Source organism: Pelobates fuscus, chromosome 1, assembly GCF_036172605.1.
Source record: "Pelobates fuscus isolate aPelFus1 chromosome 1, aPelFus1.pri, whole genome shotgun sequence".
Lineage (NCBI taxonomy): Eukaryota > Metazoa > Chordata > Amphibia > Anura > Pelobatidae > Pelobates > Pelobates fuscus.
Genome location: NC_086317.1, coordinates 25,131,894 through 25,276,072, shown reverse-complemented (window position 1 = coordinate 25,276,072; position 144,179 = coordinate 25,131,894). Strand labels below are relative to the sequence as shown.

General features: G+C 41.6%; 1 protein-coding gene across 5 annotated transcripts; it reads right to left on the bottom strand.

Annotated features, from left to right (window-relative positions):
• Positions 1-32,246: 32,246 nt before the first annotated feature.
• GJA5 (gap junction protein alpha 5) lies at positions 32,247-122,378 on the bottom strand. 5 transcript variants are annotated; one of them, XM_063446855.1, is made up of 3 exons: positions 122,325-122,378; positions 36,326-36,457; positions 32,247-34,369 (listed from the first exon to the last, which is right to left on the bottom strand). In XM_063446855.1, exon 3 carries the CDS (start codon positions 34,343-34,345, stop codon positions 33,251-33,253), a length of 1,095 nt encoding a protein of 364 aa, XP_063302925.1. In that variant the 5' UTR covers positions 34,346-34,369; positions 36,326-36,457; positions 122,325-122,378; the 3' UTR covers positions 32,247-33,250. The 5 variants fall into 5 exon arrangements, with proteins under 5 accessions (XP_063302925.1, XP_063302936.1, XP_063302900.1 ...); XM_063446866.1 differs by lacking the exon at positions 122,325-122,378 and adding an exon at positions 120,623-120,644; XM_063446830.1 differs by lacking the exon at positions 122,325-122,378 and adding an exon at positions 95,744-96,061.
• Positions 122,379-144,179: the final 21,801 nt, after the last annotated feature.

The following is a 144,179-nucleotide window of genomic DNA, read 5'->3' as shown; positions in this document are numbered from 1 at the left end:
TTCTCCACAGACAATATGGCTACACACCATTCATCCATTAGATTGTAAACTAAATGAATGAATTTTCCTGGCTATTTGGTAACATCAATGAAAAAAACACAAAGAAATGCTTGGATGTTCTCCCATAAAGGAGAGGGAAGAACTACCAAGCCGGCTGGTATAGATATGTGTGCATATAGATGTTATGCCAAAAGAATCTTAGAATCTGGAGTCCAGTGGATAGATGGGTATCAGAGAGATGTTAAATATGATAACTACAGTGCGTAAAAAGTATCTCCAAATCCACAAAAAATATATACAGACCTTAATAATCTATTAAAGAGAAAGAGATACTAATTTGGTAACTATTTGGTAACATACCTCCCACGTGTCCCTATGTAGAAGGGACAGTCCCTAATTTGGACCCAAGCAATAATACTCCCAGTAATGTGTCTTTAACCCCTTCAGGACGGAGTCAATAGTGCACGTTCTGATCAAAACAAAACGGGGGGTGGAGCTAACTGCCGAAACGACTGGTCGCATCCTCTGAGAGCTCCGAGAATTAACGGAGAATAAAGCACAAAACCCAACGATTTTTACCCCCCAAAAGGCAAACAACACTGCCCCACTGTAGCAGACTCAACAGCAATGGGCAGGAAAAACAAAAAAAAACGAAGCAGGACCTGCCTCGACAGGGCACCAGCATAGGGGACCTATGGCGGCGAGCACATGGCGCCCTGGAACCAACTTTGGACGCCTACCTCGACGACCTCGACGACCTCAACGACTCCGATGAACGACTCTCAGAGCAAGAGGACCCACGCTTACCTGCAATGCAGGAGACAGTGCAACCAAAGACACAGCAGGACACTGCCCCGGTCACAAAGGCCGAAATGAGAGAGCTGCTGGCGGAGCTCCGCCGGAATATCCAAGCGGATGTAGCCGACATGAGGAAAGACATACAAGGCCTCACGAACCGCATGGGTATCCTGGAACAAGACTCCCTCAGCCGCTCGAAGGCCATAGCCACGCTCCAGCAGGAGGTGAAATCGTTGCAACAGCAGCATCTGAAAATGGAACAGAAAATGGCGGTACTGGAGGACTCGCGCAGAGCCCACAATATAAAAATCCGTGGCATAGCAGAGTCGGTCTCGGACTTGGAACTCCCACACCTCATGAGACGTCTCACAGGCAAAATACTCCAGGCGAAACAAGCTAAAGCAGTGGGCCTAGACGGCATATTCAGAATCCCCAAACCACCAATGGCTCCTTCAGAGGCACCCAGGGACGTGATTGTTAAGTTCCAAAAGCGGCAGGACAAAGACGCGATTCTGATCGCCACCAGGGGAAACACACCATACCCTTTCGAGGACATGGCCCTCTCATTATACGCAGATTTATCCAGGGGAACTATGGCCTGGCGCGCCACCATGAGACCCTTCACCTCCATACTCCGCGCCCATAACATTAAATATCATTGGCGCACACCACACAAGCTACAAGTGTTCCAGGGAGACATCTCATGCCTCATAGCGGACCTGCAGGAGGCTAAAACACAACTGGTTACCTTGGGCCTTCCACCGGACGCTCTGCAGCAATCAAGCATCCCCTCCAGACCACACATCTGGAACCCAGCTGACTCGGAGGCTTTTGTCCCAAGGGGATTAAGGACTGTGGCCCCGACCTGATCGCCCTTAGTGGGCCGACTGAGCCGCACTGTTCATATATAAATCTGCCCCACTGTTCTGGGAAATGTATACCTAAGGTTTGAATGTAAGGTTTTGTTTTAAAGTACACTTTACCCCAGCCGCGGACATCCCGCATTCTGTTACACCCCCTCATCCTGCTCAGTTGCTCACCTTTCGTTTATTTTATCTTGCAGTCAGATTGAGCACAAGCCCTAGCGGGCGAGACAGACAGTTACCAGAAGGCACCCTATGTGACCCAGCGCTCGTACGTTCTCTATTGTAAATTTCAACCTTGTTTACCCCAACAATATTCATAATGTAAATGCTAATATGCCCATTGTTATTCAGCGACTATTTCAGCTTAAATTATCTTAATCAGATTTACTCTGGCTTGTAGCCCATAGGACACGTGAGGGCATGAATGTTTATATTGGAGCGTTAGAATGTTGCTTTTACTGATTGCCCTTAGTGGGCCGACCGAGCCGCACTATCCACTTATATATCTGTCCCACTGTTATGGGAATTGTGCAACTAAGGTTTGAATGTAAGGTTTTGTTTTTAAGTACACTACACCCCAGCCGCGGTCACCCCGCAATCTGTTGCACCCCCTTACCTTGCTCAGTTGTTTACCCTTCGTTCATTTTATATTGCAGCCAGATTGAGCACAGGCCCTAGTGGGCGAGACAGGCAATTACTAGAAGGCACCATTTGTGACCCAGCGCTCGCACGGTCTCTCTTGTAAATTACTACCTTGTTTAACCCAACAAAATTCATAATATAAATGCTGATATGCCCAGTGTTATCCGGCGACTATTTCATCTTAAACTACCTTCATCTGTTTTACTCTGGCTTATAGCCCACGAGAGGTACTAGGGTACTCGCATATTGCTTTTACGGATTATGTGCAATCTTATCTACCAAAGCTATCAGGATGCTACAGGTATATTTAACCTTTAACTAAGTAATCATCGTTCAGGCATAACTCTGTAAGTATTATTACTTTATAAAAAAAAAAGTGCAAGTTCTCAGAGCCACTGCTCCATCTGTTTATGTTCCCCTATTATTTTACGCTGTTGTGGAGCATGACTGTGTTTTGTTTGTACTCACCTGCACAACCAAAATAAAGAATAAAAAAAAAAAAAAAAAAAAAAAACCGTAAACAAAAACTGGAATTTGCGCTATATGTCTGTTCACCCGTAATTCACCGCTGTCACATTAAGTACACCCACACTTATTATGTATCATTTTGTTCAGGAGAAACAGGCGTTTAATTTATCAATAACTATTCATATATGGAACATAATTTATTTTGAATAGAATTTAAAAAAATGTGAGAAAATAAGATTTTTTTTTAAATTTGTATTTCCGTCTGCCATTTTAGCTGTAAATGTCATAATACTGTTGGGTTTTACTGCAAAAAAATGCACATATTTGTAATCAGCGATGTCTCACAGTACCCCCCATTAACAGGTTTTATGGTGTTTTGGAAAGTTACAGGGTCAAATGTAGAACGTTCCATTTTCAAATTGAAATTTGCCAGATTAGTAATGTTACCTTTGAGACGGTGTGGTAGCCAGGAATGAGAATTACCCCCATAATGGCATACCATGTGAAAAAGTAGACAAGCCAAGGTATTGAAAGTGGGGTATGTTTAGTCTTTTTTAGTAGCCACTTAGTCACAAACACTGGCCAAAGTTAGCGTTCATATTTGTTTTTGTGTGAAAAAAACAAAAAACTAATATTTGGCCAGTGTTTGTGACTAAGTGGCTACTAAGAAAGACTGGCCATACCCCACTTGCAATACCTCGGGTTGTCTACTTTTGCAAATGGTATGCCATCATGGGGGTAATTCTCATTCCTGGGCTACCATACGCTCTCAAAGGCAACATAACTCATCTGGCAAATTTCAATGTGACAAAAATGAAATGCAAGCCTTATATGTGACTCTCTAACTTTCCAAAACACCATAAAACCTGTACATTGGGGGTACTGTTATTCTCGGGAGACTTCACTAAACACAAATATTAGTGGTTTAAAACAGTAAAACATATTACAACAATAATATAGTCCATAAAAGTGCCGTTCGTTTGTAAAAAATGCAAAAAACGTCACTTTTACTTAAAATATCATCGTTGTAATACAATTTACCAGTTTGAAACACTAATATTTGAGTTCAGCGAAGTCTCCGAGTAAAACAGTACCCCCTATGTACAGGTTTTATGGTGTCTTGGAGAGTTACAGGGTCAAATGTAGTGCTTGCGAATTAAATTATCTGCACTTTCTCCCTGTGTCAGGCATGTCAATCAAATTTTAATTAATCAAGTCACATAATTACGTTAAAAGATTACTTACATATACATGTAGAATTTTTATATATATACATATATATGTATTTAAATTCTACGTGTATACTAATGTAATCTTTTATGTAATTATATGTATTTATCTATATAAATATATTTGCGGTTATTTGTATTTTATATATAGATAGATATATATAGAATGTCATTCTAAGTGTATTTTGTTACCAATATATATATATTAATAACAAAATACAGTTAGAATGAAATTACATATGGATATATAATTTATATTAAATTTTGTTTCAATATTTTATTTATTTTATTATTTTATTTATTTATTATTTTAATTATACGTATATATATAATATATATATGTAGATCTATTATATATATAATATATATACATATTATATATATGTAACGTCATTCTAAGTGTATTTTAATACTAATATATGTACTTATATTAGTATTAAAATACACTTTGTATGACGTTACATATATATAATATGTATATATATTATATATATACATATATTTATATATATAAAAATGCATTTAATTTATTTTATAATATGTTTAATATTTTTTTTTACACTACCTACCAGCAGGGGGACTGTCTGATATTTCAGACAGCCCCCCTGCTGGCAGATCCATAGCCAGCTATAGGGGGCCATGTGATCGCTCTTTGAGAGCGATCACATGGCCACCGGGGGCCTCATTTGCCAGAGGGGGGCTGCCTGGGCTGTCAGGCAGCCCCCCAGAAGAGGATCGCGGCGGAGGTGAGTAGTTGCTGGCTCCTGGGGGCTGCAGCCGTTACGGCGTTCCATGCCGCCGCAACGGCTTTAAAGCCCATTTAAAGCGCGACGGCATGGAACGCCGTAACGGCGTTAAGGGGTTAAACTACAATAAATGTGTTTAGAAATCAGTCTGTGGAAATAAGATACATTGTTACTGTTCTCAACGTTTCAGTCCGCTACATTTGATCCTGAGGAAAGTCCGCAAGCAGACTGAAACGTTGATCTACATCTACATGTTGGAATAAAGTAAACTTTACTAAGGAAGACCGTGAGAGCAGCCCATTTGTTTTACTGTTATATATATATAACAAAAGTAATCTTGCACTCCATCTAATCCAGATCCTTGCCTGGTGCTAGTCAGGCCAAAACACAAAAAAATCATATCAGCATCGCACTCTCAGGATTTAAACTTAAAGGGACTCTCCAGTGCCAGGAAAACAATCTGTTTTCCTGGCACTGCAGGTCCCCTCTTCCTCCCACCACCCATCCCCGGTTGTTGAAGGGAAGAAAACCCCTTCAGTGACTTACCTGAGACCCCCGCCGATGTCCCTCGGCGGGGGTTTCGGGCGCCGCCGCTCCTCCTCTTCATTACGTCAGCCGGCAGGGAGACTGATCCCGCCCGCCGGCTGAGGAGACCTAATGCGCATGCGAATTGAGCGACGCTGCAGGTCCTCACACAGCGTGAGGACGTCCAGCGACGCTCTAGCACAGAAAACCTGTGCTATGAAGCAGTAGACAGCCACTAGAGGAGGAGTTAACCCTGCAAGGTAATTATTGCAGTTTATGAAAACTGCAATAATTACACCTGCAGGGTTAAGGGTAGTGGGAGTTGGCACCCAGACCACTCCAATGGGCAGAAGTGGTCTGGGTGCCTGGAGTGTCCCTTTAACTTTTATTACCTTAACAAAATTGACGTTTCAGTTTGATAATCTCAAACTTTCATCAGGATAGGTGTGTATGTATATATATATACACTCATACACACACACACACACACAGCTAAGATCCGAGTGCACATTGGATAATGTATATATGAGAGATATTAATTTGCAATACTGTTTTCTTATGCTTAACTTCATTATTTGGCACATGATTTTTTTTAAAGGTTTTTCTGTCCAACCAAAATGTTAATTTTGTTTCCATGAAATAGTGTGCTATTTGTGCATACTGAAACATTTAAACATTACTTTCCAGGATACCCAAAATACTAGAATTTTTTAAAAAAAAATTTTGTGTGCAAACTTTGGTAGTGAAGGGGTTAAAATGCAAGCTCACCTGCCCGAACCATAGTAAAACTCTTGAGCTAGAGGATTCCTACGAGATCAATTCACTTGGCCGCTATCAGATAGAAGGTGAAATCTCTAATGAGGCAGAAAGGGATATTCTTATGATCCTCTACAAATGAATTAACCCTTCATAGGCCCCGGGCTCATGCTCCTGCTACTGTTTCAGCAAGGCCTATAGTATTTGTCAGCCCAATTATATAAATAAAATGAAAGTAAAAAGGTTAATACACAGGATAGCATTGCAGGAAGAACATGACCTAAAGGCCACAGCATAGCATTGTCTAACTGGGTCACAATGTCACAAGACAGAATGCAGGAAACCTACACATCGTAAAGCGTACCTATTAACATATAAAAAGTGTCATGTGGGATGTGAATGAATACAATTATTAAACTCATTTTACATTCAATCAAAGACTATTTCTGTGGTAGGCCTTTTATGTTCTCAGAAAACAGCATAAAATATAACAATGTGCTAAATGTTGAATTAGACACGCAGGAACACATGAAATAAAAGTTTAATCCTGTATAAAACAGGGTCATTGTGTCCATTATACCGGCTGGAATTTCCTTTTCTATAAATTCAATGAGTGAGTGTTATACGTTATTGCTGGTAAAGGAAGCCATATGATCAACAAATTTAGTCTCCCCTCCTTCAAAAAAATCAATAAAAACTCACTTCTTCACATGACAGGTGTATAGTCGCCATTTGGGCAGTCGGAATCCAGGACAAACCACCCCCATAACCTAACCCAATAACACACGGACACTAAGTATTATGGGGAAATTTGTCCACAGCTTTATTAACCAATAATTATAATAATAATAATAATCATAATAATAATAATAATAATAACAATAATAAATTAACATATTAAACATGGGTCATTGCCCCCCATACTCCGCCCCCTCGCATCCTGTTCCTTCGGCTACCATACAAAAGGCAATGACCCCCATATAATAACACCTATACATATTTATAACATATTTATAACATACACCAACATTCCAAAGTGCCAACCATCCATTAACCACGGCAGGGGTATACCCGGATACCCCTGCCCCACCAGGTTCTGAGTCACCTCCAGGACTCGAAACCTCTCAACCACCGATGACCACAATCTGTTTATTCCACCTCACGTTCATCCAGGGGAGCCTATTTCCTCTCCTTCGGCTCCCCGTCCCGCCGCTGTGAAAGAAACGGGTTAAAGAAACACATAACATAACAAACAAAGGGAGGGTGGGTGGGACAAACTCAACCAGGTAGAAAGTTAGAATGACTCACCTAAAATGGCTGCTCATTTAAATAGCCAATCCTACTTACCCATAATCCAACCCTTGCTTACTTCCTCCTAAGCCCGCCTCCTAACCCCTGTCAAGGCCTTTTTCCGCTTAGCTGCGCTCTAGCTACATGGGGCTACATGACAGGTGTATAGTCGCCATTTGGGCAGTCGGAATCCAGGACAAACCACCCCCATAACCTAACCCAATAACACACGGACACTAAGTATTATGGGGAAATTTGTCCACAGCTTTATTAACCAATAATTATAATAACCCCTTAAGGACAGAGCTTCAGAAGCTTGACTTACGCTTAATGACACAAGCAATTTTTGCATTTTCTTGCTGTTTGCGTTCAACTGCAATTTGCATCTCTCATTTATTGCACCGACACATATTATATACTGTTTTTTAAAGGACAGAAAGGGCTTTAATTTGATATAACATATATATATATATAAATGCTTACTTATTATAAAAAAAATACAGAAAAATGCAAAAAAAAGAAAAATATTGGGTTTTTTTTACAGTTTTTGCAATCATAATGTGTGCATAATTAGTGCAGGTTAAGGAAAGTAATTAAAAATAAATTCATTTATTTGTTCTGATTTACAGAATATATAATGTGTCTGGGATTTTAAGTTTTTTTTGGTAGTTACAGGTCACAAAGCACAAGGAGTAAAATAAAATTTTAATGTGGAGCGATTTTAGAATTTGGTATGTTTGTCTTGTAAGCCTAATAGCCATAAAATAAAACAAAATTGCCACACAAAAGTATATATTTATATAAAGTAGACATCACAGGCTATTTACCTAAGGTTGTTTTGACACTTTCTACGTAGCCATTTTACCGCCAACCTCTGCTAAATATTGGAGTAAAATTGTGTTTTTTGGGGGTTTTCGCACACAAACGTATAACAAAGAACTTCTCATGTGTATTTTGTAAAGTTGGTGTGTGCTATTCCTGTACAAAGTTTTATTATGTGTTCAGTTACTTCTGCTGAGTACAACGGTACCCCCATTGTATGTCTTTGGCACTATTTCGTGAAGCTACAGTGCCATATAGGAGACCTGTCCTTTTCAGTATTCACAGTAGAATTTTGAGAGACGGATTTAATGAGCCTATGCTTCCATTTGGGGTATTATAACAGTTTGACTGTTCAAAAACCCCCACAAAGGCCTACCATTTGTAAAAGTAGACACTCCACGGTATCTCATAAGGTGCATATTGTGCCTTAACATGCCCCCATTTTTTTACCATTACATGCCAAAGTATGTGGTAAAAAATAATTTTGTGCATTTTTTACATACGGATTGCATTTTTGCTGGGCATTTTGTATATTTCATATGTGCCACTAAGTTCAAACCCCCCAAATTATGCTCAGCTAAGTCTTCTGAGTAAAAGGACACCCCCATTGTATGTCTATGGCACTATTTCGTGAAGCTACAGTGCCATACAGGAGACCTGTCCTTTTCAGTATTCACAGTAGAATTTTGAGAGACGGATTTAATGAGCCTATGCTTCCATTTGGGGTATTATAACAGTTTGACTGTTCAAAACCCCCCACAAAGTCCTACCATTTGTAAAAGTAGACACTCCAGGGTATCTCATAAGGTGCATATTGTGCCTTAACATGCCCCCATTTTTTTACCATTACATGCCAAAGTATGTGGTAAAAAATAATTTTGTGCATTTTTTACATACGGATTGCATTTTTGCTGGGCATTTTGTATATTTCATATGTGCCACTAAGTTCAAACCCCTAAAATTATGCTCAGCTAAGTCTTCTGAGTAAAAGGACACCCCCATTGTATGTCTATGGCACTATTTCGTGAAGCTACAGTGCCATACAGGAGACCTGTCCTTTTCAGTATTCACAGTAGAATTTTGAGAGACGGATTTAATGAGCCTATGCTTCCATTTGGGGTATTATAACAGTTTGAATGTTCAAAAAAAAACCACAAAGGCCTACCATTTGTAAAAGTAGACACTCCAGGGTATATCATAAGGTGCATATTGTGCCTTAGCATGCCCCCATTTTTTCACCAATATATGCCAAAGTATGTGGTAAAAAATAATTTTGTGCATTTTTTGACATACGGATTGCATTTTTTCTGGGCATTTTGTATATTTCATATGTGCCACTAAGTTCAAAACCGCCAAATTATGCTCAGCTAAGTCTTCTGAGTAAAAAGACATCCCCAATGAATGTCTTTGGCACTATTTTGTGAAGCTACAGTGGCATATTGGAGACCAAGCCATATCAGTTTTTACAGAACTTTGAATTTTGACGCTGGGCCTATGTGCAATTTCCAAGCATCTTCGTAAGTTTTGAATTCAAACTACCCCACAAAGGCCTACCATTTCTTAAAGTAGACACCCCAGGGTATTTCAAAAGGCATATTTTGAACCTTAGCGTGGGATAATTTTTCCGCTAGCTTGTACCAGGTGTAGTGGTAATGAGCGTTTTTTCTGCCTTTTTGACACACAAAGTGAGTTTGCACAGTATATTTTGCAAACCTTATGTGTGCTACGACTGTATAATACTTCATATGTTGCTCAGCTATGTCAGCTGAGTATAAAAATACCCCCGTATGTACCTTTGCCAGGTATATGTGGACATCGGAGGGGCACATTTGGGACACAGCCATTCCATTTTTTTTCAAACTTTAAATTTTTACGCTGTGCCCATGTCCCATTTTAGAGTATTTTACCAGGCTATATAATCCAAATACCCCATAAAGCCATACCATTTCTTAAAGAAGACATCCCAGGGTATTTCAAAAGGCATATTTTGAACCTTAGTGTGGGATCATTTTTCCGCTAGCTTGTACCAGGTGTAGTGGTAATAAGCGTTTTTTCTGCCTTTTTGACACACAAAGTGAGTTTGCACAGTATATTTTGCAAACCTTATGTGTACCACCACTCTATAATACTTTATATGTTGCTCAGCTATGTCGGCTGAGTACAAAAATACCCCCGTATGTACCTTTGCCAGGTATATGTGGACATCGGAGGGGCACATTTGGGACACAGCCATTCCATTTTTTTTCAAACTTTAAATTTTTACGCTGTGCCCATATCCCATTTTAGAGTATTTTACCAGGCTATATAATCCAAATACCCCATAAAGCCATACCATTTCTTAAAGAAGACATCCCAGGGTATTTCAAAAGGCATATTTTGAACCTTAGTGTGGGATCATTTTTCCGCTAGCTTGTACCAGGTGTAGTGGTAATAAGCGTTTTTTCTGCCTTTTTGACACACAAAGTGAGTTTGCACAGTATATTTTGCAAACCTTATGTGTACCACCACTCTATAATACTTTATATGTTGCTCAGTTATGTCGGCTGAGTACAAAAATACCCCCGTATGTACCTTTGCCAGGTATATGTGGACATCGGAGGGGCACATTTGGGACACAGCCATTCCATTATTTTTCAAACTTTACATTTTTACGCTGTGCCCATGTCCCATTTTAGAGTATTTTACCAGGCTATATAATCCAAATACCCCATAAAGCCATACCATTTCTTAAAGAAGACATCCCAGGGTATTTCAAAAGGCATATTTTGAACCTTAGCGTGGGATCATTTTTCCGCTAGCTTGTACCAGGTGTAGTGGTAATGAGCGTTATTAAATTAATTTTTTAACTTTTTCAAACTTTTTTACTTTTTAAAACTATTTTTTCAACTTTTGTTTTGCTTATTCATTTTTTTAAAGTTTCCTAAACTTTCGTAAAACTTTTTTTTACAGATTTAACATTTTTCTAAGCTTTTTCTTTTACCGTTAACCCCTAACTAGCAGTAAGCAGCACTAACAGTAAATTCCCCATTTTCCCATAACTCCCACCCACCCCAGCTAGCAAAATATTTAATTATACAATATTTAAATTAGTTAATTAAATTAATTTAACCCCTGAGGGTTAAAAAATAAATAAAAGTTAATCGTCAGGGTTAAAAAAAAATTAGATCACAGTATAATACTGTGATCTGTATTTTGATCACTGTAGGTAGTGATAGACTGGCAGGGAAGGGGTTAATTTTTATTTGGACTGGGTAAAGGTTTTTTTTTTTTTTAAATTTTTTACTTAAACGTTATTAAAACTTTTTTTTAACTTAATTTTTTAACTTTTTAAAGCTTTTTTTAAAACTTTTTTTAACGTTAACCCCTAGTTAGCCTAACACTAAATCCCCCAATTCCCCACTAACTTCCACCCTCCCCAGCTAGCTAAATTTATAATTTTAAAATATTTAAATTAATTAATAAAATAAATTTAACCCCTGAGGGTTAAAAAAAAAAGAATTAACCCTCAGGTGTTAAAAAAAAAATCAGATCATATTAAAATGTAATCCCTGCCAATTGATCACTGTAGTCAGTGATCAATTGGCAGGGTAGGGGTTAATTTTTTATTAAAATGGTAAAGGGGGGGTAAAGGGGGGTGGGATTTTAAATAAACTTTATTTTTTGAACACCAGGGGGCAGGATCAGCACTGATCCGTCTCCCTGCACTTCACACTGAACCCGGAAGTGCAGGGAGGCGGAGGTGAGTATGCAGAGCACATGTGCCCGCTCAGACATGCTGTCAGAGCGGGCACATGTACTGGGACAGCCCGATCCGGTGCTCCCAGTCTGCCTCTAATGCAGAGGCAGACCGGAGCACCATTAACCCCACGATCGCCGCGATTGCGGCGATCTGGGGTTAATTTTACCGCGTGACGGACGAGGTCAGTCACCCGTCGTTAAGGGTATCCCCTGGATGACGGACCTCGTCCGTCACCCGTCGTGAAGGGGATAATAATAATAATCATAATAATAATAATAATAATAATAATAATAATAACAATAATAAATTAACATATTAAACATGGGTCATTGCCCCCCATACTCCGCCCCCTCGCATCCTGTTCCTTCGGCTACCATACAAAAGGCAATGACCCCCATATAATAACACCTATACATATTTATAACATATTTATAACATACACCAACATTCCAAAGTGCCAACCATCCATTAACCACGGCAGGGGTATACCCGGATACCCCTGCCCCACCAGGTTCTGAGTCACCTCCAGGACTCGAAACCTCTCAACCACCGATGACCACAATCTGTTTATTCCACCTCACGTTCATCCAGGGGAGCCTATTTCCTCTCCTTCGGCTCCCCGTCCCGCCACAAGCTCAGACCTTGACCCCTTAAGCTGTCTGAGCTCCGCCACCCCGAAGAAACAGAGCCATCCGGATACCATCCTGCCAACCCAAGTTGAGCAGGTCCAAACCCACCTCCGAGAGGTGAACACCATCCGAGCGGTAGTATCCTGGCAACCCTTCCTCCAGCTCAAGGTGCCTTACCACCACACCTCCTACCTTCCGCACAAAGCTTGCCATCAAGCTATTCACTTTCTTCCTGCACCTATCCATAGCTAACGGATCCCGAGCGTGCCGCCACCGGCGCCTCGGGACAATCTCCGACCAAACCAACATGACCCCCGGAAGCAGGCCCCTCAACTTATTGATGTCCTGCTTCATCCACTTCACCAGCCGGCGTTGCGGCGTAAGGCCCAGGTCATTACCCCCAATATGCAGGACCAGTAAGTCTGGCGTGTATCCCGCCGCCAGCATCCCAAACAGTTTACCACAAACATCCCCCCAGCAGAAACCCCGATACCCAAACCAGCGAACTGCCAACTGGCCTCTCGGAAAACCCAGCTGCTGGCCTTGCGCTCGAGCTGCGGCCCTCCTCTCGGCCCAGAAGACAAACGAATGGCCCACGATCCATGCCTCACACCCTGGGGGGAAAAACAAATGATGAGGGAAGTCCGACAGAGACCCCCACCCCAGCCCAAATAACACAGTGAACCATTTTAGTACAGCCAGTTACCAGTCTCTTATTCCCAAATATTTTTTTTTTTTTTGCATAAAACGGTCCCCAATCTCATTACTCCAACAGACCCAATCTGACATAGGAACGGAATCTTACTGATTCCCACCTCCCGATCCGCTTCACCACCTCGTCCCCCAATCCCAACCGAGCCGCCTCCGTGGCAGCCCCAATACGGAACGAGTGCGAGAACGAGCACGAAGCCCTAACTTGCCCAAGCCCAACCGAAAAACTTTCGTGAACTGAAACCGAGAGAGGGAGGATCCGTCGGCATGCACCAACAAGGAACCCCCCATCGCTGGCCTCCGCGCTAGGTACTCTGCCGTAGCAGCCAACGGGCACAAAGCCGAGCCCGGCAAGGCCCCCAGTGCCACGTCCCGGCCCACGCCGCGGACGTCCGTTTTGGATCTGCCGAGGTGCACCACCACCTTCCCATCCAAGACACGAACCCCCGAAAATTGCAGGCCCCCTTGCACCCTCTTATTAGCGCTCATCAGTTCCCCAATTCGGAATGCCCCAAAAAACGCCAAAATAAACGCCACCTTGAACAGCGAAGCCTCGAACCCATCAAAACAGATTTCAGGCAACAAAGCCAACAAATCCCCCAGTAGTCGAACCGACACCGGGCGCCTGGTATCCGGCGACCTGCGTCCCTTGCGATAGCCCTTCAGGGCCTGCCTGATAATGAAAGTCTTAGTAAAGTCCTCCTTCCCATGCCATCTGAACCAAAACGCCATCGCCGCCATGGACCTGTCCACCATGGCAGGCGACGCCCCTTTCGCCAGCAACTGACAGGTGTACCACAGGAAAGCATCCCGCAGAGCCTCCCCGCTGACCATGGCCAGCCCGTCCAGCGACCGCTCCCACAAGCCCCAAATCTTACTGTACGAGGCCCAAGTGGCCGGCGCCAGGGAAGCCTTCACAAGTCCTCCAAGCAGGATGTTCCCAGCTGCCAAATCTCGTCCGGGCAAGCCTGCCCGTCCTTCGAAGCCCCCGGCGCCACCAGCCAGAATCGGGACCACTGAAAACGAGACAGAGCATCAGCCACCTCATTCAAATAACCGGGAACATGCCGCGCGCGAAAAACAACATTCCGAGACATACACAGCAATACCAGTCGCCTAAGCAGCCTAACCACCGGCCTTGAGGCCGCAGACTGACGATTCACCGCGTGAACCACCGCCATGTTATCCGAGAAAAAGACCACTTTCCGATCACGCAGCCTGTCGCCCCATAGTGCCATCGCAACCACTAACGGGAACAACTCAAGGAAAGCCAAGTTGCGCATAAGAGGGCTCGAACCCCAGGAGTCCGGCCACCTCTCTGCACACCAGCAGCCACCAAAATATGCCCCAAAACCTACACTGCCCGAGGCATCCGTGAAAAGCTCAAGCTCGGCCGACGACTGGCCCTCCTGCCTGAACAACACCGTCCCATTAAAATCCCGCAAGAAGGCATCCCAAATGCCCAAGTCCGCTTTCATGGCCGCCGACACCCGGATGAAATGGTGCGGGGACCGAACCCCCGCAGTAGCGGCCGACAAGCTGCGACTGAAGACCCTTCCCATCGGAATGACCCGACACGCAAAATTGAGCAGCCCAATCAAAGACTGGAGCTGCCGCAGAGTAACCTTGCGCGCCCCCGCTACAACAGCCACCGCCCCTCGAAGCCTGTCCAGCTTATCTCGGGGCAGCCGACATTCGCCCAACCCAGAGTCAATCTCCAGACCCAGGAAACTCAGACACGTGGTCGGGCCTTCAGTTTTATCCGCCGCCAGCGGAACCCCGAAGTGGCCCGCCACCCACTCAACCATCCGCAGCAGGCGCAGGCAATCCAAGGAATCAGCCGGCCCCACGCACAGAAAATCATCCAGATAATGCACAATAAAACGATTCCCCGCTTCCACCCGTACCACCCATTCGAGAAAAGTGCTAAATTTCTCAAAATAGGAGTACGAAATGGAACAACCCATGGGCAGGCACAAGTCCACGAAGTAGTTCCCTTCGAAGAAACACCCCAGGAGGTGATGACAGTCCCGGTGGACCGGCAGCAGCCGAAACGCGGCCTCAATGTCCACCTTCGCCATCAGAGCCCCACGCCCTGCCCGCCGGACCAGATCGACCGCCCGGTCGAAAGATGCATAAGACACCGAGCACAAGTCCTTTTGAATACCGTCATACACCGATTCCCCTTTCGGGTACGAGAGGTGGTGAATGAGTCTAAATTTACCCGGCTCCTTCTTGGGAACCACCCCAAGTGGAGAAATCCGCAGGCCTTCCAGCGGATGCACTGTGAACGGGCCCGCCATGCGGCCCAGCCCGACTTCCTTGCCCAGCTTCTCCCTAACCACGTCCGGGAAGTCAGCCACAGACTTCAGGTTGCGCAGCCTCCCCGATCCCCCCTCCCGCTCCTGAAACGGAATGAAAAACCCCTTCGCAAAACCCGCCAGGAGCACAGCGGCATCCGCCTTGTTATCGTAGCGGCTTAGCCATGGCTCCATCGCGCTTAGCCTCACTGGGGTTAAGCCCAGGGGAAGCGGATGCACCCCCTCCCCCGGTCGCGACAGCAGCACCGGCGCCACCGGACTTCCCCTTCTTGAAGCAGCGGTTGAGCCCATGAGCGCCTCCACAGCCGGAGCACTCGTGCTTGAAGCGACAGGTGGTCCCCCATTTGCATTGGCCCTCATTATAGAGCCAACATAAGCCCTTTGGTAAGGCGGCCGACGAGGCGGACTGCCCCCTAGCGCCGGCCGAGTTCTGAAAGGGCTGCGCCTTTTGCGCCATCATTAACTTCATCCAGAGCGGCAGGTCCATTTGGTCCCACCGCATACCCGGGTTAGCCGCCAGCCGCTGCCTAAACTGCTCGTCATACCGCCACCACGCCAACCCCCCGTAAGTCCGGTACGCTTCCCAAATGCCATCCGAATAACAAAACAGAGAGGAGCATAACCCCGGCGATTTCTCGCCGAGTACGCTAGCCAGCACACAAAAAGCCCTCAGCCAATTCCCAAAGGATTTCGGAATCTTGCGATACCGCTTCCTCTTCTCCTCCTCCTCCTTCTTCTCGTCCTTCTTATCCTCCTCCTTGAGGTCTATAAAGTCCTCCAATGGGAGGAGGGAGAAGATCTCACAGAATTCCCCCTTCCATATCTTATCCTTCACGTCCTGCTTCAAATGAACCCCCAACGGGCCCGCAAACGACACATACGCGTGCTGTCTAGCCGCGTCAGGAATACCCCCGGTCAACTCAGCCCGCTCGCTCCCAGTCTCCCCTACGTCCTGCGGCACCACCATGTCCCCGCCCGAACTAGGCCCTGTGGAGTTCCCAACCCGAGAGCCCGTAGCCACAGCACCCGGAGCCCACACCTGACCAATGCCGCTAGTGTCACCCCCCGCCCCCAATGAGTGGAGTAGTGCCTGAAGTGTGGTAATTAAAGCACTAGAGTGTATTGACCCACTGGACTCACCGGCCAAGCCCCCCGACACCGGGACGGTGGGGGCTGCAGTGCAGATCGCCCGACATCCAGGAAGAGGAACTTCCGCTGCTGTCTCGCCGACCGGGGAGCCCACCCGGTGACCAGCCTGCGAGGAGGCGGAACGGCTCCGAGATCTAGGACAAGGAGAAGAAGTCCTGGGTAGGGTGTAACGGACATCAATACCCCTCCCGTCACGACCCCGGGAGCGCCTGCTCTGTACCGAAGCCTCCCGCTGACCTCTACCACCACGTGGCACCCTGGAACCCCTGGGGCTACGACTCCTCCCGTCTCTACTATTAGGCCGCCCCTGCCGACCATACCTAGGGGCTGCCGCACATTCCCCTGCCGAGCTGTCCAAGGGGGAGCAGTGCCGACCCGACCTCCCCCGCGCCTCCCGGGACCCCTGCGATCTAACGGGTGATGGACTGTCGCTACCACTCCCAGAATCCGGGCTCCCCCACCGCCCGACCACTACCGAGGATCCCGGTCCCCGACCCCCCTTGGTCCTCCGACTGACTGCCTCCGGAACCCTTTTTCCCGCGCCTACCACCACCGCCCCTTTACCCTTACCCCCCTGCTGACTAGACCGCGACAGCCCAGACCTACCCACCACCCCTACGGGGGACCCGCTCTCCGACCTGGCCACATCCCGAGACCCCCCCCCGCCCCTGGAACTCACACCTTTCGATCCACGCTTAGGGGCCCCAGAACCCTCCCCCCTTAGGACTATGGCCTGGGCACCCCCCACTGGCCTACTCCCGCCCCTCTCCGTGGCAGAGCTCCCCCTAACGACCTTCCCGCCAAGAGGGCCCCGGCCGGAGCCCCCTGCACTTGCCTGTTGCCTCCCAGGCCGGCCATGCGGTCTCCCGGATCCAGCCTCGTCATCCTCGTCACTCTCCGATGGGGGGGAAGCCCGCCCAGACCTCCCCTCCGTGGGTCCTGCAACACCAGGGGGCCGCCCGGCCACTTCCGACCCGAAAGCAGCAGCGCCCCCGTCCACGACATCCTTCTGCCGCCGAGTGCTCGTCCGAGGCTCCGTCCGCACGCGGGGAGGTAAGGCCTCGACCACGCGGCTCCCGGGCCTGCTGCCGGTCGCAACCGAAACCCCACTGCTTCCGGGGACAACTTCACCGGGCCCCGTGCCCGGGCTTAGCCTCCTCGGGGGCCTCCGGGCCCTGACCGGTCTCCCGCCATCACCGTCCCGATCCGCCGCCTCCGCCAGGGCAGGGCCGAGCTGTGCCCGTAGCCAGTCGACACCCTGATGCCGTGCTGCCGACCTGATCCCCTCCAGCAAACGCTCCACGTCGTCCATGGCCCTGCAGAGGAGACAAAGGAAATCCAACCAAGCAAAGTCCGCGCACACCGAGGTGAACACAAACTCAACCAGGTAGAAAGTTAGAATGACTCACCTAAAATGGCTGCTCATTTAAATAGCCAATCCTACTTACCCATAATCCAACCCTTGCTTACTTCCTCCTAAGCCCGCCTCCTAACCCCTGTCAAGGCCTTTTTCCGCTTAGCTGCGCTCTAGCTACATGGGGCTACAAAAGCGTATCAATTAAACTGTTAATATCTTCCAATTGATTCTTCTGTTGCAACTGTCATTAAAAACACATATTAAAGGGATAATATAATGGCCAGGAATACAAAGCTGTATTCCTGGCTCTATAGCTCCCTCTTCCTCCCCCTCCCTGCGCCCCCTCCCCCGGTAAATAAAGAGTTAAGACCCCTTTATTTACTTACCTTGTCCCTCGTCGCTGTGCCTACGCTCCGCCCCCTCTGACGGTTCATGACGAGCTCGTTCTAAAGCGCATGCGCTGCAAATGCTGCATGCGCATTAGACCTCCCCTTAGGAAAGCATTGAATCAATGTTTTTCTATGGGGAAAATCTGACGCTGAAGGTCTTCATGCAGAGCGTCAGGTACCAAACCAAAGGTCCGTTATGATTCAGAAAGCCCTCTAGTGGCTGTCTGGTAGACAGCTACAGAGTGCTGACTTAGAGCTGTAATGTAAACATTGCAGTTTCTCTGGAACTAAGTGCAAAAGGGACACAGCATCCAGACAACTTCAAATAGCTAAAGTGGTCTGGGTGCCTACAGTGTCCCTTTAAGTCTTCAGTGAATACAATTCTACCAATCTACTTCTCTAATACTATCCTTACCTTTTGTGTCACATTACCCCACTCCCTCTAGCATGTAAGCTCATTGAGCAGGGCCCTCAACCCCTCTGTTCCTGTGTGTCCAACTCGTCTAGTTACAACTACATGTCTGTTCGTCCACCCATTGTACAGCGCTGTGGAATTTGTTGGCGCTATATAAATAATAATATTAATAATAATAATTCTTACAGAGTTACTGTAACCATTTTTTAAACACGAGTTGTTTTTGGGGCTGTTGGGCATTTATCTGAAGGTCCCCCTCACTTAAATTGCTAAACAAAATTGTATTTTACTTATCTTATTCCAGCCCCAGGGCAAGCTCCGGCGCAGACCTTCCTACTCCATCCAACATCATGTCAGCTTTCACACGATCCAATCACAGGCCTCTTGTAGAGAAACCTGTGATTGGACCGCTTTGCTTGCTCAGAGCACATGCACGCTCATTCTGAGTTGAGGAGGAAAGGGTGGGAAGTTGTGGGGAGGCACAGAGATAGGAATGATTTTTTTTGTATTGGATTAAAAAATGTCTACAATGGAGGGAGGTCGTGGAGAGTGCAAAGTTGGAGGGGTGAGCATAGCTCTGCCTGCAATGGGTGAATCTCCTTACATCTCTCGCCAGAGCGTTGTGCCCACTGACGACAGATGTAAAATATGCACACAATATTGCCAGAACAGAGTTCTCGGTTGCCTAAATCATGTGTTCCGGAAGTACTCATAACAGGAATACTGCACATCCAGGCTCCTCCCACCATTACCACTTCAAATAATACCCATATATTGTATAATACCTATATATTGTATAATATCTATATATATATTGTATAATCTAAAAAAGAGGGGAAGGTACCAGCGCTAATATAAAAACAATGTATAGTATAAAACAGATATAAAATAAGCTGCTAAAACACCAAAATCTTATCTTAGACAGTAGAAGTAAAATCCAAAGTGATGGTGAAGCGCTATATAAAAATAATACTAATGAAAATGGAGGTATTCAATGTAATTGTGGGATAAAACAATATCTTTGTATATACCTTTATTATTTCTCTTATCTCGAAATCTTAGTAAATAGTGTATAGTTCCTTAAAAACATAAACACAAAAACCATATCATAGTGTAAAACTGTAAAGTACAGAATTAAGAAAGGTGCAAGAGATTATTCCCACTCACAATATATAGAGCCAAAAGATTTTAGCTCAGTTCTTGTGTTTTTAGGGTCCGTAGAGGCGACCCTCTACCTTCTTTTAAATCTTTTTTTCTCTTCTTGTTTTCAACCTAGAATTTAGAACATATATATTGCAATACCTTAGGTAGATACCTTGTGAATAGTAGAATAAAAGTGGGGTACTCACAAACCCAGAGCCATCCAAATTGGCTCAATGAAACAGCATATGTGGTTAAGGACCACACTCCTTCTTTCTTATAGCAGGAAAAAATGCCAATAGTGAATAATGTATAAAAATGTATTTACTTTATTGTACTATAACTTTAAAAGTATAAAATATATCTATACGATAATAACACTATATAGGCATAAAAAAGTCTAATATTCACAGTCTTTTTCTCACAATATCTCCAGGACGCGTTTCGCTGTGTAGGCTTCCTCAGCTGGATCAAAAAAGTCTTTCTAGGTGTTCCTTGGACCTGTTCCTGCTATATGTACCCCTGCCTGGGGTAAATGATTGGTGTTGGGCTTTGAATTTTCGCGGGCTATCACCATAGTAACGGTGACGCCCTGCGTGTGAAGCCTCAATCCCCTTTCTCATGCTTACTTCCGTGTTGCTCGTCACTTCCGGTTTTCGTGCGTTCCAACTTGCGGTTCATTTGCATATATTTCCGGATCGGCATAGTTATAGAGGGAGCAAGGGGAGATATTCTGCACGAGTGTTCCATATCAGTTGTGCTTACTTACTATTACATATGAACTCTTATCACATATTGTAGTAACACATTTTGCAATTACCGGCTCATTTTTGTTAGTAAATATAAGAGTCTGAATTATTAGAAACACTCACAAGTTTTATAAATATTTAGTGTCTAATACATATAAATTCATAATTTATTGCAGGTATCCTGTGCCGTAACAGATGTACATAATTCTATCAGAATAATGCATTCTAAAGATTCTCTCTTTATATGTCTTATTTTAACTAATGTATTAATCCATCTATAAGAATAATACATACATATAAAAAAAAATCTTCTTTATGATAGTAACAAGAAGCACTATTTACATCTAATCTATATAAAACTCATATAAATATTATACATTAGGTCTCAAACATCATCCGAAAAAATTGTGATAAATATAAACATATAATTCATATAAATCAGTCTCAGTTGAAAGAAGGTCTCAGTTTAGGAAAAAATTGCATTGTGCAAATAGTAGGTGCAAAACATGCCAGGAATAAGGTAGTGTTAAGGTAGTGCGCAAATTTTTAACACCTCTATGTATAAACCTGGGTTTATCTGGGAGAAATGTTTTTGCAATCGCATCTTGTAATAAAATCGGCCAAAATTTAGAGACTATCTTCCTTACTTTATAGTTGTCAGTACTAAAATTACATATAAATGGGATTTCTTTCATCTCATTTTCTTTTTTTTCCCCTTGTATTTTAGAAGACTGTTCCTTTCAATTTCCTTCACTTCCTCCCTGGCTTTTTCTGATTTGTATTCCTCATACCCCTTATCTAAAAAATCTTGTTTAATTTTATCTGATTGGGTTTTAAAAAAATCAAGATCAGTGCAATTGCGCCGAATTCTTAAAAATTGGCCTCTCGGGGCATTTTCAAGCCATGGTGAGAAATGGCAGCTTTCTCTTCCTATATAGCTGTTAGCTTCTACTGTCTTAAAATAATTCTTTGTTTTTATAATATTTTCTTCCACATATATTAAAAGATCCAAAAATATGACTTCTGTTTTACTCCAATTGCTCGTGAGTTTGATCCCCCATGTCCTTTTGCTCCCTTCCAAATGAAGAAGATGTCGTCAATGTAACGGCCATAGGTCACCAAGTTTTCCCCCTAGCCATGTGGGCCATAAATATACGAGTTCTCCCAATGGGTCATAAATAAATTGGCATAGCTGGGGGCAAACTTGGTCCCCATGGCCGTTCCATTGATTTGAAGATAAAATTCCTCACCGTACCAGAAAAAAGTGTTATTTAAAATTAATTCAATCCCTTCCAAAATAAATTCCATTTTAGTACTGGTTTGGTCTGAGTGATTATTTAAATAATGTTTTACTGCATTACACCCATATTGGTGGGGGATATTACTATAAAGTGCTGCTACATCACTCGTAACTAAAAAACAATTATTATTCCAAATACATTTGTTTAAAAGATTTAAAACCGTAATAGTATCTTTTAAGTAGGAAGTGGTGTTTTTTACTAGTGGTTGTAGATGTATATCCACATAATGGGACAGGAACTATACACTATTTACTAAGATTTCGAAATAAAAGAAATAATAAAGGTATATACAAAGATATTGTTTTATCCCACAATTACACTGAATACCTCCATTTTCATTAGTATTATTTTTATATAGCGCTTCACCATCACTTTGGATTTTATATATTGTATAATACCTATATATTGAATAATATTATTATTATTATTGTTGCAATTTATATAGCGCCAACAGATTCCGTAGCGTTTTACAATATTATGAGAGGGAGGATTGAACTATAATAAGGACAATTACAAGAAAACTTACAGGAACGATAGGTTGAAGAGGACCCTGCTCAAATGAGCTTACAGTCTATAGGAGGGGTATAAAACACATTAGGACAGGAAATATAATATCTATACATTGTATAATATCTATACATTGTATAGTATCTATATATTGTATAATACCTATATATATTGTATAATATATATATATTGTATAATATCTATATACTGTATAATACCTATTTATTGTATAATATCTATATATACTGTATAATATCTATATACTGCATAATATCTATATATTGTTTATCTATATATTGTATAATATCTATATAGATTGTATAATACCTATATATTGTATAATATCTATATGTATTGTATAATACTATATATATTGTATAATATCTATATATTGTATAATACCTATATATTGTATAATATCTATAGGCGTTGTATAATACTATATATAATTGTATAATATCTATATATTGTATAATATCTATATATTGTATAATATCCATATATATTGTATAATACCTATATGTAGTGTATAATACCTATATATTGTGTAATATCTATATAGATTGTATAATACCTATATATTGTGTAATATCTATATAGATTGTATAATACCTATATATTGTGTAATATCTATATAGATTGTATAATACCTATATATTGTGTAATATCTATATAGATTGTATAATACCTATATATTGTGTAATATCTATATAGATTGTATAATACCTATATATTGTGTAATATCTATATAGATTGTATAATACCTATATATTGTGTAATATCTATATAGATTGTATAATACCTATATATTGTGTAATATCTATATAGATTGTATAATACCTATATATTGTGTAATATCTATATAGATTGTATAATACCTATATATTGTGTAATATCTATATAGATTGTATAATACCTATATATTGTGTAATATCTATATAGATTGTATAATACCTATATATTGTGTAATATCTATATAGATTGTATAATACCTATATATTGTGTAATATCTATATAGATTGTATAATACCTATATATTGTGTAATATCTATATAGATTGTATAATACCTATATATTGTGTAATATCTATATAGATTGTATAATACCTATATATTGTGTAATATCTATATAGATTGTATAATACCTATATATTGTGTAATATCTATATAGATTGTATAATACCTATACAGTGGTACCTCGGTTTACAAATTTAATGCGTTCTCCGGGACGTTTCTTATTACGAAAAATGTGTAAACCCGAAATGCGGTTTCCCATAGGAATGCATTGAAAACCCATTAATCCGTTAAAAAGTCAAAATAAGCTGGCATTGAAACCAACCCACAATGCAGAACACACAATAAAATGCATGCAAACAACGAAGCTCACCTCCCTACTTTTCCACCGCTTGATAAATGCACCAAAAAAGTTCCAAAAAGTCCCAAAACCGCTGAAAATATTTCCCACAATGGCCCCAAAACTTAATGCAAAAACCACTCCAACACCTCCACACTCGACGCCACGTACTAACCACAGACTCCAGAATGAACAGGGGTGGCGTTATAAACCTCCCAGGTGCAATGTATCATGGGAAACTTGCTTTGTATTGCAACATTTTTTATAGCTGAGGCATTACTTTGGCATTACCAAAAATTATGTTAACCGAGGCGTTTGTAAACCAAGGCACCACTGTGTATTGTATAAAATCTATATAGAATGTATAATACCTATACGGTATATTGTATAATATCTATATATTGTATAATATCTATATATTGTATAATACCTATACGGTATATTGTATAATACCTATATATTGTATAATACCTATATATTGTATAATACCTATACGGTATATTGTATAATACCTATATATTGTATAATACCTATATATTGTATAATACCTATATATTGTATAATACCTATATATTGTTTATTATCTATATAGATTGTATAATACCTATACTGTATATTGTACAATACCTATATATTGTATAATACCTATATATTGTATAATATCTGTATATTGTATAATATCTATATTATTCACTATATATAATGCATACCTACACAAACACACACTGCATGGCTACACAAACACACACTGCATGGCTACACAAACACACACTGCATTCACTATATACACTGCATGGCTACACAAACACACACTGTATTCACTATATACACTGCATAGCTACACAAACACACACTCTGAATTCACTATACACACTACATCCTTACACAAACACACTCAAAATTCACTATACACACACTACATCCACTACACAAACAACACTCAAAATTCACTAGATAAAAACTACACCCATTATACACACTCTGCATTCACTATGTGCACACTACACCCACTATACACAATCTGCATTCACTACACACACACAACAGCCACTATACACACTATGCATTCACTACACACACAACATCCACTATACACACTCTACATTCACTACACACACTTCATCCACTACACAAACAGATACCCTACATTCACAACACACTCTGCAGTCCTTTACACACACTACATCCACTACACAAACACACACTCTTCAGTCACAATACACACTGCATCTAATACACACAAACACTATATCCACTGCACAAACACACACTCTGCATTCACTATACAAACACAAACTTTGCATCTAATACACACACACATTACATACATTACACAAACGTATAATCTGCAATTACTGTATACACTGCATCCATGACAGACACTGCAGACATTCTATATCCACTATACACACACCACATTCATTACACACACACTTTCTCCGTGTGGGCGGACTCAAGATGGGCCTTTCTGTTCTGTGGACAGACTCGGAGGCAGACCACGAGGGCCCAGAACTGGAGCTGAGTCAGTGGCCCCAAAATTTCAGATGGCATTATTGTATGTAGTGTGGCTAATATGTACTATAGTCATTGCTTCCACTCAGGAGTAGTAGGAATTTGAGCGCAGGGCTTAATTCTGTAGGTTAATAAGTATGTATGGGTTTAGAAAAATTCCCCTCTCTGTATCATTAGAGATGTTCCCTTATAGCTGAAAGCAGCAAGGTGAATTGTCAGTTTAGAACTCCCCTAAGAGGTTTTGCTTTGACGTTGCAGGTGAGCTTACATCTTGTGGCCATTGGAGCAGTGCTGTATCTAGCGTGAGAGTGACAAGGCATCTGTCTTGGGCGGCACTTTCAGGGGGGGGCGACAAAAAAAGCTGCCCCCAATCGCCATTTCAGATGCCTTGCCAGCCTCTTGTCCTGGTGGCCCAAGAGCTGACTGCCTGGCCACCTTGCTCCCCCCTCCCAGGCTGGCATCTCCTGATGTGGGCGGCGAGGGAGCACTCTCCCCTGAGCTCTTCCCTGCTCAGCTCCCTCACGCGCATCGCAGTGATGCTCGAGACGGAATATGACGTCACTCCGGCCCCGCATCACAAAGACAGACGCGAAGGATCAGAGCTCCCTTGCTGCCAGCCTCCACTCTGCACCTGTCTGCTTGCCTAGCTGATCCCCCCACTGAGCTGCAGCCAGCTCCACTGGACCACAGGGAAGAATCCACTCCAGCACTCCAAAATATATATTTTTTAAAATTTAAAATTGTGAGTGTGTGTCTGTTAGTAAGTGTGTTTGTGTGTCTGTTAGTGAGTGTATGTGTGTGTGTGTGTGTGTGTTAGTGTGTGTGTTAGTGAGTGTGTGTCTGTGTGTCTGTTAGTGAGTGTGGTGTGTTAGTGTGTGTCCGTTAGAGAGTGTATGTGTGTGTGTGTGTGTGTGTGTGTTAGTGAGTGTGGTGTGTTAGTGTGTGTCTGTTAGTGTGTGTGTGTGTCTGTTAGTGAGTGTTAGTGTGTGTCTGTTAGTGAGAGTGTGTGTTAGTGAGTGTGTGTCTGTCACTGAGAGTGTATATGTGTTTGTCAGTAAAAGTGAATGTGCATTCATCAGTGAGTGTGTGTGTGTATCTATCACTAAGTGTGTGTCTGTCAGTGTGTATATGCGTGTCTGTCAGTGTATGTATGCGTGCTTCAGCGTGTGTCAGTGTGTGTATGCGTGTCTGTCACTGAGAGTGTGTGTCTGTCAGTGAATGTGTATGTCTGTCAGTGTGTGTCTGTCAGCTAGTGTATGTGTGTCTGTCAGTCAATGTATGTGTCTGACACTGCGTGCATATATGTCTGTCAGTGAGTGTTGTATATGTGTTTGTCAGTGTGTGTCTGTCAGTGAGTGTGTCCCAGTGTGTGTGTGTGTCTGACACTGAGTGAGTGCGCATGCCAGCGAGTGTGTGTATGTGTCTGTCGGTGAATGAGTGTCTGTCAGTGTATATGTATGTCTGTCGGTGAGTGTGTGTGTAACTGTGAATGAGTGAGTGTGTATGTCTGTGGATGTGTATGTTTCAGTTGAAAGTGTGTATTGGTTAAACAGTGTGTGTGACAATGACCGTGTATCTGTAAGTGAGTGTAAGTCAGTGCATGCATCAGTGAGGGTGTGTTTCTGTCAGGAACGGAAATTTGGAGGGGTGGGTGCTCGTGTTTTGTCATGTCTAGGGCAGCACAAAACCAGAATACACCACTGCTTTGGAGGGATACTAATAAACCTCCAGTTATTTACCGTATTTTTCGCTCCATAAGACGCACCACACCATAAGACGCACCTAGTTTTTAGAGGAGGAAACCCAGAAAAAAAATATTTGAACAAACTATCCCATAGTGTTTTTTACTATGGGAAAGTTTGTTCAGAATATTTTTTTTTCTCCCCTGTCCCATAGTGTTCCTTACCACCCACTCCCCTCTCCTGTCCCATAATGATCTTTAACCCCCCTCCCCTATCCCATAGTGATTTTTAACCCATCCTCCCCTGTCCCATAGTGTTTTTTAACCCCATCCCCTTGTCCAATAGTGTTCTCATCCCATAGTGCCCCCCCTCCTCCCATAGTGTTCTCCCCCTCCCCTCCCCTCCTCCCATAGTGTTCTCCCCCTCATCCCATATTGTTCCCCCCTCCCCTCCTCACATAGTGTGCCCCCCTCCCCTCCTCCCATAGTGTTCTCCCCTCTCCCATAGTGTCCCCCCCTCCCCTCCTCCTATAGTGTCCCCCCTCCTCCTATAGTGTTCTCCCCCTCCCCTCCTCCCATAGTTTTCTCCCCCTCCCCTCCTCCCATAGTGTTCCCCCCTCCCCTCCTCCCATAGTGTTCTCCCCTCCCCTCCTCCCATAGTGTTCCCCCCTCCCCTCCTCCTATAGTGTCCCCCCCTCCTCCTATAGTGTTATCCCCCTCCCCTCCTCCCATAGTGTTCTCCCCCTCCCCTCCTCCCATAGTGTTCTCCCCCTCCCCTCCTCCCATAGTGTTCCCCCCCTCCCATGGTGATCCCCCTCCCCTCCCCTTGTCCCATAGTGCACCCCCTCTCCCCTCCCCTTGTCCCATAATTACTTACCTGTCTTGTAAGTACCTGAGTGCGCACTTCCTTTCAGTCCCGCCGGAAACCGGAACCTGAAATTGAAGTTCCTGTACCGCGGTGCGCACTGTGCTGCCGGCCCACGCTACAAGACAGGTAAGTAAAGCTTCACATTCGCTCCATAAGACGCACAGAGGGGAAAAAAGTGCGTCTTATGGAGCGAAAAATACGGTAAATATGCATTGGGATTTGGGATAGTGTGCAGGTAACTTTTTTTGATTTTTATCTTGTATATCGTCTGTGGGGTCTGAAAAAATTCATTAAAAATAGAAATCCACACCACTGAAAGTGTTGACCACTTTCCTGGAGTTCCTACATCTTCTTGTAACTGGACAAAGAATGTGGAGGTGGAAAAAGTGAAACAGTGTCTCCTTATCCACTGCTGCATGTGCCCTGACTGTGCCAGGGCTGAACTGGATTGTGTTGTCAATTACTAAATCTTTATTAATCATTTAAAAGAAAACACAGCATCACATGAAAAATAGATAACACGAGTTTAATGTTTTTATTGTTTTATTCAGTTGTGTAATATTCAGAAGAGTAACGGTTCCCCTTTAAGTGGACATGAGTGAGACTATTTCCACTGCCATAACTTCTATAAAATGTATATAAAAGAAAAGTTTAAAGTTTGAAAAGCTCTTTATCTAAATTCACCCAAAAGGAACCACATAAAATTAAAACAAAAGCATACTTTGTCTGAAAGAAGCAAAGTGTAGAATTGGAGCTATTGTATGCGGCTTCGCTAAACGTTTTAGGAAACATCTAAAATAAACAATACTAAGACAACCAAACGATGTAATGACACACATTTCGTATCCTCGGAAGAGTTTGTCTCCTCTTATAGACACTCGTTGTTTTTTTCAGATTCATGACATGTGCACGCAGACAACGCTTGCTGACAATAGTCCTTCTGAGACGTACATTATACTCTGTACAGGAAAAAGAAATGCTTCAAAATGGTTCTTTTCCAGTTAAATTGTTTGCAAAACATAGAGTGTACAAAACATAGACTATACTATGCACATACTATACAAAAAAAAAAAAAACATACTAAAAAACACATGGTCTGAAATGGGGTGGGTGGTTTGATGGTTCAGAATTGGGTTGCGTTATCTGAGGGATCTGGTGTTGGTAGAGGAGTCTGAAGCCTGCGGTTGGAAGAGAATGTGAAGAGGGGTTTTTAGTTTTTGGTGTGCAGAAAATCTGAGGTGAGCAATAGTCTGGAGTATGCAGAGGGTTCTAGGTGGGGTGGATAAGAACTGATAGCTTGGTAGTGGAAAAGGGGATTTGAGAGGTGCAAGTGGGGAAAGGTCTGTAAGTCAGCGAAACCCCCAGAATGGTTGGCTAGGTGAATTCAACAATACATATTGTCCTTGATTTAATAGTTTTGGATAAACTTTAAAGTTATTTAATTTTATTTTTTAAATTATTTTGATGTATTGATATATTTTTACATATGATGTATTGTTTGATATTTTACAACTTTAAAAAATATATATAGTTTAAAAGCTTATCCAAAAAGATGAAATCATTTAAAAGCTTGTCCAAAATATTAAATAGAAGCCGTTATTTGCAGTATGTCATGACCAGTTAAATACCCATAAAACCATGGACCTGAAGGGTATGGTGTTGTCTAAAATGGTTAGAAGGTACTGACGTAGGCAGAAGATTCTGAAATGGTCACTATGATCTAGAGCAGGAGTTCTTAACTTCTGGATCAGAATTCAAAATTTGGTCCCAATGCTATTTCAGTAGGTTCTTAACTGCTGGATGTTAAATTGTTTACTACTACTATGGAATAACACACTTCATTAGTGCAAAATGGGACTGGAAAGAATGTAATAAGGGTGATTTTACAGAATAATTTCTGTTATCAAGTATATTCAAAGAACCAGTCAATGAGCTTATTTTTAAATGAAGTATGGGTCACGTCACCAAGCTAATTTAATATTAAATTGTTTTCATGGAACTTAATATTTGTAATTTTTTTTTTTTTTTTTAAACCTCTAGAAGAGGATTGTGAATAAGAAAGGGGATCAGAATGAGGAATGTATTGGTGGCCTGCTGTTGAACTGTGCATTTTGATTGGTTGCCCGAGCTGTGATGGGTACAACTCTAGTTTGAAATATTAGTTACACCAATCACAACTCTGTATGAGACTTTCGGGATAAAATATCCAATTTGATAACAGATAACTTCCCCAATAGGAAGTCAGATAACATCCGCCAATAATAAGTCGATATTAGACAAATAATCTGGTTCAAAGAGCAATAGAGTGTCCTCAAAGATAAACCACTGATAGCGTAATGACCAGTTTCAATATGACTGTTTACCCGTAGAATGCTGGTGACATAATTCAGAACTTGTAAACATCTAAAAGACAAGTTTTGCATGTTAATTTTATTGCACAATTGGCATTACACAAACAATGTTTTACACAACCAGCTTACATATGAGATTTAGTGCAAATAAAATCCAACATTACTGTAAGGTATTACACGTAAAATCCACTTGTTTGAACAGAATCATTTTCTTGAATTGAAAGTGCCTCGATTCATTATTATCTCTGCCTAATAGAAACATTGCACCTGAGGCAATGGGGACTAAAAAATAAAAATAAAATCACATTAGTGTCAAGGGCATTATTTTTTTCCACCGTGGTCCATTTCCAATGAGCCAAACTAGCAGTTGTCTTACACACACGTTATATATAGTGGCTCCACCCATTTGTATGAATACTCCACCTACATACACTACAATCTCCACCCACACTATCTATAATGTAAGCCTCTATTTCATCTGGCCTGCTACTGTCAAAGATCAGAGTTATTCTGGGTAAATAAATATATATGTAACATTTTTAATTGACCAGTCATCAAGTTTGAAGACTATATTGGCTTAATATTTAAATTTATGCAAATGTAGGCAAGTCATATTTGCATAAATATTTATTTTATTATGCCTGTAGATTTTGTGCCCAGTATCTCTATAATACAGTTTTAATCTTGTTACATGTGTCAAGATAAATTAATTTAGAAAGCTCCTGTGTCCTCACTGAGTTACAGAAAACTCACATTAAAATTTGTAAAAATCATAAACAATGAATATAAAAAATATTCTTCTGATTAGAAAATTAGAGTTTGATTATTATTTTGTTAAGAGTTATATCTGCTATCAATGTCATCGCAATCAATGTCTAGAAAATGTTTTCAAGTGAATCCTTAACACAAAAAATAGCATTTATTCATGTTTGTACAAACTCTGTTAAGAATCTTGCTTTGTCTAAGGCGCTCTATGCCCTTCAACTACCGGCTGGCATAGAATTGTGGACATTTAAGTTCAAAAACCCTTGGAGGGTCAAACTTGGACCCCTTAATTTAAGATATTTACGGTTGGGCAAATTTGATCTATTGTTTAATTGTTAAAAAAAATACTTAGAACTCAACCCAGAACATTCATTACTTACATTGTTGCATACCTCCCAAGATTTTAAATGGACAAATAGGGATCCTTTAATTTTAGGGGTGTGAGAGGGGGTGTGGCCACTAATTAAAAAAAAAAAAAGAAAGCTTTGTACACACAAAATACAGTTTTGAAATTGTAATAAAAATCAAATAAACCTAACTGAAGGTCCAATATGGAAATTTAGTCAAGCCATATGAGACTAACAGCTATATCCTCCTATACTAAAACATTGTCTCTTTGAGATAATTTCATTTAACTAGCCAAGTCTAACTTGGCTATTTTGACAGAAGCTTCTCACAGTATATAGACATATATACTACTTGCAACTCCTGATTTTCCAGCATTTAAAAACCCACACTAAGGTTCTTTCAATTTCTAAAAAGAGTAACTTAAAAATTGTTCATAGTTTGGCAGGACGTAAAGTACTAAGGACCCGATTTAATATTTTTACATAAGATTTTTAAATTATTTCATATTTTGACAAATATTCTAATAGTTTTTTTATATACTTATATATAGATTTTTTTAAAAAATAAAGGATAAAGGATATAAAGGATATTTTTTTTGATATTTTAATATTTTGGAAAAAAACAAACGCACATTTTTAACCCCTTAAGGACCAAACTTCTGCAATAAAAGGGAATCATGACAAGTCACACATGTCATGTGTCCTTAAGGGGTTAATATTATTTAAAGGGACACTATAGTCAGCAGAACAACTACAACTTAATGTAGTTGTTCTGGTGAGTATAGTCACCCCCTGCAGGCTTCTTGCAGTAAACAGGTGGTGTTTACGTTACAGACAAGGGATAGTCAGATGGTTACTCGAGGTGCTTCTGGGGGCAGTGCTGCATATAGACACTGAACTTTCCTCATAAAGATGCATTGATTTAATAAATCTCTATGAGGAGATGCTGATTGGCCAGGGCAGGGTTTGACTCCACCCCTGGCCCACCTCCTTGGCTGAGATAATCAGAATTGACCATTTCAGCCAATCCAGATTATTGGACTGGGACTGGTGGTAGACTGGGGACAGAACCAGCACCAGCATAATGGCATAAAGCTAAGATTTTACAATATTTAGGGAGGCAAGGGGCACAAGGGCAGCTAGATAGCGTTTTTAACATTATAGGGTCAGGAATGCATGTATGTGTTTCTGACCATATAGTCTTCCTTTAAAAATATTAACTCTTTTGAAGAGCTTAATCAAAAATATTAAATCGGGGCCTACATTGGATATATTACGAAAACACATAAAATATTTTGACATTATATTTACATATTTTTGTAACACTTCTTTAAAAAAGGTCTTTAAACGTTTTTTCTTTTGAGGCTCTATTTTTATTTGTGGTAATACCTTTAACACAGGGCCCAGGAATGCTGGTGCTATCTCATCACTGAACTGTAATATGCAACACTTGATAAGATGACTTTGTGCCACAGAAAAGGAACGTTTGCTTAAAAAGCTCTACACATTTCATGTTATTTGATAAGTCTTTAGACATACATTTTCTAATACTCCTCAGGACAGGTTCTAGTAACTCCTATTATCCAAGTATGTTTGAGCACTTTATATAAAACACCACCAGTGTTATCTTCCCAAAAAGTCTGATTCCTATATATTCCTATCTGGCTCTGAAAGTCTATGAAGATTTATCAGCCTCCATCTTAATCATGTGCCTTGTCATCTAACAAGAAATTTGATCCTGAACATCAAGCTCTGCTAGTTGCTTGGCTCTATTCACAGGACGGGAAGAGTCCCATGGTGAACGATAAAACAATATTGTGGCCACTACACAGATAAGTCATCTGACCGAGCTTTGCTGCTTGTGCGACTGGTTTTACTCAAGCGGCGGTTGCCGTGACAGTAGCCATTGGATGTATGGTGTGGTATAGAATTAACAGACACCGGAGCATTCTGTGTGTAGTTAATGTGTATGAATTGTTCCTCTCCAGCATCTTCTTCGCTTTGGACCCTTTCAGTTGCAAAATTAGCAGTGTTTTGCTGGGATGCCAGAGTATTGTTGAAGGGATGGCTGTATTTGTCTTTGTCACTGCTCAAACACTGGTTAAAATCTGGTGGTGGAGTGCAACTTTGAGATCGGTGCTCCGGTTCCACAGTCGCTACCCTAAGGGCATTTGGATTGTTTGTGGGAGAGGCAGCAACCTTATCCTTTAGCTTTTTCCAAGCCAAGTAATAGAGTTCCACCAAACTAAGTAATAGAGACAGGCCTGCCACTGAAAACATAAAAATTATAAAGACATTTTTCTCAGTTGGCCTGGACACAAAGCAGTTGACAGGATGTGGACATGGTGCTCTTTTGCAAATATATAGCGTATTCAAAAAGATCCCGTACAACATGTACTGTCCAACAATAAAAGCTATTTCCATCACAGTACGGATCAAAATACTGCATACGTATGTATTTAATAAGCTTCCTTTTAATCTGATTTTACCACTCAGCTCATCCCTGTAGGAAGGTTCAGCTTTTTCTGGTGTATACTCCTGCTGGTGGTAGACGGAGTCACCAGTAATATTCCCCTTTGACTTTTCTTCTTCTCTGAGTTTCTTTTTCTCCTCTACCCGAACCATGTGCATTGCATGTCCCATGTAAAGTAACGATGGGGTAGAAACAAAAATGATCTGGAGAACCCAGTATCGGATGTGGGAAATGGGGAAGGCTTTATCGTAGCAAACATTTTCACAACCAGGCTGGTTAGTGTCGCATGTAAAGTCTGACTGTTCATCTCCCCAAGATGACTCTGCTGCAGTTCCTAATACTAGCATTCGAAAAATGAAGAGCATAGTCAACCACACCTTCCCCACCACCGTGGAATGTTTCTGAACCTCTTCTAGAAATTCTCCAAGGAACGTCCAGTCCCCCATATCTGTTTACCTTGTGCAAACACTCTGTGGGGAGAAAAAAATACAGTATATGTTACATGTATGTAAAACGTAAAATGTATTACATTGAATGAAAAGCCCCAAGTTTTATTAAAAAAAATTATATTTACTATGTTCAAGTTTATAGAAGTTTCAAACTTTGCTATTAATAATTAGCATTAATATTATATGTTTTGTTTTACCACCATTTCTGTCACACTGTATCTCTGTCTGTTTTGTATCTTTATAAATAAAATCTAATTGAACTGCTAGTAAAAAAATAAAATCAATTATGGTAATTGTGATGTTTAGTAGGTATTGATTGGTTAGGGAGTAGTTTATTGATATGACTCTTCCACCTTCTCACCCATGTTTAGTGGAAACAAACAAATGATTACAACTCAGCTTTGGATATACCGTACAGCTTCCCTATGGTTACCTTCCGATACAGGAACCAATAGCAGAATACAGACAGAATATGCAGTTTAGGGATCCAGCTGTTATCACTACAAAAGATAAAAAGTCACTTGGGGCCATCAGCAGGAGAGGGCTACAACCCCCTACAACATGCAGGAGAGGCACCTTGAAGGCTCATATAGAACATTGAATGTTTGAGTGCAACCATGAAGTGTCTTGCTATTTAATGTCAAAACAACATTACACTATGTTTTGCTGTATTTATCTTTTGTAGTGATAATGGAGAAGGAGATGTCCCACAGGCAATAGGTTCATGGTCAGCTGAAGATCAAGGGTTAGTTTAGCTAGGAGGTTAGCTGGATATATCTGGTTTACAGCAGTTTAAAATTCGGATATTCTCTTTTGGTGGGTTTAGGTTCTGCAGAGGCGGGAAAATGGTAAGCTCTGATTGGTCAGGATTGAAGCAAGTGGCGCATGCTAGTTAATACTTGTTTATATATACCAGATTTGAATTGCGCGGGCTTCACGCTCTGAGGGACTTACAGAACAAGAGGGAGAAGTTTTGAGCTTCCCACCCAGCCACCCCTTTTATTTCATTTTAGTGTCGTAGGCTGGGGAATTGGGGATAAGGTAGCCTCAAATACCAGGTGGATTGAGGCGTAAAGGATCACTATAGTGTCAGGAAAACAAAGCGGTTTTCCTGACACTATAGTGCCCTGAGGGTGCCCCCACCCTCAGGATCCCACTCCCGTGACGCTGAAGGGGTTAAAACTCAGCAGAGCCGAATGCAGAATGTGCATGCGCAGCAAGTGCCGCGCGCACATTCAAAGTGTCCATAGGAAAGCATTTCTCAATGCTTTCCTATGGACGTTCTGCACGATGGAGGCATAATATGCCTCCAGCGTCGCAGAGGCGCCTCTAGTGGCTGTCTGAAAGACAGCCAGTAGAGGCTGGCTTAACCCCAAATGTAAACATAGCAGTTTCTCTGAAACTGCTATGTTTGCATCTGAAGGGTTAAAACATGAGGGACCTGGCACCCAGACCACTTCATTGAGCTGAAGGGGTCTGGGTGACTATAGTGTCCCTTTAAGGTTTAAGCAATCTGGCTGGTTCAAGGGCGGATTGTTAAGTTTAATTTTGGTGAAATGGTTATGGAATTAATTTTAAAGTGTTTTGTAATGCCTCTAATTACCCTCAATAAAGCTACGGCCTTTCCATCTATTGATAGCTGTGCTGTTATACAGTTAAGTTTCTTCGTTTAATTTTAAAGATAGGGCCTTAGGAAACATTTTGCTCCATCATATGGGTACTGGTCTTGAAGAAATTTGTTAAGAGTATACAGCAAGTTAGACTATAAGTTGCTCCTTCTGACTAAATGCTTTTTATTGGGAGTCGGAACACTCAAGAATGACATGTGCCAGTCTGCTTTTTGACTTGTTGCCAGTGTCTTTCTCTCTAGTTCCATGTGACTGCAACAGTGCAAAGTTATATTTCCTATCGTCGCTAAAGGCAATTGAAGTACACAATAAACAGCAAGCACAAATGAATGTTGAATGGATTATTTACATTCACACCACGTACATTGCGTGATCTCATCAGAAATGGCGAGGAAAGACAATCAGCTCGTTAAAATTCATGCAGCCACCCGGTCATTGTCTAGCAGTCATGGTTTTTAGGTTTGATGACGAGTTTCTGTTCCTGTCAAAGATATAGAGACATAGAAAATGGTGAACTTGTATCAGATAATGTGTAATTTTGATTGAAAACCAGATAAACAATAAATGCTGTTAGGGGAGGTTAGTGGGTTCTATACTGCGATACAAGATGTACAGCTACAGTGTTTCCTGTCTATAGTGTATATATAGTTTATGCAATTCCAACAAGACTTGGTCAAAACAAAGTTACGTTTATTCTATTGATGATGTTGTAGGGGGGTTGCCTGTTTAGGATATGCAACATATGATTGAAGAGTTAGCGGAAATTCATGGATTTTGTCTTTTTTGTGACTCGGTTTATAATCCGAGGATCTGCTTATCAAAACATGACCTGCCTGAAGCTGTTATCTGCTCAATATACTAGTTTTAAACTGGTTTAGCTTGCACACTATTTGCTTGAGTTATCTCGGCCATGTATTGATGTTGGATCCCACCATGGTTGGCTGGTTTGTGTCTAAATATCCGCATTCTTGCCTCTGACCTCCATTATGGAGCTGGTATGTGATCCCCATGTTTAAGGTCACTTCTTGGTGTGAATTCAAATTCTCATTACATAACAAGTTCTGTTTGCGTAATTCTAGTAGGACCAGCTTGAATGATGCAAATCAATAACATTATATTAAGCTGCACCGTCCAAGGTTGCCATTTTGTGAAACGCATTTTCTAAATGTATTCAATCAGGCTATTTATTTGCTATACATGGTCACTCATTGGATACCCATGGTCTAAATCAGGATATCGTTGATCCTAATTCTGTGAATCGTAATTTATCACCCCTTGGCGTGCACAAAACTGGGTGCCCCTAGTGTAAATAATAAATAAAGCATTGATTATAAAGTATAATGTGTGCAGTGAAACAGAGAAACTTCCAAAATAATTCTGTTTTTCATAAACAGATATTCACTTAAATATTACATAAAGCCACTTCACAGATCACATGTAGAACCAAGCACATCTTGGGAAGTAATTAGCAGAACACACAATGATCTTATCTCAAGTGAAGAATACATAATGAATTGCTTGTTAACTCGTGTATTATCACAGAGACCATTTATGAAACTCTCTTTGATGCTGTGTTTGCATAATGAAAGCCAACTGTGCTGTAATAGGTATGCATTAAGCAAAAGTATAATCCCAGGTAACAGAGCGATGGCTCCTTTCCAGCTCTCGGGAGCCTTATTAGAAAGATAACAATTTTTATTTCAAAGCTAACAATTGTAAATTCTTAACGCACAAATAATGATTGAAATACATATTTTGTGAAATGAAATTCTATTATATAATATATCCATGTATATGTAAATAAATAAAAATAATACAATATATATATATATATATATATATATATATATATAATATATATATTTGTGTTAAGGGCTCATGATAGTACAGAAGATACAAACACTGATAAGTGTAGGATGGTATTAAAAGAGCAAGTCGGTTGTGGTGTGCCGGAACCAACGATGAGGTAGGCCTGTAAATAAAGAGGGCAAAAGTAGAAAATCAAATTTATTACATACCAGCAATATACATACTTTAACCAGACATGTCTTGAAAGGCATTTCTTACTTCTTGTACCGGGTTAGGTATGTATCTAGAGTAAGCCGATGATTTCCAGCGCCCTAGTGACTTGATAACATGAACTGGAATGTTTGCACTGGATGCTGTGGAGGCCGCTCCTATGCGGAAGGAGTGGCCCGAATAGTTAGCTGATTTGAGGCCCAGCTGTGTAAGTAAAGACCTGACGTGTGTCATAAAGGTGGTGGTAGTGAGTACCGAACCTTGTAGACTGAAAGTGGTTGAGATGGTGGTTCGTTGTTATGCTGGGTATATGAGTCCAGTAGTTTGACGGGGCTCCACCTGTTGTGAGTAGGATAGTACTTAACCTCTACTGAAAGTGCATGTTGACTGGTTTTGGAGTGAGGCAGAGTCAAGATATAATAGTCCATGTGTTTTGTTAAGTGTGAATGAAGTAGGATGTGAGTGGACTGTGTTGTGCTGATGGCGGTAAATTCTCTTGGTCTCAAGAAACCATAAACAAGGCTACGTATATGGCGGTTTTAATGATGAGGTTTGTGTTGTTGGCAAAGGGTTTAAATCTAGTGAATTGTATAAGTCTTTAAAAATATGGAAATCTATGGGTAGCCTCTGGGCCGTACGTGGGGGTTCAGATCTCTGAATACCCCTAAGGATGTTCTTAATTGGTAGGAGGACACTTGATTTGTCTGGTTGTAAAGTTAGCATGTGATGTTGGATGCCTGTCAGATATGGTTTGATTGTGTTGTATGATAGTTTGAGTTTGGCAAAAAGAAGCAAAGCCCAACCAGGATGTCACGATGAAAGGTTGTAAGATGTTGTGTTCAGAAAGGAATCTTTAAATCAAATGAAAGCTCTATCGTAAGTTTCCCGGGTATTAGTAGACAGTGCTAATTGGGACAATGTTCTGCTATGTTGCATAATAGCATCTAGTCCATTACTAGATGGTGGAATAGTGGGGTGTTCGTGGCTGTGAGTGCGGCTGACGGGAGTATTTGACGAAAAGCCTGGAAATTAAAGCGAGACAAATTGTCAGCAGCAGTGTTACATACACCTGGAACATGAATGCAAAACAAGAGAAAATTATGACATGCAGCCAGCCAAGTGAGTTTCCTCAAGAATCTCATAATAGTCAGTGATTTGGATCGGCCTTGTTTATAATGTGACAAGTTACTTGGTTGTCTGAGTAGCAACGTACAGACGAACCTGCCCATAAATGCACCCATGCCACGGCAACCGTCACGATGGGATGTATCTCAAACAGAGCTAAGGTAGTGGAAAAACCCTCCAGGTCCTGAAACTTCTGAAGGCCAGCTGCCCCAAAGCCATTCATTCCTGAAAAATTGCTGCAAAACCTGTGGTAGACGCCGCGTCTGACCAAATGGTAGGTGAGGAGTCAGACAATTTTGGAAGGAACATGCTTTTACCATTCAAGGTATGATGCGAATGGCAAAATTCAGTGACCCAAGCAGAGACTGTAATTCTTGCGGTTGCAAGTACTGAGTTGTATGTAGAGATTATGTTGATCAGAATGTTTTCTACCTTGGGCGTGGCAGGCTAGCTTGCATGGTGGCTGAGTCTAGTATGATACCCAGGAATGTGATGAAGGTATCTGGTCCTTCAGTCTTGGTGGAGGAGACTGGGACACCCACCTGTTCGAATAGACTGATGGTTTATTTTAGGCTACTGGGAGGGGAAATATTCTCCTCGACCAGTAAGAAATCATCCAGATAATGTATGACTGTAGGGCATCTGGCTATATTTAATAAAGCCAGCATAGGGTTTCGGCGAATACGTCGAAAATGGCCGGACTACTTTGGAACCTAAATGTTAAACGTGAGCAAAATAGTAGTTCCCTGCCCACTTGATACCATGCAGGTGACACAGTGTAGGGTGGATAGGCAGTAACTTGAAAGCATTGTGATATCAGTCTTACTGAGCCATGCTCCGGCCCCTGCTTGCATGATAGCCGTAATGGCGTGATCTATGGTGGAATATTGCAGTGAAAATTCCTCAGAGGGTATGAGGGAGTTCAGACTAGGAGTGGCAGAGGTGTGAGGTGTTGATAGATCAATGATAAGTCTCTGTTTGTGAGAAGATTTCCCCGTGACAATACCGATGGGGTTTGTCCGCTATGTGGTGAACGGAGGGGACTGGAAGGGCCCCCATAGGAAGTCCTCTGCCACTTCCTGGCTATGAGTGTCTCCACCGCTGTAGGGTTTGTTGTGCGGATTGTAAATTAGGACATTCCAGGATTCCGGAAGGCATGTGTATGAGGCCTGTGTGAATCCTTCTGATAGACCCGAGATAATGAATTCCACCAAATGTCTAGATGGATGATGTGGCAGTAATGTCGTAAGTACAGAAATGTTTATTGATGTTAAGTATAGTTTTGGGATACATTTTATTTGGACACAGATTTAGCATGTGCCCTGAAACAGATGGCAGGAGAAAGTGATTGCAACTCAACCAGTGCTGGAGGGGTCGCAGCGGCCGACCCAGCCATGGTAAGGGGTGTAGTGACCGATTCCCCAGGGGTGATACTAGCAGGCTAACTAGGCCTGAAAGGCGAAAAATTAATCTTGTTTTGTGACAGGTGAGGCCCTGCTAGTTGCCAAGTGGCTATGAGAGGCTCTGTCTATGAGTTGGCGCGAGGGGTTATTGAGGCCACCCATCGTAGTGGCAGGAATCGTAGGCCTCTCGGTGATAGTAAAAGAAAACAGGGGGAGGGAGTGACAGGTGAGGCCCTCTCTATAATATTGCGAGGCGGCTAACTCACGTGTGGCCCGATGGCGTTTGCCTCCGAAACGTTGAGGCGGGGTGTTGGCCTCGCGGACCACTAAACGATAGGCAGAACTGCCAAGAAGGGAGGTACCTATTTGGGCCTATACCCCTAACTTGCCAGTACTCTATGGCCTAGAAGAATGAAACGTATGTGAACTACAACGTGAGCAGGCTTACGTACCTGGTAGTATGTATGAAGTTTTGAGATTCGACAGGTATGAAAACCTGGATAAACCTAAAAAGGGATAGAGTGAGAATGGATCCTGTGAGACCTGTGTAATCTGTATAGGCTGGGATTAGGGCTTCTAGCAGTATGTGTGGGAGGTGTAAAATCTATGAGTATGATAGTGACATGACTGCCCATGCTTGGTGACAAGCGTTACGCTGAGTCCGATACCTCGCAGCAGGGGATTGGCCGTGTAATGTGTATATATGGAAGGTGATCAGATGATATGCATGTCACTAAACTGATCTGGGAATGCAAGGGACTTTTTAATGTGAAGTGACAATATGCAGAATCATAAATGTTGCTGTAAAGTGACGTATGAATGTATGAACCAGAACGTGTGATTCAAAAACCGAAAGTCTTGTGAGACGTATATGCCGTGTTCTTGAATACTCGTGTTACGTCGTCTGAGTGTGTCAAGAAAAGGCCTGAGTTTGTAAATGCCATGTGAAATTATGTGAAATGACAATCTATGCAGAAAATGTTGTAACGTGACGTATGAGTGGTTGAACCAATGCGTGTGATTCAACCCGAAACCCTCTGTGGAAGGTAGGACTGTGTTCTTATATACTCGTGGTATATCGTATGAGCATGATAAGAAATGGCCTGAATAGTTAGTGCCATGTAATCGTAATGTACATGGTTGTAATAACATCATATCTCCATTATACTCTTTGAAAATAGGACCGTGTCCTTGAACTCGTGGTATGTCGTACGAGCATGACAGAAAAAGGAGCCGTAATGTAGGCTAACCATAACAGTAATATACATGTAATATCTGCATTGTAAAATAAAATAACTATTATTATTAAAACCATATATATATAATAAGCAAACTGAAACAAAATAGACAACCTAAGATCGTGTAAAATAAGTATTTGAAAGTTTAACCGATTACTGTGCAGGAAACGTATGATTGGTTGGATCAGTACGTGTGATTCAACCCGAGTATGCATGAAAAGGAATTAAATCCTTGTGTCATGGTTAACAACAAAGAAATGAGGCCTGTAACGTAGGCTGATTTAATTGTAATGAAATGGATAATTATATAAAAAAAAAACTCCAGTAAGCGTGGGAGTCCAATGTCTATACAGAAATGTTAGCTGGTTACATACCCTGATGTAATAAGTGATACCTTAAAAATAGCATGGAAATGGTCTGTCTATTTAACCAAGCAACTTTTTAACCAAATGTAAATACATGAAATGATGAAATGTAACTCACGAAAAAGATCTATGTGAATACATAGCAGAATAACCGAATCTTAGTATGAAGGGAAACAGAAGTTAGCATGAATAGCTTAACCGTATGCATTTTAATGCGAACAGCAATCGTGCATAGAATATACTATGAATAAGTGCCGACCAGAAAACACAAACCGAAATGACAATTGTTTAAATGAAGCAAGGTTGGTTTTTACATGAAATGCATTAATGTCTGAGAAGCCTGTAGTACACTGAATGACCGGTAGGGGTCAGTGTGTAGGCGAAAATGCAGTGGTTCGATGGTTTGTACATGAAATGCAATAATGTCTGAGAAGCCTGTAGTACACCGAATGACCGGTAGGGGTCAGTGTGTAGGCGAAAATGCAGTGGTTCGTTGGTTTGTACATGAAATGCGATAATGTCTAAGAAGCCTGTAGTACACCCAAAGACCGGTAGGGGGTTTAAACGAATGATATGCATGAACATGCAATGGTTTTAGAACAGACTTAGACAAAATGCAGCCGTAAAGTGAGGACCTGACCCGTGCATGGTGCCGTGGGACTGATGCCTGGCATAACGGGTAGGTTGACTTACAGTTTGTGAGTCACTTGGACACCATCCACGGCGATGGATTGAAGAAAGAAGGTGGTAGGCCGGAAAAGCCTGTGGCTGGATTCCTGACACAGCTCTGCTTAAAAAACCTCATGGAGTAATCAGGTAAAATGGCGTCTGGATGACCCGGAAGTGGAAATGATGCAGCGCTGGCCTCGAACGATATGGAGCCAGGTAAGGGGTGTCCCTTAAGTAGGGAAGAGGTGTGTCATACGCCCCTCCCACAATTACAGTCCAAAAGGCCTTAATACATATCCATACACATAATCACATAAATAATTTCAGAAATATACATGTAGACTTTAAATATATAAATATGTATCTATATTTAAAATCTACGTGTGTATTTATGTAATATTTTTACATAATTAAGTCATTTTATTGATTGCAATTTGAGGGACCTGCCTGACAACCCAGGCCGAAAGTCCAGAGAATTGAATTTGTAACTTTCCATGACACCCTAAAACCTGTACATATGGGGGTACTGTTTTACTTGGGAGACTTCGCTGAACACAAATATTAGTGTTTCAAAACTGTAAAACATATCACAGCGATGATATTGTCAGTGAAAATTAAGTTTTTTGCATTTTTAACACACAAACAACACTTTCACTGATCACATCATTGTTGTGATACATTATACTGCTTTGAAACACTAATATTTGTGTTCAGCGAAGTCTCCAGAGTAAAACAGTACCCCCCATGTACAGGCTTTATAGTGCTTTTGAAAGTTACAGGGTCAAGTAAAAAGCTTCATTTTCCAATTTTTCAGATTAGTTATGTTGCCGTTGAGAGCGTATGGTAGCCCAGGAATGAGAATTACCCCTATGATGGCATACCATTTGGAAAAGAAGACAACCCAAGGTTTTGCAAATGGGGTATGTTCAGTCTTTTTAGTAGCCACTTAGTCACAAACACTGGCCAAAGTTAGCGTTCATAATTGTTTTTTTTTTTGCATTTTTAACACACAAACAAATAAAAATGCTAACTTTGGCCAGTGTTTGTGACTAAGTGGCTACTAAAAGAGACTGGACATACCCCATATTGAATACCCTGGGTTGTCTACTTTAAAAAATGCTGTACATGTGAGGTGTGATTCAGAGATTTATGACAGATAACAGTGTTACAATGTCACTATTGATACATTTTAAAAATATATATTTTGAAACAGCAATGTCCTACTTGTGCTTATAGCCGTATAACTTGCAAAACAATGCAAAAAAGCATGTAAACACTGGGTGTTTTAAAACTCAGGACAAAATGTTCAATCTATTTAGCAGTTTTTTTCATTAGCTTTTGTAGAGTAAAATAGTTTTCAAGTAAAAGTCAAAAAACGTATTTTTTTTAAAAAAAATTCACCATATATATATATATATATATATATATATTTTTTTTTTTTTAAAGTAAATTATATGACATGATACAAATAATGGTATGTAAAGAAAGCCCTTCTTGTCCTGAAAAAAACAATATAATTTGTATGGGAACCGTAAATGAATGTTAAAACAGCTCTGGTCCTTAACTTACAACATGGTCAAAACAGTCCGGTCCTTAAGGGGTTAACCCCTTCAGGACGGGTGACGGACGAGGTCCGTCATCCTGGGGATATCCTTAACGACGGGTGACGGACCTCCGTCATGCGGTAAAATTAACCCCAGATCGCCGCAATCGCGGCGATCGCGGGGTTAATGGTGCTCCGGTCTGCCTCTGTATTAGAGGCAGACCGGGAGCACCGGATCGGGCTGTCCCAGCACATGTGCCCGCTCTGACAGCATGTCAGAGCGAGCACATGTGCTGTGTATACTCACCTTCCGCCTCCCTGCACTTCCGGGTTCAGTGTGAAGTGCAGGGAGACGGATCAGTGCTGATCCTGCCCCCTGTTAAAAAATAAATAAAGTTTAATTAAAATCCCATCCCCTTTACCCCTTTTAATAAAAAATGAACCCCTTCCCTGCCAATTGATCACTGACTACAGTGATCAATTGGCAGGGATTACATTTTACTGTCATCTGATTTTTTTTTTTAACCCCTGAGGGTTAATTCTTTTTTTTTAACCCTCAGGGGTTAAATCTATTTTATTAATTAATTTAAATATTTTAAAATTATATATTGAGCTAACTGGGGTGGGTGGAAGTTAGTGGGGAATTTGGGGATTTGGAGTTAGGCTAACTAGGGGTTAACGTTAAAAATAGTTTTAAAATAAGCTTTAAAAAGTTAAAAATTACATTTATAAAAAAAGTTTGAATAACGTTTGAGTAAAAAATAAAAAAAGACACCCCCTTTACCCAGTCCAAATAAAAATTAATCCCTTCCCTGCCAGTCGATCACTGCCTACAGTGATCAAAATACAGCTCACAGTGATCTAATTTGTTTTAACCCCTGAGGATTAACTTTTATTTATTTATTAACCCTCAGGGGTTCAATTTATTTAATTAATTAATTTAAATGTTTTATAATTATATATTTTGCTAGCTGGGGTGGGTGGGGGTTATGGGAAAATGGGGAATTTACGGTTAGTGCTGCTTACTTCTAGTTAGGGGTTAACGGTAAAAAAAAGCTTAGAAAAATTTTAAATCTGTAAAAAAAAGTTTTAAGAAAGTTTAGGAAAATTTTAAAAAAATAATAAGCAAAACAAAAGTTTAAAAACTAGTTTTAAAAAGTTTAAAAAGTAAAAAAAAATACATTAAAAAATGCTAATTACCACTACACCTGGAACAAACTAGAGAAAAAATGATCCCACGCTAAGGTTCAAAATATGCCTTTTGAATTACCCCAGGGTGTATTCTTTAATAAATAGTATGTGTTTGTGGGGAAGTTTCAATAACCAACCATCTAAACTACTCCAAATTGGAACATGGACACAGCATAAAACTTCAAAGTAAGAAAAAAACTGAATGGCTGCGTCTCAAATGTGCCTTTGTGTTTTTTGTTTTTTTTTGAAAAGTCAAACTGTTATAATACCCCAAATGGAAGCATAGGCTCATTAAATCCGCCTCTCAAAATTCTACTGTGAATACTGAAAAGGACAGGTCTCCTATATGGCACTGTAACTTCATGAAATAGGGCCAAAGACATACAATGGGGGTGTCATTTTACTCAGCAGATGTAACTGAACACAAAATAAAACTTTGTAAAGGAATAGCACACACCAACTTTACAAAATACACATGAGAAGTTCTTTGTTATAAGTTTGTGTGCCAAAAACCAAAAAAAACACAATTTTACTCCAATATTTAGCAGAGGTTGGCGGTGAAATGACTACGTAGAAAGTGTCAAAACAACCTTAGGTAAATAGCCTGTGATGTCTACTTTATATAAATATATACTTTTGTGTGGCAATTTTGTTTTCTTTTATGGCTATTAAGCTTACAAGACAAACATACCAAATTCTAAAATCGCTCCACATTAAAAGTTTATTTTACTCCTTGTGCTTTGTGACCTGTAACCAGGGGCGTATTAGCCGCGAGGCAAACAAGGCATTTGCCTTGGGCGGCATTTTCCAGGGGGCGGCAAAAAACGCCGCCCCCAAATGCCCAAGGCAAATGTCTTGTTAGCCTTGCGGCTAACAGACATGCTGGGCTGGTTGCTGGGCGGGCGGGCGGCCGGCGAGGGAGCCCTTCCCCTGAGCTCTCTGCTCAGCTCCCTCGCGCGCCGCCCGCAGAGTGAGACTGGGAGCCGGAATATGACGTCATATTCCGGCTCCGCCTCCCAGCCTCACTCTGCGCGCGGCGCGCGAGGGAGATGAGCTGAGAGCTCAGGGGAAGGGCTCCCTCGCCGGCCGCCCAGCCTGCCCGCCAGTGCCGCCCTGCAGCCACTGGACCACCAGGGAATGGGAGAACCCCCCCACCCCCAGCATTCCCAAAGGTAAGGAGGCTGGGGGGGGAGTAAATTAAAAAAAAAAAAAGTGTTAATGTGAGTGTGTGTGTGTGTGTCTCTGACTGTGTGTGTGTGTGTGTGTTAGTGTGTCTGTTAGTGTGTGTCTGTGACTGTGTGTGTTAGTGTGTGTGTGTCTGTTAGTGTGTGTGTCTCACTGTGTGTGTCTGTTAGTGTGTGTGTCCGACTGTGTGTGTCTGACTCTGTTTGTCTGTTAGCTAGTGTATGCGTATCTGTCAGTGAATATGTGTGTATTTAGAAGGCGGGGCAGGGGGAAAGGGTTGGGTGGGGGTGGCGCGCGCGTGCGCGGGGGGGGGTGTCTGAGTTTTGTCCTGCCTAGGGCAGCACAAAACCAAGATACACCACTGCCTGTAACTACCAAAAAAAAACTTAAAATCCCAGACACATTATATATTCTGTAAATCAGAACAACTAAATGAATTTATTTTTAATTACTTTCTTTAACCTGCACTAATTATGCACACATTATTATTGCAAAAACTGTAAACCCCCCCCCCACAATTTTGTTGTTTTTTTGCATTTTTCTGTATTTTTTTGATAATAAATAAGCATTTATATATATATATGTTACATCAAATTAAAGCCCTTTCTGTCCTTTAAAAAACAGTATATAATATGTGTCAGTGTAATAAACGAGATAGATGCAAATTGCAGTTGAACGCAAACAGCAAGAAAATGCAAAAAATTGCTTGTGTCATTAAGCCTAAGACAAGCTTCTGAAGCTGTGTGCTTAAAGGGTTAAAGGCTCTTTTGTTAACTTTGAAGCCCTACATCCAGTGCCAGTAATGCAACTTTTTTTATACTTTACTTTTCTAAATAAACCTACATTTCTATGAAAACTGACGTTTTTGTTTTTTTGTGGCCCACATAAACTCAATCCTTGTTTATTCGGCCCAAAACGTGTAAGACAGTGATCAATCACCACATGCCACGCTTCCCCTCAGTCCTACCAACACAGGGTGACAGAGCTAGGCTGTTGAGGGATCAGGATATTCGGGTGTCACACAGAGCAGCCATGTGATTTGGGAGGTAAAACAATAAAATAATACAGCAATATTCCAACACATTTAGTGTGTTCTTTTACTGCGCCAGTATGTCTTTGTCACGGCCTGAAGAGAACACAAATAATTTGTATACGGTTTACTGTAAACTGAATGCAGTCAATAATGATGTTTGCTCTTATATGCAAATGAATAGCTGGTTCTCGTAGATTATTTGCCTATCACTCAGCATGTGATGCAATTAAGGGGATGAATACATGTTAAAACAGGTTTTGGATATATGCACCTGCTGTCAGGTCTTCCAGTGCAGTGTTTGGATTAAACATTCCAAATTCTCTGTGCAACGGTTTAGAAAAGGTTATCCTTAGTTAATTATGTTAGATCAATTAAGAAACGTAGGTGTGATTTGTTAGTAAGTGCATTCACTAAGAGCATCGGATAGGAAAGTGATACACAGACAGTCTTGGCAGATCTACAAAACAAACATTGGAACAGTGACGATGTTACAGCGGGTTCTGAGAAGTGAAGTGCTGAGGACTGTGTGATACAGGGTGGATCCCAGCGGGCGACAGGAGAGGAAAGCAAAAAGATATCTAAATATTAAACATCTTAAGGGCAAAGAGAGGCCAAGCAGATAACACAGGATAGGCAGGCTCTTATAGGGTTGGCAGAAGACGGATGAAAAGCTGCCCAGAGTTTCATAGTTTTGTAGTTTGATAGGACATGTGGACAAAACCAGATTATATGTCCTGCCAACTGCAATGCTAGAAGGAACAAACCCTACATCTAGCCTTATTTACTGAACGAACCAACCCTAATTATCTAACCCATACTTTACTACACCTATCTAGGCCTCCAGTGGGCAAACACCAAGCAAAACACATACTTAGACCTCCGATGGACAAGCAACCATTGAAACACCTAACTAGGCCTCCAGTGGACAAGTACCCTCAAAACACCTAACTTTTCCTCCAATAGGCAAACACCCCTTAAAAAATCCTACCTAGGCATCCAATGGACAAGCACCTTTCAAAACACTTACCACGGCCTGCAATGGACAAACATCCTTTCAAACACCTACCTAGGAGTTCAATGGACAAGCACTTATCGAAACACCTACCTATGCCTCCAGATGGCAAGCACCCTTCAAAACACCTACCTACACCGCCAAAGAGCAAGCACCCCTCAAAACAGCTACCTAGGCTTCCAATTCACAAGCTCCCCTCAATATATCTACCTCAGCCCACAATGGACAAGCACTTTTCAAAATGTAGCTTTATTTGTATCTACATTATGTTTAGCGTAGATGTATTAAGGTATGGGTTAAATCAGTGGTTCCCAAACTAGCACTCAAGGCAACCCTACCAGTCCAGGATTTAGGGATTACCAAGTTGTGTCTTGAGTGTTTTTAGAAAAAAAAAAAAAACCTTGACACAACTGGGTAATCCTTAAATCCTGGACTGGTAGGGTTGCCTTGAGGACTTGGGAACTACTGGATTAGATGATTAGGTCTGGTTCTTTAAGTGACAAGTCAGTTAATTTAAAGTGATAATACTCGTTGCAAGTGAATCTTGCCATGCTGTCTTTAATGTAACAGTTTAGAGAACATATGGGTATCTAATCAGCCATGATGGAAGTGCTGTGATGTGTCATGGTCTGTGTGCGTACTGCGTAGTTCTCCAAGCGTAGCAGAATTAGTCACGTTGACTGGGTTTTGATGTAAGGAAATAAAGCAGAAACAGAAGGGACCAGTGGTCTGCTGCGCCTGGCACTCTCTACGATTCTCTCATCATGTGACAAGTCATGTTAATTATTTATTGCATGCGGAGGATGTTAACAGAGCATTAACTAGATAGCTAAGTGAGGGAGAAACACCAGTCCGGGAATGTAAACTCATAGTCTCCCGCTCGGAGCAATGTCACACCAGCTGCTCACCACTTCCCAGCAGAAAATATTTCCTGATACATCATTTGCCCTGGCAGATCTAAAACGCTGTGTGTAAAGGATACATCGACCACTGGCAAACATTTTATTTTGGACGCAGGAAGCATTTATACATTGATGGTTTAGTGTAAAATATGTGATGGCTCAGTTCATTGAATAGCTTGCATCTCTAGCAGAATCTATGGAAAGAAACCCTCAGTAATTTATTAATTTAGGCTGGGCCACCAGAGGGCGTCTCATTTAAAACATACACAGAGCTATTCACAGAGCTATTCACTAAACCAGGGATGCCTAAAGGGTAGATCCCCAGATGTTTTAGAACTACAAATCCCATGATGCTTTGCCCTCTATTACAATAACAAAGCATCATGGAAGCTGTAGTTTTAAAACATCTACCTTTTGGGCATCCCTGCACTAAACATTGTATGCTGTCCGGATAGACCAAATCTGGTGAAAATGACTGCAATGGTTATATTATTTATACAGCTGGAATTCGGGTAGGCCGAGCGAATTTGCAGCAATTGCCCAGAAGCGTTCGTGCCTGGATTAAAATCAGTGCTATCACATCTGAGCCCGATAGAAAGTATAGGATTTTGAAGACAAACAAAGCACTGATAATAATTAATGAGGTTAATAAACTTCTGAGCCGAATGCATTCAGTAGGAAGCACATTCGCAAATTGTGGTCCACTTGATTTTTTGCCAGTGAATTGATCTTTTCAAGTATTATTGCCTGCTTGTAGAGCTAACTACATATAGTTAAATACCCTCGGCAATGCAAAGGTTAATTATGAGCTAGCCAGCTGCCACATTAAAAAAGTTTAAATAAAAACTTGGTTGGCTTACAATCTAATAAGAATTCAAAGCATGAGAAAGCCTTTGTAAATGCTTTACCCATTTTGAAGCCTCATTCTTTCATTAGTATGGTGGCTGACAAGCACGTGCTATCTGAATTGCAATATCCAGGCATTGTTAAATAGTGTAAACAATGTCCAGGTTTTGCAGTCTGAACGACCATGTATGTAGCCGGTTGTTTTTTACCCCATTCACTACAAGGCCATTTGGACGTTAGATAATAACCGCTGACAAAGTTACTGATGGGTAACAGATTCACGCCTTTTCAATTTTTTCAAGCAAAGACCTGTATAACCAACTGGATTTTGTATAATCTGAAAACATGCATTGCATAGTGATTGATATTATTAACCCCTTCGTGATCAAATTAGGCAATTCACATGTTATTTTACAATCCTGGCATCACTTCACCCATACTGGAGTTAAGTTCACGTACATGTTTCTACAAAAATTAACGTAATCATTTATGCAACTAAAATGTAATTTAAAAGAAGAACAATGTATCTTATTCACACACACACACTGATTTTTTTTTTTTTTTTAATTCTTTATTTTTGCATGTGCATATAAGGTACAGGCAAGCGTGCAGGGCCACGACAGCAACTGCAGGCATATTCGTGGCATTTCAATGAGTGGCATTTTGATACAGCACATATTTTTTTTTTTAACATGAAACAGCAAGTTTTGTTATATTCTAGACATGCATAAAATTAAGTTAGTATATTCAGGCTTAACGAAAGGCAAAACGATAGGTATGTCAGCAGGTCGTCCATATCGAGTATGGAAGGTCACAATGTAAGCTGACAGTAAGTGTAGATCAGCAGCGTGTATACTGACATTCTAATGAGGCATTGGCATAAAAACAGTGCAGATTAGCATTTCAAAAAATATAAACAGGCTTAAACTTTCCAATATGCCATATAGTTAAGAAAGTAAGTGCTTCTCAATCTAAGACAGAGTGTAGACCAGCTTAGTAGTTATACTGGACATGGCTGAGTGAGAGGTAATGCTGGTCACATGAGGGGCTAAGCATGCATTATAACAAGACTTACGGATTTTAATATTAGATTCCCTACATGTCTAGATATAGGCTCATGTTATTAGCGTTGGTGCAAGTTAATGGTTGCGGTATGTTACGTGCAGGGTGTTATATTTTAATCGGGTAGTGAGACCTATTTTGTGAGAAGCGGGGGGGGGGGGGGATAGTATATTACCCCTAACCAAGGGGGTGGCGGGGGGGGAGGGGGGGTTGTGCATGTCGGTTTTCAGGCGTCCCACATCAACAGCCAACGTTTTCTGTATGTCTTTGACCCAGTTTTGTAGGTCCTGTTTAGTGGCAAAATTAAAGTCTCCCATTGCTGTGTTCGTTACCGGCATTGTGAGTGCTGTGTCAGTTTGGGTTGATGAGTGGGCCGGTGAGTTGGATGGTGTTTGGACCATGGCGGTAGTTTTGGGCAGCGCTGGCCGCTGGAGCAAAGTTCCAATGTCCTGTGCTGTAGAGGAGCCCATGTGAGCCTTCTGTGTGCGTTTCCCCATGGGTTCGGGAGTCTCCGGCCCGTATGGGTCAAAGTCGTTTTCCGGATCGGAATCACCCTGTAGGTAGGTCCCGCCGAGTAGCTGCTCGAGGCCGTGTAAGCTTGGTGCGTGGTAGGCCTTAGGCCTGCGTTTTGCACTCCCAGACTTAGGAGTGTACCGGAAAGGCATCTGCCGGTTCGGTGTGTGGACCTGGACACTGTTCTGATGTGCTCCGGTTCGGATGGCGGGTATTTTCCGAGATTTTGGCGGATTTTGATTTGCAAGGTGGGAGCCCGCTGAAATGGCGTCCGCTCAGCCACACACACTGATTTCTAAACACATTTATTGTGGTTTAAGAGGACACTATAGTCACAGAACCACTACGGCTTGATGTAGTGGTTATGGTGTCTATAGCATGTCCCTGCAGACTTTTCAATGCAAAATCACTGCCTCTAGGTACAGTCACTCAGATGAACAGTAGAGGTGCTTCCTAGTCTAGTGCTGCACTGACATTCAGCATCTCCACACTCTGCATGGAGAGGCTGAACGTTCCCATGAAGATGTATTGATTCAATGTATCTCTATGAGGAGATGCTGATTGGTGCAGAGTGGTGTTTTGCTGCACAGGTGCAATAGCCTCCCAATGCATTGCTTTCCAATCAAGATTGAGGATCTCACTTTTAGTAAATAACACTGGATATTTTTACAGCATCGTTTAGAATAGGTATTAGATACCACCTAATTGAAAACTAAGACAACAAGAAGAAGCCATCACATATACCCCAAGTATCAGTGGGATGTAGGTGCACAAAAAATACAGTTTTATGTAGAAGTCATGCACACTTGTTTCTCTAAACAACGAGGGTTTTCTGCAAAGCTTTTAATCATCCAACAGGTGGGTCTTAGCAGAGCATTGTCAAATAATGTCTTTCCCTGTATGGTATGGCTGCTATAAGTTTACTGAGCAGTTTCATAAATCCAATGACTCTAGGGAATAGAAATATACCTAGATGTCAGCCCCCAGACCGGCCCAACCACAGAACCCCCGCTCAATCCGACACTTACCTCCTCCACACTTCGTTTGATTCCACTAAGTTTGCATCTGCATATTGTGCTCTATCTAGTAAATCATGACACTAAAGCATAAAATACCTGCCCCATAAACCTCTGCTGGGAAGAGTTTTATGGGGTAAAATCAAATCCCACAGAAGATACAAGTGGTTTTCTATTGATGGACATGCTTAGGTCTGCCGGACGCTGCCGATACACTCTGTTAGCTGTACAGCTGCAAACACTTTGCAGAAGAGTAATATTTTATTTTTTTTATTAAATTTTTGTATTTTTGTATTTTTTTTTAAACCTATATAATGGATTAACAATGGGGGCAATTCCATCCTATTGTGCCCTTCTAATCCTGCATCAAGATATTTTGGTTACGATGCATGCTGGTGAACACTGCTTACTAATTTTCCACTCTAAAATGAATAACGCTTTATTTAGTGTCTCTGACTTAAATATCGGTTTGATGTTCATTAGAAATAGTTTTATTTGTTTGTTTGTCGGTAACAACAAGCAAATGGCAATGTATTCCTCCGTTCTAGCATAGAACAGCTCAGTCCAACACTTGACTGTTTCTGCTTAGATTTACCTCCGTTATCCTTGAATATGCAATAGATCAAACTCGTGATTTATTACATAAAACATCTTTCTCGGAGTTCTAAGACTTGGCAGCATTAATGACAAAGTTCAAAAACTCGTTAGAACCTAAAAAGGCAAGCTGCAAACAGTCTGTGCTGCATAAAACAAAAATCTTTATAGTCATCTAACCGCTGCTTTTATTTAGCACATAACCATCTTACCCGTCATCAAGGGATATTTGCTAACACATGTCAGAAACCCAACAAATCTACCCGCTGGTAGAATGCTTTGGGACTGAATACGTTACTATATCAGTCATGGACATGAGGTGCGAGTGGAGAATATTTAAAGTGATATTTCCCTTTGCGTGAATTAAGTGATTAAACATATACAGAACATTCCAAAGGTCTGTCTGTTTCATTTCTCTGTCGTGTGAATCATACATTATTTTTCAGCCTTCTATGACACATTTTAGAGAGGATACATTTTAAACAATAAATGCATTGTTTTTCTAGTTAAATGTAAAAAAAAGAAAAATTATTCGTTCTCTCTTGTACAGCAAATATTGGGTTTTGATCTATTTCTACTGACATCATCTTTCAACAGGAAATGGCTAAGCTCTCTCAGCCAATCATCATCCTCTCATAGCTCTCTACAGGCAAATTAAATCCACATACACTAGCCTCAACATTAAGATAAGCTTTAAAATTGAAACAAATTAAAGGTGAGGTGAATAACATTGATTTCATTAAAGGACACGGAGGCTCATATTAGGCTTTATCTCTTTCTTTATTCCTCAGCAGCAAAGAAAGGATATTGATATTTTTAATATAGCAATAACAAAAAACAAATACCCTTCAGGGTTAACCATATAACATTCCAGATATATTAACCAATGGGATCATTCCTTGTACTATGTCCCCTCATGTGACCTAAGCCACTCCCTCTTTCTTTGCTGCCCCCTCAGCTAAGTACCTCATATTTTCTACTCTGAAACATTTGTACTATATTGAAGTGTTTTGCTAAGTGTTAATGTACCTTGCATATAATTTAATTAGTGATTACTGATGTCTGTTAATGTTTAGTGTTTGTTAGAGTTTGGTTTTTCTCTGTCCTTTAATGCAGAGTACTTGCCCCTCCCCTGGGGCAAGCCTCCACTCTGCACTGCCGCACAGGTTGTTTATAACCCGGTTTCCTACCAACCCCCCCCCACTCTCCATCCTCCTCCACTCCGCTGCTCATAACGAGCAGTCTAGCCGCCCGACGGATCGCTGCCAGTGTTTACCGATAGTTCGGCCACCCGCGCATCGCGGCGGCCATCTTGCAATTGGCGGATTTGCCGTCTTTTTTCACCCGGCGCTCGCGCCACTCCTTAGGGGAGGGGCACTAGCTGATTGGATAAGGGAGGTGTTGGGCAGTTTACCAGTGTCCCCCAGGAGTCATTCCTGAGGGAACACTTGGTAAGCTGCCATATTATTTGTGCAATAACTTGTTTTGTGTGCCATATAGTGTGCCTTTGCCCAAGTGCTTTCAATACTGTGCAGACAGGGTTTTTTGGTTTAAGTGCCATACTCAGGTCATTACCCACTATAAAAGGTGTCAGTTGACCTGTGCCATTCCCATTACCCACCATACTGTGTAGTGCCTGTTTCCCCAAGTCAAGCTCTGTATTAAACTCTAGCCAGTATGCAGTCTCAGGCTGACAAACAGGTTTCTGCCCCCACTGCCCCTGCTAAGCCTAGCAAGCAGATTACAGCAGCTCTGCCTACAGGCATTGTGGCCATTAGAGGTAATGAGGAAGCATCCCAGGACCACGTGAACTCAGAAGAGTTCCAGGCGCTTCTGGATGCTACAATGAACAAGTCAGTGACTCAGGCTATATTTAATGCCATGGGAGTGATGTCAGACACCCTGTCACATTCTATCTCCTCCGCCATTATTGCATCCAGCAGAACCTCCAGTTCAGCAGCCCCTATACCAGCTGACAGCAAGCCAAGGGTCCCTAGCGGCTGCAAGGCTACATGCAAGTCACACCACCTAACAGGGGTCACCTCCAAAACTAGTATGACGGACAGGTTGCGCCCTGTTGAAACTGAGGACGTGGTGCCCCCACGTAAAAGAGCCCCCCGCAGGACAAAAACGGTGTGGAGTTGGAAGCGGGCAAAAGCCCTACCTGATTCATCCGACTCGGATTCGGACTCAGAGGAGGCTTCAGATGGGTCCGAGGCAATCGACCCGATTTATTCAGACAACTCGTCCCCTGAACGCAGCGAGACTGCACACCCAGCGATAGACGCTGAACAAGAAGCGGATGAATCCGCTGTTCTAGACCCCCAAGGGGAACCCCTCTTCGACCCTGACACTTTGCATAATCCGCGCTCAGCGGAATGGTACCCCACAACTCATGTGGCTATCTATATGGCAACCAGGGTGCGAAAACCACTTGATAAGGCCACAAGGAGTAAACTGAGGGCAGAATGCCCACGTCCCACGGTCCCAGACATGGCCTGCGTGACCCCCGAGGTGGATCCCAAGATTGCCCAGTTCTTGGGCAAGTCGGGATGGAAGGCCAAGAAGGGATTAGACTACTCCCTCAAACATTGCCAGGACAAGGTCCTTGACATACTCAGGCCTATAGCCAAGATTTTCGACATGGTCTTACTGAGGGGACCTTACTGAGGGGACCCTGTAACGGATCGCCTGGCACCCCGACTGGGTACCTCAGTTAAAGGATGCTCCTAGCGTTTCCTGAGGACTCCAAGCACTCTGGCAGACACCACAATCACCGAATCTGAGAAGCATAAAATCCTCTCAAGCCTCTGAATGCTGTAGACAGTTGAATAGGAACCATACGAATAGGTTTGCACTCCTAGCAGTCAAACTGAAACAGCATAAAATAAATCCTCCCCCAATAATGAGACGACACTTCACTTTGAGGGTTAAGCAGGAACTCTGGACTGGCACATCCAGCCTGGCTTTTATTTCCATCTCACACATATAAGACCGCCCACAGGGGAGGTGTAAAATATCCAATAGCATCACGGGTGCAACCCACACATCCCCTCCCCTTAGTGTGACACATAATCCCATTATTCATACAGTTTAAAATATACTTTTTACACAATATTTATAACTTCAAAACCATACATCACATTCACATAAAAATACATATCCACAATCAATCCATTCAGGGGAACAACATATTAAAAAATGGCATGAATCAGACCAGGGGTTCAAAAGTTAGTAAAGTATCTTTTAAAACCCCTGCTAGCATGGCTTTCCGGCTCAGACCGGTTTTACAGAGCACTCTCTCCTGGAGCAGTAATCCAATTACCTCCCAGGACAGAGGCAGACTCCATTGAGCACATAGGGACACAAAGACAGTAAAACACTTTAAAATACATAAAGTCAACTTTTACACATAACACACAGACATTTCACATATCCCCAGATAGCTGGGATCTGAGCGCACAAAACTACCGAATAGCGCGCAGATCCTATTCACACAATTCAATTGCCATGGAGCCGAAGTCTTTAACTACACGAATGGGCTCCATGGCATAGCTATCTGGGTTAACACATTCGCATAAAGTCTGGTCCATAGTCCAAAGGCAAGAGGCGGGCAAGCAGCCCCCTCCAAGGACACGTGGCGAGGTCAGTTTCGCCACAGACCCAATTGACTTACTGGCCATCAGGGGGTGGATCCAGAGAGGCATTTGCCTAGTTGGAAACGCCAATACTGCTTTGGCTACAGAACGGAGTAAAGCCATTTTAATGAAAATCGAGCAAAAACTGATACATTTGGCAATTTCAGAGCCTGACACACAGGCAAAAGGTCTCCTATTCGGAGACGACTTTGTCAAAACCCTGGGTAATTATGTCGGCACTTTCACGGCACTAGACAAGGCACAACATAATATGAAGCGGGTGTTCTCGCAAAAGGTTTTTGGTGGGGCCGGCAGACAGCAGGGCCGTCTGTCCGGCCGCTCTTCCCGGACATCATACCGGGGCTACAGAGGCTCCGCCACAACACGGTTCCATCCTCCCGAACCCAGGACACAGTCGCCATTTTCTGACCAGGGGCAGGTCATGGCACCCACGTGGACCCAGGGGATCCTCCTATGGCCGTCGGCCTTATGGTGAGTCGTTTCCCTTTACGTATCCATTCCTTATCACTGGTGGGGGGAAGACTGTTTCATTTCCATGATGCCTGGCACAAAATAACCTCAGATGCCTGGGTCCTAGAGACCGTTCTAGGTTACCGCGTAGAATTCACACAACACCCGATCCAACACTCAGTGCCACATCGGATTATATTTTCCCCAGGAGACAAAAACCTAGTATCAGAAGAGGTCCGCACATTGAAGGAGAAAGGTGCGATCTACAAAGTAACCACTACCGCCCCCGGTTTTCTAAGCAACATCTTCTTAGTGCCCAAGAAGGGTGGAGGCATGAGGCCAGTAATAAACCTGCGACCTCTCAACGCCTTTGTCACATACCATCACTTCAAGATGGAAGGGATACACTGCCTCCGAGACCTCCTAAGACTGGGAGACTGGATGGTTAAACTGGACCTCCACCATGCATATCTGACGATACCGATCGCCGAAGAATGTCACCACTTACTCCAATTCCAATGGGAAAACACTATGTGGTGGCGGTTCAGATGCCTCCCCTTTGGCCTATCCTCAGCTCCGTGGTGCTTCACCAAACTGCTGAAACCGGTAGTCGCCCTTCTCCGCAGCAGAGGTGTACGTATGATCGTATACCTCGACGACATGCTGATCATGGCCCACGACACCCTTCTATTACAACAACATCTATCTTGAACGTTAACCCTTCTGCAAAACCTGGGTTTCAGAATCAACTGGGACAAGTCAATCATACAACCTTCACAATCGATAGAATTTCTAGGTTTCGATATAGATGCAATTCACGGAATGCTCAGTCTACCTGCCACTAAGGAAAAACTCATAAAGAAGGAAATCCAGCGGACCTTATCACGACCAGTCTTGACCTTACAACAACTGGCCAGGATAATTGGTCTGCTGTCCGCTTCCATACAAGCTATTTTTCCGGGACCCCTCCATTACAGATCCCTGCAACAGCGCAAAGCCACCCATCTACGCTTGGCTCAATCTTACTCAGATTCTGTGCCTCTAGACTGCGCAGCAAAAGAGGAATTAGCATGGTGGCTTCAACATATGGAAGCATGGAACGGCAAAGCGATATTCAGAACCACCCCGGATCTCATCATAGAATCCGACGCGAGCAGACTCAGATGGGGCGCTCGTTGTGGTCCCACCTCTACAGGTGGAAAATGGTCCTCACAAGAAAAGGAACTCCACATCAAAGGTTTGGAACTCCTAGCGGGGTCATTCGCTCTCCGGAGCCTCCTCGGACACACAACCAATTGTTCCATACTGTTGCGCATGGACAATATCTCGGCTGTTCGTTACATCAATCACTTGGGTGGCATGAGATCGACAATACTCACAAACCTGGCGGAAGAATTTTGGCATTTCTGTCTGAGCCGCAACATATCAGTACAGGCAGAATACCTTCCAGGACTCTCCAACACAGTAGCAGATTGGAACTCCAGGCATTTACGAGACAACAGTGCTTGGCGATTGAACCACTTGATATTCCAAAACCTCCAACAAATCTGGGGCCCGATGCACATCGACCTCTTTGCCTCCTGGCTGAATGCTCAACTCCCTTCGTTCTTCAGCTGTAGACCGGACCCAGACGCCTTGGAAGTGGATGCCTTCCTACAAAATTGGCCAAACGACCGGCTCTATGCCTTCCCTCCCTTTTCACTAATAGCACGGACTCTCCTACACCTACAACGCTCCTGAACATTGCTAGTTCTAATAATACCGTTCTGGACAGCACAGCCTTGGTTCCCTTCACTCATGGAAATGTCTATCGACCTTCCCAGACTGATCCCAGGAACCACGGACCTATTACCAGACCCCGATGGGAACTCTCACCCACTTATGATGCAAGGCCACCTCAGGCTTCTAGCGTGGCTCTTCTCTGGGGAACCTGGGCCCTGCCGAACGTTCCACGAACAACTTTGGACTTACTGGCAGGAGCTTGGGCCCCAGGAACAAGACGATCTTATACTCATGCCTGGAACAAATGGTGTAGTTGGTGTGTGGAACAACACGTGGATCCCCTATGTGCTCCTGTAAATCACGTCATGGTTTTCCTTACTACCCTGTACGACCAAGGTTTGGCCTACCGCACCATAAATGTGTACAGATCGGCGATCTTAGCCGGCCACAGTGGATAGGAAGGTTTCCCAGCTGGAAAGCATCTATTGGTTTGTCGTCTTCAACGAGGCATACAATTTGCACGACCACCACAACCCCGATATACGGCCTTATGGGATGTTAATAAGGTCCTTCGCTTACTGGACGAATGGCCTCCAAACTCGGATCTCACACTCAAGCAAGTGTCCGCAAAATTGGCTATGCTCCTGTGCTTAATTTCCTTCAAAAGGGTGTCAGACGTTCGAGCCCTGGATATTGATGCGCGGTCCTTCACCCCACAGGGTGTCATGTTTAATATCACCAGACGTACGAAGTCAAAAATCGCGTCTGTCTTCTACCCATCATTTCCTCACAACGCTAACCTCTGCCCGGTGGCATGCCTTCAAGAATACGAAAAAAGGACAGTCAGTTCAGAACCCTACAACACACAACCTATTCTTGGCGGTGAGGAGACCTCCTCACCTGGTATCCATGGTAACGCTGGCACGCTGGGTGAAATGGATAATGTCGGCTGCTGGCATCGACACATCAGTTTACGGAGCACATTCTACAAGAGGCGCTATGGCCTCTAAAGGATTCTCAGTGGGTTGCAAACTGGAGAATCTTCTCCACACAGCTGATTGGTCCCGAGAATCGACATTTAAAGAATACTATTTCCGGCCAACAGAACATATCTCCTCTATGGTCATCTCACAGCTTTAAACTAGCCTAATATGAGCCTCCGTGTCCTTTAATAAAATTACCAGATTTTTCTAATTACATGACTTAAGTCATGATTTTATAAAGGACACGGAGGCGAGTTTTAGCCCACCCGATGACAGGTAAGCCATACATGTATCTTCCCACCCAATTGCCTATAAACAGGTAGGAGTGATTTAGATGTTCAGGTGCAATGTGATACACTACTAATGTTAATTTTGAATCTGAATTTTCTGGACTTAAAGGACCACTCTAGGCACCCAGACCACTTCAGCCTAATGAAGTGGTCTGGGTGCCAGGTCCTTCTAGGATTAACCCATTTTTTCATAAACATAGCAGTTTCAGAGAAACTGCTATGTTTGTGAATGGGTTAAGCCTTCCCCTATTTCCTCTAGTGGCTGTCTCATTGACAGCCGCTAGAGGCGCTTGCGTGATTCTCACTGTGAAAATCATTATGAATGCTTTCCTATGTGACCGGCTGAATGCGCGCGCAGCTCTTGCCGCGCGTGCGCATTCAGCCGACGGGGAGGAGAAGAGGAAGATCGGAGGAGGAGAGCTCTCCGCCCACCGCTGGAAAAAGGTAAGTTTTAAACACTTTCCCCTTTCCAGAGCCGGGCGGGAGTGGGACCCTGAGGGTGGGGGCACCGTCAGGGCACTCTAGTGCCAGGAAAACGAGTATGTTTTCCTGGCACTAGAGTGGTCCTTTAAGGAAAAGGTTTCATATATGAACGTTTTGAAAAACTGGTACGGCTTAGATGCATGAAAACGATATTTGAATATATTTTACCATATATCTCTCTGTCTCCTACAGCTTAACCCTGTGATGGACTGACCGGGATCATCCTCTAACCCCTAATTATAACAGAAGACTCACCGGATCCCTCTACCGGAGACTATCCAAGTTCATGAATTTTCCCGTTGATGTGTTCAGCTTCGGCGTCAGCTAGAAAGAGGGAGTGGCTTAGGTCACATGAGGGGACATAGTACAAGGAATGATCCCATTGGTTAATATATCTGAAATGTTATATGGTTAACCCTGAAGGGTATTTGTTTTTTGTTATTGCTATATTAAAAATATCAATATCCTTTCTTTGCTGCTGAGGAATAAAGAAAGAGATAAAGCCTAATATGAGCCTCCATGTCCTTTATAAAATCATGACTTTACGTCATGTAATTAGAAAAAATTTGTAATTATATTGTTACAATATCAGCTCTCAAGGGGTGGGGTAGCAGGTGGACAATAAGTTCTTGAATTTCATGTGTTGGAAGCAGGAAAAATGGGCATGGTTTTGACGAGGGCCAGACAGTGATGGCCAGATGACTGGGTAAGAGGATCTCCGGACCGGGGTGCCCCGTATGCAGTGGTTAGTACCTACAAAAAGTGGTGCAAGGAAGGACTGGCATCAGGGTCATGGGCGCCCAAGGCTCATTGATGCACGTGGGGAGAAAAAACTAGCCGGTCTCGTCAGTTTCCACAGAAGAGTCACTGTAGCTCAAATTGCTGAAAAACGTAATGCTGGCCAGAAAGGTGTCGGGACACACAGTGCATCACAGTTTGCTGTGTATGGGAATGTGTAGCCGCAGAGCAGTATGAGTGCCCATAATAACCCTTGTCAACCACCAACAGTTTCTTCAATGGGAACATGAGCATCTGAACTGGACCAATGAGCAATGGAAGAAGGTTGCCTGGTCTAATGAAACATGTTTTCTTTTAGACCAGGTGGATGGCCGGGTGAATCTTCATCACTAACCTGGAGAAGAGATGGCAACAGGATGCACTATGGGAAGAAGGCAGGTCGGTGTTATGCTCTGGGAAATATTCTGCTGGGAAACCTTAGGTTCTGACATTCATGTGGATATTATTTTGCCACGTACCACCTCACTAAAGATTGTTGCAGACCCCATACAACCCTTCATGGAAATGGTGTTCCCTGACTGCAGTGGGCTCTTTCAGCAGGATAATGCACCCTGCCACACAGCAAAAAGTGTTTAGGAATGGTTTGAGGAACATGAAGGTGTTGCCTTAGCCTCAAAATTACCCAGATATCGATTTAATTGAGCATCTGTGGGATGTGCTGTAACAACATATCTGATCCATGGAGGTCCCACCTTACAAATTGCAGGACATAAAGGAACTGCTGCTAATTGATGCCAGAGACCACAGGACATGTTCAGAGAGCTTGTGGAGTCCATGGATCCATGTATTAGAGCTGTTTTGGTAGCACAAGGGGGATCTATTCGATTTTAGGCAGTGGTTTTAATGTTGTGGTTGATCAGTGTATATCAGATGAAATGCATTATCAGTAACTTCTTGTTCACCTGAATATAGATAAATAAAGAACCTTTTCAATATTTTTGACCTTATTGAAGTCTCCACAGCTCCTGTTTCTACTCACAAAACTCCCAGATTCACGTAAAAGGGGTTTGGAGAACTGTGCTGCAACGGATAAAGAGGAAGCACTGATCTCTCTAGGAAAATATTTATCAGGGGTTGTGAGATAAGAGTCTCAGCATACAGAGAACATTCTATTTCTTTTAATACTACAAGCAAAACGTTTTTCTGTTTCTGTTAACATTAGCTAAACACCAGGTCACAGCTACCTGGTCACAGATATGCTGGTGGTAGAGGTGTGACCCACATTTCTGCTCATCTTAGAAAGTCACCATTTCTCTTTTAGCAATGCGTGCCGGCTGAAATATTGATGCTGGGGGGATATTGATGCAAAGCATTAAAGATGTTTATTAACTTAAAGGAACACTCTAAGTGCAATGTGCTACAGTGGTTTTGGTGCCGGTATTGGCCTGCCACCCACCCATTGTATGGAGTCAGACTGTTTCGAATTGTTTGACTTCTTACTCGTAAACCACCGGGTGCTTCTCCACCCCTCCACTACGTCAGACAGAGAGCTCCTGGCTATCTATCAGAGCTAAGACAGACAGTGCAATGCATTCACTCTTGAAAAAGCTTCGGCGAAACGCGTCAAGTGAGGAAGAATTTTGGGCTTTTTAACAGGACTGGTTTTATAATTTGCAATTTTCACTTTTTATTAATTTGTAATAAAGTATATATATTTTTATACATATCCAGTCATCTTTCTTGTCCTCCTTCCTATTCATCATTGTTTTGCTGCTATACCTTGGTCCAGTATATCCCAAGGTGGGGATTGTTCCACCTGAAACTCTCCAAACTAGAGCAGGTCCTTGCTCTAGTATATGTAAGTAGGATTATCCATTTTACTGAATTATTTTATATATACATACTATACCATGTGGTGCATTCTATTTCTGTTTTACATATAACGAACATCTATACCTATAAGTCCATCATCGATCTTGAATTCCAAGAAATCCACAGACGGGGATTATTCCGTCCAGGCTTACAAAACCGAGCTGATATAGCTCTTAAAAGTGTGAGTGTGAATTCAACACCTCTATTTCATCTAGTCATATTGTTTATACATACTGAACCATTATTGTATTTCTGTTCCTTTTTTTTAAGCTACTTCGTTGGCCAGTATTTCATTATACGTATGTATATTTCTGATTATTAGTGCTGTTCACCTTTCTGTTATATCTGTCCACTTTGTTCACAAGGTTGAGGGAACACCTTGTCGGTGAACTGCAGCTCACCCCTAAGAAGAGAGCGCTTATTTCTGTTTTTTACAATGTTAAGAAAGCACCAAGAAGGTGCGAAACGCTGCGTCCAGGGCTTTCACACTCTTTTTCGGGGTAGTCTTCAGGTAGTACAGCATATTATATATTTTCCGAACATAAATTTTTATTTATTTTTTATTTGTATCTCTCTTGGTGGGTGACATGCCTGTACTACCTTTAGCATCTATGAGGGCTGCTGTGACAGTATGACACCATGATTTTTTGATATGCATACTTTTTTTGTTATCAATAAACGTGCACTCTTTTCGTATACATATTATTTCTGTGGATTATTTGGGATTATCTATCTGTGCGGATCTACATGCATCTATTGTGACACATTATCCATAATTGGGAAAAGTCCAACACCGTGGCAAGAATCCGGTTTATTTAACGATGACTCACAAATAAAATCTAACATTTATTTTTTGAGGCATTTCTGAGATAGTTGGGCGTCACGGCTATACATGTGTATGAAATATTATTTCATGTTCATACTATCTTTAGTTTTGCTTATTATTAAGTAATAACAATAATATCAGTATATTCCACAGGTGTAATATTAGTAATATCAGTATATTCCACAGACCACAGGTGTAATATCAGTAATATCAGTAAATCCCACGGGTGTAATATCAGTAATATCAGTATATCCCATGAGTGTAATATCAGTATTATCAGTAATATCATTATATCCCACGGGTGTAATATCAGTAATATCAGTAAATCCCACGGGTGTAATATCAGTAATATCAGTATATCCCATGAGTGTAATATCAGTAATATCAGTAATATCATTATATCCCACGGGTGTAATATCAGTAATATCAGTATATCCCACGGGTGTAATATCAGTATATCCCACGAGTGTAATATCAGTAAATCCCACGGGTGTAATATCAGTAAATCCCATAGATGTAATCAGTGGTGTATCCTGGTTTTGTGCTGCCCTAGGCAGGACAAAACTCAGGCGCCCCCCCTCCCCCCACGCCCCCCCTCCTCCCGCGCCACCCCCACCCAACCTTTCCCCCCGCCCCGCATACTAAATACACACACACACATTCACTGACAGATACGCATACACTAGCTAACAGAAACACACACACACACTAACAGACACACTCACACTCAGTAACAGACAAACACACTCACTAACAGACACACACTCACTCACTAGCAGACACACACACTCACTAACATACACACTCACTAACATACACACACAGTCAGACACAGACACACACACTAACAGACACAGACACAAACACTAACAGACAGAAACACTAACAGACAGAAACACTAACAGACACACACACTCACTAACATACACACACAGTCAGACACACACACTAACAGACACACACACTAACAGACACACACACTAACAGACACACACACACACACTAACAGACACAGACACTAACAGACACACACTCACGCACACACATTAACACATTTTTTTTTAAATTTATTTTTAACACATTTTTTTTTATTTTTTTTAACACTTTTGTTTTATTTATTTTTAACACTTTTTTTTTATTTTTTTTTAACATTTTTTTTTAAAATTTATTTTTAACACATTTTTTGTATATTTATTTTTAACACGTTTTTTTTTTATTAACCCCCCCCCCCCAGCCTCCTTACCTTTGGGAATGCTGGGGAGGGGGGGTGTCTCTTCGTCCCTGGTGGTCCAGTGGCTGCTGGGCGATCGGGCGGCACTGCATGGCGGGCGGCCGGCCGGCGAGGGAGCACTTCCCCTGAGCTGTCTGCTCAGCTCCCTCGCGCGCCTCAGAGTGAGGCTGGGAGCCGGAATATGACGTCATATTCCGGCTCCGCCTCCCAGCCTCACTCTGCGGCTGGCGAGGGAGCTGAGCAGACAGCTCAGGGGAAGTGCTCCCTCGCCGGCCGGCCGCCCGCCCGCCCGCCAGCCAGCCAGCGCCGCCCGACCGCCGGCATGTCTGTTAGCCGCAAGGCTAACAAGACATTTGCCTTGGGCATTTGGGGGGCGGCTTTTTTTGCCGCCCCCTGGAAAATGCCGGCCAAGGCAAATGCCTTGTTTGCCTCGCGGCTAATACGCCCCTGGATGTAATATCAGTATATCCCACGGGTGTAATATTATTATTTTATTATTATTATTATTATTATTGCCATTTATATAGCGCCAACAGATTCCGTAGCGCTTTACAATATTTTGAGAGGGGGGGATGTAACAATAAATAAGACAATTACAAGAAAACTTACAGGAATAATAGGTTGAAGAGGACCCTGCTCAAATGAGCTTACAGTCTATAGGAGGTGGGATATTAGAAACATTAGGATAGGAAATATCAAGTAGGAGTGAAGCAGAGCTGGAGGAGAGAGCAAAGCACTATCCCATAGGAGAGCAAGAGACAGGTATGTAAGGGAGAGATTACTCTGGGAGGCCATACGCTTTCCTGAAGAGATGGGTTTTAAGGCCCTTCTTAAATGATTGAAGACTAGGGGAGAGTCTGATGGCAGTAGGCAAGTTATTCCATAGGAGAGGAGCCGCCCGTGAGAGGTCCTGCAAGCGTGAGTTGGCCGTACGGGTGCAAGCAGCGGTCAGGAGGTGGTCGCGGGCAGAGCGGAGGGTACGAGGAGGGGCATACCTCTGGATCAGTGAAGAGATATAAGAGGGGCTGGAATTGTTCAGTGCTTTAAATGTATGGGTTAGCACTTTGAATTGACTACTATAGGATACAGGGAGCCAATGTAAGGACTGGCAGAGGGGCGAGGTGTGAGAGGACCGACTGGATAGGAAAATCAGTCTAGCTGCAGCATTCATTACAGACTGTAGCGGGGCAGTACGGCTTTTGGGGAGACCAATCAGGAGAGGGTTACAGTAATCCATGCGGGAAATTACTAGAGCATGGACAAGCTCCTTGGTAGCATCTTGCGTAAGAAAGGGGCGGATGCGGGCTATGTTTTTGAGTTGGAACCTACAGGACTTGGCAACAAACTGGATGTGAGACTCAAAGGTGAGACCAGATATAATATAATATCAGTATATCCCAGGGGTATAATATCAGTATATCCCATGAGAGTAATATCAGTAATATCATTATATTCCATGAGTGTAATATCAGTAATATCAGTAATATCATTATATCCCACGGGTGTAATATCAGTATATCCCACGAGTGTAATATCAGTAAATCCCACGGGTGTAATATCAGTAATATCAGTAAATCCCATAGGTGTAATATCAGTATATCCCACGGGTGTAATATCAGTAATATCAGTAAATCCCACGGGTGTAATATAAGTAATAGTGAGAAATACCTCCACTGTCTAACTGTAAAGCACTGCAGAGCCGGTATTTGAGACTGCCTGCAGATATTTTACTTAGTATAAACGGAGATTACTCTGCAATACCAGCACCAGCCAGTAGGGGTCGCTGTGAGTGGAGAGAGGCAGGTATAGGAAGTTACAGTATATCCTTCCCTGCCTCTGTCTACTTACTGATCCACGGGGGAGCAGCTACACAGCACAAAGAGTTCAGACAGCAGCTCCCACCCTGCAGAGACAGCCAACAGCTCAGAGAAGTGATAGATGGGGGGGACTGGACGACATGGGGACACTGACACTTTGATACATAGGGACACTGATGCCAGGCTGGCCTTCCAATTCTTTGGACAGACATGTCCCCTTTTTGGGCATGTTCACCCCTTTTGGCAGTTCTGACCACGTGATTCGTGTCAGTGGCCCACCCTTTTACACCACCCATTGACTTCATGCTTCACTGGACACTGCTGTTAGGGGGTATGGATTTACTTCAAAGATGAAAGCATAAATTAGAGAGAGATTAGCATAGAGTATGTGTTTTCTTATAGCTGCATCCTTAGAGTTTCCCTCCAGCACCATCTCCATCAGATACATGACGTTTGGGAGGCATGACTGTTTTAGTGTTTTTGGTCGATAAGATTCTGTATTTAGGCCCCATCATATTTGTCAGTACCAGGCCCACTGGGCTCTTAATCTGGCCCTGTCCTCAGCCACCTCGGGGGTTAAGGTTAGTCATAACTGGCATTAAACATACAATTTCTCAGCAAGAAGCAGCTGGGAGTAATAGGATATAAAATTAATCTGCAGGCCAATTTTTCTTTTTTTTTATGTCCGTAATATATATTGTGCAGATTTTTTGTGTCTGGCTCCCTTTAAGATCATACTGCTTAGGTTCCCCTTGTGGTCACATTTGGAACAGCAAGGAGAAAACAAATTGCAGTCTGATATTCAGACAATGGTAAAGACCAAACTACAAAAAAAAAAACATTGCAGGGGTGGTCAGATCTTCAGCTGAACCTTTGACAGACAATTGCAACATTCAGGGGGCCAAATATATATATGGGAATGAGCCCCTCTAATTTCCTAATTTGTTGGGGAAAAACAAGCCTAAGAAGCGAATGCCAGAACAAAGATAGCAGCTGATTAGGTCACAGAAGGCCCAGAGGCACCATCTAAAATCTCCCTCTCCCATGAAATTCAGATTGCTGTCCATTTAACCCTCTGAGTGCTAGATGTACATTCAATACATTTATCAAGTTAAACATATGTAATGCATAAACTTATTCTAAAATCCCAACATACTAAATCTTAATTTCCCTCTTTTTTTTAGTTATTTCTACATCTCTACAAAAAATAAATTTTGTTTTCTGCAAACAAGCCTTCTCTACACAAAATAAAAACCAACCCTCTGTTGCTATCAGTATCTGAGCCACATGCCTTCATGAAAGATATAGAAGGTGTTGTAGGAAGCATCCTCTGCCTCGAAGATTAATATATCTGTGTTTGTTGGCTGCCCTTTCCAAACCTACACTGAGCACGCAGTGACCAGCAATGCCCAGTCACGTACATTTTGGAGGTTTAATTGGTATATCTCGGGATTCTAAATCAGAACTCATTTTTGTCTCGCTATGTTTATGCCTGTGCTGGCATTGTTTTACAGCCGTTGGCCTTTTAGTCTCCGCAGACAACGTTTCTCATAATGCTAGCTGCAGCAACGGGGGATTTACAAGCGTTGTTTTATAGACGACATTTATCTAAACGCTACTTTCAAGGACACTCAACGTTCTAGAGCAACCTAAGTTCCTTGCATCAGCTATGGTGCAAGGAGGTCCCCTGTCCCTGTTTCCTGCACACATTGCAGAGCTCTACAAGGCTTTAGGTCTGTATGCTCACTTAGAAACCGGACATGTGGACGCTATGTTTTCCATTGTCTCTCCAGGTATTTGTACACATGTCCACATTCAGACTCCAGCTTAACTGTGAAAGAGACTTTATATGGGCATAATTGTTGCCACCAGCTTGGGCAGCAGTTCCATTATCATTTTCTTTTTTTTTTATATATTCTTAATTTTTATTGTGCAATGAAGCACAGACAGGCTTGTGATGCCACGACAGCATGGACAAGTATAAAAGTTACGCACATGTGAATACATTGCCATGGCAGGAGATAAATGCACATTTTTAAAATGATAGTGAACTTGATAATATCATGCAAAAAAAACAAAAAACATTCTAGACCAACTTGTCTATATGGAGATCAGGTGCTGTACGTGTTAACAAGGAAAGCTAGCTGGTCATGGATATCGTATGAGAGTGAGCTTATAAATGGTGGTACTGGGACATAAAACAGTCGCTTTAACTCTGGCTGAACATGCTTAGCTGTAAGGTAGACAGAGTAAACTTGCATATGATTGTCTATTTAGTGATACAAATTGCCCTCTGGGTCACTGTAACGTCACCAACAAAACTCAACATAAGCAAGAATGGAGGTTATCAGTAAGAGAAGAAATCAAAAAGGGGGGAAAACAAAAGAAAAAATATTTGGAGTACACAGCTGATTATAAAATTAAAGCTGATAACTGCTATTGAAGTGAGCCCTAATAAAGTAGAGAGACGTTGGGTAGTATGGGCGATGTGTAGTAGAGAGTCCCAAGGCAGGCGATTCCCTCGCTCAGAGGACGCATGCTGAGGGTCGGAAGCATATTGATGAGGTCAAGTGTGTTATGGTGTGTTCTGGCAACCCTGTTGCCCCAGGACAAGACAAAAGCCAGAATCCTTGTACCGCGTATTCGGTGTCTTGCCATTCCCAAGTCCATTCCCACCAAGGGATAAAGGAGGGTCGATACGGTGTGTTGCTGTTTTCTATGCTGAATATTCCGCTTACGTGGTCGATGCGCAGGGGGTGAATCCTTGGTGGTCTTCAGCCTTGGTGGGATAATACGGAGTGATGTGATCTCTTGTAAGCGAGCTGGACCCGAGGTTGACCTACCTCCACTCTGCATCACATTTGTCCGATCTTTGGTTATGGAGCATGGCTCGGGCAGTGCTAGTCTTGCTTCCAGCTTAGCCCAGAAGTTGTGGAAGATAGCTTCTAATTTCTGCAGAGACCTCTCAATAGGGCCACATTGGTCTTGTAGAGTTGGCGTCAGAGTGTGCCTGTGATGAAGACCTGTAGGAGTGCATTCCCGAGGTGAGGTGAGTGCAGCAGTAAGGAGCCACCCAAGTAGATTAAAATAGAGGGGACTGGGATGACCCCCCACTGGCCCGGGGGAGGGGAACGGGACACAGCAGGATCTCAGCAGAATGGTTATGCCATGCGGGGGCAGGAGAGCGGCCTCCTCTCCTGCTCCGTGCACCCACCAGGCCCTGCTGTTCTTAGCCAGAAAATCAGAGGCTGGCGCTGTTAGGAACCGGATCGGATCATTCTGCTTGGTATCAGGAGTAGGTGAGTTGTAGATTGTATTGTTGGAGAGTGCTGAATGTCAGGAAAATCGATTAGATGGTGAGCCATGTGCAGAGCTCTCCCAAGAAGCAACCAGCCACCAACATGCTCAGGCCCTACCCCTCCCCCCATTACCACTAAATATTGATCTAACTATTTAAACTATCTTTAAACACCTGCTAGGATTGGTAAAGGTGTCCATTACTTCCTATTTTGTGCGGAAAGCTGGAACCCGGTTTTGTTCCGATGCTGCCCTATGCACTAAACGTCAACCTGCAAATAATGGAGAATAATGTCCGGATCAGTTTGGGAGTCTGTCTGCTTACGTCAGACTTTTCAACATGCTTGTACATAAAGTCAGAATGAGATGAGACGTTCTTTATGGTTGGGGTCGGTCTATCTGGCTGCTTTGATTTAGACATAACTGTGCTATTTATAAAGATTTAATCAAGTATGGAAAAAATTTACTGACTTATTTTTTTGAAACTGTGAAAACCCCTTCTAAATTAAATAAATAAATAAACATTAACCGCCAGAAAGCCACCGGAGGAAGGATTTTCCAAGTAAGTTTAGGTTGCTGGAATAGGACCTGCCAATGGGGGACGTTGGCATTGTCTCAGCAGTGTATAATCATATAGTTTGAAGTTGGTGTTTAGTGAGCGAGCACACTGGATCTTGTATGACAGTGTTTCTTAACCTTTTATGAAGAAGTACCCTTGTAGGTCTAAAAAAAGTACCCCTGCTTTGAGAAAGTAATTTCTAATGATTTAAATTCCAAATGAAACGTGTGGACACTTTATTTAAGTTAATCCCATATTGGAGAACAAGCTTGATCAAAAGTTAGTAAAGAACATGATTAAAATAAATTGACATAATGTGAATACTGTGTATGTAAGGAACTATTAATGAACTATTAATCTGAAATATAGACGTCACAAAACGTAAATATATTACACATGTAATAGTTACACACAAAGGACACTGATACACACAGTTACATACAGAGGACACACTGACACACACACATTTACACACAAAGGATACTGACACACACAAACACAGTTACACACAGAGGACACTGACACACACATTTACACACAGAGGACACACTGACACACACACATTTACACACAGAGGACACTGACACACACAAACACATTTACACACAGAGGACACTGACACACACATTTACACACAGAGGACACACTAACACACACACACATTTACACACAGATGACACTGACACACACAAACACATTTACACACAGAGGACACTGACACACACATTTACACACAGAGGACACACTAACACACACACACATTTACACACAGATGACACACTTACACACATTTACACACAGAGGACACTGACACACGCACACACATTTACACATAGAGGACATGGTCTTACTGATTTGACACACACTGACAGACCCACACACACTCACTTGCAGACACATACACATTCTCTCACACACTCACAAATGATATATTTTTTAAAGCATTCCAATCCAATCTCCATGCCTTTGGGAGAGCTGGAGTGGATTCTTATCCTGTTGTCCAGTGGGGATCTTCTCCCTGGGGTCCATTGTGGGGCTTGTGTAATCTATGCGCTCTTCCAGCAATGCTCCCTCGTGTGCTGTTTGGTGATGCTGGGGCCAGAGTGACGTCATAACCCAGTTCCAGGATCACTGCAGGGCTTGTGAGGGGGGCAGTGCTGGATGATCATGAAGATCAGAGTTCCCTCTCCACCTCCATTCTCCCTCCAGACACTCTATTTGGTCAGAGCAGGCTGTCTGGGGAAGCAAGTGCCTACTCTGCTTTAGCGCACAGAAACGAGGTTGTATGAGATATGTATATATATATATATTTATATATATTTGCAAATGGCTATAACTTAAAAATGCAGGGAGAACTCTTGGCCCAACAGCAGAAAGCAAACTAATCATGCATTTTGTACCAACTCTTCTTATACTTTTTGTAGTATTTCCATTTTTTATGCTTTAGGCTGGGTATATGTTCAAGCATCATAACTACAATAGCGAGCTGCAGTGATTATGGTGCCTGAAATGCTCTGTCACCCTTCCCCCCATCCCCCAATGTAAGTAGTCAAACTGTTTGAAAATGATTTGACTTCTTAGCTGGGGTCCCTGCCTCCATTATAGCCCAGTGAAGGCAAGAAGCTCTCCGAGCTCACCCCGGCAGTGGTGTAGAAAGGAAGCGGTGCCCTGCGGACCCCAGGTAGGAATTTAAACCATTCTAAAACAGTTTGACTACTTACAATAGGGGCACTTCTGGCACCATAACCACTACAGCCTAGATAGACAGACAGAGGGAGAAATAGGTCCTAAACTCGTAGTGTAGTGAATGACCCTGCTTGTAATATCTTTCACAGCCATTTTAAAATATTTGGATGCAACATATAGGAGTTTTTATGGCCTGGTGATTTATGTAAAGTTTGTTTCTAGGTGACAAACCCACTTTAGTTTCCCCATAATATAAGTGTGGTTAGTGGTTTGAAAACTCTCATACGACACTATGATTTAGTATTCCATACTAATGCAACATTTATCACAACTGTCATATATATATATAAACATTAAAAGTAACGTGCTAAATTACCCCTATAAGGCAAGACTATTTTACTGCAGCACTTTAAAACACATTTTTCATAATTCTACCCAGAAGATCCATAAAATAGGGGAGACTGTAAGCCTGTTTAAAATGACAAACACACTTCCAAACAAATGTTAAAAGTCATGTGCCACTTGATCCAAATACTGAATGGACAGCTGAGCATACTGCACTCCAATTAATTAATAATCTATAGTTTTTGGTCCAAGGAACATTTCCCCTTTTTTCATTCTTCTCTCTTATTTTTCTGCTTATCCTCTTGCCTTGGCTATTTCATTTCCAGTTTAGCTTGACCATTCCTATATGGCACATGATTCTAGTAAGGGTAACCCAGCCCCATTCTTTGGCCTATGTGCTCACAAACTCCAGGAACGCGAAGAGCGTCTGGCTTAACTGATTGTTTTTTTACTGTAAAGTCAGCAGCGATAGAATTGGCGTTTTTCTGAGATTCAATTTTTAAAGTTACACTCCCAACCAAATCACTATAGCTTGTTGAAGTGCTTTATTTGCGAAGAGTGTTACTTTTTTTGGAAATTTTACAAAAAGTGCTAATTTCATTAGAACTTGACACCTTTATAAATGAACCTTCTTACACCCCCTGGCAATTATGTAGTAGAAATCATCCCACTGCTACACAGGGTACAACTGGTGTCGCTGTACAAATATATTGCCAATCTACACTAAATACCGTCCCTGCACATTTTGTCTGGCCACCGTAGACTTCCTCAGGGACCGTCACATTCCAAACATAACAAAACAAACAATAATAGCCCCTCCATCCCCTGTCCCTTAAATAGTCCCAATGCCTTTTGTTGATTATTGGTTCCGTGAGTGTCTTTCCCTTGTTGGTGTATTCAATCAGTCCACTTTATTACTCACACACTTTCTTCACCTCAGCTGCATCTCCTAATATTCTAAATCCACTTTCCCAATTAACGTCCACTCATGTGATGCACTATTTCACCACATGTGCGTTCCTTTATTTAAAGGACCCACTATAATCACCCAGACCGCTTCCTCTCACTCAGGTCTGGGTGCGGTGCCCTGGCATTTTAACCCTGCAATGTAAACCACAGTTTTTACATTGCAGGGTTAAATCCACCTCTAGTGGTTTTATGACTGACAGAACCAGGGCCTCCTCCACCAGACTCCAGACTGGGAATCAAATGATGCTGGTAGCGACAGTTGATTAGACAAGCTCAGCAATTGACCGCGCATGCGCAAGTCCAAACCATGGTTTCTCTATGAGAAGAAATGGATTGGAGAAGATCACGAAGACGTTAACAAGCACGCTGATGTCTTTGAAGACAGAGCTTGAGGCTGTAGCGGAGGAGTCCCGGCTCTTGAAACTTTAGCTTAATTTTTTTTAACTCAAAGGGTGCTGGGCAACAGGGAACCTATAATAATAGTTATTCTGGGACAATAGATTCCCTTTAATGGCAACCTGTGTTAATTTGCTCTAATGTGTATCCTGATTATATATAGTTTATATAAATGTATCTTTAGCTTACTCTCTTCTCGTCTAATATTAGTACAGTCTGATCCCCAGTAGATGGAACAGTCTGGGGAACAATTCACTGCAATATACTTCATTTATCTAGCAGAATAAATACAAAATACTAGACTTTCACCCCAGCTAGATATATTGTACAGCGCTACAGAATCTGATGGTGATATATAAATAATAAAATAATAATAATATATGAAGACCCAGGACATCCAAATATGACTTTAAAAGAAAAACAAGCAATTAAAATAAAAAACAGATAAAGCGGGTTATAAAAACGTAGCATGCTGCCATAGTGTGCATCTCTCTAAATCGTTTCAGTTTAATTTGGCGCAGGATGAAAACTGGCCGTGCATTTTATGAGCTGGGATGGGCTAAAAAAAATCTCTTAACAGGAATTTTTGCATCAGGACTGTAGCAGATATTCAGTTTTTCTGCAACAGACTCCTGTAAATGTATGGTCAGCGAAATGCTTTAAAGGGGTAAATTGACTTTGCATGTACCTTTAATTTTTTAAAAATTTTGAGCTAATTTCAGAATCAATGATACAAAATTTGTCAAAAAATTGTTGCAAGGGAACGGAGCCTGATCTTCAAACTAACTAGATGCGCGGCATATGAGCTCCTGCAAACTCGCTTTACCAATGCCACGTTCCATCCTGTGCCCATATCAGGTCAGGGAATCTCGGGCAAGCTAAAAGACACCTCTCCTAAAGGTATACACTACCGGGAGCCAGAGCAATTCAGCTGCGGCCTGCTGTGGACAGAGACAAGCAGAGGCGGCCGATTTCCTTGCCCTCAAGTCTGTGGCTCAGACCAGCAGTACCCTGAACCCCCCTCCCCCCAGGACCGGAGGGGAATATCCCGGTCCTCCCTAATAAGGCATAAGCTCTCAGAGCTGTGAAGGAATCACTGGCTAAATACTCACCGTAGAGAGACCAATTCGGACAAGATGGCAGACGCAGTGGTGCCTGTGACATGAGGCCCAGACCTGAGTCATGCAGCAGACTCGACTGACGTCTCACACTGTATTTTAATCAGATTGGAGGCACCCTTTGACCGCTTCTGGGCCGCCCTGGAGGAGAGGATAACATGGTCACACCCTGTCAAAGCACGGATTGAGGACGAAGGAGGGAGGCCTGAGGGACCCCTTATGCAGCATTCTACTGCCCCAGCGACTGTCCCGTTGGTCCACAAAATGCCCACACCGGGACCCCTCCGGAAACTCACCCGGCTGCAAAAGTCATGACAATGTCACATCCTGTTTCTTTCTGTGTGTGTGTGACTGCCTGTGACTGTGTGTATGGCTGTCTGCCTGTGTGTGTGTGACTGCCTGTGACTGTCTGCCTGTGACTCTGTGTGTGACTGTCTGCCTGTGACTGTGTGTGTGTGTGACTGCCTGTAACTGTGTGTGTGTGACTGCCTGTAACCGTGTGTTTAAATATCTGCCTGTAACTGTGTGTGTATAAATAGAAAATTCTCAGGCACTCACTGCGATTGTTTCCAGGCAGATTTATTGCAACGTTTCGACCTGTTAAGGTCTTTATCAAGCTAGCTTGCTAAAAACCTTAAAGGAACACTATAGTCACCTAAATTACTTTAGCTAAATAAAGCAGTTTTAGTGTATAGATCATTCCTCTGCAATTTCACTGCTCAATTCACTGTCATTTAGGAGTTAAAATCACTTTGTTTCTGTTTATGCAGCCCTAGCCACACCTCCCCTGGCTATGATTGACAGAGCCTGCATGAAAACAGATGTAATTTACCTTAAATAATTGTATCTCAATCTTTAAATGCAACTTTAATCACATACAGGCGGCTCTTGCAAGGTCTAGCAAGCTATTAACATAGCAGGGGATAAGAAAATCTTAATTAAACAGAACTTGCAATAAAGAAAGCCTAAATAGGGCTCTCTTTACAGGAAGTGTTTATGGAAGGCTGTGCAAGTCACATGCAGGGAGGTGTGACTAGTGTTCATAAACAAAGGGATTTAACTCCTAAATGGCAGAGGATTGAGCAGTGAGGCTGCAGGGGCATGTTCTATACACCAAAACTGCTTCATTAAGCTAAAGTTGTTCAGGTGACTATAGTGTCCCTTTAACAGGTCGAAACGTTGCAGAAACGTTGAGTTTTATGAAAGGGAGTGCAGGGATTTGTAGAAGGGGGACAGGGATTTTGTTAAAGTTAAAATATTGCTGGTGGTTTTTTACATTTTAAAGTGGGGAGGTAGCGGGGGAGGGGTGGGGGTGTGTTGATATATATATATTTTGTTCAGGTTTATATTTTAATTGAAAAAATAACATTTTGTTCCCAACAATCAAAAAGAGATAAAAAGAAAAAACACAAAAGGAAAGAAAAACGGCATCACCTTTCCAATATGACTAGCGATGATTAGTATGATTACAGACAGCCAAAAAGAAACTGAAGACATTCAGAAAGAATAAAAAAAGAGGGACAATAAATAAGCACTCATGTCCCCAATGAAAAGATTTCAACCTATCTGTATAGGCATAACATAGGTATCACTGAGGTTCCAATGTTGCATATGGTGACACGAACCATATGGGACTTGATCATACATTGAAGCCTTAACATTCAACAGATTTACTTTCCAAAATAAAGATATTTTAGAAAGTGTTTTATATCTTCTGAGATAATGCAGATATCTCCTGACTGTCCATCAGACACCCGCACAATTTGTCAGCCTGGCTAGGAAGATCAGTTTTACCTATTAGGGGCATATGGTGTATTCCCTTATTTTGAATGGAGCTTTTCTAAAAACATTGAAAAATGTGGATCTTCAATTATGATATAAGAGAATCATCAAGATTTGAATGTCTCCTCTTGTGATCCATATTTATCCACGAGACAATCTACATCGTTTCAGCTTAAGGGACTTTTTGATATTGAAGCTCTGACTGAATTGAGAAGATAGGGGACATTAGGGTAACTCAAGGTGTTGATTTAGTAGTTTTATAATCCCTTTCAGCATAATGCTGTTTAGAGTATAGGGGGTCCTGGGTCACCTATTTTTGTATAAATTGGTAACAATAAATTTCCTTGTTGCAACAATGTTGCTTCTCAATTTCTCCAATTTCTGCAGTGATAAATACTATTTTTTGCGTAATCATAATTGTTTGTTGCTATATTGTCGTTACTGAGTTTGAGTTCTTAAAGCAAATACTTAATGTGTATCTAACCGACTGCAACACTTGGCAAGGACATTTGACTTACAGTATTTTATACAGAATATACCACTTTTTATGCAGTGAGACATATTTTATGTATTTTTTAAAGGGCGTTCTAATTATTTTATTTTATTATTAATAAAAGTTACTTTTAAAAAGGACCTGTGTGACTCCATCCCCCTTTTCTCTGTTAGTACATATTAAGAAACATTTTCTTCCTTCCTAGTTTTCAATTTGTAATCAAGGGTTACCCCTCTTTTTTTGTGTGTTTATTATAGAATTGTACGCCAGCTCGAACTTTCTTTTTAATAGTTTCTTTGCTCCAGGGGGATAAACTACTCATCCCGTAAACCTCTGCAGGACAAGGGTTTATTGGAAAAATAGGGAAGAATAAGAGGCTTCTGATTGGATGTCTCTTCCTGGTGATTAAATGGCCCTACTTTGGCTGTTGGAAGCCCTCTCTAGGCTGCGCATCTACAGCAAACCCCTCATTTTATCTCAGGAGATCATTTTGAGCACATTGTTTCCCTTTTATAAATGCTTAACCTTGCACTGTTCCTACCAAGTTTTATGGCTTTTAAAATAGAACCTTTAGAATGCAAGAGGTTTATACAAAGTAATGCCATCTTCCCCTTTACGTTTGACACTTTAAGATTTCCAGGGCCAGTGGGTTAAAGGGATCAAGAAGAAGAATCCGAAGTACAGAAAGGAGAAGTATTTATGGGTAAACGTTGCATTTTCTATTGTCTGTGGTTCTTCCTATAAACTTATTTTGCTTTCATTTCCTCGTGTAAAGTGCTGTTTACACTGCTGGGGTTACACAGATATAAATTACCCGCAGTCATTAATACGTCTTTAAAAACCGTGCAGGGTTTGATTTGAAGAGATTCTCATCCCGCTGGGCATCGCTGGAGCTCTCTGGGAAATATTATTTTAGACTTGATTATACAAAAGGTATTTATGCTTCAGTATATAAACAGTAAAGGAGACAGGCTCTTGGAAAGGTCTTTAAAGAGAGAGAGTGTGAGATTGCACATTTCCAAGTGTAACATGTATTTCTCTATTAATCTCATAAAGGAAAATATTTTGGACGATATGACTTTCATGGGGATTTGTCATTAAACCCCCGCAGACTGTCCTGTGTTCACACCCAACTTTATAAATATTTAATTAAAATCGGACGTTTATTATATTTCTCGGAGTTAATACAGTGGGACCCTCCGGGGTTTAATGTTAACCCTGTAAGTGTTATCCGAGGGACATTGTTATGTTTTAAAGTGAGTATTCAAAGTGAATTTCAAATTTAAGGCCAAAGTAGCCAAACTCGAAAACTTATCAAGTTATGCTTCCAATTCAACTACTTCGGCCTGATATTTAAAAGTCACTTTGAAATCAAACTTCAGTGGAAACACAGCCGACAAAGATTTATTTCTTATTCAGCTTTTCTGCCATTGTAATTCGAATGCACGATTTCTCGCAATGGGCGTCCATCGATCAACTAAAAGCAGCAGCTGACACACTCAGTCTATTAGTGGCTGCAAAATACTGGAGTGCAGGCAGCAATGGCAGCCAGGGGGCAGCAGAGTTGGGCCGGTGAGCTTCATCTTTGGGGTTAAACTGTTGCAAAGTGGTGTATTCCCTGAAGGTAAAAAAGTACCTGGTCACTCCTACCCTATAACAATTTAAATGAGCTTAAATTGTTATGGCAATGGGAGTGTTCCTTTCAACCTTGCTGAAAAGTCCAATATATAAATGCTGCAAACAGATCAGGGTTATCCAAGCTCAGCCCTCCAGCGGTTCTTTCACTACATTTCCCAGAATACACTTCAAGTGGCAGCAGTGGTTAGAGAGGGCTTTGGATAGGCCTAAAGCTATCTTGAAGAAGAACTCAATCAAAACAGCCTAATTTATCATCATTTCTACCAAGCATGCTAATTCATTGGTAGAAAATGACAACAGACATTGTCTTGCTGGGGATAATGGGAGTTGTAGCACAACAGCTGGAGCATTAGACTTTCACAATCCGGCCTTTTTCTGACATGACCATGTGTGTCACCAAACCTCTTGCTGTCTTTTTATTAAACCCTTTGGTTGCAGTCACCAGATATCCGAGCTGTGACAGTTCCCAAAGGCACCTGCCACGCCCCCAGCAACTCCCCATTATCCTTCCTAATACCTGACCCTACTGCAAACATCTTCCATACCTTGACTTAATAGACATTAAAGAGTAAAAAAATAAACAAACAAAAAAATAATCTCTGCAGGTTATATAACAAAATAATACCCATTCTCATGGAATATTATTATTCATTTTTTGACCAAAACATATTATATTTAATAAACTGTTTCTCCTACTGAACTAAAAAAAAGTAATTATTTGAAATCCAGAAACCAAAACTCATTTTTAAAAACATGGGGGCTTTTTTATTACATAAGGATTTGCTACCATACCAATTACATGTAGCCCATAATAACCCCAAGGCGGTAGTGTACTCTGGAGTTTCAGGAATTGTCAGGAGCCTGCAGTTTAAGGTGTGATTATCACCAGTACTGTAAAACCTTACATGCTATCATAAAACAAGCCAAAAAGCTCTTAATGTAGAAATTGTACAAATGAACGTTATTGTTTAACCATATCTCTAAACATTAACAGGGATGGCAAAATTTAAAGTCCCTTCATCTGCCTTCTGCCAATGCAAAGTCGGAGGGGTTTTCCACTAAACTATGAATTGTAGAGAAATATAACCAGAATGGCAACATTGAGGCAATCTACCCAAGCTGTGACTATAGCTGAATAAAATAATTAGTATTCCAAATTATTATTTTTTGGCTTAATTTTGCAGTCTGGGCTGCAATCCACTACAATTACCTGTCTAGTGAATAACATCCCAGGAGTTGTTAGGAATGAACGAGAGGTTGCAAATTCCCAGACTAGATTGAATGAGCCCCTTACTGCTCAAATCATTAATTTTGGCCAGCACATATCATGCACAACCGAGTATGAGAAATATCTGCCCCCATGTCAGAGCTAGCATTCAGTTCTTATATTCTGATAGGGCTGAACAGAAGTGTTTAACAGCTCAGGCATGCCATACCGTTATACTGCGCCACGGAATTTGGCTGGCGTTATATAAATAATAAAATAATAATAATAATAATATCATACACAATAAAGAACAAAGATTGAATGTGGTTCAAGGTTTACATTTGTATCCAGAGAGCCTCCCAGCATGCCAAACGTTAGCACATGTCAATGGGACTTGGCTCTGGGAATTGTGCAGAATATTGCAGAGAACAGCATTTCATTTTTATATAGCGCCAACACATTCCATAGCGCACACATACTCTTACATACCCTGACTACTACATTCTCTGCAATCTGATTTAACCCCTTAAGGACCAAACTTCTGGAATAAAAGGGAATCATGACGTGTCAGACATGTCATGTGTCCTAAAGGGGTTAAATATGGAGGAAATTAAAAACATATATATATATATATATATATATATATATATATAAATATCTTGTTACATTTTTAAATTTAATTTTGACTTGTTCTGGGTGCCTAATGAGTTAAACGTTAAATATTTAATCTGGCAAATCGATCCTCAGTATGCATGAAAAGTAATAAGAAAGGGATTATTCTGTAAATTGTAAATGACAAAATTCCGTCCAGAATAGCTGATTTGGATAAAATCGCCAGTTCAGGTATAGTCACACCTGGCTATACATTGAAATTCAACGCTTACTAAACTAACCTGACAGTTAGGATTATATATCGACAAAAAACAAAAAATGGAAGCTGAATAGAGAATTCAAAATCACAAGTGAAAAAAGCTGCCTATATTTCAAGTACAGCTCTCTTAAACTAAAAATTGCAATTCCGAACAAATCCCAGTTTAGTGAAAAACCTAATTTGCATATTAAACAGAATTCCATTAAATTGAAATCAATCTTTTAACTGCAACTCCTATGACTCTTATCCTTAATACACATGCACGGTGATGGCTCCCCTTGGACCACATATATATTCTGATTCCTGACGACTTTTTGGGAAATGTATTTAACGAGTATCTATAGTGCCTGTGTATTAGTATACTTCTTCTATATGGAATGTGTGAAGCAATAGACTGTCAGCTCTTGTCCAAAATCAAAGAATATATTTCTGCACTGAAACACTTCATTTTTGAAGTTCAGGAGACGTGACAGCTATAGTTATAAAGATTAGTGTGGAGCTAGCTTGTATCATAGTTACATAGTTTGAAAAGAGACACGTGTCCATCAAGTTCAGTCCTCCTCACATCTTGCCATTGATCCATAAGAAAGCAAAACAAACAGTTTGAAATGCTTTCGAATTTTGCAACAAACTAGGAAAAAATTCCTTCTCTACCCCAGGACGGCAGTGAGATCTCTCCTTGGATTAAGGAGCTATCACAAGAGATAAACTTAATTAAGGTGACTTAATAACAGATCTGTCTTGGACATTTATGGAAAAATCATTGTGTAGTTGCCAGATGTATAATAAACTCTCATAAAAGAATCACAAAGTTTAAACCAAAGTAATCGAGGTGGAAAAACCTGAGAATTGGGGAAAAAAAAGTTAAGTTTGGTTATTTTGGAGTAATATTTACAATTTGATAATTAATTCTCCTAACTCCGGTTTATTGTCTGCTGCTACACTAAAGAATAGTAATCCCTAACTCGTTGTGCCAGCCATGTCTTACCTGAGATGTTGAATGACAGCAATGAAACCTGCCCGTACTTACACTGCGAGGTCTGTATTGGAGATTGCCTCTATATATGTGATAGGAGAGGAGGGTCGTTTTAGGGGAACAGGGTGGGTGTGGTAACATGGGTGGAGATAATGATTTTGGAGGGGAAACAAAAACCTATTCTGCACCCTTCTTCTCCTCATAGGGAATCAGATTTTCTGCAAAGTGCTTACTTATACATCTAAAGGAACTGGTAGCAAATATATTTTGTCTATCTATCATATATCTCTCTCTATCATATCTCTCTCTATCATATCTCTCTCTTTCTCTATCTACGTATCTCTCTCTATCGTATCTCTCTCTCTATCGTATCTCTCTCTCTATCGTATCTCTCTCTCTATCGTATCTCTCTCTCTATCATATCTCTCTATCATATCTCTCTCTCTATCATATCTCTCTGTATCGTATCTCTCTCTATCGTATCTCTCTCTCTATCATATCTCTCTCTCTATCATATCTCTCTCTATCGTATCTCTCTCTCTATCGTATCTCTCTCTCTCTATCGTATCTCTCTCTCTATCGTATCTCTCTCTCTATCGTATCTCTCTCTCTATCATCTCTCTCTCTCTATCATATCTCTCTCTCTATCATATCTCTCTCTCTATCGTATCTCTCTCTATCATATCTCTCTCTCTATCATATCTCTCTCTCTATCGTATCTCTCTCTATCGTATCTCTCTCTCTATCATATCTCTCTCTCTATCGTATCTCTCTCTATCGTATCTCTCTCTCTATCGTATCTCTCTCTCTATCGTATCTCTCTCTATCATATCTCTCTCTCTATCATATCTCTCTATCATATCTCTCTCTCTATCATATCTCTCTCTATCGTATCTCTCTCTCTATCATATCTCTCTCTCTATCGTATCTCTCTCTATCGTATCTCTCTCTCTATCGTATCTCTCTCTCTATCGTATCTCTCTCTCTATCGTATCTCTCTCTATCATATCTCTCTCTATCGTATCTCTCTCTCTATCATATCTCTCTCTCTATCGTATCTCTCTCTATCGTATCTCTCTCTCTATCATATCTCTCTCTCTATCGTATCTCTCTCTCTATCGTATCTCTCTCTCTATCATATCTCTCTCTATCGTATCTCTCTCTCTATCGTATCTCTCTCTCTATCATATCGCTATCGTATCTCTCTCTCTATCATATCTCTATATCTCTCTCTATCATATCGCTATCGTATCTCTATCTCTATCGTATCTCTCTCTCTATCGTATCTATCATATCTTTCTCTGTATGGTATCTTTCTCTCTATCGTATCTCTCTCTCTATCGTATCTCTCTCTCTATCATATCTCTCTCTATCGTATCTCTCTCTCTATCGTATCTCTCTCTCTATCATATCGCTATCGTATCTCTCTCTCTATCATATCTCTATATCTCTCTCTATCATATCGCTATCGTATCTCTATCTCTATCGTATCTCTCTCTCTATCGTATCTATCATATCTCTCTCTGTATGGTATCTCTCTCTCTCTCTCTCTCTCTCTCTCTCTGTCTGTCTGTCTATCTCTGAGTGTGATATGAAAAAGTTATATTTTCTGGCTGCCATAAAATTGTTGCTTTCCTTCTGAATATAATTTATATATGAATTCTCATATCTATCTGCCTGCCTGTCTGTCTCTGAGTGTGATATGAAAAATGTATATTTCCCGGCAGCCATAAAACTGTCGTGTTCCATCTGAAGATAATTTATATAAGAATTCTTCATTTTACTGCAAACCTCACCACACCACACAGACCAAATCTGTCACCTTTCTGTTTCAACAGAATATTCTACATTGTAGAACTGCAAAGAAATGTAAAGGAAAAGAATAACAATTTTTAAAGTTTATTAGCCATGTCTGTTTATGACATCATCACGTGTCAACGTGAGCGCATAAACAGTTACGGCGAATAATTCATTTCCATATAGTGCTTTTCATTACTTGTGAATTTGTCAGCAGGAAACACTGATACGTCCATTGCCTCTGTAAACACCGATTAGGTTACGGAGCCCGTTTGATTCTTTGTGAATCGAACACAGCTCTTCTTCCTCCAACAGTGCTCAGCTGGGGGAAACGCAATGCGACCAGACAAATAGATGTCATTAAATTCCTTCCACATAACTGCCTCTTACAGTAAGCACTCTCGACTCGCCTTACATGCCTCCCATGGGACTGTCGTAGTGGTAGAACTGTTTAATACCGCCAAACGGTGACATTAGTTATTATGTAAAAAGCACTCGGCTTACATCACACTCTGATGCCCCAGCGTCCTTTTTGCCTCACTGATATCATTTAATAGCCACCAGCCTCCTGCAGAAAATCAATTTGTGGTTCTTAACACATTACATGTCAACACACGCAGTATAATTGTATCTCTCGGGAGACAAAAAGATTTGTGAGGAAATAAATAAACACACCACTGCGCTGTGTCCTGTGGGTTAACGGCGCGGAAAGCAATATAGCGTAAAGAAAAAAAACAAAAAAAACGAATCAAGTAAAATAAAAACGACTTATTGTATTTATTTCCTTCTGGCAGTGAATGGGTTATTGTCTTATGGCATAGCTGAAGCAATCGTAAGAAGTTTGAATAGCCCCATCCACATTATCAAAAATAATCTGTTATCATTCATCATATGGGAGGCAGGTGGGCTTCGAAATCCGGACATTGTTCTTATTATTTAACCCCCCGGATATTTATCATTTATCCAAAAAGCTGAAATACCTAATCAGATGATGGAAATGTGTTGTGGATCACTCATATGCAGTAATAATTAAATAGGATTGGCCAATATCTACTTGTAAAATTGTTTTTAACTAGTTTAAACTATCCAGTCGGACAGATTTTGCAGGCAGACAGTTATTAGAACTAGCAGAAACTGTCGCTAAAAAGTTGTCATTCTCAAAATTTTGATAAGCGGTTCCATGGGAGAAAGGGTTACGTAACTTCATAAGTTGGTCCAATTTACACCAATAATAAAATCGTATTTATTTAAGTTGTTACGTGCACATTATGTTACTTATACATCTATAATATTTATTCAATTCATATTATTGCATTAATTTAACCATTTGCCTGCTGGCTGCTTGCTCTGTCATTGAGTATATACTGGAGATTTCTGTAGGTTTATCTGCATCTACTGGATTTGTTGAGGCCGAATTTGTCTGAAATTCAGTTTTTGATAAATATATGAATACCACGTTTTATATTCCCTTGTCAGCAGGTCCCCGATTAGTGACCAAACCACTATACTTCAGCAAGGTTTGTAAAATATTACCAGTGTTAGAACCTTAAAGTTAGTTTGTTCTAAACTTTGCAATTCAGTTCTTACTGTTATGTGGGACATCCTTATGAGCTCCTAATTTAAGATCTCCAAGCATAAAATAGTTTACATACTAGTGCATTAAAAGTGCGGAACAGTTGTCTTAGCTCAGTCATCAGATCTGGCTGATGGACAATGAAACTGATACAGTGATACGGTGTTGTCATCTCCAGAAATTCAAAGTTCTATGTTTATGTAAAATGTGCGATGTCTGACTGTTTACCTGGATACACATCACTTATTTATGATGATCGAAAGCTCTGCGTAGTATTCATATTCATGAAGAAATCCATTAATTATTAGACAGGAGACCTCCTTACACCATAACCTTATAGCTGCAGTTATAATACACTGTGTGTGGGAGACAGGGAACCTCCTTACACCATAACCTTATAGCTGCAGTTATAACACACTGTGTGTGGGAGACAGGGGACCTCCTTACAGCATAACCTTATAGCTGCAGTTATAATACACTGTGTGGGGGAAACAGGGGGCCTCCTTACACCATAACCTTATAGCTGCAGTTATAATACACTGTGTGCGGAGCAGGGCTCGAGTCCTGCAGGAACGCATGGGAACGGCGTTCCTGCACTTTTTCCAAAGCAGGAACGCCGTTCCCATTACCAGTCCTGCAAGACCTGCCCTGCTACCTGCACACAGTACCCATCACACGCTGTGTTTCCTCTCCAGCTCTGACTCTCGCGAGACCCGCGGCTGTCAGAGCGTTGCCACAGCAACGCTCCGCACAGGCGAGTCTCGCGAGAGTTAGAGCTGGAGAGGAAACACAGCGTGTTTCACACACATCATCCAGCACACACACACACACACACATCATCCAGCACACACACACACACATCATCCAACACACACACACACATCATCCAGCACACACACACACACATCATCCAGCACACACACACACACATCATCCAGCACACACACACACACACACACACACACACATCATCCAACACACACACACACGCACACACACTTCATCCAGCACTCACACACTGCATTCATTATACACAATCTGCACTCATTACAAACACACTACATTCATTATACACACTCTGCACTCACTACAAACACACCACATTCATTATACACACTCTGCAGTCACTACAAACACACTACATTCATTATACACATTCTGCACTCACTACAAACACACTGCACTCACTACAAATACACTACATTCATTATACACATTCTGCACTCACTACAAACACACTGCACTCACTACAAATACACTACATTCATTATACACAATCTGCACTCACTACAAACACACTGCATTCATTATACACACTCTGCACTCACTACAAACACACCACATTCATTATACACACTCTGCAGTCACTACAAACACACTACATTCATTATACACATTCTGCACTCACTACAAACACACTGCACTCACTACAAATACACTACATTCATTATACACATTCTGCACTCACTACAAACACACTGCACTCACTACAAATACACTACATTCATTATACACAATCTGCACTCACTACAAACACACTGCATTCATTATACACAATCTGCACTCACTACAAACACACTGCATTCATTATAAAATAGTCTCCAAGTCAGTTATAGCCACAGCTTGGCTAGTTTAGCCTGGAGTTTGCAATGTGTTTTTCAATTCACTATTTAATAAACAAACCGTGAATTGATATCGCATGGCACAATAAGGCAGCAATCATGGAACATGAAGTCCAGGACCATGGGGTTTTTCACTAAACCAGCAAATTGCACATTTTAGACCAAATTAGCTGAAAGAGTTGGTTATTTGGTCATTTTAACTTGGAAAATGCAATACACTGACCAGTTCCTGACACGTCAAGGTTTAGTGAATAATCAGTGAAGGCTCGTCCATGGGGCACTTGGAGCACTAGTTTTTATGTTTTAGTTTTAGTTTTAGTTTTGAAACAGTACGATTATTTTTCTGGAGGATAAGGTAACCACAAAACATGGAAAAAATTAGTTTCTCTTTAATTCTGTAATAGGTTTCACTTCTGCAGGGCCCCTCTCCCGTCATGAGTAGCTGTTTTGGAGAATCACATTTGAGAGCATCTAGGATGTCAAAAATGGGCCTGGTTTGAAATCTGCCCTTGTCCAGCAGGTTTTGCTCATGCCCAGTGAATTGTAAGGAGGAATTTCTATTGACCTTCCATTTGGGCAGCAGAGCCAGCTGCCCATGAGTGGAGGCATGCTACTGGCCTCCCTACTCAGAGGTCATCATTGGAGTTACCAGTGGAGTTACAGTGTCTACAGGAGAGAGAAGCCATCTTGGCACAAGTAGAGCACAGCAGTAGCTCCTGACCCCGGCCAAATGTAAGCGTATAATATTTTTTTTTCTCTCCCCCAATAACCCCTGTTTCTGCCACTGTAGTAAACTGAAAATTTGGTTTCAGGTCAAATAGACGAACCTAAAATACTGCCCCTGTGATTAAGCAAGAGATTTACTCAAATATATAATAAATATAAATAAAGCCAGGGAAGCCCAGGGGTGACAAGGGAAGGAGGACATTACTAACACAGAGCACTGTGCTGCCTATCACTAATAGTTTCATTAACTCCTACGGTACATACCCACCATATTATTTTAATGTGACTAGTCACTCTACAGCTGGGACTTGATGCACTCATGATGTGGCTAGTTTAAAACTTGTGAAGCTTCAAACTGCAGGACTGGGACTGGGACTCTGAGGACTGATTTAATACCAATATCTGTAGTGATTGTTAATTCTGTTAACCATGTAATTTACTTCTTGGCTGTATATTACCAACACAGATTAATTATCTTGCCAGCTGCAAAAGGAGTATCGAGTCTATCAGTATCCAGCTGTTTTAACCCTGTGCGATTCATCACAGTGATCCTGTCTGTGTAAGAGAGTTATGAGTATCTTCTTATTGTATTCAGCTCTGTGTGTTATTTATCCTTATTCTACTTCTCGTATGAGTATCTCTGTAGCCTACCCTGCTCTGTGTATTGTATAGATATCTTTGTTCTATGGTTTCAAGTTCAGTGTATATCAGTTATATCTCTCTTAATAGCTCTGTTTGTGGTATGTCTATATCTGTATTGTACTTAGTTCTGTGTATTATATAGATATCTTTATGATGTGTTATTGTATGAACATCTCTGTATTATGCTCAGCTCAGCTCAGGAGGAGTACAATTCTGGGGCAGAAGTAAGAATTGTTCTGTCTTTGGTCCATAAGAGGTTAATCCCCTCCGCAGTGAGTTTGCATTCTGCATACATCTGATGACTTGTATATTCAGTGCTTGTCATGGGAAGTTTAAATAGCAGGCATGATGGCCAACTTGCTAAATTTGGTTCACGTCCCATGCAAGGCATTAAGCTTCCAAAGGACCGACTAATGTATCTAATCAAGTTTGTGAAGGTGAAGATACTTTTTGGCAAAACAAGTAAATAAACACATTTAAAAAGCAAATAAAAAGTTGTTAGCAAAGCAGCAACTATTTTTTTTTGTTACTTGTGCTAATCAAATAGTAAATAATAAAAATAGCTATCCACACAATAAAAACAATTTCAGAGAATCAGCTGATCTCATACTAAAATAAATGATAATGTGCTCTTTTAATATTTCTTCAGGGTGATATTTCTCTACGTATATTTGTTTGCATTTTTTTGTATTTTTGAACTCTTTTCTGTATTTGTAAGTTTTATTTTTGAATATTGTGTCAGTTCATACTTAACTAAGAAAATATCAGAGTGACTGCTCATTATTATAACTTTTTGCACACGTGGATTTGTTTATTAAACGTGAATTGAAAACCTTGTTATATAGTTTTAGGCCATGACAGTCAAGCTTCGAAAACAGCTAGAGAATTTTTCCAGTGCAGCTGCTTTGGTCTGCATTGTGCAGTTCACACCAATTCTTTGTTTGGCAAATACTCAGTCTAGATTATTATGATTTTTTTTTTTCTACTAACAACTAGTAGATTGTTAGGGTTTATTCACCATGACGCAAACAAAAGCTACACTAATTGGAAAATCGAATTGCAAAATATAAACAAAAATATCTGATTTGGCAAAATTCTCCAATACAATTAAAAGTACAGCTTGACGATTTTAGCCGAAATGTTCAGATTTAATTTTACTACAATATTGGCAATAAGTGCATAAGTCCTTATTGTCTTCTTTTTCTACCAGCACCACTGCACGTATCGTGATGGCCACCACTAAAGTACAGAACATTCTTTGCTAGATCCCTGGCGCCGCCTTACCATAGAGGTTAAACCGTTATTGAAGGATTCACTCAAAAGTGTTGAGTTTTGTGAATGGAGCTACTACTATAGGCTGATGCTCTCATCCTATCCTGATTCAATCCTCAGAAAGAAGTGGAAGGAAAAGGACTGAGGTTTATGATTTTCAATAAAAAAGATGATGCACACACATACAAAGTTGTTATGGTGGCCAGAGTGTTCCTTTAATTGTGTTTTGTGACCCATACTAGTGCTCTAGGATCTGAATTTAAAGGGACACTGTAAGCACTGTAACCACTTCATCTCTTTGAAGTGATTATAGTATCTAGAGTCAACTTGTGTTCAGTGTTAAACAATTTTTGTTTGTTTTTTTAGTAATTACAAGAGTCCCTTGTAGACAATAGCAATCTATCCTTTATGTGATTCTTGGGCTACTGAGGAAGCATTGGTCTGAACCGCAATGGGAGGCTGTGATTGGATGAGAAGGTCAGCTATCTGATATTAGCCCATCACTGCACCCAATGCTTGTGTAAATTGATATGGCTAGAAAGTCGAGTATAAACTGTGCCTCAGCCAGAACCCCAGTGGGGACGTCATGTTAGTGGCCACAGACCCAGGTTTACTGTTAAACATTTCAAAAATGGCTGAATGGAGAGACAGCATTGAGGGGCTCCAAGCTCTATAACCAATTCACAGAGATGAAAAGGTTATGGAGCCTAATGTGTCACTTTAAATGGAAATTCTAAGTACCATAACCACCATGGAGTTAGCTATAGTGCTAAAAAGTCAGTGGGCACTGTCTCTGGGATAGTCTCTGTCTCTCAATGCTGCACTAGTTGGATGGAATGGACAGTGAGAATTTGGAGGTGAAAATTCTACATTGACCTACAGCTGAGTTGGGCATTCCCTGGGTCCTAAACGATTTGACAAATAAATGGGGCAGCAGCACCCCGAGTCTATTGTCAGCATGACCAGTATGCTGAGTGCTTACGGTACTGATGGCGATCCTTTAGTAACTCCACCATTATATTTCATTGTGGATATTTATAAATGGCTTGAGAACCAAGCTATGCGCTGTTTTGCGGTCTCTGACATTTTCATTATTTTTTCTTTTTCCTGCTTTTAAGTTATAGAGGAAATCACTACTTAAACCCTGTGCCCCGATCAGGGATATATTTTACTCTGAGTGCCAGAAAATCCAACATGTGTTGAGCCAGTTACTAATAAATCCCAAGAAAGAGAAAAATAGACATTAACAAATAATTGTTTTGTTTTTTTTGGCATTTTAGGCTAGTAGTAATTTATTAAACTAACAGCAAATTATTCCCATAATATAATTATTTAAAGATGTTGGATGGGTATTAATATAATAAATAGAATATATAATTAATTCTCCAAAAACAAAAAAAGAAACACTTTTTGTTCTAATGTGGGATTATTGCCATAACATATCTGGATCAAATGTCAAACTGGTCTAATATGATCACTCAAAGGAACTGGACAGCAGGTGGGTTCATATTATAGATGTCTTGGTGTCAGTACTTATCTTAGTGTTTCCAGGTAAGTGATTGTTTATATTACATGAGCGATATTACAACACTGACGTGGATTTTGGCAGATGTAACACATGATGCTGAAGAGGACCAGCAGTCGGTCCATGGCGGCAGACACAATGGACAGGTTGAGGTCCGTAAAACTAACTTCCTCTGCACCTGGACACCAAGCTGAGCAGTCACCGTAGGGCGTCTTTGTAAAATATGCAAAAAAACTCAGATGGTGACAGAGCCACATATCTGTATTCCTAATTCTACAGTATTCAGCCAGGAAGCACAGTCTAAGCTCTCATACCCAGAGGTCTTGGGGCATGGCTTGAAGCGGCACGTCCAAGTCTTCAAATTACTAAAATATTTAGATTTGGAAGTGGGAACAATTGTAAGCACTATAACAACTTCATCTACAAAATAGTCTAATTCGCCCAAATAACCAATAGTACAATGGAAGAATAAACTAATGAACTAATCGCACAATGAACTAAATTCTCTCAGATTTAAACTAATGAACTAATCGCACGATGAACAACATTTTCCCCGGCACCATTAGTTAATTAGTTAATTTCTATCAATCCATTAAATTGGTATTTTTATGTGGAATTACCATATTTAAGGGTACCAAATTAGGGAGCTTTTGTGTTTAGTAGGAAGTCCCCTAGTTTCGTACCCTTAAATATGACAATCCCACATAAGGGTTCCAAAGGGGGAGCTATCCACTAAACAGATTCCTAAGTTTGTATCTTTCCTTATGCGGAATTGCCATATTTGAAGATACCTAAATAGGGAGCTATGCTCTAAACACGGCTCCCTCTGTAGTTTGTACCCTTAAACACGGATATTCCACACAAGGGTACAACATTGGGGACTTATCTGCTTACCGAAACCACTTACAGACATGCTTGCCATTGTAGCATTCAATTCATTGAATGGAAATATCTAAATGAAAATAATGGTTGAATTTTGGGCAAAACGAATCACCAATGAAAGAAATTAGTTTTGGATGAATCAAAAATTATTTTCGTCTGAATTTGTTAAGACAAAATGAAAGTTTTTGCCGTACCAAAACTCTGGTTCGTGGCAGCTTTTCTCTATCCAACATCTTAGTAAATCTGCAACGTTTCGTTGCAATCACTAATCATTTCTTATTATGCATCGTTAAATCTACATGATCCTGTTCCAACTCTTTACTGCTTGCAAATAATCTGCTGCATACTATTCCAGCCAAAGAGTTAAACATGTGAGTATGTCTATGCCGTTGGCAAGATGAGGACATTGCAACTAAAAGGGGCACTTTATTAAAGTGCCAGGAACAGAACACTGCAAACATTCTACATCACCATGGAAACCAACTGAACCAAAGAAAACATTCTATTGGGCTCCATGGTAACTGCACCACTAGAATGTTGCTCCACTTCTCTCTTTGCACAACTACATATACATTCCCCCATGTGTCAATTTAAAGGACAGTCCGAATTCCAGTCTGCATCAACAATGCTACCAAGTTGTCTAAATAATGAGGAGCTGAGAATGCAGAAATCAGCAAATGTTATAATGGAAACTCTACCGCAATTTGCTGCAGACGCGGCTGCTGGTGTTAACCTTAGCCGTGTCTACGTGTACGAAAGTCTGTGAATTATTTTCAGCCATCGTTCCTTTACAGAACTCCTGGGCATGAGTTATGGCTGCAAATTCATCTGTGTATATAATCATGACTGCTGTGTACAGTATAGAAACAGAATATCACACTCCGTGTGTTTAGCCAAATATATCTCCCATTTTTCTCCCTGTAAACATTCCTAAGAATGATAATGAAACCGCTGCCGTGACATGGAATCTGGAGATCTGAATACATTTGTTCAGAGATTATTGCAATGCTTACTTAGCTATCCACTAAACCAGAGATTGTGACAAGGACCTTGTGAGAACCAAAATATCTACCATGGAATAAAACCGCTCTACAATTGGCAGTTTTCTTTTTAAATCTTCCAGAATTTCCAGTTTAGTAAACAAACATGTTTGTGTTCTGGTGCAAAGCCCGAGTGAGAACAGACTGCTACTTATTAGCATTAAGCATGTGACAGTTGCAACTAGAATTCAAATTGATTTTAAGGTTATTACAGAATTCACTGTCTAATCACGCAGTATCGTGTTAAGGGGAAGTGACGAGCAACTTGTACAAGACAGACCAAAGTAGCTGATCTGGAAAAATTCTGCAATGCTCCAAGGATGATGATATTTCCCAGCTTGATTAATTTAGTCTAAATTTGCCAAGTTCATTCTAAACTCATCAAAAGTCACAGTTTAGTGAATAGACCACTTTACATTTTAAGCTCTTAACGGTAGCCCTGTAAAAGTATGGGATTTACCCATCTTTATATGAAATTTTCCATAAACAAATGAAATACAAAACTTCGCTTTAAGTATCTATGACATTGATTATGGACTCTGGTGTAACAGCCATCCCTTTAATTTATAGAATCAAAGTACTATCTATAAGGTGTATTTAGTAAAGAGAGAATTTAAAGTGAATTCACAGTGAATATTAAATTTAAAGACATAATCGACAAACGGGAAGATTTCAGCTATGCATCCAGTTTAGTTCATTTGGCCTTAAATGTGAAATTGGCTTTGAATTCTCGGTTTAGTTAATAACCCTGTTTATGTTGTTGATGCTTAGTTATAGGTTTAACTTAATTGACTATCTAGGTTAGGTATCCATTTGTAATTATAGTTATTATCAATCGTATCAGAATATACATTTAAGGTGATCAATACCTTTTAGTAACATAATTAGTAAGTAAGATCGGAGATAGACGGGTTTGCACTTGGGCAAGAAAACTTGTAAAGGATGCAGATTACTGTGTTGAATATTATGCGAATAGACTCTACGTAAAATGCTGTACGAATGCTGCACCTAATGTGCTTTTTTGTTATTTTAGTTTTAACATCTTTGCTGAAAATGCACTTGGAAACGTGGAAAATTGATAGTTGCAATTTTTTTCCCCCCAAAAATTTTTAAATTGCAAAAATTCTCCCCTTCAGTTATTTTTCATCTCAGTTTTGGCTTCCAGTATCCTTGTCGATACTCCCAAATTCCTGGTTTACCTAATATACCCCATCAGTATTTCTCGAGCCTTTTCCAACAAATATCACTCCAATACCAAAAAAGAATCTCCAATACCAAACTTTCATCTCACAAACTCTAACTGCAACTGAAACCTACAGCATTTTGTAACGCTAATACTAACCTTTCGCTGATTTACCCCCTTCCTCAAGTCAGAAGCACCCCCACAGGAGACATATTTCATAGGGTAAAAAAATCTACATCTATGATATACCGCAATCATTTATATCCTCATATATAACATTTCACATAAACTTAGCAGACGTATAACAGTTCTCAATTGAAACATTACACATAAAATAAACACAATCAACATCATAAATGAAAGTAAAGGTAAATGTATTACCTGATGTTAATTTAAGGTGGTCCTCATAATACGTCAGAGTCAGCGATGGGTGAATTGACTTAGTTGGAGATAGACAGGCTGTGTATCTGTGCCATACAGGATGAGTTCAGGGACCACTCTACTCTCCGTATCTAGAACTGTATCTAAATAAACACAAGTGAGCTGAGTCTAACTGAGCAGCTAGCAGGCAGCCCCTGGCATGGCTACGTAGATGGTCCTAATATTAAGAATTTGTCCCAAATGTTCCTCTGATTGTGCTGTAATGCTTGTGATTCAGACCCTTGGCAGACACGGGATAGCAGCTGACTGCCTCTTCTACTTTACAGGGAACTGCTCCTTAGTTTGGGATATAAATGTGATCTTACGCAGACTGGAGTGTAAGCAGTCTTTTGGCCCGAGTTCAGGACTTCCTCTAACTTCTTGCTACTCTATTTTTAATTAAGGAATTTTAGCCTATCGGAAAGGAAGTCAAATTGTTTCAGGAAAACAATAGAAGGACAATTAAATAATCACTAGGTTTCCCCCGTCTAAAGGGTCTGAGAAAAGCGGTCGCGCTCACCAGGACGATTAGCCAAAGTGATTGATTGTCCTTCTTCAGGATGGCTGAGTCAAGTATAGGTGCATTATGATTTACAGATTTAACATGAACTTGTGTCTAGTAAAGTAAACTTACATTAATAAAGCACAAGATATTTTTGTGGGGCTTATTCGCACTATTTAATACAATTTTTGTGGGACCGTCTTTTCTTTTAAAATATATTTTTTAATATTATGTTTACTTTTTCCTTAATGAACAAATCGGTGTTTGCAAAGTCTCAATAATAAAATTACATTTAGGAATCCACGCGACCCTATTCTCGAACTCAGCACCTCCATATTGGATCCCTGTCAATCATTGTCAGAAACTTTGCTCTTTGCACAAACCGCTTAAAAAAAAAAAAAAAAAAAAAAAGATTACAGCACACACATAAAAACACAGTATTAAATTTGAAAAGGCTGCTTAAAATCACCTATCTCAGCAAACAAATATGGGGATTCAGTTCCACCATATGGCCATATTGTGCTAAGCCCACCAACACAGTACCCCAATATCGGTACAAAACGCTTGATGCATAGTGACAGGAGGAGAACAGAGTCAATGTTGCTATTTCTCCTCTGCCAATGGAATGTGTGCCTGGCTGTACCTGAACTGAACTAGACTGTGCTGTCATTTGCCGAATTTGTAATACGAGAGAAGAACATCGAGCATCAAAACATGTTAACACACGATCAGTTATTTACAAGTTATATACAGTGTTCTATTCAAAGGTGATGGTTCCATTTTAGAGGAAAACTAAAGAATTAGGAATACTATCTGTGTGGGCATGTAGGCAGGTCCCACACCATCACTAAATTTGTTAAAATTAAAATAAAGTTTTATTCTAGCACCAAGGCTCCCTCGGCACTGCTTCCCTCTTCTCCCCCTCTGACGTCACAGAGGAGACCCTGCCTCTACTGTGAGGGTCCAATACAATGCTTCAATGCTCCCATAGGAATAGTCAGTACTTTCCTGTGGGGGCTTCCACGTCATGTGACCATGTTTTAGCTGGGCTATGCCGCAGAAGCACCCCCAGTGGCTGTCAGTATAACAGCCACTAGAGGAGGAGTTCCTCTGACTTTTTGCTTGACTTGTTACTTGTCAAAGTCATTAAAGGAACACTCAAGTGAATTTTATTTTAACAATTTAGTTTAGTATTGCATATACCCTGCTTTGGGGTATATGAAAAACACAAAAAAACTTACTGGTGCACTATCGGAAGTTCCTATCCACATTTTATAACGGGATTGCATACATGATCGCGTCCTTTCTATGCTTCTCAGCGAGTTGTCGTACAGTTAATTGATAAGGGAGGAAGGCAGGCACACTCTACCACCGCACACCTGCTGCTACTGGCTGTCCGACAGCAGAGGGGTGGTTCTGCCCCCAATTACTGAATTTCAGCCAATGAGCTGGCCTTGTGCAGCAGGGTTTAGGTCCAGAGAGCTGAAGGACGTTAGTAGCAGCAGTGGAGGAAGCAACCAGTGTCTGACATAACCCAGGTATGTTGTCAGTGCCGGGCCATTCATGGCACCATAACTACTACATATCTATGTAGTAGTTATGGTGCTTGGTGTGTTTGTTTCAAGTGCACGTGTCATTGTACAAAAATAAAATGTAATCTATATGTTGTCCCAACAGAATTGCTAGCAAATATATATTAGTCCTTCTCCTCACCAATTTATCATAACAAGGAGACTGCACAGGGTGGGCTTCCACAAAAAATAGAGCACCTCCAACCTACCAATGGTAGTGGCTGCTTGGGACCGTGGTTCGTACAAGCATGCAAGACCGTTCATTCCTTCCATGGTACTGTGCACACATATGTGCCTATGCATATAGTATTGTGGAGGTTTAACTCATTTGCATTGCGTGCCCTGGTTATGCCACAAAAGACAGATTACTAAAGTCAAAAGTTAATCCTGGAATACAGATTATATAGAAAGTTTCACAAACATCAGGGATCACAAACCTGCATTCCTGACCCTATAGTGTTAAAACTACCATCTAACCCCTGTCCCTCCCCTTGTAACCCTAAATATAGTAAAATCTTACTTGTATTCAAGTCTACAATATAAAATGACACCCTTTCTTTAAAAGTGGATAAACACACAGTGTAGGGGTAAAATCCTTTTAAAATAATTTGCCCCAAAATCTTCAATACTGTAGAAAGATATATTAGGACTCCTCCTAGTTCTTACAATGTATAGAACACAGAAAAGATCTACAGTAGAAACACATTAAATCTCATAGTGTAATATAGTTCATACACCACAAATTAATATTCCTTGAAATGCACTCACAAACATATATTGATTGTAGGCATATTGAGATGGTTAAAGATAAAAAATCAGGCATGTGGGAGAGAATAAGATAAAACAATGATAGTGCAGACTGTTATGCTGTACTTTGCACTTTAATTGTATAACACCCACGGGATCGAAGTAGCATTAGGCATGTCAAATCCAAAAGGATTTATTCACAGATTTAAGTCCACTGGCTACCTCCGTGAGTTATAAAGATGACACCTCCTTGGACACTCAAAATGTATTAAATATACATAATAAACAATGAAACAAAAATAAATAAACTCCCTAAAATGACCCAACCCTACGCGTTTCGTCCGGTAGTTGTCCGGACTTCCTCAGGGGTAAAAAGTTATCCGGTTTTAAGAAATAGATTTTTAGAGAAGGGTTATTCTAAAGAGTTCTTGGATGAAGAAATCCAAAAAATAGGACATAAAGAGAGGGAAGATTTTCTCCAGAATCATAATAATACTAGCGATAATTCAGGTTTAGAATATGCTTTTAACACACAATATAATTCTAAAGCTTTTGAAATCCAACGTATTATTAAAAAACACTGGTCGCTTCTGTTAGAGGATGATTTTTTTTAAATGACAATACCCCAAATTCTGAAAACCATTTTTAAAAAAGGGAATCATTTTAAAAACACTTTAGCCACGAGCCCTTTCTGTAAAAGAGATTATAGGGATAAGAAAAATGTTGTTTATTACACCTGCGGTAACTGTAAAGCTTGTGGACATTCTTATAAGATTTACAAGGAATTTAAGACTCTGGAAACTTTTAGAATTAAGAGTCGGGTTTCCTGTTCCTCCTCACATGTTGTGTACCTGATCACTTGTGGTTGTGGTGCACAATATGTGGGGAGGACGGGAAGGAAGGCTAAAATAAGATGTTTGGAACATTTTAATAATATATGCAAAAATGTCACTACACATTCTGTTCCAATGCACTGTAATAAATGTCCACATTTTACCAATAATCTTAATTTTATTGCTATAGAACAAGTACAATCGGACGAGAGGGGAGGGAATTTGATGTTAAAATAAAGAAATAAGGGAAGGTTTTTGGATCCTGAAGACTATGCAACCAAGAGGCTTGGATGTGGATTTCGATCTGGTGAGTTTTTTATAAGAGTATTTTATAATATTTTTGTATAATTTTTACAATAATCTTTTATAATCATTTTTATAAATTTTTTTAATAATAATTAGTTATGGGTTTTTTGATGTCTGGTAATTTTGGGGATATTTTTTAGCATATTTTTAGTGTACTTATGGGATATGGATTGGATCCTTTTGAACTTATATTTATTCATTTTTGTAGTTGTGTGTGTGTGTGTGTGTATATATATATATATATATATATATATATACGTGAACATTTATATCAAAGAACTTTTGGATTATGTTTGAATATACAATCAAATGTTTCTTGTTTTTTAAGAAGTTTTAAGATTGTGATATATATTCTTTATTCTATTACATGTTATTATCAAGTACTGTTTGGACTTTTCTTTTCTTAAGATATTAAGAACTGACGGCACGCAGCACTTCAAATGGAACACAAGCGCTTAGTACAGGTCTCCTATTTATGAAACGCGGACGCACAAGCCATGCCTACACATGGAACGTCCATACGCATACAAGAAGAAACGTCACACGGGAGCGAGGCTTGGATCACAATCCCGAAGAACAGATCACAGCTGAGACCACTCTCCGTGGATAGGCTCATGACAGCTGCAGGAGTGGTCTCTTTGGATTTAAAAACAGAGCTAAGTGATATTGGGAAACCAGACTGCTCTAGGACATGGGAGATCAGATTACTTTTTACCCCTGAGGAAGTCCGGCAACTACCGGACGAAACGCGTAGGGTTGGGCCATTTTAGGGAGTTTATCTATATCTTTTTGTTTCATTGTTTATGTCTATTAAATAAATAAATAAATTGTTTATTCTGTATATTTAATAAATTTTGAGTGTCCAAAGACACTTTTTATAATTCACGGAGGTAACCAGTGGACTTCAATCTGTGAAAAAATCCTTTTGGATTTGACATGTCTAATACCACTTGGATCCTGTAAGTGTTATGCAATTAAAGTGCAAAGTACAGCATAACAGTCTGCACTATCATTGTTTTATTTTATTCTCTCCCACATGCTCCTCTTTGTGTCAAGGATTTTTTTATCATCTTTAACCAGCTCGATTAACCAGCTCAATATGCCTACAATCAATATATGTTTGTGAGTGCATTTCAAAGAATATTATTTTATGGTGTATGAACTATATTACCCTATGATATTTATTTTGTTTCTACTGAAGATCTTTTCTGTTTTCTATACATTGTATTCAAGTCTGCAGCTGCTGTCTCTGCCCCTAATCTGCCTGCTTGGCTGACATCATCAAAAGTGATTCTCTGAGTCAATCACAATGCTTTCCCATAGGGAGGCAGATCAGGGGCAGAGTCAGCACAAGCCAAACACAGCCCTGGCCAATCAGCATCTCCTCACAGAGGTGCATTGAATCAATAGAACTCTATGAGGAAAGTTCAGTGTCTCCATGCAGAGGGTGGAGACACTGAATCACAATGCTACTCACTATGCAGCACTGCCCCAGGAAGCACCTCTAGCAGCCATCTGAGGAGTGGTCAGTAGAGTTATCACCAGGCTGTAATGTAAACACTGCATTTTCTCTGAAAAGACAGTGTTTACAGCAAAAAGCCTGAAGGGAATGATTCTACTCCCCAGAACATATTCAATAAGCTGCAGTTGTTCTGGTGACTATAGTGTCCCTATATATAAATATATATTTTGGGAGGATAAATAGAAATGTTTCTTGGACAATCTGAATTGGTGTGTTATTAACGTGATTATGCAACAGAAATAGCATCCAATTAGAGATTTTCAGGCTAACAGTAACATTTTGCCAAAATCAGACATGGTGCTTCAGGATAAAACGTGGGACTCCATCCCAGGGCAGCCCTCCCCACTAGAAATGTTTCTGTTTTATAAATGATAAAAACTGCTTCCTGAATAGGCTGTTCATCCTATTATAATCTGGTTTTCATGTACAAATAATGTTTGGAATTTATTTTCATGAATTTTTTACTGTGCTATTTTGGAGCATTCACACATGCTTGTGGCTTAGTATATAATATGAACACAGTGTGATTCTCGTGAACAATGCCTCTTGTGTGCAAGTAGCAGCAACCGCAAATTACCCTATGCTGTAAGGAGACAGTATTACCAAGTGGCCACCCATGTACATATAACTAATCCCCCACCTATTTATGTGCTCAGTTTGCATTGCACCAGGAAAGGGTGAGATACACACATAGATGCTATAATACATCCTTTATCTTTAATAACAATACATCATTTTCACAATTTTCCATTACAAAATCCCAAGTCAGAGGTGGGCTATCTGAAAACTAAATTGGCAGATGGGGAAGCAATAGGGAAGTCCACTTAATAAAATCGTTAATGGAATGTGAGTTTAGGAAAATCCATATTGGAAAATCTATATTGGAAAATCAGCTCAAGGTAATCCAATTGAAAGGTTATGTTAAGAAATTTGAATTGCAAAGTTTAAAAATATATATATATATATTAGAAAGTTATGCCAAAGAATTGCTAATTGTCCAAGAGGAGAAATTCAATATGTTAGTAAATGTAGACCTACTTGTTAAAGTAAACCTATCGTCCCCAAAAACCAATTACAATTTTGTTTTTTGGGGAGTATAGGTTCCCTTAAAGGGAAGTGATCACTGTCCTCCCATCCTTTGCTCAGTAAAATAAAGATTACTTTTCCTCTCTGCCTCCGTTGATCTCAGCATCCAAACTGACATCACCTGCGATTTCCTGGATTGGAACTAGGCATTAGGATCCCCAACACCTCAATCATCCAATCAAATGCTTCTATCAGGACTACTGATAAATGACGAGACCACTGCAGCCAGACTACTTCACTCAGATAAAGTGGCCTGGGTGACTTTAGTGTTCCTTTAACTAAATTTGACATTCACGTTGCTGTCCCTGTGCTTATTTCTGGTGATTGTGCCCATTTAACATTGTGATAAGCACAGTCAGGCACCGGGAAATGAAGTGTGCAAATAGAATTTGCTTCCCTCAACTTCATAGATAACTGTACATCCTGTTTCTAACATTTTACTTTCTGTTGCACTTAATAAGCATGCACACATTTATTTTAAATGTTACCAAATATTATTACAAATCAAAGAGACATCATTTGAATTGGTTAAATACCCTTTAGAGCAGGGGTAGGTGGCAGTGTGCCAAAACAAGATTTTGTAGTCCCATGGAGTGCTGGTCCTATTGCTTTTAATTAATGTGTGTATTTTGCCATAAATCTGATTGTGATATGTATAGGTGCTGTGGCTGCTTTGAGAGGCTGTTTGTGTGTGTTTGTGAGCTGTGTATGTTACTGTATATGAGCATGATCACTTTGTGGTATTGTGTTGTTATGCATGTAAGTAGGCTGTATATGGGTTGGCTGCTTGTGCATGGGTGCCTGTGTGTGTACTGTATGTATTGTTTTTGTGTTTTGCATGTGTTGTATTGTGTGTGGTGTTTTGTGTAACATAGAAGGACTGCTTGTGGGGTTTTGCCTTTATGGCCTGTCAGTGGAGTAGTTTGTGGGATGGCTATCTGTAAAGCTGTGTGTTTGTGTGTGTGCTGTTTGTAGTATTTGTGTGTTGAGGAGGCGTAATGTAGGGCTATATATATAACACATGCTACCAGATGGAGACACTTAGACACAGGCAGTTATGCCTACCAGACACTTACAAACACAGACACTAATACACACTGTCAGACACTCTTAGCCAAACACACACTGCCTCAATGCACTCTGCCAGGGGAGGAAAGGGCAACCCAAATCTTACCCCCTCCAAATTCCCCATTGGTCCCACAATGACCTCTGTCTGGCCGGACAGCCTGTTAGGGTCTGGTAACTTGCCACAGTTTGCCAACCCCTGCTTTAGAAAATACACACAGCAGTGATAACTAAACGTGTAACACAGAAAAAGGAACACTGATGACTGAAGCACTGGTACACATTTTACCAGCGTACATTAGGCAGACCTGCATGCATCAAGTAGGGAAGGTTTGCAGGCTGGCACACAAACAAATAGCTTAGGTAAAACCACAAAGTGAATAAAACCAGTATCCTTAATATAACTTCCAAAAAACAGCACGTCACAAAAAAAGAAAAGAAGTCCCAGGGCAACAAAGTGAAAAAAGGGGCAACTCACCGACAGACAGAAAGCAGCAAACAGGGCATTACCCATTAGCAATAAGGCTAGATATTATATTTCCATATTAGACTATTTCAGTTTTTGTTTCTTGTTGAATTTACTGATTGAACAAACAGGAATCAGTGCGCAGGGCCCCCAAATACAGACAAAAATATGACAATAAAATAAAGGAAAACACAGGAGCATAGATCACGGGAAGGTCAAAGGGCACAGAGAAAAAAAACGCAGTGAGTGAGAGGCGTGAGGTCAGTACCGGGCCAGGAATCACAAGTACGTGAAAGGGCAAGTAAACTTCTTAATAAATCATGGCTGTACTGGGACGGTAAGGCAAGCAAATAACTGGCTCCACCGGGGGCCGGGACAAATGAAATATCTCCCTAAACTGTGACATTGTAACCATATGATCCTGGCTGGAATTGGGCATTTGTACAGAATGGGTTAATGTTTTGAACTATTATATACAGGGCTATTCACTAAGGTCTGCATTGTCAAAACATGCCAGGGGAGTGTAAAGGCACCCTCAAATACAAGTAAAAATCACAGATTAGTATATAAACCCCAATGAAAACATGCATGCATTTAATTATAGATGTAAAAACAGCTTGTAAACGTTGCATATCTCTTGTCTGCAGTCTTTGCCTGCCCGCCCCCCCCCCCTTCTAACCCGCCCCCCCCCCCCCTTCTAACCCGCCCAGACTTTTTGCAAAAAGTCCAATCACAGACTGCTCAATGCAGCTCAATGAGAAGTCTTTACTCTGGGCAATCGAGTTTAGACACACACACCAGTGCCCAGGGCCATAAGATTAGGCCTGGGTAATCCTGGGTGATGTGTGGTGCACGACGATATGAGGTATGGTAAGACATGGATAGATTACAAAGTTATATATAGAATCTATGTGATGGTTATATACGGATTGTGGATGAATGATACATGGATATACCGGTATATGGGTATTATATGGTAAAACATGGTAAGATGTGAAGGGGTGATATATGGATATATGGATACTATGGTGTAGGCATGTGCATGGGAACATTTTTCGGCACTTCGGAACTTCGCCTCTTCGGAATTTAGGTAACTTCGACACTTCAGAACTTCGGCACTTCGACACTTCGGAACTTCAGAATTTCGGAACTTCTCTTGCAGCCGTTTGGTAGATAACTCTCTAATTCCCATGGTATTAGGGAATTATTTACCAAAAGGCTGAAAGACCTAAATTGGTCTTTCAGCCAAATTTACTAATACTAAGTAAAGATTACTTAGTATTAGTATATTATGCCCCTACTCGCTATACCGCGAGTAGGGGCATGTCTAGTAAACAATTTATTTTTAAAAAAACAAACAAACCTATTGCCCCCCCGGCCCCCACCCCTGGGGGCCCTAAAGTAAAATAATGGAGGGACCCCTGGGGTGGGGGCCCTAAATTAGAATAAGTGGGGGACACCTAATGTCCTCCCCCCTGGCCCCCACCCCTGAGCAGTGGGTGGGGGTCCTAAATACCAATTAGGGGAGACACACCTAATGTCCTCCCCCCTGGCCTCCCACTTCAGGTTAGGAGGGGGAGGGAGGACGTGTTTTTTTTTTTACAGTGAGCAGCCACAGGCTGCTCACTGTTTAATAGACATGCCCCTACTCGAGTAGGGTAGCGAGTAGGGGCATAATTTACTAATACTAAGTAATCTTTACTTAGTATTAGTAAATTTGGCTGAAAGACCAATTTAGGTCTTTCAGCCTTTTAGTAGATAGCTCCATAATACCATGGGAATTAGGGAGTTATCTACTTATTTATTCCTGTCATTACATTGACTGGCCAAGTAACTTACATTTTATATGAATGTGTGTTACTTGATTGTTGTAAGTGTTGCAAATGCTTACAGCTGAATCCTGACTACGTTTGTATACTTTTTATTTAAAATTGTATACAGTGTAACATTCGTCTTCTTCCACTTGGTAAGTATATTAGTACATAGGCAATACTGTGCTTCGGAACTTCGCAACTTCGGCACTTCGGCACTTCAACACTTCAGCACTTCGGAAATTCGATAATTTCGGAACTTCGGGACCTCAGTAATTCAGCACTTCGGCAATTCGGCACTTCGGCTATTCGGAAGTACCCGAATGTCGGAATTGCCCGAAATTCGTCCGAATTCATATTCAGCCCGAAACGAATTGCAAATGTCTACTATAGTGTTTGAGAGAGAGACAGACAAGAAGCACCTTTCTTTAAATGTTTTGATCTCAAGTTCAGTAAAAGAAAAAGAGGAAATAGTGATTCTGTCAGCTCAGTTGCTTTATATGCTAAACAAAAAACCTACACAAAGTCTTTTAGTTTTATTTAGGACCAACGATAGTCTAATAAAACCATGAATCTGGACTTCAAAAATCCAACAATTGCATGTAATGCTTTCTTTTTCTTTAGGATTGGAAGAGTTTGTTCATAACAGAATATGTTCAGGCCAATTTGAGTCGTCTGTACATGATGCTGTAATTCTGTAAAGTTAGCCCTAAAGGCTTGCAATCTGAAACTGGCACCTTACTCCAAAGGTACACCCAGGGATCCATAGACAGTGATACTCAGTACAGAGAAGTCTTGGCAGTGATACATCGAGCGTATCAAATAGTTACAGTTTAAAGTGTTGAAACATATTTGGAAAGCCAAGGGCTGATTGATAACCTCTAGGGTTGCTGCAAGCAAAGAATTGTGCTTATAACACCACACAGTGATCAAGCTTTCATGACAATGGCCCTCTGTGACACATAACACAGGGCTTGATGGAACATTACTCCTAAAATGCAATATTTATAGATAAAGCTTTGCAACATTCTGGGCAAATTCTGCAACATTTATGGGTAAAAAACAGACAATGAAAAAACATGCGTGCAGAATTCGTCATTTTTTTTGACAGAGAAACCCCCCAAAAAAGGCAGCCAATGAGGTTTAAGAGTGTGACGACGGGGGGCGGGGCCGGACCGCCGAGCTGGATGGCCGCAAGATAGATCAGCTCCAACAACTTAGCTAAATTTCAACCATGAAACTATGATCCTGGAAGGCAATACTGACCCGCAGCGGCAGCTCTCGATGAGTGTGGGACACTGGATCCAGGGAGAGGCTGGCTCCTTGAGCTGCAGTCCCTTGGAGGAGAGACCTTCGTTACCCCGGTGGAGGCCTACTCCGGCGGTGAGCGGGACAGACGGCCGCTGCTCCGCTATCCCGCCTAACGGTGCGAAGTATCCAGGGCAAAAGCGACATCACCATTGTGACCCGCAGCATCCATTAAAGATGGCGGAGGCCACGTGCGCCAGAGCCTATGGAGAGGGACAAACTTTCTCCCTGCACCACTTGAAACCTGAATGGCTCACAGACATCGCCAGACTTAACACCCGCAGCAGCCAGCCTGGCACACAAACACAAGTGCCCAAGCATGATGCACACCTTATGGCACTCACCATCAGACACTGGAGCCAGGCGGAGGGGACAGAGACACAGCCTAGCGCCACACATCGCCCACACAAACCAGCCTCCCATGCTAGATGCTGCAAATCACCCTCGGACAGCCATAAAGTATCACCCGTCGAAAACTCCTCAACGACCCTGGACCCGACGTACAGACCAGCTTCTTCCACTGCTAACCGGACGCAGAGATCCGAAATGCCTCACTGTGATACAGAAGCCCAGGATAACAACGGAGGGCATCAGGGGCATGCATCACCAACCTGAGCAACCAACTCTGCCAAGGACCATTTACCTACTACAACACACTTCTCTTCCCGAGCCTTGGAATCGGCTGACCGGTGACTCTCTAATGGGCATAAGCCTGCTGTCTAATTCTTAAGCGTTGAAAGTGTTTAGATAGCCACCAGTAGATGTACCATGCCCTTGTGTATATGCTATTTAGTTATTAACTTAATTTTGTCAGCTGGCATTGTGCAGGGACCAGTGATAAGGGGAACTTTAAGCTCTAGACCCAGCCTGTTCTCCATCTCATGTGTTACATAAAGCATAGTTCTCCATGTGTAATGTGCTATATACACAGCTTTACCTTCATTATGATGTAAAACGCCAAAATAGTGCTGCCAATATCGTATTATACTGTTGTTCAGCATACTGAATGTAGCCAGCCTGGGACCCCCCTGGGGCTTACTCTTGTTTCCAATCTTTACTTACCACTCTAATTAATTTGCCTTAGACCTTCTCAGACAAAGCTCTATTTGCCCTAACTTACTGATGAAAGCAGGTCTTAAGATATCAACTGTTGTTATTCTCTATAATATAAAAATGTGCTGTCTTGTTATGCCATGTCAATGTTTGTTACTGCATTGTTTGCTCCAGCTGTCGTGGCGAAGCAAAGCTGTTTGTTATTCTAAGCACAAATAAAATAAAGAATTAAAAAAAAAAAAAAAGAGTGTGACGACATCCACATTGCTCTCCATATTTGAAAGTATGAAACCAGGAAGTAGGAGGACATGGCATGTCAACCTTAAGAACCAGCTAACAATGGCCTCTTGCACCTGGAAATGTATCTAACAATGACTGTTAGCGTGCTCTATTCATTTTGAGCTTTTTCAAAAAGATAGAATCTTCATGAAAACTTTAAATTCTCTTTTGACTGTGTTTGAATTTCTCAGATTTTATAACATAGTTAAAAGATATAGATGAGGCAAATACAGGGCTCGATTCCTGCAGGAACGCGTGGGAACGGCGTTCCTGCACCTTTTCCACAGCAGGAAAGCCGTTCCCGCTTGTACTCCTGCAGGCAGGGCCAGTGTGTCCATAAGGCGGTGCAAGCGGCTGCCTTAGGGCGCACACGCTCGGGGGCTGTTGATCAGAACAGCGCTCCCTCCTGCCAGTCACTCTTTGTAGCATGGCTGAGTGGAAGCAGTGGGCAAAGCGGTCCAGGAACTTCAGTTTCCTGTACTCGGCCGGAAAGGAAGTGCTTACTGAGACAGCACTTCCTGTCAGTTCGGCTGGGTACAGGAAACTGAATCTACTGTACCGCGGTCTGCTCTGCTTGGCCACGCAACAAATAGAGGTAGGGACCAAGGGGGGGAGGGAAAGAGAGGCGCACTAAAGGACTGGGGGAGGGGTGGTAGGGAGAACACTATGGGACAGGCGGGTGCAAGGACACTATGGGACAGGGGGATGGAGGTGGTAAGGAAGAACACTATGGGACAGGGAGAGGGCGGATGGTAGGGAGAACACTATGGGATGGCGGAGTGGGGTGGTAAGGAGCACTATCAGACAGGGGGATGAGGAATGTGGTAAGGAACACAATAAGATGGGGGGGGAGAACACCATGGGGGGTGGTAGGGAACACAATGAGATGGGGGGTTGAAGAACACTATGGGACAGGGGGAGAGGGAAGAAGAACACAATGGGGAGGGGGAAAGAACACTATGGGACAGGGGAGTAAGACAAACAAAGGGTGGTTGTAAGAGATACACAAGGAAGGTGTAAGACACACAATGGGGGAAAAATAGGGAATAAGGTACACTTAAGGGGGTAAGACATTAAAAAAAGGGATAAGAAACAAAAGGAGGGTTAAGAGGTACACAGGTGAAGATGCTTTTGGGTGGGGGTGGATCTTGGGTGAGTTCCCACACTTTTTTTCCCCAGGCCTTGACCCCTTGGCAAATACCAATGGTAAGTACTATATTTATCTTTTTAACTGTTCACATATCACCTCGAGGGGTTTTTGAGAAAAGTACAAAGACCCCACAAGTGACAGTGCCCTGCTTCGCTGAAGGGGACCTTTTAAAGGTGTCTCCAAAAGCAAGGCACAAGAGAATAAATCTGGGAAATTGGGACAGGGAACCCAAATCATGACTGTACTGCCCTATCCAGGACAATGTCTCAACACCAAACAAGACAGTGTGTGACTCCTTTAGCTTTGTCATATGGTAACCCTTTCAATGCTGCAGAACTGAGCAGCTGTGACAAAAACAATATGTCTCAATCATGTTGGAAATCCCAAGGAATCCAAATAAATAGAGGTTATTTGATTGATAATTAAGCAGGTGCCCTGCTAACCCTAATAACTGAGGAAAGCCTAACAACTGGGTCTTCACCAAAAACAAATATTGTCAGGGGTCTCAAAATGTTGAAAAATTAGTCGAAAAGAAAGTACAAGCAACGTATACTCTTAATGGAAGCGAATTAAGAGATAACACGCGAAAAGGACTTGGGAATTGTTATAGACAACAAACTATGCAACAATGTGCAATGTTAATCAGCAGAGGCTGAGGCCAGTAAGGTATTGTCATGCATGAAAAAGGACATTCATTCTCAGGATGAGAATATCATTTTGCCTCTTTATAAATACCTGGTAAGACCACATATTGAATATGCTGTGCAATTTTGGGCACCTGTTCTAAAGAAGGATATTATGGCACTAGAAAAAGGCGGGCTACAAAATTAATAAAAGGAATGGAACATATCAGCTTTGAAGAAAGGTTAACAAATTTAACCTTATACAAAATATCAGGGGCCATTGTGTGGAAATCTATTCACAAACCGGACTTTACATAGGACACAAGGTCATGTGTTTAGACTGGAAGAAAGAAGATTTTGTCTAAGGCAAAGTAAAGGTTTTTTTTCTGTAAGAACAATAAGGATGTGGAATTCTCTGCCTGAAGAAGTGGTTTTATCAGAGTCCATACAGATGTTCAAACAGCTACTAGATGCATACTTGCAAAAATAGAATATTCAAGGATATAATCTTTCAGTAGCTTCTTGACAAGGATAAATCTGACCTCCATTCTGGGGTCAAGAAGGCATTTTTTTCCTAGTTTGTTGCAAAATTGGAAGTGCCTCAAACTGGTTTTTATTTTGCCTTTTTGATCAACAGCAAAAAACAAATGTGAGGAAGGCTGAACTTGATAGACACAAGTCTCTTTTCAGCTATGTAACTATGTAACTATGTATGTACATTGGGGGCTTGGTGATTGCCCTACCTCTTCCTGCACCCTTTACCAGTGAAGAAAATGGCGTTAAAACTAAACAACAACGAACTCACAGCCATGTCTCTCCTCATTCAGGGCAAGTGCCTTTTTTCATTTCATTATATTGAGGTAAAATATATTATGTTATTCGTAATTTGCTTAGTAAGTTTAAAGGTTAGTAAACAAGAGTAATATAAAAACAGTCATGAAATTCGGAAAAAAAAATATGGCAAAAAATAAGAGGACATTTAAACACTGCAAATAGGATGGATTTGGTTATCTGCCACTGCCAACATTAGTAGGTGTGTAGCCAGAAAGAGGTGGCTTACAGGCACGTTCACATCTCTGGTGACACTTAAGGCTGGAGGAAGGCCATCTCACCCTTGTTTATATGTGCACCTTCACTTTATGGGGATAGCAAGAAAGGGACCCAAAATCAGGACTATCCCGCTGGTATGGGACAGTTGGCAGCTGTGAAACTTAGTTCTGTTTTATTGCATTGTTGGTTGTAGATTAAAAGAAATTTCTATTATTTGCGAATATCTCATAGCTAACAGAAACAAAATCAACTATGACAAACTAAGACCCAGCAATAAACATATAACAACTAAATCATACAAATCTGAGCTCTCCCTGCTTTCAGATGATCACAGCCTGAAAACAACAAATTGCTTTAATAAGTTACATTGCCTGACTCATTTTAATCATCCTTATAAATCGGTTATCAACAGCTTTAATAAGTTAAAAAAGATATGATATCCAGCATGGCACAGCGGTATGGGAAAAAAGTTCTGAAAACCAGTAGTGACGATGAGCTTGCAGGACGATTAAACAATTTATAAAGTGATTAATGATTGAGGCGGGGGTGAAGGCGATGGGATGGTCAGTGCCCCCTCCTGCAAACACAGTCATATCAAAGCATGTGTTGATCATGTGAACAAGAAAGTGGTTTCCCACAATATTCTTAAATCCCCACGAGCAAATTACCAGCTCCACCTCCAAGACATTAAAGGACAATGGACAAGACATGGAACAAACAGTTTAGTGTTTGGTCAAAACAACACCAATAATTTGACTAAAACAATCAATTCAGAGTGACTTAGTGTCTGTACAGTCCTTGCTTTGTGCTGGATTTCCAGGACGGACCGTGTTAATTAAAACCACTTTATTTCCTGAGTGTTTGCATTATCTAACAATTGCCTGAAACACAGGATTATTCACTAAAATGAGAACTGATGGGAATTTCAAACTTGGACCAAAATAGCCGATTAAGGCAAATTCTTCGAGTCAGCACTCCTGCGTTGCTAACTCAGCATCTTGAAATGCCGACTGAGGTCACAGACACAAAGACCTTTCCGACTATTTGATAATCCATTGTAGCAGCTGGTTTACTATATATATATATATTTCCCCAATAAACTCCATAAAAAGAGGAGAAAATAAGTAACATAGCTATTGCAGTCATAGCTAACCTTGCTTTGTGAATTGGATATGGCATCTATTTATATCTCTACATTTGGTAACACAATGAAACCCCTTTTCCAGTTCTAATAAGAATCTCGGTCTGTCCGTCCATCTACCTGTATGTCCATCCAACTCTATCTATCTGTCTGTCTGTCTGTCTGTCTGTCTGTCTGTCTGTCTGTCTTTCTTTCTTTCTTTCTATTTGTTATATAGATCACATACCTGCAGTCCCACTGCTCAATTATCTGCCATTTAGGAGTTAAATCACTTTGTTTGTACAGCCCAAGTCACACCTCCCTGCATGTGACTTGCACAGTCTCACTAACCCATTCCTGTAAAGTGAGATCTAACCTTTATACTCTCTTTATTGCACAGTTTGTAAAATGTAGAATGTCTTCTCTCCTACACTGTTAGCTTGCTGGACCTTCATGAGCCCCCTGTGTGTAATTAGGGTTCAATTTACAGAGCAGGAGATAAAATCTTTTAAAGTAAGAAAAATGGACAATATAGTCCTTAGACCAACTACAGCTTAATGTATTTGTTCTAGTGAGTATAGTCAGTCCCTGCAGGCTTTTTGCAGTAAACACTGTTTTTTGTTTTTTTTGTTTTTTTTAAGAGAAAAGGTGTAACTCCACCTACGGCATTGCCATTAGCCAGCCTGGTAATGTTAAATCTTGGCATACTGAGTAACCCTTTAATTGAACTTGAAGCAATATAACGCAAGAGATAAGACATTCTAGTTAAACTCACTGTACAGAAAGGGAATGTTAGACCTCTTATTTAGGAAATGTACAGAAAGGCTGTGTAAGTCTTGGCTAGGCGAGGTGTGACTAGAGCTTCATACACAAACAAACTGATGTAACGCACAAATGGTAGAGAATTGAACAGTGACACAGCAGGGGCATGATCCATGCACCAAAACCACTTCATTAAAGGAACACTATAGTGTCAGAAAACCAAATGCAGGCATTCCTGACACTATAGCTCTAATGGTGCCACCCTGTCAGCCAAGTAAAAGATGATTTCACTCACCTTTTTTCTAGGGCTGCGCTGATCTTGTTGCGGCTGGCCCTGCCACACTTCGCCTCCTTGGCTGAGATAATCAAATTTAATCATCTTAGCCAATCCAATGCTTCTACATAGGAAATCATTGGGAGGCTATTGCACATGCACCGCAAATTGATTCAATGCATCTCTTGAAGGAACATTCAGAGCCTCCATGCAGGGCCTGGAGACGCAGAACATTAGTGCTGCACATTATGAAGCACTGACCTAGGAAGCACCTCTAGTGGCCATCTGAGTGACTGCCACTAGAGGTGCTCATAGACAGTAATGCAAACACTGTGTGCCTTTTCTCTAAAAACGCAGTGTTTACATTAAAAAGCCTGATGGGACCAGTGGTAGACATTAAGCTGTAGTTGTTCTGGTGACTAAAGTTTCCCTTTAAAGGGACACTATAGTCACCAGAGCAACTACAGCTTATTGAATTTGTTCTGGTGAATAGAATCATTCCCTTCAGGCTTTTTGATGTAAACACTGTCTTTTCAGAGAAAAGGCACGCATTGTTTACATTACAGTCTAGTGATAACTCCACTGGCCACTTGGCTGCTAGAGGTGCTTCCTGGGGCACTCCTGCCTAATGTGCAGCACTGCCATTCAGTGTCTCCGCTCTCTGCATGCATACACTGAACTTTCCTCATACAGATGCATTGATTCAATTCATCTCTATGAGGAGATGCTGATTGGCCAGGGCTGTGTTTGACTTGTGCTAGCTTTGCCCCTGATATGCCTCCTTTACAGTCTCACCAATCCTTTGGGAAAGCACTGTGATGATGTCATCAGACAGGGGCAGAGCAGGCATCTGCAGACGTGAATACAAGTAAGAGTTTACTATTTTTAGGGTGGCAAGAGGGGACAGGGGGCTAGATGGTGGTTTTAACACTATAGGGTCAGAAATATATGTTTGTGTTCCTGACCCTATAGTGTTCCTTTAAGCAAAATTAGTTTTTGAGCTTAGTGTCTCTTTAAACACATTTTTATTTTGTTTCTGGCCACTAGATGGCAGCAGTGACAAAACAAAATTAAGTCCTGCTGTCGAATTATCTGCTGTATGATCTAATTGATAATTGAAGATTGATAATGAATAGTCATGAATGAGATCCAGGAGTTGCCAGATGTTTAACTCAAAACATATTTAAATTCCCGTGCTGTATTTATCTATATTACATAGGGAAATAGGAGACTTATCAGCAGAAATAAACAGTTGGCCAAAATGATCTCGTTTCTTCCATAACTTAAAGCTTACACAATCATACATTATTATTATTATTATTATTATTATTATTTATAAAGCGCCAACAAATTCTGCAGCGCTGTACAATGGGCGTACTAACAGACATGTATTTGTAACCAGACAAGTTTGACGCACAGGAACAGAGGCGTTGAGGGCCCTGCACAATGAGCTTACATGTTAGAGGGAGTGGGGTATAGTGACATAAAAGGTAAGGGTAGGGTAGAAAAGTAGGTTGCTAGGATAGTATTCATTGAGGGCTTAGTGTTTTATTTTGATGACAGTTTCAGGAGAGGAATCAGGGTACGGGGAGGGAAAGCTGTTCACAGTTTAATTGATACGCTTTCCTAAAGCAGTACGTCTTCAAATATATTTTGAAGGAGTGGAGAATGGGTGAAAGTCTAACAGAGAGGGAAAGGGCGTTCCATAGGAACGGTGCAGCCACAGAGAAGTCTTTAAGGCGAGCATCAGAGGAACAAGTACGAACAGAGGTTATACGTAGGTCTCCGGCAGAGTGTAGGGGTGTTGGACATATTTGTATATTAGTGAGGATAAGTAGGTGAGAAGCAGCATTGTGTAGAGATTTGTAAGCAAGTATCAGGATCTTAAATTGAGTCCCATATCTTAGGGGAAGCCAATGTAGGGACTGACAGAGGGGGGAGGCGTAGCAGGTGCAGGTGGACACGAAGATGAGACTGTAACAGGTAAAGTTGGGAACGTGGAAGACCACTGAGAAGGGGATTACAGTAGTTAAGGCGGGAGAGGACAGCGGCATAGACAACACCTTAGCCGTATAAGGTGTTAAATAGGGGTGGATGAGCGCAATGTTTTTGAGATGGAAATGGCAGGATTTGGCGATTGATTGGACATAAGCAGTGAAGGAGAGGTCAGAGTCAAAGAGAACACCTAGGCAGCGAGTCTGCAGGGTAGAGGTGATGGTACCATTGACTTGGAGGGAAACAGACAAGAGATTAGCAACACTTGAGTGAGGGAAGACCAGAAGTTCTGTTTTGGACAGGTTGAGTTTAAGGAAGTGAGCAGCCATCCAGTTGGAAATAGCAGAAAGGCAATCAGAGACACGAGTTAAGAGGGGTGGTGAGAAATCAGGGGAGGACAGATAAATTTGCATGTCATCCGCATACAAATGTTACAGGAAGCCGAAAGACCTTCATTTCGTGTTAAGAACATCTGGCTGTCTACTCCAGGACACCATGTACCATGTTACTTTAATAGCATTGACTTCACGTCTCTTAGGAGACTTTGCTGCTCATCCACACCTCCCCACCACCTTACACAATTGGTTCGAGCAATGCTTTTTTCCAGAGGTGTTACTGGGGAGGAGAATGACCTGGGCTGAAACCCCCAGTGGGGTCCTGAAAAGCCCTGAGTATGATTTTGGCTCATTTTCTTTGTTAACCTATGATTATTCTGTAATATATAAAGAGAAATAACAACTCCAATTACTTAATTTATGGCAATGCCAGCTCAATGCCTCGTGGGACATTTGGAGTTAATCAAAGCACAGTGAGATGGGTGTATTTAAAATAGCAGAATTTTATTATCCAGCTCAGCTTTCTTCCAATGCTTCTTTGAAGATCAGAATCACAGGTGGTGCAATTAACATCAGTTAAAAAGCCCACAGCGGCGTTAGCCTTTCCGATGGCTGAGTGTTACGGGAATCAAAAACAAAAAACGAAAGAACAAGATAACAACACCCTGCAGTTTTTGTATTTTTACATGGACCCCAATAGCATGCAATACAGACAAGATAAACGAAAAAAGATAATCATTCTCAGCTTGAGATCGCAAGAGCTATGGTCCCTGATGTAAATGTGTTTCACATGTTTTAGTCAATGTATTGTTTTATAAATTACTGTGGTCTAATTTCTACATGCACCAATGTACTCAAACCTCTTAGCTTTCCACCTTTCACAGGATAAAACTTTAGACTGCTAGCTCTTCAGACAAGAGTCTTCCAGTTTGATATTTTTGACTCCTGATATTTACTGTGTTATCAGTTTATTTGTTTTATGTAGTCTATCCCTTCTATGTCTATGGTTAATTAGAAGTTATTGGGTTTATTTAATATTCAGTGCACTGTGGTGAATGCACTGCAACGCACGAACCTCCTTCTTTCCTTGTCCCCACAGTATCAATAGAAAGATATAGATTAAATCCAGGGAGCCACTATAATTAGCTTCCAATTATGTAACCTAATGGTATTACCGTCCAGAGATAGCTCTTTGTATACTCTTGTTTGGGTACATTACCTTATTAACAAATACATTATATCAATTATATTCATCATACATTCTGTCTCGTACAATGCTTATAGTGCTAGGAATAAAGGCAGTTTTAACAGATTAAGATTTTCTATTTTTAGAGGTGACGTGGAAACTAAATTTGTCCCAGGTTCCATCAGATAAAGTCTGGTAAAAATGTAAAGTTTATGTCTTCTAACAATATTATTAGTCTAGTGCTATATATGTAACTACTCAGATCCCCCCCCCCCTTTAGATAATATCAAGGATTCTGATTCCAAAAAGAGGTGACTGATATGACTCATATACCAGATGATGTAGACACTTTATGAAGACACATCTTCTGACTGATGTTCCAACACTCGTAGCCTGAGACTTGACAAGCCATATTCCATTTGCTCTTCTGATATCTTTTGGCTTGACCATACATAACCTTGAATCCAATGTAAAAATGGTGCCCTCTGTCTTCAGCTGAAATGAATATAATACCACTTCTTTATGAGTCTGTGCCACAGAGACCTCACCAATGGGCATCAAAAGATAAGAATGGCCCTCAAATGCTATAATTATAGTGCTCTGTTTCCCCCTCAATGAAAAAATCCAAAACTGGATCTACAGTTGATGGATATAGAATGAAAGACTATTTTAATGATTATATTTCTGTTTAATTATACAATGATAGTATATAATATGGTGTCTCATTTTATGTATATTTGTATTATGATGTGGATAGTATTTCTTCATAACTTCCACCCCTATTCCTCCATCTCAACCAAAATCCAACTGTGCTTGCCTCTTCTGTCCCTATTCTAACTGTTGCATGTTATGGTGTGGTTATTTAAAAGTCCACTCAGGAACATGCTTTGTTGCAAACTGCAGTCTCCTTTCCGGATATTTATCCCACACTCAATAGAAAAAAGGTTTTATTTTTTAAGTAGCACAATCCCTCAACCACACAGTGTCTTGACATTCTTTGTCCCTAGACAAGCTCTTTCTCGAATACAATATGTGCTGTCGTATCTTTCCATTCTTGGTGGGATTACATGATGTGATATATGAGCTGAGCAATCAGATGACTATAGAACATGTATACGTCACTTCTAACTTTTGGCCTAGGAAAGAAGATGGAAGTAACACTCGTTTTGTTTCCACCCACCAAACATTGATGGTCGAATACAAGAAATCTTCCTTATCTATCCTAGATACGAGTGGTCAACGTATGGGAAGTGTAAGAAGTAACTTCCGATATTCTGATAAAAGATGGAATGCAAAGCCACAAAACCAGTTAATACTTATCTTAAGGTTTATAAAATCACATGAAAGTGATAACATGGCTGCTATATTAGACTATACCAAAACAAAGAGTTGACTTTCGCAGTCCTTGACCCGCATTATGCTGCCTTTTGCACACCATACCAGAGTATAATCATTGTAACCAAGGTGTGTTCTTCTTGTTCACTAGTCAAATAGAGACCAAAAATATTTTTCCCAGCATTCTATTCGAGTTCTACATAATAACCTCTCAAATGCAAACAACTTTACTCAGGTGGTGCCAAGATCGTTGGCCTCAAGTGACACCAAACTCCGCAAGGTCTAAGAAAGTTCTTTAACATCACCCTGAAGTTATAGCTTATCTAAACAATCCTTCTGAATGTTAATACTGTAGATGATGTGTTGCCCTCAATACACCCACGTGTGGACTAAGATTAACCTGAGCGTTTGGCTAAATACATATCTACTGTTAATTAATGGGGCCAACATTACAATGAGTTGAATAATCCTCTTCATCTGCCAGTAAAATGATGGGACATATAACCCGGTTCAGGTTTGTTTTATTTTATTTTACCTGATTTTTAAAAGATGAGCAAAATTCTCAGTTAAAAATGTAAAACATTTTGTAAATTGCACTTTTTGGGGGAAATTCTCAGTCTATCTGTTATCAGAATTATTGAGATTATGAAGAAAATTCACTAAGGAAATACATTTAGTTTTGTAATATATGTGACAAAATTGCCATTGGGGTTAATTCCAGTGGAGTGAGATGGAATTCCTGAGTGAAAAATAGTGCTTTCTTAGGTGAAAACAGAAATATTTCTGATAACAGAATTATGATCTATCTGCTGATCTTGCTTCTAGGTTCCAGAAACCTGGGTCTTGAATCCACAGGAAAACTCAATGACCCCTTTATTCACCTTCAATACTTCTCTAGGGCTTCAGACGTTCTAGACGTTCACCCAGTCTCTATTCCTTCAAATAAAATTATTGAAAACTCACTTCTTCAGGAAAGAGTATCAATTAAACTGTTAATGGCTTAGCCACCTGCAGCTGTCACATAGTGAATACCCTTCTAGCCAACCTACTTTTCTACCCTACCCTTACCTTTTGTGTCATCTTATCCCACTCCCTCTAGCATGTAAGCTCATTGAGCCGGGCCCTCAACCCCTCTGTTCCTGTGCGTCCAACTCATCTGGTTACAGTTATATGTTTGTTCGTCCACCCATTGTACAGAGCTGCGGAATTTGGTGGCGCTTTATAAATAATAATATTGATAGAGAGGTGGAGATATCTCATGGCATGTTACTTCTTTACAGTGTTATGTCCCCTCCTGTCTACCCATGAATAGGTTCCTGCGATTCTCTCCTGGATGTCAAAGAAAGTATAACTAGAAACAATCCCATGTAGGTACACAATATGATTCCGACATTCTGCCTAACTAATAGAAGAGTGTAGAGGAAAGTTTTGCTCCGCAGAGCCCTCTCCCGACACTCACCTGGAAGGAATCACCCCCTCTCCCTAAGTACTTACCTTTCTTTTTATAATAGATGGCTGTTTTCAGAAGCAGTAGCCTGATGTTAAATTTAAATAAAAAAACTAAAACCACTAGTATCCTTCTACCACCCCACACAAGAGCCCCAGATCTGGGATTTCAGCTCACAAAGTGTAACCTATGGTTACAGCCATGTGGGGAGAAAGAAGTCACTATTTTTTTTTCAGGATTTTTCTGTAAAGTAAAAACTCCAGCAAACCTGAAATATGTTTTTTTTTACATTTATTTTGTATTTTCTATATTTTTTCCAATGCGCATATATGGCATTCCGTCCCATGGAGCAATATATTAACTTTAGGCAAACTCAAAGCGAGCACTGCTACAGACATTCAAGTAGGAATTAAAATGCTTACTGCTGCAATGTAGAGTGGGCAGTGCTATACCCTGCTTACACCAGGGAGTCCCAGGTATCAATCAATAGCTGGGACTTTGCTGTCCGTTGGGGGCCACATTTAGTTGCCCCAGGCTGACTGATGTGCTTATGCAGTACTCAAAGTGAACACTATATACAGCCCTTTCAATGCATTGAGAACACTGTGGCTGAGCTTAGCGACAGAAATTCTGGGCTGACAGGTGCACGGGGGACAACCCCAGGTTCTGGACTCCCAGCATGTCCCCATTGGAGTAGGGTTTGGGTCAGAGTTAGGGGTAGTGTTAGAGTTATGGGTAGTGTTATTGTAGGGTTAGAGTTAAATAAGGGTTAGTGCTAGATTAAAGTAAGGGTTAATCGTGGTTGATTAATTATGATTATTGCTGTTTTAGGGTGGGGATAGTCTAATGTTAAGGTTAATGTTCGGACAGCTATTCGGTTAGAGGTAATGTAAGAATAGGGTAGGTGTAGTATACAGTTAGCGGCATCATTAATATAAAGTTGTTTCAGTGCTTACAGCAGGGTTGGCCAATATTCGCCATTCCAGACATCGAAACTTCTCATAATGCACTTACCACGTACAGCCATACTGCTGGCAAAGCATCAGGGGAGATGTAGTCCTTAACATCTGGAGTGCTGAAGGCTTCCTACCTGAGGCTTAGAGTATCTCTTTAAGATCTCTCTAAACACCCACCAATTTCAGAAATGCTTAATATTAACTCCTGTCAATACAGACTCTGGAAAGTAACCCCCCCTCCCCTCTCCAATTCTATTTAAGCAGTCCATCTCTCCAGGGGATCTTCAGTTACATTCTGATCTGCCCATTGCATTAAATCCACCTCCTGACACATTGTAAACACACAGGATCAGGGAGCTCAGTCAATTTGTATCTGTTCGAATCTATGCACAGTTTACACGTCATTTTTTCCGTTCGCCAACCTGTCTGTTACCCTGTCATATTAAACAGGTCCGTAAAAACCTGTTAGAACTTTGATTGCACTGGATAATCATACATATAATGAAGCCTCTAACATTGAGAAATGGAAAAGACAGTAGCAGATTGGCACAAGTTTTTTTTATAAAATACAGAAACAACATTAAAAAAAAAATTAGCCTATTTGATCACTATGATACTAATAATCACGTCTGTTATTCCAAATTCTGAGGTTCTATTGTCATAAACATATTGTATATAAACATGAAATGTTTGGAAAATGAACAGATTAGAAAAAGTTACATTGAAAAAAACAAAAAACAAACATCAAACCACTGAAATTGTGAAATGCTTTCAGTCACATGGTAGTTTTTTTGAAATCAGAGCCTGTTTTACATTATTTACCGAGCTAATTCATTTTTGTTCATTTTCTATTTAGTTTGTTTACCCACAATGCTAAGTGAAGTTAAATGGTTATTTACAAGTGAAGCTTTCCTGACCTTTCAATATGTATTATTAGAGACACCAGTATAGAAGGAATAGAGAACAATGTCTATTATTATTATTATTATTATTATTATTATTATTACTGGTATTTATATCGTGCCAGCATATTCCGTAGCGCTTTACAATATTAGTTTATAATCTAGTATATTTCTATTACGTAGACAAAAATCTGCCTAGTTAGTTGGCACATGAGTTTGCAATCCAAAGAAGATTTAAAAGTGCCTTTAAGGGCCTTATAGGACATAACGGAAATAAAGAGAGCTAAAGTATTCATGTAAGGTAGGAAGTACAGTTTGTAATGAATTAATGACTTAGCGAGATAATAAGGTCGTATTAAAGTAGGTCAAATACCTTTGCTTGTTCTTGGTCTAAGAAAACGTAAAGAACAATAACAAGGACACAACTCCCCAATCCATCAGTTTTGCCATTGTCTTGGAGTGAAGCCATCACAGTCTGAGTTTAATAAGTCTATCTAAAGTCTATCTTTGATCAACAAGTGGCCTATTTGGGCAAAAAGTCTCTGTTCTGTGAAGAACGAAATGGACGACAATTCAAATCATGGTATTTTCCAATTGCTTTCTCTGCTTTCTTTGAATTTGGTTTGACCCACCAAGAATGTTCTACTAACATTGAACATTGGAAGCTCCATAAGGCCCTGATGTTGTTAAATGAGCGAGACATTCCGTTTGGGAACAGGATATTTTAAAACCAGATTGTTATGACTTCAAAGACCATCACATCCATAATGAAGGAAGTTTTATTGTACTTTTCTTCCTCATCCACAATTCAAGTAAAGACCAATAATAATAATGAAAGAAAATGTTGCATTTTCTTACCTTTGGCATGGACGCAGCCGTGACCACTGCAATGTCTGTTGTCATCTAAGCACATGATTCCTCGGGAAGTGTGAGTCGGAATAGTCTTCATGTCAACGGCACCTCCTTGACTTTTAACACATCCTTATCACATCTTCGCTCGCCTCGTAGTGCCCGAGATAAAATACCTTCCCTGTGTAATCTCCCCTCTTCACATCGCGCCGAGTGTTGTACAACACGAGAGTCTTCAAGCACAGCATGCTGGGTGACCTGGCACAGACTCAGTGACATAAGCCAGAGACCAGCATTAGAAGGTGGCAAAGCTACAGAATTCTTATTATTTTTATAATTATAAGGTGCATTACTATTGGAATTTGCACGTCTAGTTGTACGAAGACTCCACAGAGGTCTGTAGAAAAGATGGCAAACGGTCTGAAAATAATGAACAAAGGTGAACAAAGCATGTAATGTCTGTTAAAATGCCACCTTTTTATTTAAAAGTTCATTATTTTTTAGGTAAGGGACAAAGAAAATGAAGCAGGATATTTCAACAGGGTCATTTTGTGAATGAAGGCCGTACAAAAAGGCACTGGGATTAACCCTGAGAGATATTCACAATGGGTAAATTCTATGTGAATTTGAGATTGTAGGCTAGAATAGCCAAACTGAAACTATAGACCAATTTGGAGAATGTTTTCCTTTTGCCAATTTTGGTTTAAAATTTGAACTCCACTCTGAATTCACTTTGCATTCCCAACAATCCACCTTCTAGCGACAAACCTCAGCATGCAGCATTAAAACATCATAGGGCAAAGTGAGAATTCAAACTAAATTTTCAATTTAAGGTCAAAATAGCCGATCTGGAACAATTTAGATAATTCAGTTGGTTACTCTGACCTTAAAATTGTAATTCGGATTAGCGGATAAACCTGTTAGAATCAAAGCAGAAAAGCAGCATTTACTCCAAAGCAGTTTTTAACCTCACTGCGACTCCTGACGCTATGTTGCAATCACAGCCAGTTACATTACTCTGCTGATGGTGTTCACACAGGACTTCGGGGATATCACCACGTGGGATATGATGTTAGAATGGGATATATATAAAATATATATAAAAGTATCTGAGCTGGAAGCATGCATCTGGCTTTCGCCAGAACTTTGTAAAATAGTTTGTTCTTCGAGGTGGCCAGAACACGAACAGACAACATTACTTACTAAAAAGTGTGGCTTCTCAGGAATTCAAATGTGTAAACAAAGCTGACTTGAAGACTTTTCCCGATTCAGCATTTTTGATTTCCAAACAATTTGCATTTCAATAAGGTAATTTAACATTTTAGGCCAAAATGATTGGCTCTGATACATTGTCAAGTTGGAGAGTTTTTCAATTCCTACAAACTGCAGTTTAGTAAATAACCTTGTGGATTTTTGTACTTTGTAAACTGTTACGTCTTCCTACTTCCATGAAATTTGCACTTAAAGCAGGGCTGTCATCCCCTATGACTTTTTATGAAATACTCATATTGACTGTGTTGAAATTCCCCTGAAATGCCATTCCAGTCAAGGTAGCTACAGAGACAAAGTAGGAACTAATTTGTCTCTCTATTTATCCTCTACCAGATTTTCTTGGAATTAGGACGGAGTCTAGGAGTCAATCCCAATAGCCATCACCAGAGCCCAGTGACGGCCTTGTGGGATCCTCCATAAACCTTGATGCTGTACTCTTGCGAATGTGTGTACAAGCAGTGATACATTCCAACGCGATGAATGGATGGTCTAGATATTATGAGGGTGATCACGTTGTTAAGGCAGATGCCCCATGGTAAAATTCCTGCTGGTAAATCATGCTGAAGCAAATTTCCAAAGTAGCACCTTGTAATGTAGCAACATATGCTGAGGGGCACTATCAAGTGTTATCGCAATCCCTAAAATAAAAACAACCCTACGCGTTTCACACAAACACACACCCAAATATATATTTATTATTTCTGTATCTCCTTTTCTACTCGTCATCACTTTTTGGCAGAATGAATTAAGTCCAGTCTATAGGGCCCCTTAACCCATTTATGGTGTTCCCATGCAGGTTATACTATAATAAAACAGAAGGGCTCTCAAGTGAGCCTATTCACTAAAGTTGGTGGGTATTGGAAACTGGAAACCAAAATAGCTGAACTGAACAAGTTCTCCAAACAGCTGTTTTGCATTTTAGAATTTTTCACTTTTACATTCTTTACAATTCACAATTTAGTGAATATGCCTCAGTGGTATTATGATGGATTGCTAAATGAACTACGAGCTAATCAACGAATCATTTTACTTAATAATGTTGTGTTTGCTTTATATTTTCCTTGTACTTTCTTTTACACATAGTTCTTTGTATTATTAGTGCGAACATCCCAGTTTTGGAGATTTAATTGTATGGGAACATTGCAGACATTTTAGACACAATGTGGATACCTTCAGATGCCTGAGTGACCTGCGCGACGGTAAATATTTATAGATATCAAAATCAATTCTTCATATAAAGTATTGTTTATATACAGCTTGCAGGGTGAGTCCATCTCATATCATCATCCTGCTCTCCCTTTGCCGTATGTGATGGCTGAAATCTGATTAAGTCATGGTGGAATTTATTTCCCAGTTGTCACTATGGACAAGTATCACAGGATCCGTAAGATTCTATTACTGTGCATGACATTAGCACGTAGCAACAACATGTGACCAGCACATAATGACACTGCACAATAAGCAGGGACAATACAAACTCTGCCACATGAGCATACTTACCAAGTGTCCTTTTTATTAGGGACAGTCCCTATTTTCTCTTCACTATCCTAGAGAGAGGGTGTGTGTGTGTATAACAGAGCCCACAGCAATAATACTCCCAGTAGTGTTGTCGCGAACCCGAAATTTTCGGTTCGCGAACCGGCGAACCGCGCGAACCGCCATTGACTTCAATGGGCAGGCGAATTTTAAAAACAACAGGGACTCTTTCTGGCCACAATAGTGATGGAAAAGTTGTTTCAAGGGGACTAACACCTGGACTGTGGCATGCCAGAGGGGGATCCATGGCAAAACTCCCATGGAAAATTGCACAGTTGATGCAGAGTCTGCTTTTAATCCATAAAGGGCAGAAATCACCTAACATTGACACCTGTCCTCAAAGCACAGCCCTGATACACACTGACACAGAGCAGAATAGAGACTGTTCCCCCTACATAGGGTCACTTGGCAGATATGGATTGACACCTGTCCTCAAAACCCCTGATACACACTGACACAGAGCAGAATAGGGACTGTTACCCCTACATAGGGTCACTTGGCAGATATGGATTGACACCTGTCCTCAAAACCCCTGATACACACTGACACAGAGCAGAATAGGGACTGTTCCCCCTACATAGGGTCACTTGGCAGATATGGATTGACACCTGTCCTCAAAACCCCTGATACACACTGACACAGAGCAGAATAGAGACTGTTCCCTGTCCACAGAGACCATGATACACACTGACACAGAGCAGAATAGGGACTGTTACCCCTACATAGGGTCACTTGGCAGATATGGATTGACACCTGTCCTCAAAACCCCCGATACACACTGACACAGAGCAGAATAGGGACTGTTCCCCCTACATAGGGTCACTTGGCAGATATGGATTGACACCTGTCCTCAAAACCCCTGATACACACTGACACAGAGCAGAATAGGGACTGTTCCCCCTACATAGGGTCACTTGGCAGATATGGATTGACACCTGTCCTCAAAACCCCTGATACACACTGACACAGAGCAGAATAGAGACTGTTCCCTGTCCACAGAGACCATGATACACACTGACACAGAGCAGAATAGGGACTGTTCCCCCTACATAGGGTCACTTGGCAGATATGGATTGACACCTGTCCTCAAAGCCCCTGATACACACTAACACAGAGCAGAATAGAGACTGTTCCCTGTCCACAGAGACCATGATACACACTGACACAGAGCAGAATAGAGACTGTTCACCGTCCACAGAGACCATGATACACACTGACACAGAGCAGAATAGGGACTGTTCCCCCTACATAGGGTCACTTGGCAGATATGGATTGACACCTGTCCTCAAAACCCCTGATACACACTGACACAGAGCAGAATAGGGACTGTTCCCTGTCCACAGAGACCATGATACACACTGACACAGAGCAGAATAGAGACTGTTCACCGTCCACAGAGACCATGATACACACTGACACAGAGCAGAATAGGGACTGTTCCCCCTACATAGGGTCACTTGGCAGATATGGATTGACACCTGTCCTCAAAACCCCTGATACACACTGACACAGAGCAGAATAGAGACTGTTCCCTGTCCACAGAGACCATGATACACACTGACACAGAGCAGAATAGAGACTGTTCACCGTCCACAGAGACCATGATACACACTGACACAGAGCAGAATAGAGACTGTTCACCGTCCACAGAGACCATGATACACACTGACACAGAGCAGAATAGAGACTGTTCCCTGTCCACAGACACCATGATACACACTGACACAGAGTGTCCGCGTGAAATAGGGCCGTGAGTAATGACGTCACGGGTAGCCTGCCCATAGTATCGCATAGGGTGGAAGAGCTGATAGGACATCTGAAACGTATTGGGATGGAGATGCTTAATTGTTCTCCAAAATGCTTGACACCACCCCATAGTGAATCTCTGCAAACTTTAATACCATCAGAGGAGGAAGAATGTGGCAGCCCACTGGGATTATTCGAAAAATTTCAAATTGATGATTTTCCAGACCCTGGGGTTGACATTAGTCCAGATTTACATCTTGTGACCCATGAGGATGTTCCAGGCACTACTTGTGAAATAAAGACAGATAATAAAGTGAATGATCCTTCTCCTTGGGACTTGCACCCTGTCGTTGAAGGTGGAGTAGGCAATGGCAAGAGCATGCTGTGGGTAGTCAGTGCAAACACTCTCTTCCCGGTGAATAATGAGGAGACTAACTATGATGACGTTATTTGCGTTGAAAGTAATGATGCCAGAGATCTTTTGAAACCATATGGAAGGAACGAATTGGTTAAAAGAAAGGCAAGAGACCACCTGCATATAGACAAGAATACACATAAGAGAAAGAAGAGAACAGGTGAAAAAGAGAAGCTGCAGACTGCCTATCTGCAAATAGTTGAGTTATGTCCTGAAGATGTCCGTGTTACCACAGTGCAGACTCTGTTTGATACACTACTGAGGAGAGTCAGAGAAACCCCAGATCTTCACGTATTGGATGAGTCGGTGCGTGGAGTTGCAGAGAACGTAGAACAAGAAATATTTAAACTTTTCCTGTGTACTGACAGCAGATATAAGAATAAATACCGGATCCTCCTTTTCAATTTGAAGGACCCTAAAAATCAGATCCTGTTCCGTCGTGTGGTCCTTGGTGAAATCACCCCACAGTGTTTGGTTCTAATGAGTGCAACGTAAATTGGCAATGTGCACTGGAACAGTTCTGCAGAGCACACGCTGAAGGAAGGACTGACAGAGCCGCTTGAAGACAAGTAACTGCTATTCAATCTATAACAGTGAAAAACAAATTTTGGTTTTAAAAGCACGCTATAGAGACACCAAATATGATTGGCAACTGTCAAAGCACGCTGGAACAGGTCTACAGAGCACACGCTGAAGTAGGCCTGACACCCAGACGCTTGCAGACAACTAACTGATCTTCTATTACAGTGAAAAAAAATGATTTCTTTAAAATCTAAAGCTTAAGCTATTGTTAAAACAGATATGAGTGGTGGCACTGACTGTGCAAATGGGCAAGGCATCCAACCTGACACAGAAGCTGGCAGGCAGGCAACTGCTCTTCTATTACAGTGGAAACAAAATTTTGGTTGTAAAAGCACGCTATAGAGACACAAGATATGAGTGGCAATTGTCAAAGCACGCTGGCACAGGTCTGCAGAGCACACGCTGAAGTAGGCCTGACACACAGAAGCTGGCAGGCAGGCAACTGCTCTTCTATTACAGTGAAAAAAAAATATTTATTTTAAATGTAAAGCTTAACCAATTGTTAAAACAGATATGAGTGGTGGCACTGGGCAAGTAGGCACAGTATCCAATGTGAACCTCACACAGAAGCTGGCAGGCAGGCAACTGCTCTTCTATTACAGTGGAAACAAAATTTTGGTTGTAAAAGCACGCTATAGAGACACCAGATATGAGTGGCAACTGTCAAAGTACGCTGGCAGGGTTGTGCAGGGCACACGCTGAAGGAAGGCCTGACAGAGCCGCTTGAAGGACACTGACTGTCTGCTATTAGCTTACACTGGAAACCTTTTTTCTTTGTAAAAGCACGCTAAAGAGACACCAGATATGATTGGCAACTGTCAAAGCACGCTGGCACAGGTCTGCAGAGCACACGCTGAAGTAGGCCTGACACCCAGACGCTTGCAGACAACTAACTGATCTTCTATTACAGTGAAAAAAAATGATTTCTTTAAAATCTAAAGCTTAAGCTATTGTTAAAACAGATATGAGTGGTGGCACTGACTGTGCAAATGGGCAAGGCATCCAACCTGACACAGAAGCTGGCAGGCAGGCAACTGCTCTTCTATTACAGTGAAAACAAATTATTTATTTTAAATCTAAAGCTTAACCAATTGTTAAAACAGATATGAGTGGTGGCACTGGGCAAGTGGGCACAGTATCCAATGTGAACCTCACACAGAAGCTGGCAGGCAGGCAACTGCTCTTCTATTACAGTGAAAAAAATTATTTATTTAAAATCTAAAGCTTAACCAATTGTTAAAACAGATATGAGTGGTGGCACTGACTGTGCAAATGGGCAAGGCATCCAACCTGACACAGAAGCTGGCAGGCAGGCAACTGCTCTTCTATTACAGTGAAAAAAAAATATTTATTTTAAATCTAAAGCTTAACCAATTGTTAAAACAGATATGAGTGGTGGCACTGGGCAAGTGGGCACAGTATCCAATGTGAACCTCACACAGAAGCTGGCAGGCAGGCAACTGCTCTTCTATTACAGTGAGAAAAAAAATATTTATTTTAAATGTAAAGCTTAACCTATTGTTAAAACAGATATGAGTGGTGGCACTGGGCAAGTAGGCACAGTATCCAATGTGAACCTCACACAGAAGCTGGCAGGCAGGCACCTGCAATTACATTACACAGGAAAAAAAAAAGCAGCCTGATGTTATAGCCCTAAAAAGGGCTTTTTGGGGTGCTGTCCTTACAGCAGAGATCAGATGAGTCCTTCAGGATTGTAGTGGACACTGAATACCCTAGCCTAGCTATCAATTTCCCTATCTAATCAGCAGCAGCTAAACTTTCCCTCCTCTCACTAAGCATGCATCTTCCGAATGAATCGAAAATGGATGCTGGGAGGGAGGTTGGAGGGTGTGGAAGGGAGGGAGTGCTGCTAATTGGCTGGAATGTGTCTGCTGACCGAGAGGCACAGGGTCAAAGTTTGCCCAATGATGACGAATAGGGGGCGGATCGAACTGCGCATGTGTCCGCCCGCCGTGGCGAACGCGAACACGCTAATTTCGCCGGGAACTGTTCGCCGGCGGACAGTTCCGTACATCACTAACTCCCAGTAATGTGTCTGAGTGTATAACAGAGCTCCACAGCAATTATACTCCCAGTAATGTGTCTGAGTGTATAACAGAGCTCCACAGCAATAATACTCCCAGTAATGTGTCTGAGTGTATAACAGAGCTCCACAGCAATAATACTCCCAGTAATGTGTCTGAGTGTATAACAGAGCTCCACAGTAATAATACTCCCAGTAATGTGTCTGAGTGTATAACAGAGCTCCACAGCAATAATACTCCCAGTAATGTGTCTGAATGTATAACAGAGCTCCCCAGCAATACTACTCCCAGTAATGTGACTGAGTGTATAACAGAGCCCCACAGCAATAATACTCCCAGTTATGTGTCCGAGTGTATAACAGAGCTCCAAAGCAATAATACTCCCAGTAATGTGTCTGAGTGTATAACAGAGCTCCACAGCAATAATATTCCCAGTAATGTGACTGAGTGTATAACAGAGCTCCAAAGCAATAATACTCCCAGTAATGTGTCTGAATGTATAACAGAGCTCCACAGCAACAATACTCCCAGTAATGTGTCTGAGTGTATAACAGAGCTCCACAGCAATAATACTCCCAGTAATGTGTCTGAGGGTATAACAGAGCTCCACAGCAATAATACTCCCAGTAATGTGTCTGAATGTATAACAGAGCTCCACAGCAATAATACTCCCAGTAATGTGTCTGAGTGTATAACAGAGCTCCACAGCAATAATACTCCCAGTAATGTGACTGAGTGTATAACAGAGCTCCAAAGCAATAATACTCCCAGTAATGTGTCTGAATGTATAACAGAGCTCCACAGCAATAATACTCCCAGTAATGTGTCTGAATGTATAACAGAGCTCCACAGCAATAATACTCCCAGTAATGTGTCTGAGTGTATAACAGAGCTCCACAGCAATAATACTCCCAGTAATGTGTCTGAGGGTATAACAGAGCTCCACAGCAATAATACTCCCAGTAATGTGTCTGAATGTATAACAGAGCTCCACAGCAATAATACTACCAGTAATGTGTCTGAGTGTATAACAGAGCTCCACAGCAATAATACTCCCAGTAATGTGACTGAGTGTATAACAGAGCTCCAAAGCAATAATACTCCCAGTAATGTGTCTGAATGTATAACAGAGCTCCACAGCAATAATACTCCCAGTAATGTGTCTGAATGTATAACAGAGCTCCACAGCAATAATACTCCCAGTAATGTGCCTGAGTGTATAACAGAGCTCCACAGCAATAATACTCCCAGTAATGTGTCTGAGTGTATAACAGAGCTCCACAGCAATAATACTCCCAGTAATGTGACTGAGTGTATAACAGAGCTCCAAAGCAATAATACTCCCAGCAATGTGTCTGAGTGTATAACAGAGCTCCACGGTAATGTGTCTGCCAGTAATGTGTCTGAGTGTATAACAGAGCTCCACAGCAATAATACTCCCAGTAATGTGTCTGAGTGTATAACAGAGCTCCACAGTAATAATACTCCCAGTAATGTGTCTGAGTGTATAACAGAGCTCCACAGCAATAACACTCCCAGTAATGTGTCTGAATGTATAACAGAGCTCCGCAGCAATGATACTCCCAGTAATGTGTCTGAGTGTATAACAGAGCTCCACAGCAATAATACTCCCAGTAATGTGTCTGAATGTATAACAGAGCTCCACAGCAATAATGCTCCCAGTAATGTGTCTGAGTGTATAACAGAGCCCCACACCAATAATACTCCCAGTAATGTGTCTGAGTGTATAACAGAGCCCCACAGCAATAATACTCCCAGTAATGTGTCTGAGTGTATAACAGAGCTCCACAGTAATAATACTCCCAGTAATGTGTCTGAGTGTATAACAGAACTCCACGGCAATAATACTCCCAGTAATGTGTCTGAGTGTATAACAGAGCTCCACAGCAATAATACTCCCAGTAATGTGTCTGAGTGAATAACAGAGCTCCACAGCAATAATACTCCCAGTAATGTGTCTGAGTGTATAACAGAGCTCCACAGCAATAATACTCCCAGTAATGTGTCTGAGTGTATAACAGAGCTCCACAGTAATAATACTCCCAGTAATGTGTCTGAGTGTATAACAGAGCTCCACAGCAATAATACTCCCAGTAATGTGTCTGAGTGTATAACAGAGCTCCACAGTAATAATACTCCCAGTAATGTGTCTGAATGTATAACAGAGCTCCACAGCAATAATGCTCCCAGTAATGTGTCTGAGTGTATAACAGAGCTCCACAGCAATAATACTCCCAGTAATGTGTCTGAGTGTATAACAGAGCTCCACAGCAATAATACTCCCAGTAATGTGTCTGAGTGTATAACAGAGCTCCACAGCAATAATACTCCAAGTAATGTTTCTTTAAACTACAATAAAAGTGTTTGGATATCAGTCTGTGGAAATAAGCTATGTTGTTAATGTTCTAAATTACATTTTAGCTGAATAAATTGTCATTAGCAAATCACCCAAAAACCAGCTCCACCCTGGACCACATCCCCACTCATATCCTTAAAATTAAAATGTGCCTCTTTGCTAATTTCAAATGGTGAGATGTATGCTTAAGTAGGTAAACATTCAAAGGCATTGCTAGGGTTAAAAAAAACACCGGAACTTGAGCAGTAAAAATAAACTTGTGACCCCTTCATACAGTCCTGTCCTTTGTCCCTCCCCAAACTCATCCCTGTCCCTCTCCAATTTTGACCACTTAAAATGCCTATTGACACACTCACAACTACTTACAGACACATATACACACACACAGACAAGATGGGCAAGCACAGGCACACAAACATGCTCAAGCACGCACAGGTACATATATATATATATAAAGTAACATTTCCATGAATACCAGGACACAAGATTTCCAAGTAGAAGCCCATGACATAACACTGCCTCTGCCGGCCTGCCTACTTCCCATAATGCATCTTGCTGCCATCTCATCCCCAGGTAAACGATGCACATGCACCTGGCCATCCAACTGATCTAAAAGATTAGTGATTCAGACCGTGCAATCTTCTTCCATTGCTTCATGGTCCAGTTCTGACACATCCGCATTGAAGGTGCTTTCGGTGGTGGACAGGGGTCATCATACGCAGCAAACTGTGGTGCACTGTGTGTTCTGACACCTTTCTATCATGGCCAGCATTACGTTTGAGCTACAGTAGCTCTTCTTTGTGATCTGACCAGTAGGGCATGTTTTTGCTCCCCACGTGCATCAATGAGCCTTGGGCGCCCATGACCCAGACACCGGCTCACTGATTATCCTTCCATGCATAAACGTTTGGTAACTACTAACCACTGCATTGCTGTTTTGGAGATGCTCTTATCCAGTCGTCCAGCCATCACTATTTGACCCTCAAAGTCACTTTTTACATGCCCATTTTTCCTGCTTTCAACACATGAAATTAAAGAACAGATTTTGCTACAGTTGCTGACTTTTATATCCCACCCCGTGACAGGTACCATTGTAATGATATTATCAATTCACTTCACCTATTTGTGGCTTTATACTGTGGCTGATCACTGTATATAAATAAAGTTTCAAGGATTCAGCACTCCTGTGTTCTATGTGCCTCGGGGCTACTTGACCCACACACTGTTGCAAAAGAGAGAACACTCACTGGACTTGTAGTAAAAAAACATACAAAAAATCTATACAGTGTAGCTTTTATTACTCTATAGCAAATAACTTTAAACAATGTATCAAGATGCTTTGATAATTTGTTTAAATATCTTGTGGTGCCCTTGTGGGTCAGTATGGAGATCATCTGGTCTCATTTTCCGCCAGTTTCAGACCTACGCACTCATAGTGTCAGAGCATTGCCATTGTAACGGCAACGCTCTGAATTGCCCAGAGTTCATGGGAGCCATTACATGAAGTCTGCAACTGGCAGACAATAAGACCAGTGGGTGCAATGGGCTAATGAAGATAATCTTTGATCTCCATACCAGCCCATAAAGGCACCTTTTTCTGTCCTGCTGACTCTTGCATCATAGCTGCAGGACTCAGGGCTAATAGCTATAAAGGGCATTTTTTAGACCCATGGCTTTTTGGGGGAACACTTGGGAATCTATCCTGAGTCAACCCCCCTCTCATCACCCCTGCGTCCATGTCATCCTAATGGCCAAGCTGCCATTGCCAACATCACTTTTAATGTCACTGATAAACATAGAGACGTGTCCACTTTTTCTCTAGTGCAGAAGAGAAATGAAGTGTGGAGAATAGTCATGTATGGGTCAAGATGGATTCAGTCAGCAATGTGAGTATTCTCGAAGGCAGTTGACCCAGTGTAGTGGATATATAGATATATAAACCAGTCAAATGTGTGCTTTTTAAAGGCAGGCTGAGGATTCTAAAATCATTACAAACCACTTACTTTTCATTTTTCAGGCCACTCACAAGCAATAAGTAGCAGTACAGGTGCTGTTTATCTACTACAACTTCCAGAAACCAAGATATGGACAAGGTAACAAGGAATATAGGTTGTGGGTATTTATAGGAACTTGCCAGTTTCTTCCTGACTCTGAGTTTGCCTTTTTGACGAATCTGTGTATCAAACCTATCACCTCCATTGAACCTCTCTTTTCTGTTGTGGGCTTTAGTTCAACTAACTCCTCATCTAGCTTTTGCCCGTTTCATGGTTGACCTTCTTGTCAAGTCTCCACTCACAGTGCTTGACACCACCTCCGAGATCTACACTAGAGCCTACTCATGTCCTTCCAATGTAGGAAGAGAAAGAGTTAGATCTTTTGGGAATCACCCACCAATATTTCCTGGCACAATCAAACCACCTGAACTTTATTAAAAAAATAGTGTGCGGCCTCTTACCTCACCCAGGAGGACGCGTGTATTACTCTTGTCCTAGACATTGTTCTGGATTCTTAGCTGTTAATTGCTTCTCTTTTCTGACTTTCCAGCATGACACGGTCCACTGCCAAGCCTTTATATTTAATGTTAAAAATAGAGGCCTGCTGGCTTCCGGCCATTATGAAGACTCTCCGTAAGTCTAAGTGTTATCTTCTGTCCCAGCAGCTGATACAGACTGTCTATTTTCACGAATAAAAAAACAGCAACTCGTCAATCGCTAACATTTCAGCTCAGTGTGCCAGCTGAGAAGTGCGAGTTTAGACAAACCTGTTTTTATTTTACTGTGTTCTGTGTATTACTGTTTCCCAGCAGTCAGCTCGTATAGAAGGTGATTTTTTTGCCAATAAACAGCACAACAGCATTCCGTATAACAATGTTCTGTAGTATTTTTTGGAAATAACCAGCAGATGTTTTTTTTATTTTTTACAAAAAAAAAATGTATTTTTACTTCTGCATTTACAGACATAAAAGACAGCATTAATGTGCTTACATATATCTTGCGTACACAAAGCATCATGGTCAATACATGTTGAGATGATAAAAATAACAGGTTGGTTAGTTCAAGACGTAGGTGTGAAGAAGAAAGATTGTAAACATCAGATGGCTCGCATGCTGCTGTATTGGCTATGGTTAAAACTCATCCGCACTTTCAAATTGAAAAAAGAAAGAAAAATAATGATGCTCTGCATACTATAAAGTATCTGCACATTTCAAGAAAACAAATAACTTATCTTATTAAAGGACCACTCTAGGCACCCAGACCACTTCAGCTTAATGAAGTGGTCTGGGTGCCAGGTCCTTCTAGGGTTAACCCATTTTTTCAGAAACATAGCAGTTTCAGAGAAACTGCTATGTTTATGAATGGGTTAAGCCTTCCCCCTATGTCCTCTAGTGGCTGTCTCATTGACAGCCGCTAGAGGCGCTTGCGAGCTTCTCACTGTGATTTTCACAGTGAGAGCACGCCAGCGTCCATAGGAAAGCATTATGAATGCTTTCCTATGTGACCGGCTGAATGCGCGCGCAGCTCTTGCCGCGCGTGCGCATTCAGCCGACGGGGAGGAGAAGAGGAGGAGAGCAGGAGGAGAGCTCTCCGCCCAGCGCTGGAAAAAGGTAAGATTTAACCCCTTTCCCCTTTCCAGAGCCGGGCGGGAGGGGGTCCCTGAGGGTGGGGGCACCCTCAGGGCACTCTAGTGCCAGGAAAACGAGTATGCTTTCCTGGCACTAGAGTGGTCCTTTAAGTAATGTTATAGTGTAATCTAAATGCATATTAAAACATGATATGCAGCAGAAAGACAATCGTGTCATAGGTAAAGAATTGAACTGAGCAACGTTGTAAATGTATAAACAAATAAAATACAGGTGTCAGACCTAGACAAAAATATCAAAACTAAAGCACAACAAGACACCACACTGCCTTTCATAGCAGCCAGGGACACCATATGCCCTCATCGGATTCCCAATCTACATATGACAGCTGGATCCTTTGTAAATAGTATCAAGTTACGGTAATTAAGGTCTGTAGTTTGAGAATGCATGCATTAGCACTGCACATGGGTTCCATAGGGTCTCCTAATAGCAGCAGCCGCCATCTTGGGGGACACATAGAAGACCTTGGGACCTTGGGCCAAAGCCTGATTAAAGTTCCATAATCTCAGTCCCAAGCACTCCATCTCCAGAAGTATGGGCAGATCCAGACTCCGCCTGCATCCACCAGTAGGCGAGAGATTCCAACTGGCTGGTTGGTCTAATCACGGTCCCCAGAGTAGTAGTAGTATCCATGAACATACAGGTAGGTTGCTTCTCCATCTTGTTTCTTGTATTCTCCGCTTCATTGCCACTATACTTGACAAGAATTATGCAACGATGTGGTCCAGCCTGGATAGTAAAGTTGCATCAAATCTCCGGCTTCGACCTCATGGGAGACACGTGGGCTGTCAGAGCGGTACGTGTCTTGCAAAATAGGATGGGCTCCTTGGACCCGGATAACTCTCATCAGTCTGAAGGGAGAAAAACAGATAAGCTAGATATGATCAGCCAGATAATGCAACAGGAGAGTGTCCACCTCTCCCACGCTAGCCCTGTTTGAAGGCCGTATGGATCTCAATCTGAGCAGTCTGAGATAGGAAGACACCTATTAGGGTATCACCCAGTTCACCAAGGTGCCCCCTTGTAGGTTAGAGCTGTTTTGTGGCCCACTGAATGAAATTATTTTTCAAAAGTTGTGCACAGCTCAGGAGCTCGCTCTGCACATGTCCACTCTGTTTGGCAGTCCGGCTCCGCCCCCATATTCAGCAGATTTTTACAATCTTACTAAGAAATGAACCAATCAGAATGGGGATGAGTTGCATTGTGGTTAATACAAAATGAAAGGGTAAATATAAATTCTAAAAGCTTGTAAGGACTTATACAATCTTTAAAACTGAATTTGTTTTTCAATTGTTACTAATAGCGACACCACACTGCCCAAATATAAAAATATACAGATAACTGTTTAGTAGATATACCCCAATGAAAACATGCATGCACGTAATCGTGCACTTTTTTTATAGCTTGCAAAAGCTGTACATCTCTTGTCTGCATCCTTTGCAAGCCCTCCCCTTCTAAGCCAGCCCAGACTTTCTGTGCAATAGCCTTTCTCTTGAGTTAGATCCACTGAGCTACATAAACCAGAAAGTAACAGGACCGGTTGTCTGATTGACAGACAGTTGTGTAACATGTTCATTTATAATAATTCAAAAAAAGAGGGCACACTCTTCATACATAAAGCACTTCAGCTTTAGCGGTCTGGAGAGTTCCTTTAAAGTGCTTTTGGCATGAGTTATACTATATTGATTTCTGTTTCTTTTTTGTTTGTTTTTTTTTTTTTACCTCAAACCCAACTTTGCCTTCCTCAGAGAGTTTATTTTATAGTTATCAATGTCTGGACATTCTTAATTAATTTTAACAGATTAAACAAATAATATTTTCATAAGAAATTGGTTTTCATTTTGAAATCACACATTGGTGCCTAATTGCTTCCCTTTTACCTTATCGTAACACAAAGTGTTCTGATTTTATTAGTTGTTTCTGTCCATGATTTGTAAATGGCAACTATAAAACGTATCATGTTATCCTAATCTTTCAGAATTGAAGATTATATTAGCTTTAGTGTACTAATAATCTTAATTTTAGTAATGACAGGAGGCGAATATTTGCATATCTTTCTTTACTGAAAACTCCAGCAGCATAGAAACAGTAACAACCAATCAGAGAAAAGATATGCTGCCCATAAAAGGGCCTGTCTATGACATCATTTCCTCTTTCTTTGAGGCGAAATAAAAGGTAACATTCATTATTTAAAAAACATAAATACAGATTAACAATTCAATCACATATAAGGATAATAAACTTCGGTAGATCCATGATGTGACGGAGTGGAAGACGATTCTTCGTCCCATAAAATGGATGTTCACGCTGAAAGAAAAAGAAAAAGGTGAAAGGTTTCTGGCGTGGCAACATGTCCGCATATCATAACCATAGTATATCTGAACAGTAATGTATAGTAAGATGCGTAGTCTCATACCTAAATATAGGGCATCAAAATCAGAACGTGAGAAACATAACAACCAAAACCAAAATCAAAGGAAACTGATAATTATATAATCCATACATAATAACAAACAACGTATCAAAAAGCCAACGTATACAGCAAGAACCTGCATGCTTACCTGAGCACTAGGACTTACTCCTGAAAAACTAAATAACCTGGGGGGGAAGAAAACTCTAGGGCGGGAAATATTCGCCTCCTGTCATTACTAAAATTAAGATTATTAGTACACTAAAGCTAATATAATCTTCAATTTTACCACATGACAGGAGGCTTCATATTTGCATTTTTAAAGCTTAGGCCTAACCAGTGTGAAGGAAGCATGCGAAACCTGGCGGAAGTAGAAAGTCCGAAAAGTACTTTCCCTAGACCAGTCCGCACAACGCATAATGTCGGTTAGGGAGGCGCCTGCCAAGAACGCTTGGGATGCCGCCGCCCCTCTGACCGAATGCGCTCCAAAGCTAGATTCGATTCCTGCCAGCTGTAGTAACCAGCGAACCCATCTGGCCAAGGTGGTCGTAGATACTGGGCCGTGAGGCTTCACGTAGGAAATCAGCAGTAGACCCGTCGGGGAGCGCCGGAGGGTGGCTGTGATTTCTACGTATCTCCTAAGTGTCTTGACAACACATAGTTTGGAGTCTGGTTCGAAATATGGGTAGGACACAGAGGACGTATCTGACTTAGTCCATCTTGCAATGGAAAAAGTGACTCCCTCTGGAGTGAGAGAGAAACCGTCCACGTCAAAGGCCCTAATGTCAGACACCCGTCGGAAAGAGACGAGGCATAGCAAAAGGGCCAGTTTTGCTGAGAGTTGCTTCAGAGATAGAAACGGGTTGTCCGGCCAACCTCGCAGGAAATCCAGCACTCCATTCACTTGCCAGAGGTTGGAGTATTTGGGTGCTGGGGGTCTCGTCAGTCTGGCACCTCGCAGTAGACGACATACCAGTGGGTCTTGACCCACCGGTCTGCCTTGTACTGGGATGTGTGCCGCTGAGATGGCCGATCTGATCACGTTAAGGGATCTATACGATCTACCTGTCGAGAAGAGATGAGCAAGGTAATTGAGTATCAGCGGGACAGGGGCAGTAAAGGGATCGGAATCCCTTTCCACGCACCAATCACCGCAGGCTGACCATGCGGAGATGTAACATCTCTTGGTGCCTGGAGCCCATGAATCCCATAGGAGGTCTTTAGTAGATTGCGATAGGCCGTGGACCGACCAGGAACCCCTGAAATCGTCCAGGCCACTAGGTCCAGTTGTCCTTCCAGGACGAGAGGGTGAGGTTCCCCTCAAGGTCCCGACAGGAGGAGTGGGAAATTCGGAAGCAGAACGGGATTGTCGTGGGACATCTCCAGGAGGTCCGGGAACCACGGTTGACTCTGCCAGAGGGGCGTTATGAGCAGGAGCGAAGTCCTGTGGGTGCGTAAGTACCGTAGTACTCGTGGAATCATCGAGAATGGAGGGAAGGCGTAGGCTCCGTGTGAGGGCCAGTCCTGAAGGAATGCGTCCGCCGCTTCGCCCATCGGGTCCGGAAGCCAGCTGTAGTATCTCCGTAGTTGGTGGTTGGTCCTTGAGGCGAACAGATCTGTTGATAGCGGACCCATCCGTTGTCGTAGTGTCTGAAATACCTCCCTGTTGAGTGTCCAATCGCTGGTGTCTCTCCAGTGCCGGGAGAACCAGTCCGCCGTCAGGTTGGAGACCCCTGGGAGATATTCCGCCTGTATCGTGATGTTCCTCCATATGCAAAAGCTAAATGTCCTTCGTGGCTTCGGTCAGGTCTTTGGACCTCGCTCCGCCCAGGCGGTTGATGTATTGCGCCGCCAAGACGTTGTCCATGCGGAGTAGGATACAGCAATTCGACTTGTCTTTGGCTAGACTGCGTATGGCAAAGGAACCCGCAATCAACTCCAGGCAGTTGATGTGTAGGTCGGTCTCCTCTCCTTGCCATGGGCCCCCCGTGGAGGCCTCTGAGCAGTGGGCGCCCCATCCCCACAAACTGGCGTCCGATTCCACGATGAAGTCCGGGGAGGGGCCGAAGATCGCCTTGCCGTTCCAGGCTTGTATGTGTAGCAACCACCATCGCAGTTCTGATCTCACCTCCCGAGTGAGTGGGATCCAGTGGTCGTAGGAATGTCGTTGCATGGCCCTGTAGTGTAGAGGGCCCGGGAATATCGCCTGAATGAATGAGGACAGGAGTCCTACAATCCGAGCAAGCATCCTGAGCGGTAACGAGTCCATCTTCAAGACTCGCCTGATTTCCTTCCTTATTGAGGCCCTTTTCGAGGGGAGGCGTAGTACGCATTCCCTCGAATCGATGTCGAAGCCCAGGAATTGTACCGACTGGGATGGAGAGAGAGACGACTTTTGTCTGTTCACCACGAATCCCAGGGACTCCAGTAAGTGAACTACAAATCTCGTCTGTGATCGTAGCCTGGACGCGGATTCGCAGAAAATCAGCAAATCGTCCAAGTATACGAGACAGCGTATGCCCTTTGTACGGATGCGAGCCATCACCGGTCTCAACAGCTTCGTGAAGCACCACGGAGCCGAGCTGAGGCCGAACGGCAGGCAAGTAAATTGGCATACCCGTCCTCTCCATCTGAAGCGGAGAAACTGATGGTAATTTTTGTCCACGGGGACCGTGAGATACCCATGCGTCTTTGGTAATCTGTTCCCAGTTCTGGAAGAAAGAAGACAGGTTGCCTGCAATAAACTTTGGGACATTGGTATGTACGGAAGGACTCACCATTATTGAAGCGGCCGCGTCCACGGCCTCTGAAACCTCTGGTCCTCTCTGCACCTCGGAACGTAGAGGGCCTTTGTGATGAGGACGGGAAGAAGGTTGAAGTCTGTGGAAACGACCTGGAACCTGAGGTCCAAAATCGGCTGGCGGCACAGTTCCGCTGTCGGCCAGCCCTTCCAAAAACACCTCTTGTGGGAGGAGTGTGGAACACTTGTCTGAGGGAGGTCTGAGCCTTGTTTAAGGTTGTGGACAAGTTCACATGTCGCTTTAGCTCTGTGATGAAGGCATCACCAAATAGTAGACCCTGGGCCTTCGGTCCAAATTCTTTGGCTCCCAGTTCCAGGAGCTTGCTGTCGATCCTGATCAGCGCCGATCTGCGTCTCTTGATGCAAAGTGCGGCGTTAGCGTTGCCCAGTAGACATATTGCGCGTTGGGCCCATTCGCGTATGACATGAGGGTCCGGTTGCGAGTCTTGGCTGAGGGCCAGGTCAGCGAAATACAGCATCTTAGCTATGGGGCCCAGCAGATCCAGCACTTTGTCTTGTGCCGCCTTCATGCCCTTTTCCACCCCTTTGCGTGGGTCACTGCCCGAGCGCGACATAAACACCATCATTGTGTCATCGAATTCTGGTGTTAGTGCAACTTTGTCGGGGTCAGCGGCCTGGGGCATTCGGTCCGGAGGCGCGTCCGTACCTCTTTTTCCAATGGCTTGCGCAGCCAGATATGTATGAATTTCGCCAGATGCTCTGGCAGTGTCCATTCAGAGGAGCGAGGGTGTCGGGCGGTACGCGGGTCAAATAACAGCATCCCCTGGTCATCCATAAAGACACCATCTCCGGACGGACCGGTGGGGCGGTCGTCGTCGGCTTCTTTGCCTAAGAAGGTCTCCTTGACATAAGCCGAAGAAGTGGGTGGTAGGTCTTGCCACTCCTCGTCGTCCGAGGGTGAGCCGTCCCTTTGCCCTTCGTCCACCACATTCGGGGGGTGTGGGCCATAGGCTTCGTCCTCGTCCGAGGATAGGGGTGCGAAGGATGCGGGTTGTCGGTCCGCGCTCTTGACCCGTTTGACGGGCACCTTGCCCTTTGCCTTAGCGGAGGGGGGCTCGAAGCCTTTCTGAGCCTCTTGGCCTTGGACACCTCTGAGCCCGATGCCTCCATGCGTTCTGGAGGGCTAGTGATCAGAGGTATCGTTTGACCTTTGGGGCGAGAACAAGGTTCAGTGGAGAAAACCGTGGTGGTTTATCGTATGCAAATAGACAATATATGTCGGGTCCCGCTACGACCGGGGTTACCCGGCGTAGGGGCTGTATGTATAGAAGGCTTTATGCACGTAATCTTATCCAGAGGGGCTAAATATTTCTAGAATTAGGTAAGCCCTCGTGCATATTCTCGGGGTTCACCCCGGGTGGTGTGCCGTGGAAACCAGAGGACACCCACATCAACCAAAAAAGTGGGCCGTATCGCCCTGCATGCGTATCTGGGGGGTCACCCCAGGTGGTGTGCCATGAAAAAATACCCAGAGGACACCCACATAGATTTCACCCTTGGGTGCAGTAGAGAGGTATGACCCTGTAAAGGGTAACCATAGAATATACCCTGGATGGGTAGAGTAATATCACGCAATCCCCTGAGGGAGGGAATATAAGCATATGTCCCTTTATAATGCTTGTATAATAGCCAGTGATAACATGTATAATATTAAGCCTTCAAATACAAATGTAAATCTGTATATATATGCATGCACTCCTCTTGCCTCACTGAGGCAGATATACATAAACGGAAGTATAAAACTTTTTTCACCCTTAGGGGTAGACTGCCAAAAATATATCTTTCCCCTGCACCAGAACGTAAGTGGTTAGGGGAGAGAGCGGGGAGTCACCCTGAGGGTAATCCCCGGTATCGTGGCGGCGGTCGGGTGATTACCGAGCCGCCGTGAAGGAAGATAGACGGCCGCCGCGGATCTCGCGATAACCGCGAGATCCAAGATGGCCGCCGGCCGCGTGGGGAAGGGGTTCCCGCTCGCGGCCACTAGCGAGACGCAGATCGCGGCAAAACAAAGTAAGGCAGAAGTAAAATAACCCCGGCTACCCTCCACCCGTCCCCACCAGCCCCAGTGAAATAGCAGACAGGTTCGCGCGGTGAGCGAGGCACGGGAAGCCACGCCGCCCGCGGATCGTCTGGAAAGAGTGTGATATAAAACTCAGTGCACAGGGACAGTTAGAGAGGGGAAACAAACGGGTGCAAGTAGACAGGGTATAAAGAGTGTAAAATCAAAATAAAAGCAGTACACAATACAGAATAACAGTAGATAATCAAGGGTATAAAGAGTGTAAAATCAGAATTAAAGCAGTACACAATAAAGAATAGCAGTAGATAATCAAGGGTATAAAGAGTGTAAAATCAGAATTAAAGCAGTACACAATAAAGAATAACAGTAGGTAATCAAGGGTATAAAGAGTGTAAAATCAGAATTAAAGCAGTACACAATAAAGAATAACAGTAGATAATCAAGGGTATAAAGAGTGTAAAATCAGAATTAAAGCAGTACACAATAAAGAATAACAGTAGGTAATCAAGGGTATAAAGAGTGTAAAATCAGAATTAAAGCAGTACACAATAAAGAATAACAGTAGATAATGAAGGGTATAAAGAGTGTAAAATCAGAATTAAAGCAGTACACAATAAAGAATAACAGTACATAATCAATATGAAGCACCAGGTAAAAAATACTCTGACCTGTTGATGGCTGGAGCAGCAAAGAAAGAGGAAATGATGTCATAGACAGGCCCTTTTATGGGCAGCATATCTTTTCTCTGATTGGTTGTTACTGTTTCTATGCTGCTGGAGTTTTCAGTAAAGAAAGATATGCAAATATGAAGCCTCCTGTCATGTGGTAAAATTAGGTTTTTAGACCCGAAGCACTTAATATAATGTGAAAACATGAGCCATGTTCTTGATTGCAGAACACACACCCAAAAGACAGACAAACATAAAACGTTTTAATGAGTTGATAATAAAAATTCATTTCAAACAATAGTTGGCAACAGTCTTGATTGGGTCATATTTTT

What these genes read in the sequence shown, in the direction of transcription:
- GJA5 (XM_063446855.1), bottom strand. Translation starts at nt 34,345, where the DNA reads ATGGGGGACTGGACGTTCCTTGGAGAATTTCTAGAAGAGGTTCAGAAA.